The 120,229-nt window shown below is 35.1% G+C and overlaps 3 protein-coding genes and 2 long non-coding RNA genes across 7 annotated transcripts; 2 read left to right on the top strand and 3 right to left on the bottom strand.

The window, feature by feature from the left end:
• Nucleotides 1-6,155: 6,155 nt before the first annotated feature.
• LOC128207989 (uncharacterized) lies at nt 6,156-9,659 on the bottom strand. Its single transcript, XR_008256808.1, has 3 exons — nt 9,529-9,659; nt 7,694-7,759; nt 6,156-6,265 (listed from the first exon to the last, which is right to left on the bottom strand). It is a non-coding gene; the product is annotated as an uncharacterized LOC128207989 (long non-coding RNA).
• Nucleotides 9,660-16,517: 6,858 nt separating this feature from the next.
• LOC128208996 (tubulin-specific chaperone E-like) lies at nt 16,518-24,162 on the bottom strand. The gene is made up of 5 exons (XM_052912782.1): nt 24,135-24,162; nt 22,441-22,594; nt 20,508-20,573; nt 18,740-18,888; nt 16,518-17,699 (listed from the first exon to the last, which is right to left on the bottom strand). Exons 3-5 carry the CDS (start codon nt 20,545-20,547, stop codon nt 17,601-17,603), a joined length of 288 nt encoding a protein of 95 aa, XP_052768742.1. The 5' UTR covers nt 20,548-20,573; nt 22,441-22,594; nt 24,135-24,162; the 3' UTR covers nt 16,518-17,600.
• A 7,185-nt stretch (nt 24,163-31,347) lies between these two features.
• LOC128208994 (tubulin-specific chaperone E-like) lies at nt 31,348-53,234 on the bottom strand. Of its 2 annotated transcripts, none has more exons than XM_052912781.1 (13): nt 53,164-53,234; nt 51,101-51,226; nt 49,790-49,874; nt 49,303-49,503; nt 48,435-48,623; nt 47,897-47,999; nt 42,865-43,037; nt 40,470-40,596; nt 38,909-39,058; nt 37,500-37,653; nt 35,551-35,616; nt 33,685-33,833; nt 31,348-32,657 (listed from the first exon to the last, which is right to left on the bottom strand). In XM_052912781.1, exons 2-13 carry the CDS (start codon nt 51,213-51,215, stop codon nt 32,559-32,561), a joined length of 1,611 nt encoding a protein of 536 aa, XP_052768741.1. In that variant the 5' UTR covers nt 51,216-51,226; nt 53,164-53,234; the 3' UTR covers nt 31,348-32,558. The 2 variants fall into 2 exon arrangements, with proteins under 2 accessions (XP_052768741.1, XP_052768740.1); XM_052912780.1 differs by having other exon boundaries at nt 53,108-53,227.
• Nucleotides 53,235-53,307: 73 nt separating this feature from the next.
• Nucleotides 53,308-97,063, top strand: LOC128209082 (apoptosis-resistant E3 ubiquitin protein ligase 1-like). 2 transcript variants are annotated; one of them, XM_052912926.1, is made up of 19 exons: nt 53,308-53,560; nt 55,689-55,833; nt 57,693-57,931; nt 72,170-72,405; nt 78,529-78,766; nt 80,462-80,625; nt 83,577-83,745; nt 85,290-85,420; nt 85,711-85,788; nt 86,203-86,344; nt 86,996-87,117; nt 87,589-87,664; nt 88,807-88,919; nt 89,250-89,441; nt 89,979-90,116; nt 91,962-92,150; nt 92,919-93,005; nt 93,398-93,573; nt 94,144-97,063. In XM_052912926.1, exons 1-19 carry the CDS (start codon nt 53,386-53,388, stop codon nt 94,244-94,246), a joined length of 2,913 nt encoding a protein of 970 aa, XP_052768886.1. In that variant the 5' UTR covers nt 53,308-53,385; the 3' UTR covers nt 94,247-97,063. The 2 variants fall into 2 exon arrangements, with proteins under 2 accessions (XP_052768886.1, XP_052768885.1); XM_052912925.1 differs by having other exon boundaries at nt 55,689-55,857.
• Nucleotides 97,064-114,462: 17,399 nt separating this feature from the next.
• On the top strand, nt 114,463-118,825 carry LOC128209311 (uncharacterized). The gene is made up of 4 exons (XR_008256975.1): nt 114,463-114,811; nt 116,646-116,734; nt 117,241-117,454; nt 118,050-118,825. It is a non-coding gene; the product is annotated as an uncharacterized LOC128209311 (long non-coding RNA).
• Nucleotides 118,826-120,229: the final 1,404 nt, after the last annotated feature.

The raw sequence follows: 120,229 nt of genomic DNA, 5'->3' as shown, positions 1-120,229 counted from the left end.
CCTTAAACGACCCAAAAGCTGTACACACTTACATTGTCATACGGGCCTTAAACGACCCAAAAGCTGTACATACTTACATTGTCATACGGGCCTTAAACGACCTCAAAGTTCTACATACTTACATTGTCTTACGGGCCTTAAACGACCCATAAGTTGTAGACACTTCCATTGCCATGCAGGTCTTAAACACCCAAAAGTTGTACATACTAACACTATGAGGTCTTAAATAACCCCAAAATAACTTAAAAAGTGGCTTGTGTTAGTGAATCTGGCTGCTAGACAATTATAAACAAAGTCTAAAAACTAAGCCATGGATAGTTGTCCCGTGTGATGGACGATATCGGGGTCAACAGCTCGATGATTGACAGGAGGAGGAAAACACAACTGAGGAGGGAGAATCTGTCCAATTTGGATTACTTGTTGAGGGAGGAAAATTGTGAATTCTTTATGTTTGGCAGTCAGAGTGAGGCCACTACAACACCTGGGATGGAATCTGATACTGACGTCTTGCATTGTCATAAGAGTAAACACGTGGCTCTTAACTTGGCAACCTGGAAATATGGAAAGCCGAATCTTCTGGTGTTAAAGGATGAGCTCACTCCACCTCAACACTGCTACTTACAGATACTAAGAGGTGACTGCCCACTGCCAGAAGTTCACGCAAAAGGTCCTGATGATATGCTAGATAGAGAGGGTCGAGTTTTATTGACTAATACAATGGATCAATTTCTTGGCATTGTGCAGCACTTTAGTGATTCTGGTGAAATAATTCAACATGGGCCATCAATGTCACATACTGAAAAAATTGACAATGTACAAGCATATCATTGCAGGCAGTTGCCTGGGGAATGCCAGTTCATGTTCCACAGACCACGCCCTGGACACTGGCCCATGCATAACACACTAGCTAGGGCAAGGGATGTTGGAGTCTTCCTTGTGCCACAGGGCTACTCTGAGAGCCCAACTAAACAGTCAATGTGTAGATTGACAACATTCAAAGTTCCGTCAAAGTTAAACAGTTACCCATATACAAAATGGCAGTGGAGATTTTCAACTTCAATGATGGAACGATTTCTAATGTTTGACTTTAGCACTATTCAAGTTAAAATATATACACTGGTCAAAATAATAAGAAAATCTTTATTAAAGCCTTTGTTTGGGGACAGATTTAGTACATTTCACATTAAAACTGTGATGATGTATACAATCGAAAACTACCCTCCAGAAATATGGAGAGAAGACAACATTGTGCAATGTGTGAGTCTACTTTTTACAACACTGAAAAGATTTTTGAAACAGAAGTACTGTCCACACTATTCAATTTCTGGTGTTAATCTTTTTGTGGGAAAATTACATAGTTGGGAACTTCCACAACTGTGCACACTCATTTCACATCTAAACAACACAGAACTGTATTGTTTGTTTTTTATTAGAATGGACAACATTGGTTTGAGGTTAATACAATGCTCAGGTCTTGCAAATGAGAATGTGGGCACAAGCACCCAGAGTGGGGTTGTAGCGGGACTGCTGCTTTCAGAAATATATGAATATGTGCATATAAAGGATAATCTGAATACTGATAATCCTGTTGATGACATTGAACGCCGATTGTTTATTCTACAGAGTATGACAGATTCCCCAAATCTTGAAGAGGAAGTAGTTACTAGGTACATCCAATTTGTATCCAACACCCTTGCTTCCATACTGGCATCAAGGTGCATCAATCTAAGACAACAAATCACACAGGATATCTTGCACTGGTACCAGCTGTCACTCGACTCTGACCTTATGTCCAGTAGGTTGAAGTTTGCCTCCATGTTGTACTGCAGAGGGCAGTATGATGAAGCTGCAGAAGTACTGAGTTACTGTGAAGGGCTGATTGGGCCAGACGTGTTCCAGTTTTGTGTACATGTTGGAAGAGAGACGCTGTTACCAAGCCCTGAGTTTCTGAAGAAATTGATCACCTTGTCAAACAGAGATGTAGCACAGAAATACACAATGTTGTGTATCACCTTTACTAAAGAAGAACGACACTGCATTCCACAACATCTTCAATTTGAAATGGTACGACGTATGGGAGCTGAACACATTCAAGAAAAAGGCATGTGGAAGAACAATGTAGTCACTGACTGTGTTCCATTCCTATACTACCTACAACACCTCACATACAGGGAGCTCCACAAGCCTAGGAGAGCACAAACAGCACTACATAACCTACACGAGTACACATTTGGGACAGTCGGTGGCCACATTGACACAGCCTGCAACATGCTGGGCCACTGCTATGAACTTGAGAACAGACTGGACCTGGCTTGGATGTGCTATAGCAAATCATTGACAATCTATCCCAGAGAGAAAGCTTCGCTGTGGCATGCAATATTGACTCTTCATAAGTTTTATACACTGATATCCACAGCGCTTGGATGTGATATAGCAGATCAATAGAAATCTATGACAGAGACAATGTGTCCAGCAGACATGCAGCCAGGATACTATGTCAGTTTTTACAAAGCCAATATCCAAATTGACACAGCCTTCAACATGCTGGGCCATTGTTATGAACTTCAAAACAGGCTGGACCTGGCATGGATTTGCTACAGCAGATAAATGGAAATCTATGACAGAGACAATTTCTCCATCTGGCATGCACCCAGGATCCTACATCGGTTTTTACAAAGGTGATTATCCACATTGAAACAGCCTACAACATGCTGGGCCACTGCTATGAACTACAGAACAGGCTGGACCTGGCGTTGATGTGCTCAAACAGATCAATGAAAATCTATGACAGATCCAATGTATCCAATGTCTCAGTCATGCAGCCAGGTTTCTACATCATTTTTTTACAAAGGTGATGGAACCATTGACACAGCCTTCAACATGCTTGGTTACTGCTATGAACTTGAGAACAGGCTGGACCTGGCTTAGATGTGCTATAGAAAGTTGTTTGAAATAAATAACATAGACAATGTCTCCATTTGGCACGCAGCCAGGATACTTCATCAGTGTTTACATTAAGAGAAACTTGCCACTTTTAAACATGTCCCAGATTGAATCCAATATTGTTTAGTCACTTTTTATATTGGTGTTTCTGTATGTTGGAAAACAGAAAATATTTATATCAAACGACTTAAAATAGTGTGTTTAAAACTTTTAAAGCAACAATGTTTATTTAAAGTTGGTCTTCTCTAAACGTGGGCAGGTCATGTCCTAAACCAAGTCTTGGTCGTGCACGACATGGTATCTTTTGCTTAGCCATGCTGAACTTTCCAAAACTGTTCATAATTTCAATACCGCTCAACACAATACTTCAATCAGTGTTTGTTTTATACTCATATGAACAATATTGACAGGTGACTTCAACAATTGGTATTGCTTCGAATATTTACCTATGAAACATTATTCACTCTTCGTTGGTTTTAACCCGTTTCAATTTATCATGTTTTGATATACATGAAAAAGTATTTAAAGTAGCATCTACTGAGTCATCTGGCTAATGCAATAACCCAGACCTGTGTTTTTTTGTTTTTTTGTTCTTCAGAACTTCTCTTAATATAATAAAACACAAATGCTTGTTGGTTGTTTGAATGACCTCTACACTAGCTAGCATGCATGCACCGCTGGATAACCCATTTTATAAAACCAATTAATGACTTCAAGGAATGTTAACGATCGCGTTATAGTCGGAGGCGTTTAAATTTAAAATGATTAAATCAGGATCTGTCTAGCAACCCCGTCTGCAAGAACATGATCATAAACACTTCTTCTTGAACTAAAAACCAAGTAATTAACACCAAAAATTGTTCGTCTTATGATATTCTTTGAGAAAGCAATGCCATAACAATTTTGGCTGAAAATTCAGTAAAGCACATTTTTTTTTTTTTAAAAAGCCACAAATAATAAATATAGTTCCATTACATGTGGATGCATTGTTATCTTGGCGAAAAGGAGTTTTATGTTCTATATAATACACAGTAAATTCAGTTGATGTTTAAAGCACGATATTTATTCATGCCATATTCAGAGCCGTTATTTTAATATAAGGGATATGACAGGACGCTTTTTGATGATCAGACTCAAGACGCTAGTGAATAACCGCCCAAGGTTATTTAATTTTATTTGTAATTATTCAGCATGTTTTAAATTGTACATTATGGGTATCCATATCACCATATAACAGCCACACGTATTTCATCATAACAATACAGTGTAAAATGTAATTGTGTCTGATCATGCCGAGCTTGAATGTAATAAGAATACTGTTACATGAACATGAGATTAATTCATTAATCAGCTGTATTCATTTACAAAGCATTTACAATGCTTCAATCTGTCACAGCTTGACAAGTCTAATAACAAACAATAAATAAACACATAAAGAAGTCTTAGTCACTACAAGTTGATCACAGTTTTAAAGGCCTAGTTTAAGGAATGTTTGGCTAGATAATTCCCTGCTGTGCATCTCCTGCTTATTGCACTGGTGTCACAATAGGGGCCAATTTCCTGTGTATACGTTTATTGGCTCAGGGCCATTTAGGGACCATTTTTATAATAAAACTTCCACAACTGCACAGCAGAATACTCAGATTTGTGATCTGATAAGACAATTAGGCAATAAGATCAATTAACAGAGCTTGTGTACAAATACACGGTTTTGGGGGGTCACTTATAGAAGGCTTAAACCAGGCCTTTAAGACGATAGTGTCCCTTTGTTTTATGATATAGATTAACTAACTATATCTGATATTATCCTGCTTTGAAAACTTTAGTGGTTTGTTTCCTTGTTCAATGGCATATATCAGGGGCGTAGCTAGCCCTCTTTTCATGTGGGGTCATAATTGTGTTATGGGGTCTAGAGGCATGTCCCCTCAGAAAATTTTGAAAACAATGGTGAAATCTGGTGCATTCTGTGCGTTCCGATGTGCTCTATTTAGTACTGGAAAATGGATAGTTTAAGGATCATGTAGTCAAGTAAGCATCTGCAACTTTGGCTGATTTTTTTTGTCAGAATCATGTGGATATAACCGCGTTCTCGAGTATGGGCAGCTATAAGCCTGTATATTAACATAGATATAACTCTTTGGAGATTGAACAGATTAACAGATAACTATAGTTATCTCAAAATATCTCTAAATTTCAATGTGATAATAGCATTCACCAATTTGTGTTCCTTTTGGCATTAAAATACACCTTATGTGACGGGGACAAGCAATCATGAATGCAGCCAATAAGCATGGGCAGACCATTATAAACTACAACCTACAGCTGTCATTTCAGAGGTCTGTTTTAACTTGACAATGAGTATCCCCTTGATCAACAGCATACATATTAGGAAGCTTTAAAAACTGTCTAAATGTGTAAAGCAGTTTGAGTCAAATGAGGGATCGCTCATAATTTGACAATAATAGTGTCGCCTTGTTCAATAGCAAAGAATGAAAGGAAGGTCTGGTCATTGTCTAGCTCGTACTCCAAATTCTTGTCAGCATTCTGAAAGCAAAATAAAAATGTTGAGTATACAAAAATACACATTAACCAAATATTTGAGTGGAACCTACTGGACTAGTATCGTTTCCTTGAGTTTGACCATCAAATAATGGTATAAGCGTAAATTGAAAAAACAATAATTTTAAATACTAAATGACCTCAACAGTTGCGCTATTGTGAGCGACTGTTTGCATTAACTGAACTCATGGCTGACATTGTATTTTTAATTAAACTTTATTTTTAAAGCATTGGTGATTTCTTTTTTGTATTAAATAGAAAACAAAATGTGTTCAATGCATTTATAAAATATTCCAAAAATAGTTCATAGCTTTGTTTAAGTAAACAGCGTGATTAACGACATCTTTAATTACACAATTAAAAAATATTCTATGATCCGTTCACTTATCTAAATATAAACAAGTACAGTGGAGACGATCATGAAGTTAAAGACGTTGTTCACTTTAACAAAGTTCTGAACAATCGGCTCACAGTCATGGTTATATTCTCATTTCTATTTTTATTTGTTTGAAAAATTCTGTGTGCAAAGTAATAATGCCTGCAAAGTGTTCACAATGCCTTGATCCCAAGGAAAATAATTAATATATCAGTAAAGCCAATAATAACATTAATACCTTGAGACTTTTGTAGAAAAGTTTGATATCAGAGTCAATCTTGAACACTCTGAAGATTAAGGCCTTCAGTTTCCTCACAGTCATGGTCAAAGGGAGCTTCTTCTCCAGCATTTTACTGTCCGCCAGGTCAGGGCAGATGATCTTCACACCTGAAACAGTGTTAATATTGAATAGATTTACACGGCTTCCTATATAAACAATAGTTTTTGCATTATGACTGGTCAAAAGTTTGGTAGGCAGTCAACCGATTCCAATCTTCTTATAAGAACTCTTTTTGATGTTGGTTTATTGTACATGTTCATTCATTTTGCTATTCAAATTTATCAGAGAAAAGTTAATAGGAATTATATTTATCATAGTTTTAATACAATTAATTTAAGAGAATTATCAGAAATTAAAACTTTTCATTTAGCAATATTTCTTAAATCAAAAATTCAATTTTAAAATGATCTGTGCTTCAAACTTATGCCATTTGTTTTAAGTAGTCAGAACCATTTGCCCTAAGTAAGTGAATGGCTTGTTCGCCAATAGTCAGAACCATTTGCCCCAGTAAGTGAATGGCTTGTGTGTCAATAGTCAGAACCATTTGCCCCAAGTAAGTGAATGGCTTGTTCGCCAATAGTCAGAACCATTTGCCCCAAGTAAGTGAATGGCTTGTTTGTCAATAGTCAGAACCATTTGCCCCAGTAAGTGAATGACTTGTTCGCCAATAGTCAGAATCATTTGCCACAAGTAAGTGAATGGCTTGTTTGTCAATAGTCAGAACCATTTGCCCCAAGTAAGTGAATGGCTTGTTTGTCAATAGTCAGAACCATTTGCCCCAAGTAAGTGAATGGCTTGTTTGTCAATAGTCAGAACCATTTGCCCCAAGTAAGTGAATGGCTTGTTTGTCAATAGTCAGAACCATTTGCCCCAAGTAAGTGAATGGCTTGTTTGTCAATAGTCAGAACCATTTATACTCTAACATGTAATATTCTTGTACTTCCTCTTGAATACAAGCTACAAACTTTATATGTGAACTGCTATATTTTCACCAAGTAGGGATGATATCATATTAACTGAAATTGTGAGTCTTGGAAATTTGAATTATATCCATACCCTCATCTGAAGCTGTCGAGGGGCAACACATTTGGCAGACTACATGGATAGGAGGCAGAAAATTGCACCATAGCTACACGAAACCATTTAATGCGTCAGTCATTCTTGGAGTTTACAGTAAATGCTTTACGCTTTCCTTCATTTTAAAACTAGAATTCCGCAAGCCAGTCGTGTTGCTTGTCAGGAGCGGAAATGCCTTTTCTAGTCAAGGTCACCATTACGTTCTCCTTAAACCCATTGACCTTCAAATCAATAGAGGTTATCTACTGTCGATGACCAATGTATATCCCATGTTTGAAGACTGTACACCGTATGGTGGAAAGGTTATTTAAAAAGAATGTGTGACGCAAACACTCCCACTGTACAAAGCAAACCTTATGTGTCTGCCATGCTTTGCAGATGACACCAAAAAGAACATTGAAAATAGCACCGCAGATCGACCGCTGCCATCAGGTCTCAGCACAGGCTCAAGCACTCACCTATAAGACTGCTCTTTAGTGTTTCTGACTGCTGTTTCATTTCTGAATCCTCAGGTGCTCCCCAAACTGTTCATTACAAGAAATATACACATCTATTGTATTAAAACATAAATACAACGAATGTATGTTTCAAAAGTAGATTATGTTGTTATTTATTATACAAATGTTGGGATATTAATATAAAGATAATAAATGATAGGTCAAAGGTCAAGATCATAGAGATTTTGCTAAAGAGTAGCTGCAAAGTTTTGCAACCTGTTCTTTTGATTAGTGTTGGTCAGATTATCGATTATAATCGACAATTGATCGGAAAGCCCTGCGTCGGCGACAATTGATAGTGAAATTTGAAAAATCGATTATAGAAACAAGGGACAAAACCGCTATCGACTAATTTACTTTTTCTGGTAAAAGCCAGTTGATGTTGAAATGTTAAAGTGTTACTATGTTAAGTAATCTAGTCATATTCTTATCAAGCTAGTATGTCACAACAGTACCTTGTTTATTTTACATATGTATACTAAATGTAAGACAAAAATAGAGCCTGTCGTTTGTTAACACTATTAACGGATAGTTGTGTTCTGAATAAATAATGTAATTAAAACAAAGAAATGTACAAACAATATTGTATTGTAGGGAATTTTAAAACTGGTGCACGTAGTGTATGTTACCCCTAAAATATCATGACCACACATAATTAAATAATGATTAAATCAATTAATAATCGATCAATGATCGGTTTCATAAACCGATTATTTTAAGTATTTTTTCTGTCCGATTCCCAACACTTCTTTTGGTTGCACCCTTCTGCTAGGGTTTTAGCAAGACTTATTGAAGGGTGCTGCACCCTATTGATTTTTGATAGCACCCTTCTGCCCTCATGGAGACCAGAATGTGTACCCAGCTGCCTTCATAGAATTAAATGCTTAAGATTAACAATTATTTCTTTTGTTTAATTAAATTTATAAAATGATTTTTTTTACATATTTGGCTGTTGAAATTGATTACCGGTACTTCAATAAAGCACAATCCATAACATTAGCTGACAAATATGTGCCCTTTTCAACCTGAGTAACTGTCCCTTTTCTGCAGCACCCTGCTCTTTTAAAAAATATGTAAACCCCTAAGAGCATGTGAACGTCACTTCAAAACAGCCATTGCCAATGGTATATAAAAAATCAATTATTTCAAAAGTTTGATATGCAAAAAATAATACATTGAAACATTTTCTAGTTTTAATTGAATTTAATCATTGATTTCTATTTGCATAAGGCAAGGCTTCATGTAACAGCACATGTACATAGCATTGAGGTTACCATCAATATAGAGTTTGTGATACGCTGTGTGCATGTGTGATGTTCTTTTTGAGTCCTACTTCATCCTGATGTGTGTACTTTGTAGAGGTTAATAGCATTTGGTCGATGTTTGGGGCCTATTTTTTTTTTAAATATTATATAATTTAGCTAAATTTCTTCCTAGCCAGATTTTTTAAAACAAAACAATTTTAAAGTGAAAAGCTTGAAGATAATCTCCTGTTTTGGCCTTAAAACTCTTTAAAATGAGAAATTACAAAGTCTATACCAATATGAAAATTGTGAGCTAAGCTCGGTCTTGTCATACGTGACTTCAGATTATTTGAGATATTGGGGCCAGGACACATGAGCAATAGAGATCTAAGTCATTCAGGTATAAGTAGGTTTGTATTGGAATTCCTTCACAAGGAATATGTTTTGTGTAAGGGTTGGAAACCTATTCATGTAGCAAGTCCTGTCTTGGTAGCTACATGTACAGCCTCTATGTAATTTAATTTTCATCCAAAATATTGATTCGATACTCACTGCTGACAAGATCAGCGTAGCGTGGGTGCTGCTTTACAGCAACTCCGGGGAGGGCTTGCTAACATTAGGGTCCTGATGGCCCCCAGATTTCACCCACTCCCGGCCAAACCGCTTTAGATAATCGATCTCAGCTCCCTTTCTCTCATCATTCGCAACCTTTAACATGAACACAATCATCAGCAGAAAGCATTGAGTAAACAAATGTTATATGTGTAGTCAAATAATTGCAATATTCATTCAAGTTTGTTATAAAAATGATAGCATTGTTTATTTATTATCCAAACTTCCATTAAAACACATGCATTCGTTTTCATTGATATTATTTTTTTCTCTTTTTTAATATGAATACTTCTATGTATGTAAAGCTTACATAATGTAAACATAGAAAAATGATTAAATGTTGAAAAGCGAAAACAATTCTTTACACTTCTTGAGACAATTAAATCATTTTGCTTGGAATTTGTGTCAAATAAACATGAATGAGAAGAAATTAACAAAATAATTACAATATGGCCCACACAGAGTTAAGAAAGACTCAAACTGACTTATTGAAACTATACACGAGAGGTTCACGTCAATCAATCATGCTGATAGTGTGATGCATGTTGGATTAACCAGTATTTATTTTGATAATACAATTAGGTTAAAAAACACAACATAAAAGCAAGTAGACAGGTAATCACAAAGAAATCATGGTAGTCAATATTTGAAAGAATGAGACATCAAGAATTAATTCTACAGTAAAACCTGTATTAAAAGGCCACCCTTTGGAAAAGATGAAAGTGGCTGCTTAAGACAGGTGGCCACTAATTCCATGTTGTACTAGCAATTAAAGTGCACATTTACAGAATTGAGAAGTATCAGTAAGCATGAATACTTTTTCGAAGTCACCCTTTTGATGCAGGTAGTCAAGAAAAACATTCAATCAATAGCGTTTGATATATTAAAATTATTTCTTTTAATTTATCCACATATTATTTGTTGCAAGACAATGCGCCTTCTCATGTTGCACGTGGAACTCAGAATATGCTGGCAACAAACAACATTTGTTTTCTAGATTTTTCGGCAAAACGCCCAGATCTGAATCCAATAGAAAATGTGTGGGACTTGTTAAAAACAAAAGTCAGGGCTTTGCCCCAACAACACAATGCCGACAAACTCTGGCGTGTTATTCGTCGGATGTGGGACAACATAACTACATGCACAGATATGTGGTTTCAATGAAGTCAAGGTGCCATGTAGTTTTTGCTGCAAATGGTGGACCCACAAGCAACTGAATTTAACACGTTCTCCTGGACGGTACTTTGTGATTTTCGACTTAATGGGTGACTAACTTAAACATTGTTATTTCCAATGAATTAATAATTCTAATTTAAAGTTTTGTTTTAAATGTTTGCAATAAAATGCGTAAAACTTGTGAACTAAACAGGTTTTGTGATTCTGTTATTTTATTCACATTTTTCAATAATACATATAGGGTACGTTTAGAAATTTTGTTTAGTGTACTGTATTGTGCATATGTCATCCAAATGGCGCCATAACTTCTGGATATTTCTGTAAATAAATCTTGAATGTTCAACTTATGCAATTGTTGTGCATGTTTATTTTTAGTAAAATGTAATTGTTCATTTTTTTAGTGTATGCACTGATTCACCAGAAAATACTTTATTGTTTACGTGTTATCCGAAATGCGCAATAAGTCTGTAAATAAATCTTGAATGTTTTTATATGGTCGATCAACGTTTGTGTATTATTGCAACCAAGTGTTCAAATTAAACTAGAAGAAGGCGATTGTTTGCCCTTATAATGTGTAACTAATACCTTCATCGTGCAATCAAAATGTATTAACAGCTCACATCTTAAAATAGATATAGATAATCAATAAACATACATTTCACAACATACTGAAAATTTAAATTGCAAAAGAAATTTGAATGGCAGATATGAAATATGATCTCAATGTAAAGAATAACCCAAACACAAGCATTATAAACGGCAGCGTAAACCGCAAAGTAAATTTGAATGGCAGATCAGGAATATGATCTCAATGTTTAGATTATATCCAGTATATTTCACATGAAATTAACGGGTTTAATATTGTCAGTTAAAAAGAAGTTAGAACTTCATGAAGTAAAAGTTTTATTTTTATTAGAAAATTGACTGAATGAATTCCAAACACAATAATAAATATTTTGTGTACCTGGCTGTTGGACATAAATAAACTAAGTTAAAACGATCAAGCATGGATAGTGAAAGGGAAAGTGAGAGACTGTTTTCAATGCGGTTGTCCCGGGTGATGGGGGATATCGGGGTCAACAGCTGGATGATTGCCAGGAGGAGGAGAATACACCTGAGAATGGAAAAAGTGATCAATATTGGTAGCTCGTTAGGTAACAAAAATACTACGGGTTACATATTTGGCAGTCAGACTGAGGCAACAACAACGACTGGAATGGAATCTGATACTGACTACTTATATTTTTATAACCATTACCATGTGGCTCTTGGACTGAGTGACTGGCAGGATGGGAAGAAAAATCTTCTGGTGTTGAAGAATGAGCTCACTCCTCCTCAGCACTGCTATTTACAGAGACTGAAAGATGACTGCCCACTACCAGCAGTACAAGCAGAAAGACGAACAAACGATGTAATGGATGGGGAAGGGAGAATACTAATGGCTAATACTTGGGTTACACAACAAGGTGGGATAGAGCAACTATGTGACTTCCGTGAACTAATAAGACATGGTCCATCAATGACACATGATAAAAGAGTTGACCATATAATAGCGCATCATTGCGGTCAATTGCCTGAGGAATGCAAGTTCATGTTCCACAGACCACGCCCTGGACACTGGCCCCTACCTGACACACTTGCCAAGGCTAGGGAGGCTGGAGTCTTCCTTGTGCCACAGGGATACACTGAAAGCCCATCTAAACAATCAACGTGTAGATCTACAGCAGTCTTGGTTCCTTCAAAGTTAACAACTTACCCTCTTTCAAAATGGCAGTGGAGGTTTTCAACTTCATTGATGGAACGATTTCTAATGTTTGATTTTAGCCCTGTTCAATTGAAAACATACACTCTAGTCAAAATAATAAGAAAAACTGAATTCTATCCTGTGTTTGGGGACAGATTTAGCACTTTTCATATTAAAACTGCAATGCTGTTTACAATCGAAAACTATCCAGCTGAGATATGGAGGAAAGACAATATTGTGAAATGTGTGTGTCTACTTTTGGAAACACTAAACAGATGGTTGAAACAGAAGTACTTTCCACATTTTACAATTTCTGGTGTTAACCTTTTAGTGGGAAAGTTGCATATTTGGGAACTTCCAAAACTGCGCAACATCATTTCACATCTCATCAACACAAAACTGCAGTGTTTGGTGATTGGTATGGACAATATTAATTTGAGATTGCTACAATGCTCAGGTCTTGAATCATATCAGAATATAAGCACAAGAACCCAGACCTGTATAGACATTCTAGACGACCTACTGTTTACAGAAATAGCTCAATTTAGCATTATTATGGATAACCTGATTATGGATAACCTGAATACTGATAATTCAGTTGATGGTACAGTTAGCCACTTGTCTATTCTACAAAGAAGGTCAGATTCCCCAAGTGACCTTGAACAGGAAGCAGTAACTTGGTACACCCCATTCCTATGCAGCACTCTTGCTTCCATGCTGGCTTCTCGATGCATCGAGCAGGGACAACCAATCACACAGGATATCTTCAACAAGTACCAGCTGTCATTTGACTCTGACCTTATGTCAAGTAGGCTGAAGTTTGCCTCCATGTTGTACTGCAGAGGGCAGTATGATAATGCTGAAAAAGAACTGACTTACTGTGAAAGGCTTCTAGGACCAGGAGTGTTTCAGTGCTGTGGTTCACATCCTGGAAGAAGCGCGAAATCAAGCAAGTTCAGTAAAAAACTGGTTGCCTTGTCAAACACCGAGATGAGAAAGAAATACGCAATGTTGTGTATTACCTTTACTAAAGAAGAAATTAACTGCATCCCACAACATCTTAAATTCGAAATGTCAAGATGTATGGGAGCTAAACAAACACCAACCATATACAGGTGGAAGGAAAATGTAGTCACTGACTGTGTCCCATTCCTATCCTACCTACAACACCTCACATACAGGGAGCTCCACCAGCATGGGAGAGCACAAACAGCCCTTCATAACCTACACAAGTACACAATTGGGACGGTCGGTGGCCACATTGACACAGCCTTCAACATGCTGGGCCACTGTTATGAACTTGACAACAGGCTGGACCTGGCTTGGATGTGCTATAGCAAATCATTGACAATCTATCCCAGAGAGAATGCTTCGCTGTGGCATGCAATATTGACTCTTCATAAGTTTTACATATCTGATATCCAGTGCTTGGATGTGATATAGCAGATCAATAGAAATCTATGACAGAGACAATGTCTCCAGCAGACATGCAGCCAGGATACTATGCCAGTTTTTACAAAGTCAATATCCAAATTGACACAGCCTTCCACATGCTGGGCCATTGTTATGAACTTCAAAACAGGCTGGACCTGGCTTGGATGTGCTATAGAAAGTTGTTTGAAATAAATAACATAGACAGTGTCTCCATTTGGCACGCAGCCAGGATACTTCATCAGTGTTTACATTAAGAGAAACTTGCCACTTTTAAACATGTCTCATATTGAATTCAATATGGTTTAGTCACTTTTTATATTGGTGTTTCTGTATGTTGGAAAACAGAAAATATTTATATCAAACGACTTAAAATAGTGTGTTTAAAACTTTTAAAGCAACAATGAATATTTAAAGTGGGTCTTCTCTACACGTGGGCAGGTCAGGTCCTAAACCAAGTCTTGATCGTGCACAACATGGTATCTTTTGCTTAGCCATGCTGAACTTTCCAAAACTGTTCATTATTTGAATTCCGCTCAGCACAATACTTCAGTGTTTGTTTAATACTCATATGAACATTATTGACAGGTGACTTCAACATTTGCTATTGCTTCGAACATTTACCTAAGGAACATTATTCACTCTTCGTTGGTTTTAACCCGTTTCAATGTATCATGTTTTGATATACATGAAAAAGTATTTAAAGTAGCATCTACTGAGTCATCTGGCTAATGCAATAACCCAGACCTGTGTTTTTTTGTTTTTTTTGTTCTTCAGAACTTCTCTTAATATAATAAAACACAAATGCTTGTTGGTTGTTTGAATGACCTCTACACTAGCTAGCATGCATGCACCGCTGGATAACCCATTTTATAAAACCAATTAATGACTTCAAGGAACGTTAACGATCGCGTTATAGTCGGAGGCGTTTGAATTTAAAATGATTAAATCAGGATCTGTCTAGCAACCCCGTCTGCAAGAACATGACCATAAACACTTCTTCTTGAACTAAAAACCAAGTGATTAACATCAACATTTGTTCGTCTCATGATATTCTTTGAGAAAGCAATGCCATAACAATGTTGGCTGACGATTCAGTAAAGCACATTTCATTTTTTTTAAAAAGCCACAAATAATAAATATAGTTCCATTACATGTGGATGCATTGTTATCTTGGCGAAAAGGAGTTTTATGTTCTAAATAATAAACTTTAAATTCAGTTAATGTTTAAAGCACGATATTTATCCGTTCCATATTCAGAGCCGTTATTTTAATATAAGGGATATGACAGGGCGCTTTTTGAAGATCAGACTCAAGACGCTAGTGAATAACCGCCCAAGGTTATTTAATTTTATTTGTAATTATTCAGCATGTTTTAAATTGAACATTATGTATCCATATCACCATATAACAGCCACACGTATTTCATCATAGCAATACAGTGTAAAATGTAATTGTGTATGATCATGCCGAGCCTGAATGTAATAAGAATACTGTTACATGAACATGATATTAATTCATTAAGCAGCTGTAATCATTTACAATGCTTCAATCTGTCACAGCTTGACAAGTCTAATAACAAACTAGAGCTGTCATAGGAGTGACGAATACCCCCAAATGCCGCCTGGACACAGGAATGGCAAACCAATCATTTGAAAAGAGGCCATAACTCCAAGGTTACTGCACACTGCATCTTCTTTTATCATGCTTGTATTGTTTGTCCGGAAACCGTTTTTCTATTTTCGTAACAGTGCACAAAAACCTTTACTCCACTGGCCCCATTTTCAATCACAAGCATTGTCTTCACAGAGGCTGCCTATACAGAAAGTTTCATCACAATATCTCATGCCCAATTAAAGTTATGAAGCAGAAACCATTTTTCTATTTTTACAGTAACAGTGACCTTGACCTTGCCCCCACCAGCCCCAATATCGAACTTGACCTGTATCTTCTGATGTTACACCTGTGTACCAAAAAATGTTCAAATCTATCAAGCCTTTCATGAGTTATCGTCCGGAAACCATTTTTCTATTTTTAGTAACAGTGACCTTGACCTCACCAGCCCCAATATCGAACTTGATCTGTATCTTCTGATGTTACACCTGTGTACCAAAAATTGTTCAAATCCGTTTAGCCTTTCATGAGTTATCGTCCGGAAACCGTTTTTCTATTTTTAGTAACAGTGACCTTGACCTTGGCCCCACCAGCCCCAATATCGAACTTGACCTGTATCTTCTGATGTTACATCTGTGTACCAAAAAATGTTCAAATCTGTCAAGCCTTTCATGAGTTATCGTGAGTTATCGTCCGGAAACCGTTTTTCTATTTTTAGTAACAGTGACCTTGACCCCACCAGCCCCAATATCGAACTTGATCTGTATCTTCTGATGTTACACCTGTGTACCAAAAAATTGTTCAAATCCGTTTAGCCTTTCATGAGTTATCGTCCGGAAAACGTTTTTCTATTTTTAGTAACAGTGACCTTGACCTTGGCCCCACCAGCCCCAATATCGAACTTGACCTGTATCTTCTGATGTTTCACCTGTGTACCAATTTTTTTTCAAATCTGTCTAGCCTTTCATGAGTTATCGTCCGGAAACCATGAAAACCGACAGACCGACTGACCGACGACCGACAAGCTCACTCCTATATACCCCCTCAAACTTCGTTTGTGGGGGTATAACAATAAATAAACACATAAAAATGTCTTAGTCACAACAAGATGATCACAGTTTTAAAGGCCTAGTTTAAGGAATGTTTGGCTAGATAATCCCCTGCTGTGCATCTCCTGCAAATTGCACTGGTGTCACAGTAGGGGCCAATTTCCTGTGTATATGTTTATTGGCTCAGGGCCATTTAGGGACCATTTTTATAATAAAACTTCCACAACTGCACAGCAGAATACTCAGATTTGTGATCTGATAAGACAATTAGGCAATAAGATCAATTAACAGAGCTTGTGTACAAATACACGGTTTTGGGGGGTCACTTATAGAAGGCTTAAACTAGGCCTTTAAGACGATAGTGTCCCTTTGTTTTATGATATATATTAACTAACTATATCTGATATTATCCTGCTTTGAAAACTTTGGTGGTTTGTTTCCTTGTTCAATGGCATAAATCAGGGGCGTAGCTAGCCCTCTTTATATGTGGAGTCATAATTGTGCTACGGGGTCCAGGGGCATGCCCCCTCGGAAATTTTTGAAAACAATGGTGAAATCTGGTGCATTCTGTGCGTTCTGAGGTGCTTTATTTAGTACTGGAAAATGGATAGTTTAAGGATCATGTAGTCAAGTTAGCATTCTGCAACTTTGGCTGATTTGTTTTGTCAGAATCATTAGGATTCAGCTGATTTCTTGCGTATAGGCAGCTATGCGCCTGTATATTAACATAGATATAACTCTTTGAAGATTGAACAGATTAACAGAACTGATAAAAACATTCACCGACTTTTGGCATAAAAATACACCTTATGTGATGGGGACAAGCAATCATGAATGCAGCCAATAAGCATGGGCAGACCATTATAAACTCAGCAACCTTCAGCTGTCATTTCAGAGGTCTGTTTTAACTTGACAATGAGTATCCCCTTGATCAACAACATACATATTAGGAAACACTGTCTAAATGTGTAAAGGAGTTTTAGTCAATTGAAGGTCAATCATAATTTGACAATAATAGTGTCGCCTTGTTCAATAGCAAAGAATGATAGGAAGCTCTGGTCATTGTCCAGCTCATACTCCAAATTCTGGTCAGCATTCTGAAAGCAAAAAAAATATGTTGAGCATTTAAAAATACACATTAACCAAATATTTGAGTGGAACCTACTGGACTAGTATCGTTTCCTTGAGTTTGACCATCAAATAATGGTATAAGCATAAATTGAAAAATCAATCATTTTAAATATTAAATGCCCTCAACAGTATTTGAAATTAAATAAAACACAAACAATTGCAGTCAAATAAATACAAACTTCATCTTAAATCTCCATGTAGTCAAACGATTGATAAACATAATACATGTCTGGTTTTACTAAAGTCTTGAGTCTAAGCTCGACACACTAAACAGCAGATCTTGATATTCAAAAAGCAATAATGGTATTTTTAGAAAACTAAATATGATTAAAACGCATGTTTTCTAATAACAACACACCTTTTATCAAAAGAAACAAGTATATCAAAGGTACTTGAAACATTTAAAAAGTCACTTTTCAGAGTATGAGATTCAAACACATTTAATTAGTGAATATAAGCCCAGCCCTGCGTTTAGTTAGGGCTAACAGTCACTTACATATGCAAACTGTTTTGTTTTGTATTTATACAGTAGCACATACCCGTTAGCTAATGTGAGCGACTGTTTGCATTAACTGAACTAATGGCTGACATTGTATTTAAAATAAAACGTCATATCAAAGCAAGGGTGTTTTCTTTTTTATATTAAATAGAAACAAAATGTGTTCATTGCATTTATAAAATATTCCTAAAATAGTACCTAGCTTTGTTAAAGTACACAGCGTGATTAACGACATCATTTAATTACACAATTAAAAAATATTCTATGATCCGTTCACTTATCTAAATATAAACAAGTACAGCGGAGACGATGACGAAGTTAAAGACGTTGTTCACTTTAACAAAGTTCTGAACAGTCGGCTCACAGTCATGGTTATATTCTCATTTCTATTTTTATTTGTTTGAAAAATTCTGTGTGCAAAGTAATAATGCCTGCAAAGTATTCACAATGCCTTGATCCCCAGGAAAAGAATTAATATATCAATAAAGCCAATAATAACATTAATACCTTGAGACTTTTGTAGAAAAGTTTGATATCAGAGTCAATCTTGAACACCCTAAAGATTAAGGCCTTCAGTTTCCCCACAGTCATGGTCAAAGGGAGCTTCTTCTCCAGCACTTTACTGTCCGCCAGGTCAGGGCAGATGATCTTCACACCTGAAACAGTGTTAATATTGAATACATTTACAGTCTTCCTATATAAACAATAGTTTTTGCTTTATGACTGGTCAAAAGTTTGGTAGGCAGTCAACCGATTCCAGTCTTCTTATGGGAAAACTATTTTATGTTGGTTTATTGTATATGTTCATTCATTTTGCTATAATTCAAATTCATCTAAGAAAAGTTAATAGGAATTTTATTTATCATAGTTTTAATACAATTAATTTAAGAGAATTATCAGAATATATTTTGACCAAGTAGGGATGATATCATATTAACTGAATTTGTGAGTCTCAAAATTTGAATAATTTGTATTCCCTTGTCTGTAATCGTCATGGAAGGCAACCCTTTTGGCAGACTACATGGATGGGAGGCAGACAATTACATCATAGCTACATACAACTATTTAATACGCCAGCCATCCTTAAAGCTTACAGTAAATGCTTTAGCTATCCTTCATTGTAAAACTAGAATTCCAGAAGCCCGATGTGTTCTTGTCAGGAGCGCCAATGACTTTTCTAGTCAAGGTCGCCATGACCTTCACCTTAAACCCATTGATCCCATAATCAACAGATGTAATCTACTGTCGATGACCAATGTATATCCCATGTTTGAAGACTGTACACCATATGGTGGAAAAAGTATTCAAAAACTAATATGTGACCCAGACACTGCCACTGTATAAAGCAAACATAACATAACATAACATAACATAACATAATATTTATTCAGCATTAAATGACATATCATCTATAGCCAAAATGCAAAACATATGAAATAAATCATATGAAACAAATCATCGTGAAGTGCAAAGACATAGTCAATAGAGAAGTATACTATATATCATATGAATTCTCAACATAATTAGGTTCTGATCGTAACAAAAATGCATGATATAGATATTTTCTAACACAGTGTATAGTTTTTCCGCTGTCTGAGGACAAAAGGGTAATAAATTTTTGTTTTGTTGGCCAATGGCAAAAGTATGGTTTAAAGAACTGTTTTCGTAGATTGTGATATTTTGGACATACTAAAAGAAAATGATATTCATTTTCGATGGTATTCATATTACAAAAGGTACATATTCTATCTGTTCTTGGGATGTTATGATGTCTTCCCGTTTCGATTAATAGGTCATGTGAGGAAACTCGAAATTTTGTAAGGGCAATTCTATATTTATTTATGTGAATACTATCTAAACCATAAATGTCAGCCATGCTTTGCAGACAACACAAAAAATGAACATTGAAAATAGTACCGCAGGTTTAACTGCTGTCATCTGGTCTCAGCACAGGCTCAAGCACTCACCTATAAGACTGCTCTTTAGTGTTGGAAGTACTCACCTATAAGATTGCTCTTCAGTGTTGAAGTACTCACCTATAAGACTGCTCTTTAGTGTTGGAAGTACTCACCTATAAGATTGCTCTTCAGTGTTGAAGTACTCACCTATAAGATTGCTCTTCAGTGTTGAAGTACTCACCTATAAGATTGCTCTTCAGTGTTGAAGTACTCACCTATAAGACTGCTCTTCAGTGTTGAAGTACTCACCTATAAGATTGCTCTTCAGTGTTGAAGTACTCACCTATAAGATTGCTCTTCAGTGTTGAAGTACTCACCTATAAGACTGCTCTTTAGTGTTTCTGACTGCTGTTTCATTTCTGAATCCTCAGGTGCTCCCCAAACTGTTCATTACAAGAAATATACATTTTATACTCTTACAATAAATTTACATTTTAAAACACCAATTAAAAAACTAGTTTCTATTTATAGATATGCATATCAACTGTATTAAAACACAAACAAGAGCACCGCGAAACGGAGCATTATACGCCCGAAGAAGATTCGGCTTGAGGTCTTTAATAAACATTTAGGTTATGCTAGTATACTGCTTACTAGGCTTAAACTTCCAATATTGAAACTTTAATGATACTTAAGTTAGCAGTGCTAATAAAAACCTTTGTTCAACAGTATTTTTTTACAACATATAATAATTGGAAATTGCGCGCGACACATCCTTTTAATGTAATGATGCTTTGTATAAAGTTATTTGAAAATGACTTTATTAGTGACCAAGTTGTGGCCCGGACACGGATTTGCTAACGCACCCCCATGGTGATTCTAGTCTTTGAGGTATGGACCTGGAAATTGTGCGCGACACATCCTTTTAATGTATTGATGATTTGTATAAAGTTATTTGAAAATCGCTTTATTAGTTAACAAGTTATGGCCCTGACACGGAATTGCTAACGGACGGACAGACGGACGGACAGACAGACGATGGAGGCCATAACATAATACGACCCTTTGGGCGTATAATAAAAAAAATGTATGTTTCAAAAGTAGATTATGTTGTTATTTATAATACAAATGTTGGAATATAAATATTAAGATGATAAATAATAGGTCAAAGGTCAAAAACATACAGATTTTGCTAAAGAGTAGCTGCAAAGTTTTGCAACCTGTTCTTTTGGTTGCACCCTTCTGCTACCTAGGGTTTTAGCTAAAGACTTATTGAAGGGTGCTGCACCCTACTGATTTTTGATAGCACCCTTCTGCCCTCATAGACACCAGAATGTGTACCCTGCTGCCTTCGTAGTATTAAATGCTTAAGATTAACAATATTTTGTTTGATAAAAAAATATAAATTTTTCATATCTGGCAGTTGAAATTTATTACTTCAATTAAGCACAATCCATAACATTAGCTGACAAATCCATATTGTTCAAGTTCATCACAGCTTGATACAATGTGCCCTTTTCAACCTGAGTAACCTGTCCCTCTTTTGCAGCACCCTGATCTTTTTCAAATCTGTAGACCCCTAAGATCATGTGACTGTTACTTCAAAACAGCCATTGCCAATGGTATATGAACAATCAATTATTTCAAAAGTTTGATAATTTTATGCAACAAAAATACATTGAAACATGTTCCAGTTTAAATATAAATTGATTTTAATCATTCTATATGCAAAAGGCAGGGCTACTTATAAAAAAGCACATGTACATAGTTTTGAGTCTACAACAAAGGAGAGGTTATGAAACTACACATGTATGTGTACATGTGATGCTCTTTTTGAGTCTTACATCATCTGGATGCCGGTGTTAAGCAACATCTAGACAATCTTCAAGGCCAAATTTCTATAAAAATTCTTTTTATTTAGCTAAGTTTCTTTCTGAAACCATTTTTTTCCAAACAAAAGTTTATAGTGAAAATCTGAATATAATCTCCTATTTTTGCCTTAAAACTCTTTAAAAGGAGAAATTATACCAGTTTATACCAAAATGAAAATAGTGAGCTTAGCTTGATCATGTTATAAATGACTTCAGAGTGTAGGAGAAATTGTGGCATGGAGTCGTGAACAATTCAGATCTAAGTCATTCAGGTATGAGTAGGTTTGTTTGGAAATTTCATCTTCAGACTTACAACGAGAATGTTTTGTGTTCGGGGCAGTCAACCTATTCATGTAAAATGATTTAGGGTTCACATATGACTTTTAGTCCAACAGCTTCTCTGTATTTTAATTTTCATCTCAATTTCTTAGATACTTACTACTGACAAGATCAGCGTAGCGTGGGTGCTGCTTTACAAACTCCTGGGAGGGCTTGCTAACATTAAGGTCCTGATGGCCCCCACATTTTACCCACTCCGGGCCAAACCGCTTCAGGTAATCTATCTCGGCTCCCTTTCTCTCATCATTCGCAACCTTGAACATGAATACAATCATCAGCATTGAGTAAACAACTGTATTCAAATAAATGCAATTTTCTTTCAATTTGTTATAACAATGATTACATTGTTTATTTATTATCCACACTTCCATTAAAACACATGCATTCGTTTTCATTGATTTTATTTTTTCTCTTTTTATGAAAACTTCAATGTATGTAAAGCTTAGATAATGTAAACATAGAAAAATGATAAAATCTTGAAAAGCGAAAAAAATTCTTTACACTTTTTGATACAATTACATCATTTTGCTTGGAATTTGTGCCAAATTAGCGTAAATGAGAAGAAACTAACAAAAGAATTACAATAAGGCACACACAGAGTTAAGAAAGGCTCAACCTGACTTATTGAAACTATACACGAGAGGTTCACGTCAATCAATCATGCTGATAGTTGATGCATGTTGGTTTAACCAATATTTATTTTGATAATACAATTAAGTTAAAAACCCACAACATAATAGAAAGGAGACAGATAATCACAAAGTAATCATGGTTATCAATGTTTGAAAGTATGAGACATCAAGAATTAATTCTACAGTAAAACCTGTATTAAAAGGCCACCCTTTGGAAAAGGTCAAAGTGGCTGCTTAAGACAGGTGGCCACTAAATCCATGTTGTACTCGCGATCAAAGTACACATTTACAGAATTGTGAAGTATTGGTAAGCATGAATACTTTTTCTTAATCTCCCTTCTGATGCATGTAGTAAAAAAAAACATTCAATCAATACCGTTTGATATAAGTTATTTCTTTGTAATTTATTCACCTGTTATTCAACCGTTAAGCTCCGTTTATAAGTTACTATTCTGATATGGGAGTTGCATAGATGCAAAAACTTGAAGCACTCTCAAACATGGTACCAACATGTCAAAGCAATGAGTAACATATAAAGGTAAATGAAATAACTGTTTAATTTAACAAACAAACATGGCGTCATTATGTGGTCATTTCAACACAATGTAATATTTGTTTGTATTAACAAACAAATATGGCATTACCACATGGTCAGTAGAGCAGAATGCAATACTTTCTTGTATTTACAAACAAATATGGCATTACCAGGTGGTCATTTCAACACAATGCAATACTTTTTTTGTATTTTTAAACAAATATGGCATTACCAGGTGGTCATTTCAACACAATGCAAAACTGTTTTGTATTTACAAACAAATATAGCATTACCAGGTGGTCATTTCAACACAATGCAAAACTGTTTTGTATTTACAAACACGTAAGACTTCACATGTGTTTGGCATTTTTTTTCATTTGGTGTGCTGGTTCTCGAACGACCGCCTGTACGAACGACCACAGTTCTACTGTATATCCCATATTTGAAGACTGTACACCGTATGCTGGAAAACTAATTCAAAACGAATATGTGACGCAGACACTGCCAGAGTACAAAGCAATCCTTATGTGTTTGCCATGCTTTGCAGACGACACAAAAATGAACATTGAAAATAGTACCGCAAGTTTGACTGCTGCCATCAGGTCTCAGCATAGGCTCAGTACTCACTTATAAGAATGCTCTTCAGCGTTGTCGACTGCTGTTTCATTTCTGAGTCCTCAGGTGCTCCCCAAACTGTTCATTACAAGAAATATACATTTTATACTCTTACGAGAAATTTACATTTTAAAACAACAATTAAAAAACTAGCTTCTTTTTATAGATCTACACATCAATTGTATTTAAACATAAACACAAAAAAATGTATGTTTTAAAAGTATATTATTTTGTTCTTTATTGTACAAATGTTAGGATATAAATATTAAGATAAATAATAGGTCAAATGTCTAGGTCATAGAGATTTTGCTTAAAGGGACTGTGTCAAAGATTGGCACCAAAAAAAATTCAGTAACGAATCTCAGGACAATTATCTTATAGAATGTGTAACGCTTTGATAGTATAATTGTAAAAAAAGTACCAAAATGTAAAAAATATAATTGTGTCGGAGACCGGGTACGAACCCGCGTCGCCAAATTTGTAGTCCAGCGTCTTACTCTCTGCGCTACAAAGGCTTATTCTAATCGGGTGACATAATTAAGCTATAAACCTACCTCGGTAATATCACGTGATAACACCGACTAGCCAATCACGCATAAGGAATGAATTCTACCTGGTAGACATACCCAGTATTTTTTTTTAATGGACAAATACGAAATAAATTGTAAACTATGTGATACTTCAGTTAGTAAGTTTCAATGCATTGTACACATCGATGCCAAGTTTATGTCAGTTTTCGACAATTTTCTTTTTTTTTCGCTATTTTATCATACGTGAGACAGCCCCTTTAAGAGTAGTAGCAGAGTTTTGCACCCTTTTAATTTTTGGTAGCACTCTTTTGCCCTTATGGAGACCAGGATGTGTACCCTGCTGAATTAAATGCTTAAGATTAACAATTATTTCTTTTGCTTGATACAAAATATAAATTTTTTTTTTTCTTTCATGTTTGGCAGTTAAAATTTATTACTTCAATTAAGCACAATCCATAACATTAGGTGACAAATAAGTGCTCTTTTAAACCTAAGTAACTGTCCCTTTTCTGCTGCACCCTGCTCTTTTAAATGTTTTATGTAAAGCACTAAGATCATGTGACCTTTACTTAAAACAGCCAATGCCAATGGTATATATATGAACAATCAATTATTTCAAAAGTTTGCAAAAAAAAATACATTGAAACATTTTCCAGTTTAAATATAAATTGAATTTAATCATTCTATATGCAAAAGGCAGGGCTACTTATAACAGCTCATGTACATAGTTTGGAGTCTACAACAAAGGAGAGGTTATGAAACTATACTTGTATGTGTACATGTGATGATCTTTTTGAGTCCTACATCATCTGGATGTGTGTTTTTTGCAGAGTTTAGCAACATCTAGACAATATTTAGGGCCTAATTTCTCCTAAAACTCGAAAACGTAACAAGGTTTAGTATCTTATTTTATTTAGCTAAATTTCTTTCTTAAACCACTTTTAAATTGAGAAATTGGGGCCAGGACACATGAGCAATAGAGATCTAAGTTATTCAGGTATAAGAAGGTTTGTTTTGGAATTCCATCTACAGATTCACAAGGAAAATGTTTTATGTAAGGGTCGGTCAACCTATTCACGTCAAATGATATAGGCTTCGCATATGATCTTTAGGTCTGACTGTAACCTCTGTATGTATTGATAGCTACATGTACAGCCTCTTTGTAATTTAATTTTCATCTTAAATATTTCTTAGATACTCACTGCTGACAAGATCAGCGTAGCGTAGGTGCTGCTTTACAAACTCCGGGGAAGGTTTGCTTACATTAGAGTCCTGATGGCCCCCAGATTTAACCCACTCTGGGCCAAACCGCTTCAGATAATCTATCTCAGCTCCCTTTCTCTCATCATTCGCAACCTTTAATACGATTACAATCATCAGAATTGAGTAAACAAATGTTATACTGTATTCAAATAAATGCACTTTTCTTTCAATTTGTTATAACAACTATTACATTGTTTGTTTATTATCCAAACTTCCATTAAAACACATGCATTTGTTTTCATTGAAATTATTTTTTCTCTATTTAAGAAATCTTATATGTATGTAAAGCTTACATGATGTAAACATAGAACATTGATTAAATGTTCAAAAAGTGAAAATTTGTCCTTATACTCCTTGAGACAATTAAATCATTATGCTTGTAATTTGTGCCAAATAAACATAAATGAGAAGAAACTAACAAAATAATTACAATAAGGCACACACAGAGTTAAGAAAGACTCAACCTGACTTATTGAAACTATACACGAGAGGTTCACGTCAATCAATCATGCTAATAGTGGGATGCATGTTGGTTTAACCAGCATTTATTTTGATACCGTAATACAATTAAGTTAAAAACACACACAACATTATAGCAAGTAGACAGTTAATCACAAAGTAATCATGGTAATCAATATTTGAAAGAATGAGGCATCAAGAATTAATTCTACAGGCAAACCTGTATTAAAGGCCACCCTTTGGAAAAGGTCAAAGTGGCTGCTTAAGACAGGTGGCCACTGAATCCAGGTTTTACTAGCAATTGAAATGAAATACACATTTACAGAATTGAGAAGTATTTGAAAGCATGGATACCTTTTGTAAGTCTCTCTTCTGATGCATTTTGTCAAGAAAAACATTCAGTCAATACCGTTTGAAGTATTAAAGTTATTTTCTTTAATTTATCCACATGCTATTTGTTGCAAGACAATGCGCCTTCTCATGTTGCAAGGGGAACTCAGAATATGCTTGCAACAAACAACATTTGTTTTCTAGTTTTTTTGGCAAACGCCCAGATCTGAATCCAATAGAAAATGTGTGGGACTTGTTAAAAACAAAAGTCAGGGCTTTGCCCCAACAACACAATGCCGACAAACTATGGCGTGATATTCGTCGGATGTGGGACATTATCCAACAGAACTACATACACAGATATGTGGTTTCAATGAAATCAAGGTGCCATGCAGTTTTTGCTGCAAATTGTGGACCCACAAGCTACTGAATTTAACACGCTCTCCTGGACAGTACTTTGTGACTTTCGATTTAATGGGTGACTTACTTTAACATTGTTATTTCCAATGAATTAATAATTCTAATTTAAAGTTTTTTTTTAAATGTATGCAATAAAATGAGTAAAACTTGTGTACTAAACAGGTTTTGTGATTCTGTTATTTTATTCACATTTTTCAATACTAGTAATACATATAGGGTACGCTTAGAAATTTTGCTTAGTGTACTGTATTGTTCATATGTTATCCAAATGGCGCCATAACTTCTGGATATTTCTGTAAATAAATCTTGAATGTTCAACTTATGCAATTGTTGTGCATGTTTATTTGATATTTATCTTTAGTAAAATGTACTTGTTCATTTTTTTAGTGTATGCACTGATTCACCAGAAACTACTTTATTGTTTACATGTTATCCGAAATGCGCAATAAGTTCAGGATATTTCTGTAAATAAATCTTGAATGTTTTTTATATGGTCGATCAACGTTTGTGTATTATTGCAACCAAGCGTTCAAATTAAACTAGAAGAAGGCGATTGTTTGCCCTAATAATGTGTAACTAATACCTGCATTGTGCAATCAAAATGTATTAACAGCCCACAGCTTAAAATAGATATAGATAATCAATAAGCATACATTTTACAACATACTGAAAATTTAACTGCAAAAGAAATTTGAATGGCAGATATGAAATCTGATCTCAATGTAAAGAATAACCCACACACAAGCATTATAAACGGCAGCGTAAACCGCAAAGTGAATTTGAATGGCAGATCAGGAATATATGATCTCAATATTTAGATTCTATCCAGTATATTTAACAGCACATGAAACTAACGGGTTTAATATTGTCATTTAAAAAGAAGTTAGAACTTAATGGAGTAAAAGTTTTATTTTTATTATAAAATTTACTGAATCAATTCCAAATACAATAATAAATATTTTGTGTACCTGGCTGTTGGACATAAATACACTTACAAGTTAAAACAACCAAGCCATGGATAGTGAAAGGGAGAGTGAGAGACTGTTTTCAATGCGGTTGTCCCGGGTGATGGGGGATATCGGCATAAACAGGTGGATGATTGCCAGGAGGAGGAAAATACACCTGAGAATGGAAAAACTGCTCGATATTGGTAACAAAAACAAAACTACGGGTTTCATATTTGGCAGTCAGACTGAGGCAACAACAACAACTGGAATGGAATCTGATACTGACTACTTATATTTTTATAACAAATATCATGTGGCTCTTGGACGGAGTGACTGGCAGCATGGGATGCCAAATCTTCTGGTGTTGAAGAATGAACTCACTCCTCCTCAGCACTGCTATTTACAGAGACTGAGATATGACTGTCCACTACCAGTAGTACAAGCGATAGGTCCTGATGATGTGGTGGATGGGGAAGGAAGAATACTAGTGGCTAATACTTGGGTTAAACAGCAAGATGGGATAGCGCAACTTTGTGACTCACGTGAACTAATAAGACAGGGTCCATCAATGACACATGATAAAAGAGTTGACCATATATTAGCGTACTATTGCGGTCAATTGCCTGAGGAATGCAAGTTCATGTTCCACAGACCACGCCCTGGACACTGGCCCCGACCTGACACACTTGCCAGAGCCAGGAAGGTTGGAGTCTTCCTTGTACCACAGGGCTACACTGAGCGCCCATCTAAACAATCAATGTGTAGATCTACAACATTCATGGTTCCTTCGAAGTTAACCAGTTATCCTCTTTCGAAATGGCAGTGGAGATTTTCAACTTCATTGATGGAACGATTTCTAATGTTTGATTTTAGCCCAGTTCAATTGAAAACATATACTCTAGTCAAAATAATAAGAAAAACTTTATTCAAGCCTGAGTTTGGGGACAGATTTAGCACTTTTCATATTAAAACTGCAATGATGTTTACAATCGAAAACTATCCAGCTGAGATATGGAGGGAAGAAAATATTGTGAAATGTGTGTATCTACTTTTGGAAACACTAAAAAGATGGTTGAAACAGAAGTACTTTCCACATTTTACAATTTCTGGTGTTAACCTTTTTGCGGGAAAGTTGCATATTTGGGAACTTCCAAAACTGTGCAACACAATTTCACATCTCATCAACACAAAACTGCAGTGTTTGTTTGATACTCGTATGGACAATATTGGTTTGAGATTGCTACAATGCTCAGGTCTTGAAAATGCATCATATTAGAATATAGGCACAAAAACCCAGACCTGTATAGACATTCTAGACGACCTATTGTTTACAGAAATAGCTCAATTCAGCATTGGTATGGATAACCTGAATACTGATAATTCAGTTGAAAGTACAGTTTGTCACTTGTTTATTCTACAAAATATGTCAGATTCCCCAAGTGATCTTGAACAGGAAGCAGCAACTTGGTACACCCCATTCCTATGCAGCAATCTTGCTTCCATGCTGGCTTCTCGATGCATCGAGCAGGGACAACCAATCACACAGGATATCTTCAACTGGTACCAGCTGTCTTTTGACTCTGACCTTATGTCAAGTAGACTGAAGTTTGCCTCCATGTTGTACTGCAGAGGGCAGTATGATGAAGCTGTAGAAGTACTGACTAACTGTGAAGGGCTGCTAGGGCCAGAAGTATGGCAGTGCTGTGGTTCACATCTTGGAAGAAGATGCGCGGAATCAAGCACTGAGTTCAGTAAAAAACTGGTTGCCTTGTCAAACACCGAGGTAAGAAAGAAATATACAATGTTGTGTATTACCTTTACTAAAGAAGAAATAAACTGCATCCCACAACATCTTAAATTCGAAATGCAAAGAGGTATGGGAGCTGAACAAACACCAATAAACAGGTGGAAGAAAAATGTAGTCACCGACTGCATCCCATTCCTGCACTACCTACAACACCTCACCTACATGGAACTCCATCAACCTAGGAGAGCAAGAACAGCACTTGATGACCTATATCAGTATACAATGGGAACACTACATGGTCACATTGACACAGCCTTCAACATGCTTGGCCACTGCTTAGAGCTTCAAAACAGACTGGATCTTGCCTTGAAGTGCTATAGAAAATCGTTGGAAAGATATAACATAGACAATGTTTCCATCTGGCACGAAGCCAGACTACTCCAACAGGGTTTACATTAAGACAAACTTGCTACTTTTAAACAGGTTGTCTCATCTGCATTTGAATATTATCTAACCGCTTTTGTCTGTATGGATGTTGTTATGTGTTAGAAAAACAGAAGATATACATTTAAAGCGACTTAAAATAGTGCGTTTACATCATTTAAGCAACATTAACTATTTAAAGCGGGTCTTCTCTTCACGTGGGTCATGAATCCAATCCTGATCGTGCACCTCTTTGTTTATATTGTTAAGCAATAAGGTCTTTCCAAATCTGTTCATGAATTCAATTCCACTCAACACACTACTTCAGTGTTCGTTGTATACTGATATGAACAATACTGTTTTGTTACTGCAACAATGCTCATTGCTTTGAACATCTACCGTCTTATTAGAAACATTATTAACTCTGCTTTCCTTTCAACCTGTTTCACTATAACATGTATTGATGTACATGCTGAATAGAATAATGTATATTTAAACTAGCATCTACCATGTCATCTGGTTAATACAATAACCCAGAAGTGTTGTTGTTTTTTTCTTCAGAATTTCTCTTAATATAATAAAACGCAAATGCTTGTTGATTGTTTGAATGACCTCTACACTAGCTAGCATGCATGCACCGCTGGATAACCCATTTAATAAAACCAATTAATGACTTCAAGGAATGTTAACGATCGCGTTATATTCCGAGGCGTTTAAAATGATTAAATCACGATCTGTCCGGCAACCCATTCTGCAGGAACATGGGCATACACACTACAATTTATTCTTGAACTAAACCAAGTAATTAACACCAAAATGTTTTCGTCTCATGATATTCTTTGAGAAAGCAATGCCATAAATAACAATTTTGGCTAAAAATTTAGTAAGGCACATTTCATTTTTTTTAAAAGCCACAAATAATAAATATATAGTTCCATTACATGTGGATGCATTGTTATCTTGGCGAAAAGGAGTTTTATGTTCTGTATAATAAACAGTAAATTCAGTTAATGTTTAAAGCACGATATTTATCAGTGCCATATTCAGAGTAGTTATTTTAATGAAGTGATATGACAGGGCGCTTTTTGAAGATCAGACTCAATACGCTAGTGAATAACCGCCCAAGGTTATTTAATTTTATTTGTAATTATTCAGCATGTTTTAAATTGTACATTATGTATCCATATCACCATATAACAGCCACACGTATTTCATCATAGCAATACAGTGTACAATGTAATTGTGTATGATCATGCCGAGTATGAATGTCAGAAGAATATTGTTAAATGAACATGAGATTAATTCATTAAGCAGTTGTAATCATTTACAATGCATTTACAATGCTTGACAAGTCTAATAACAAACAATAAATAAACACATAAAGAAGTCTTAGGCACTACAAGTTGATCACAGTTTTAAAGGCCTAGTTTAAGGAATGTTTGGCTAGATAACCCCCTGCTGTGCATCTCCTGCAAATTGTACTGGTGTCACAGTAGGGGCCAATTTCCTGTGTATACGTTTATTGGCTCAGGGCCATTTAGGGACCATTTTTATAATAAAACTTCCACAACTGCACAGCAGAATACTCAAGATTTGTGATCTGATAAGACAATTAGGCAATAAGATCAATTAACACAGCTTGTGTACAAATACAGGTTTTGGGGGGTCACTTATAGAAGGCTTAAACTAGGCCTTTAAGACAATATTGAAAACTTTGGTGGTTTGTTTCCTTGTTCAATGCCATATATCAGGGGCCCTCTTTTCATGTGGGGTCATAATTGTGTAATAAGGTCCAGAGGCATGCCCCCTGGGAAAATTTTGAAAACAATGGTGGAAATCTGGTGCATTCTGTGCGTTCTGATGTGCTTTATTTAGTACTGGAAAATGGATATTTTAAGGATCATGTAGTCAAGTAAGCATACTGCAACTTTGGTTGATTTTTTTTTGTCAGAATCATGTGGATATAGCCGCGTTCTCAAGTATAGGCAGCTATTAACATAGATATAACTCTTTGGAGATTGAACAGATTAACAGATAACTATAGTTATCTCAGGAAAATTTCAATGTGACTGATAAAAGCATTCACCAATTTGTGTTCCTTTTGGCATAAAAATACACCTTATCTGATGGGGACAAGCAATCATGAATGCAGCAAATAAACATGGGCAGATCATTATAAACTCAGCAACCTTCAGCTGTCATTTCAGAGGTCTGTTTTAACTTGACAATGAGTATCCCCTTGATCAACAACATACATATTAGGAAGCTTAAAACACTGTCTAAATGTGTAAAGGAGTTCAAGTCAAATGAGGGTCGCTCATAATTTGACAATAATAGTGTCGCCTTGTTCAATAGCAAAGAATGATAGGAAGCTCTGGTCATTGTCCAGCTCGTACTCCAAATTCTGGTCAGCATTCTGAAAGCAAAAACAAATATGTTGAGCATTCAAAAATACACATTAACCAAATATTTGAGTGGAACCTACTGGACTAGTATCGTTTCCATGAGTTTGACCATCAAATAATGGTATAAGCATAAATTGAAAAATCAATAATTTTAAATACTAAATGCCCTCAACAGTATTCGAGATTAAATAAAACACAAACAATACGAGTCAAATAAATACAAACTTCATCTTAAACCTTCATGTAGTCAAATGATTGATAAACATAATACATGTCTGTTTTCACTTAAGTCTTGAGTCTAAGCTGACACACTAAACAGCAGATCTTGATATTCATAAAGCAATAATGGTAAAGAAAACTAAATATGATTAAAACGCATGTTTTCTAATAAAAACACACCTTTTATAAAAAGAAACAAGTATATCAACTTGAAACTTTTAAAAAGTCACTTTACAGAGTATGAGACTTAAACACATGTAAGTAGTGAATATAAGCCCAGCCCTGCATTCACTTAGGGCTAACAGTCACTTACATATGCAAACTGTTTTGTTTTGTATTTATACAGTAGCACATACCCGTTAGCTATTGTGAGCGACTGTTTGCATCAACTGAACTAATGCCTGACATTGTATTTAAAATAAAACTTCATATCAAAGAAAGTGTGTTTTCTTTTTTATATTAGATAGAAAAAAAACATGTTCATTGTATTTATAAAATATTCCTAAAATAGTACCTAGCTTTGTTAAAGTACACAGCGTGATTAACGACATCGTTTAATTACACACTTAAAAAAACATTCTATTATCCGTTCACTTATCTAAATATAGTACAGCGGAGACAATGATGCAGTTAAAGACGTTGTTCACTTTAACAAAGTTCTGAACAATCGGCTCACAGTCATGGTTATATTCTAATTTCTATTTTTATTTGTTTGGAAAATTCTGTGTGCAAAGTAATAATGCCTGCAAAGTGTTCACAATGCCTTGATCCCCAGGAAAATAATTAATATATCAATAAAGCCAATAATAATATTAATACCTTGAGACTTTTGTAGAAAAGTTTGATATCAGAGTCAATCTTGAACACCCTGAAGATTAAGGCCTTCAGTTTCCCCACAGTCATGGTCAAAGGGAGCTTCTTCTCCAGCACTTTACTGTCCGCCAGGTCAGGGCAGATGATCTTTACACCTGAAACAGTGTTAATATTGAATAGATTTACACAACTTCCTATATAAACAATAGTTTTTGCTTTATGACTGGTCAAAAGTTTGGTAGGCAGTCAACTGATTCCAATCTTCTTATGAGAAAATTTTTTGATGTTGGTTCATTGTACATGTTCATTCATTTTGCTATTTAAATTTATCAGAGAAAAGTTAATAGGAATTCTATTTATCATAGTTTTAATACAATTAATTTAAGAGAATTATCAGAAATTAAAACTTTTCATTTATCATTATTTCTTAAATAAAAAATTCTCTGTGTTTCAAATGTATGCCATTTGTTTTGAGTAGTCAGAAACATTTGCCCTATTAAAGTAAGTGAATGGTTTGTTTGTCAATAGTCAGAACCAATTAAGCTCGTAAAATCTAATATACTTGTACTTCCTATTGAATAAAAGCTACAAACTCCATGTGAGCTGCTATATTTTGACCAAGTAGGGATGATATCATATTAACTGAATTTGTGAGTCTAAAAATTTGAATAATTTGTATTCCCTTGTCTGTAATCGTCATTGAAGGCAACCCTTTTGGCAGACTACATGGATGGGAGGCAGACAATTACATCATAGCTACATAACACTATTTAATACGCCAGCCATCCTTGAAGCTTACAGTAAATGCTTTAGCTATCCTTCATTGTAAAACTAGAATTCCAGAAGCCCGATGAGTTCTTGTCAAGAGCGCCAATGACTTTTCTGGTCAAGGTCGCCATGACCTTCACCTTAAACCCATTTATCCCAAAATCAACAGATGTAATCTACTGTCGATGATCAATGTATATCCCATGTTTGAAGACAGTACACCATATGGTGGAAAAAGTATTCAAAAACTAATATGTGACCCAGACACTGCCACTGTATAAAGCAAACAGAACATAACATAACATAACATAATATTTATTCAGCATTAAATGACATATCATCTATAGCCAAAATGCAAAACATATGAAATAAATCATATGAAACAAATCATCATGAAGAGCAAAGACATAGTCAATAGAGAAGTATACTATATATCATATCAATTCTCAACATAATTAGGTTCTGATCGTAACAAAAATGCATGATATAGATATTTACTAACACAGTGCATAGTTTTTCCGCTGTCTGAGGACACAAGGGTAATAATTTTTTGTTTTGTTGGCCAATGGCAAAAGTATGTTTAAAGAATTGTTTTCGTAGATTGTGATATTTTGGACATACTAAAAGAAAATGATATTCATTTTCGATGGTATTCATATTACAAAAGGTACATATTCTATCTGTTCTTGGGATGTTATGATGTCTTCCCGTTTCGATTAATAGGTCATGTGAGGAAACTCGAAATTTTGTAAGGGCAATTCTAGATTTATTTATGTGAATTCTATCTAAACCATAAATGTCAGCCATGCTTTGCAGACAACACAAAAAATGAACATTGAAAATAGTACCGCAGGTTTAACTGCTGTCATCTGGTCTCAGCACAGGCTCAAGCACTCCCCTATAAGACTGCCCTTCAGTGTTGGAAGTACTCACCTATAAGATTGCTCTTCAGTGTTGAAGTACTCACCTATAAGATTGCTCTTTAGTGTTGGAAGTACTCACCTATAAGATTGCTCTTTAGTGTTGAAGTACTCACCTATAAGATTGCTCTTTAGTGTTGAAGTACTCACCTATAAGACTGCTCTTCAGTGTTGAAGTACTCACCTATAAGACTGCTCTTTAGTGTTTCTGACTGCTGTTTCATTTCTGAATCCTCAGGAGCTCCCCAAACTGTTCATTACAAGAAATATACATTTTATACTCTTACAATAAATTTACATTTTAAAACACCAATTAAAAAACTAGTTTCTATTTATAGATATGCATATCAACTGTATTAAAACACAAACAAGAGCACCGCGAAACGGAGCATTATACGCCCGAAGAAGATTCGGCTTGATGTCTTTAATAAACATTTAGGTTATGCTAGTATACTGCTTACTAGGTGTGAAGTGTTTACAACAAAGGCTTAAACTTCCAATATTGAAACTTTAATGATACTTAAGTTAGCAGTGCTAATAAAAACCGTTATTCAACAGTATTTTTTTACAACATAGAATAACTGGAAATTGCGCGCGACACATCCTTTTAATGTAATGATGCTTTGTATAAAGTTATTTGAAAATGACTTTATTAGTGACCAAGTTGTGGCCCGGACACGGATTTGCTAACGCACCCCCATGGTGATTCTAGTCTTTGAGGTATGGACCTGGAAATTGCGCGCGACACATCCTTTTAATGTATTGATGATTTGTATAAAGTTATTTGAAAATCGCTTTATTAGTTACCAAGTTATGGCCCGGACACGGAATTGCTAACGGACGGACAGACGGACAGACAGACAGACGATGGAGGCAATAACATAATACGACCCTTCGGGCGTATAATAAAAAAAATGTATGTTTCAAAAGTAGATTATGTTGTTATTTATAATACAAATGTTGGAATATAAATATAAAGATGATAAATAATAGGTCAAAGGTCAAAAACATACAGATTTTGCTAAAGAGTAGCTGCAAAGTTTTGCAACCTGTTCTTTTGGTTGCACCCTTCTGCTAGGGTTTTAGCTAAAGACTTATTGAAGGGTGCTGCACCCTACTGATTTTTGATAGCACCCTTCTGCCCTCATAGACACCAGAATGTGTACCCTGCTGCCTTCGTAGTATTAAATGCTTAAGATTAACAATATTTTGTTTGATAAAAAAATATAAATTTTTCATATCTGGCAGTTGAAATTTATTACTTCAATTAAACACAATCCCTAACATTAGCTGACAAATCCATATTGTTCAAGTTCATCACAGCTTGATACAATGTGCCCTTTTCAACCTGAGTGACCTGTCCCTCTTCTGCAGCACCCTGATCTTTTTCAAATCTGTAGACCCCTAAGATCATGTGACTGTTACTTCAAAACAGCCATTGCCAATGGTATATGAACAATCAATTATTTCAAAAGTTTGATAATTTTATGCAACAAAAATACATTGAAACATGTTCCAGTTTAAATATAAATTGAATTTAATCATTCTATATGCAAAAGGCAAGGCTACTTATAACAGCTCATGTACATAGTTTGGAGTCTACAACAAAAAAGAGGTTATGAAACTACACATGTATGTGTACATGTGATGTTCTTTTTGAGTCTTACATCATCTGGATGCCTGTGTTAAGCAACATCTAGACAATCTTCAAGGCCAAATTTCTATAAAAATTATTTTTATTTAGCTTAGTTTCTTTCTGAAACCATTTTTTTCAAAACAAAAGTTTATAGTGAAAATCTGAATATAATCTCCTATTTTTGCCTTAAAACTCTTTAAAAGGAGAAATTATACCAGTTTATACCAAAATGAAAATAGTGAGCTTAGCTTGATCATGTTATAAATGACTTCAGAGTGTAGGAGAAATTGTGGCATGGAGTCGTGAACAATTCAGATCTAAGTCATTCAGGTATGAGTAGGTTTGTTTGGAAATTTCATCTTCAGACTTACAACGAGAATGTTTTGTGTTCGGGGCAGTCAACCTATTCATGTAAAATGATTCAGGGTTCACATATGACTTTTAGTCCAACAGCTTCTCTGTATTTTAATTTTCATCTCAATTTCTTAGATACTTACTACTGACAAGATCAGCGTAGCGTGGGTGCTGCTTTACAAACTCCTGGGAGGGCTTGCTAACATTAAGGTCCTGATGGCCCCCAGATTTTACCCACTCCGGGCCAAACCGCTTCAGGTAATCTATCTCGGCTCCCTTTCTCTCATCATTCGCAACCTGTAACAAGAATACAATCATCAGCATTGAGTAAACAAATGTTGTATGTGTAGTCAAATAAATGCAATTTTCTTTCAATTTGTTATAACAATGAGTACATTGTTTATTTATTATCCACACTTCCATTAAAACACATGCATTCGTTTTCATTGATTTTATTTTTTCTCTTTTTATGAAAACTTCAATGTATGTAAAGCTTACATAATGTAAACATAGAAAAATGATAAAATCTTGAAAAGCGAAAAAAATTCTTTACACTTTTTGAGACAATTACATCATTTTGCTTGGAATTTGTGCCAAATTAGCGTAAATGAGAAGAAACTAACAAAAGAATTACAATAAGGCACACACAGAGTTAAGAAAGGCTCAACCTGACTTATTGAAACTATACACGAGAGGTTCACGTCAATCAATCATGCTGATAGTTGATGCATGTTGGTTTAACCAATATTTATATTGATAATACAATTAAGTTAAAAACCCACAACATAATAGAAAGGAGACAGATAATCACAAAGTAATCATGGTTATCAATGTTTGAAAGTATGAGACATCAAGAATTAATTCTACAGTAAAACCTGTATTAAAAGGCCACCCTTTGGAAAAGGTCAAAGTGGCTGCTTAAGACAGGTGGCCACTAAATCCATGTTGTACTAGCGATCAAAGTACACATTTACAGAATTGTGAAGTATTGGTAAGCATGAATACTTTTTCTTAGTCTCCCTTCTGATGCATGTAGTAAAAAAAAACATTCAATCAATACCGTTTGATATAAGTTATTTCTTTGTAATTTATTCACCTGTTATTGAACCGTTAAGCTCCGTTTATAAGTTACTATTCTGATATGGGAGTTGCATAGATGCAAAAACTTGAAGCACTCTCAAACATGGTACCAACATGTCAAAGCAATGAGTAACATATAAAGGTAAATGAAATAACTGTTTAATTTAACAAACAAACATGGCATCATTATGTGGTCATTTCAACACAATTTAATATTTGTTTGTATTAACAAACAAATATGGCATTACCACGTGGTCAGTAGAGCAGAATGCAATACTTTCTTGTATTTACAAACAAATATGGCATTACCAGGTGGTCATTTCAACACAATGCAAAACTGTTTTGTATATATAAAAAATATGGCATTACCAGGTGGTCATTTCAACACAATGCAATACTTTTTTTGTATTTACAAACAAATATAGCATTACCACATGGTCAAAAGAAGACTAATAAATTTATGAAAACTAACCTCCGTCCTATTGCACATTTTAAGATGTTTCAGCTTAGCGATGAGAAGCTGCCGAACAGTTTGTTCTGTGGCTGATTCCATCAAGGGGTTGGACTTGATTCTGAGGTCTTCTAGACTGGCCAACTTGTTTAACTCATTTATGCTTTCCCACTAAAAAAAGGGTTGGACATGATAACAAGTTCCAAAAATAAAAGTGCTGCAGAGTGAACGCCAATGATTGTTTGTCGCTGGCAACATGTGTACCAAGTTTAAAATAAATATCGTGAAGGGCTTTAGATTTATTGCCCTTTATAGCCATTGTCTGCGAAATAATTAAACTGAGTTTATGCTCAAGTAGGCACACAATGATATATTATTGTTGATTACCTCATTGACAAGTTAATTGTCGTTGACTCACTAAACCAATAAATGTTTATTTTTTTTTATTTTTTTTATTTTTCTTATATTGCTATTATTGCTTGCTTTGAAACAATGGTTTTTGTTGTTGTTTTTTGTTGTTGTTTTTATTCTTTTTTCTTCTTAAGTCTGATCAGTGAACTAAAACAAATAATAATTATGCTCTGAACAGTGGCCTTACAACGATCACTTTTCATCACTAACATACCCGTTACTGTCAAAACATGCCTGACCGCATTAGCGAGGGTGGTCAATTTATAGATATTGTTCTGTAAAGGATTAAGGTACGCCAATGTTCAAGCACTTTCACGTTAATGATTACTTTTTTACGTGAATTATCAATATCCTAATAGTATTATTAATCTGTGTATTATAACATCATGCTCTTCTCATGTATGTAAATAAATGTTATCGCCAGAAGTAAAGGCGATGAAATTGAATGTTTGTGCTAATAAACTATTGAATTGAATTGAATTGAACTAAGAAGGTTATTTAAAATATCAGATTAACAAGGTAATTTTAATTAGCTCATTGACAGGGACATTGTTGATTACCTCATTAACAGGTCAATTGTTGATTATCTATTAACAAGGTAATATAAATAACCTCATTGACAGTGTGTTTTTTCATTACCTCATTGACAGGGTTATTCTTGATTACCTCATCGACAGGGTTATTGTTGATAACCTCATTGACAGTGTTATTGTTGATAACCTCATTGACAGGGCTATTGTTGATAACCTCATTAACAGGGCTATTGTTGATAACCTCATGACATGGATATTGTTTATTACCTCATTAACAGGGCAATTGTTGCTTACCTCATTGACAGGATAATTCTTGTTTACCCTAATTAACATGGTTATTTTTATTAACCTCATTTTCAGGGTTCTTGTTGATAACCTAATTGACAGGGTAATTGTTAATGACCTCATTGACAGGGCATTTGTTGATAACCTATTGACAACATTATTTAACTCATTGTCAGGGTTATTTAAACAACATCTTTGACAGGGTTATTGTTGTTAACCTCATTAACAAACTTGTTATTAATTACCTCATTAGCAAGATTAATGTTAATTACCACATTAGCAAGATTATTGTTAATTACCTCATTAGCAAGATTAATGTTAATTACCTCATTAGCAAGATTATTGTTTATTACCTCATTGACAAGGTTATTGTTGATTGTCAGACATCTAAGTTTCGGGAAGAGTTCTGTCGAAAAAGATCCATTGCTATCAAAGAACACTCGCGGTATCTTGTTGTCAGATACTATCAAGGTATGTAAGCTGAAAATTAACGAGTACAGAAAATAAACACATCAAAACACTGGGGCCATGTCCCAGAAGCATGTTAAGAAAGTTTTACACTAAACTAGAATGGGCTTTTGAGAAAAGCGCATGTCTCCCCCGAAGGCTTAGTAAACAGACACTTACCATAAAAATGCAAAGGCCTTCAAGTGCTGCTGTTTCTCAGGGAAAAAACGGCAGGTCTTTTATGGACAAAAAACAAAATAAACAAAATGCACGAAAGTTGAAATGAGACGCCAGTTATTGATCGGAAACGGTTTTCATCTTCAAGCCCTTGTGGACTTGACCTTTGACCCAGTGACCCCAACTACTGCATGACCCTTACAAGCATGCAAAGTTTGGAGACTCCAGGTAAAGCAGAACTTAAGTTATTGATTGGAAACCGTTTTTCATCATCACTCTCTTTTTGGACCCAGTGACCCCAAAATCAATACGGATCATCTGCCCAAGAAGACCTACCAGCATGCAAAAGTTCAAGACTCAAAGGCAATAGGAACTCCACTTATTGATCGGAAACCTTTTCTTATGTTCAGGTGTCTGTGACCTTCACCTCTGACATAGTGACCTCAAAAACAATGCGGGTCTTGTACACCCGAGTAACATCTCTACAATTTTTGGTAAACATATGTGAAAGATATTACACGCAAATGATTTTTACATGGAAGGTCACCACGACCTTGACCTTGTTACCCCCAAAACAATTGGGATCATCTAGACATCATGACCAACCTCACTTCAAAGTTTGGTGAACCTAGATCAAAGCATTCTCCTGATATTGCACGGAAATATTTTTTTACATTAGAGGTCACAGCGACGTTGACCTTTGACCTTGTGACCCCCCAAAATATAGGAGTTTTCTAAACCTCATGATCAACCTCTCTACCAAGTTTGGTGAACCTAGGTCAAACCATTCTCAAGATATTGAGCGGAAATGTTTTTTACATTGGGGGTCGCCGCGACCTTGACCTTTGACCTAGTGACCCCAAAAACAATAGGGATCTTCTACACCTCATGACCAACCTCCCTACCAAGTTTGGTGAACCTAGGTCAAACCGTTCTCAAGATTTTGAGCAGAAATGTTTTTTATATTGGGGGTCGCCGCAACCTTGACCTTTGACCTAGTGACCCCAAAAACAATAGGGATCCTCTACACCTCACGACCAACCTCCCTACCAAGTTTGGTGATCCTAGGTCATGCGGTTTTCCAGTTATCGATCGGAAACGAAGTGTGACGTACGGACGGACTGACGGACTACCGGACTGACGGACAGGGCAAAAACAATATGTCTCCCCCAGAGAGGGGGAGACATAATTCTGTACTGTTTATTTCTTAAAAAAGGAACACTTTAAAGAATCTGAATGACAAATATGTGCATTTTGAAGTCCTTGTGACCCTATATAATAATAATAACTGTTGTAATTTGCATAGTTTTGTTCCTTCTTTACTTATTCTAGTGTCAGCCGGCCTTAATAAATACCAATCACCATTATTTTAATGGCCTGCTGAAAATAAGTTGTGTGTTACTGCTTAGCAGACAAATATTTCAAGACTACAAGTCTAAACATGACAATTGTCTGAGTTAAATTGGCTTATTTTACTGGGCTCCTTTCAAATAAGATATCTTAATTATAAACCTCATGCTGCTTAATTAAGAGCGCTTGGGTCCAACTGTAAAGTAACAGGCAGAATCTATGCAATAAAATCTGTTTTATTGAAAAACAGCTTACACCAAAAATGGAGTTATGCCTAGTTTCGATATTAAGCCTTACCATCTACATTAAAACGGTGCCAAGAATAAGATGTCATTCCATGTAGAAAAAAACATCCTATTTAAGTGCCAAGCTAAAAAGTGTGGGATAATATATCTGAATTGGATTCATTTTAAAGGATTTATGAGCAGGAGAAGAATATGGAAATATTATATGGATAAAAATATCACTGAAAGATTGCAAAATTGTAATTCACTTTCGATTACATTTAAAATTAAAAACATTGAATTAAAACTGCAATAAATCTATCTGGCAAGTATTTTCAGTCTTTTATTTACATACTGCTTAGCGACAAACAATGTCATTTCAATTAATATTTAGATAATGCATTGATCTTTAACATTATTGTGAATGGCTCCATAAAATTATTATCACAGTTCTTATTCTTATCATATAAAATGTGAGTAGGCCCTTGAAGGATTTTTTTAAAATGATCTTTTCCCAACGAAAGCTTTTAAATCAATAAAATCGACTCACTGAGGCAGATGTCCGAGATACAACAGCTGCTCCCAATCCTGGAGAGTGTTGGACTCCAGGTTGACCAGTTGGACATTCTGTAGGTGACCATTCAGCACAGAAAGGGTGCTGATACCGTTGAAACACACATGTAGCTGCTCCAGGCGCGGGAACATCTCACTACACTTGAGCACCTTGATGAAATAGAAGGTGGTAATGAATTTTAAGGATAAGGTTTTTATATTTTTGCCAATTATTTCAATGGAAGAGACATATAAAATAGCATGTTATTTAAACTCCTTTTAATTCATCTATACCACCTGTTGCCCCGTTTCACACCCTCAGTGTCACCTGGATAGTTTTAAGGGATTTGCTCATGTTTTGTAAAGATCACCTTTTTTAACGAAATGAAGAATTGTATACCATTCAGATTTTTAAACTAAGATACTGGAACCCTACAACAAATGTTGATATATGCTCAAATATTGTCTTTAAAGTTCACCCATTAGTAATGATTTTCAAGAAAAGGCTTAAAGGTTAAAATATCCCTCAGTTTATGTCCTCATTTCCAGTCTGAGTTTACTTCCCACTAAACCAGTATTTTTGTCACACTTTAATTGTGTTTTGAACAATCAGCCCAATAGCACGCTGAGCAAACACAAATGTTCACTAAGTTTTTAATAGAAGCTATGAGCTATTCCTGACAGAGTTATGGGCCTTGCTATACAGACAGGCGATGACTGTCTCTGGCAACATGTGTACCAAGTTTCATTTTAAATTTATTGAACGTTTTTACCTATGGCCAAGGCACGGTTCAAATATTTGCACAAACCTCTGCTGACAACAACAACACCAAAACTATGTCAATACGTCAACTCTCTGTCTTCGAGAAAAAGACAAGCTAAGAAAATATAAGACAGAACAAACACCATGAACACAAACGTAAACAGAGCTACCATAAACAACAAGAGGGCCATGATGGCCCTGTATCGCTCACCTGTGAACTTGACCTAGATTTTATAGAGATGATCATTCTGACCAAATAACATTAAGATTAGGCTTAAGTTGTGACCTCTGTTGTGTTCACAAGGTTTTTCTACTAATTGACCTAGTGACCTAGTTATTGACCGCGAATGACCCAATATCGAACTTGACCTATATTGTTCTAGAGATGATCATTCTGACCAAGTTGAATTGAGGTAAGCCTAAAATTGTGACCTCTATTGTGTTCACAAGGTTTTTCTACTAATTTACCTAGTGACCTAGTTTTTGACCTGGGTTGACCCAATATGGAACTTGACCTAGCTTATGTTAAGATGATCATTCTGACCAAGTTTCATTAAGATTAGGCTAAAATTGTGACCTCTATTGTGTTCACAAGGTTTTTTTACTATCTGACCTAGTGACCTAGTTATTGACCGCGGATGACCCAATGTGGAACTTGGCCTAGATTTTATAAAGATGATCAGTCTGACCAAGTTTCATAAAGATTAGGCTAAAATTGTGACCTCTATTGTGTTCATAAGGTTTTTCTAATATCTGACCTAGTGACCTAGTTATTGACTGCAGATGACCCAATATCGAACATGACCCAGATTTTATAGAGATGATCATTCTGACCAAGTTGCATTAACATTAGGCTAAAATTGTGACCTCTATTGTGTTCACAAGGTTTTTCTACTAATTGACCTATTGACCTAGTTATTGACGGTAAATGACCCAATATCGAACTTGACCTAGATTTTATACAGATGATCATTCTGTTCAAGTTACATTTAGACTAGGCTTAAGTTGTGACCTCTATTGTGTTCACAAGGTTTTTATACTAATTGACCTAGTGACCTAGTTATTGACCGCGAATGACCCAATATCGAACTTGACCTATATTTTTCTAGAGATGATCATTCTGACCAAGTTGAATTGAGTTAAGCCTAAAATTGTGACCTCTATTGTGTTCACAAGGTTTTTCTACTAATTGACCTAGTGACCTAGTTTTTGACCTGGGTTGACCCAATATGGAACTTGACCTAGCTTATGTTAAGATGATCATTCTGACCAAGTTTCATTAAGATAAGGCTAAAATTGTGACCTCTATTTTGTTCACAAGGTTTTTCTAATAATTGACCTAGTGACCTAGTTATTGACTGCGTATGACCCAATATCGAACTTGACCCAGATTTTATAGAGATGATCATTTTGACCAAGTTGCATTAAGATTAGCCTAAAATTGTGACCTCTATTGTGTTCACAAGGTTTTTGTACTAATTGACCTAGTGACCTAGTTATTGACCGCAGATGACCCAATATCGAACTTGACATAGATTTTATAGAGATGATCATTCTGACCAAGTTGCATTGAGATTAGGCTAAAATTGTGACCTCTATTGTGTTCACAAGGTTTTTGTACTAATTGACCTAGTGACCTAGTTATTGACCGTGAATGACCCAATATCAAACTTGACCTACATTTTATAGCGATGATCATTCTGACCAAGTTGCATTGAGATTAGGCTAAAATTGTGACCTCTATTGTGTTCACAAGGTTTTTCTACTAATTGACCTAGTGACCTAGTTATTGACCGCGGATGACCCAATATCGAACTTGACCTAAATTTTATAGAGATGATCATTCTGACCAAGTTGCATTGAGATTAGGCTAAAATTGTGACCTCTAATGTGTTCACAAGGTATTTCTACTAATTGACCTACTGACCTAGTTTTTGACCCCAGATGACCCAATATCGAACTTGACCTAGATTTCATAGAGATGATCAGTCTGACCAAGTTTCATAAAGATTAGGTCAAAATTGTGACCTCTGTTGTGTTCACAAGGTTTTTCTAATAATTGACCTAGTGACCTAGTTATTGACTGCGGATGACCCAATATCGAACTTGACCTAGATTTTATAGAGATGATTATTCTGACCAACTTGCATTGAGATTAGGCTAAAATTGTGACCTCTAATGTGTTCACAAGGTTTTTGTACTAATTGATCTAGTGACCCAGTTGTTGACCGCGGATGACCCAATATCGAACTTGACCTACATTTTATAGAGATGATCATTCTGACCAAGTTGCATTGAGATTAGGCTAAAATTGTGACCTCTATTGTGTTCACAAGGTTTTTCTACTAATTGACCTAGTGACCTAGTTTTTGACCTGGGTTGACCCAATATGGAACTTGACCTAGCTTATGTTAAGATGATCATTCTGACCAAGTTTCATTAAGATAAGGCTAAAATTGTGACCTCTATTTTGTTCACAAGGTTTTTCTAATAATTGACCTAGTGACCTAGTTATTGACTGCGTATGACCCAATATCGAACTTGACCCAGATTTTATAGAGATGATCATTCTGACCAAGTTGCATTAAGATTAGCCTAAAATTGTGACCTCTATTGTGTTCACAAGGTTTTTGTACTAATTAACCTAGTGACCTAGTTATTGACCGCGGATGACCCAATATCGAACTTGACCTAGATTTTATAGCGATGATCATTCTGACCAAGTTGCATTGAGATTAGGCTAAAATTGTGACCTCTATTGTGTTCACAAGGTTTTTGTACTAATTGACCTAGTGACCTAGTTATTGACCGTGAATGACCCAATATCAAACTTGACCTACATTTTACAGCGATGATCATTCTGACCAATTTGCATTGAGATTAGGCTAAAATTGTGACCTCTATTGTGTTCACAAGGTTTTTCTACTAATTGACCTAGTGACCTAGTTATTAACCGCGGATGACCCAATATCGAACTTGACCTAGATTTTATAGAGATGATCATTCTGACCAAGTTGCATTGAGATTAGGCTAAAATTGTGACCTCTAATGTGTTCACAAGGTATTTCTACTAATTGACCTACTGACCTAGTTTTTGACCCCAGATGACCCAATATCGAACTTGACCTAGATTTCATAGAGATGATCAGTCTGACCAAGTTTCATAAAGATTAGGTCAAAATTGTGACCTCTGTTGTGTTCACAAGGTTTTTCTAATAATTGACCTAGTGACCTAGTTATTGACTGCGGATGACCCAATATCGAACTTGACCTAGATTTTATAGAGATGATTATTCTGACCAAGTTGCATTGAGATTAGGCTAAAATTGTGACCTCTATTGTGTTCACAAGGTTTTTGTACTAATTGACCTAGTGACCTAGTTGTTGACCGCGGATGACCCAATATCGAACTTGACCTACATTTTATAGAGATGATCATTCTGACCAAGTTGCATTGAGATTAGGCTAAAATTGTGACCTCTATTGTGTTCACAAGGTTTTTCTACTAATTGACCTAGTGACCTAATTATTGACCGCGGATGACCCAATATCGAACTTGACCTAGATTTTATAGAGATGACCATTCTGACCAAGTTGCATTGAGATTAGGCTAAAATTGTGACCTCTATTGTGTTCACAAGGTTTTTCTACTAATTGACCTAGTGACCTAGTTTTTGACCCCAGATGACCCAATATCGAACTTGACCTAGATTTTATACAGATGATCAGTCTGACCAAGTTTCATAAAGATTAGGTCAAAATTGTGACCTCTATTGTGTTCACAAGCAATTGTGAACGGACGGACGGACGGACGGACGACGGACGAAGAGTGATCACAAAAGCTCACCTTGTCACTACGTGACAGGTGAGCTAAAAATAAATACCCATAGACACCGCCTGGCTACAGGACTGGTTAAATGTCCTGCTTTTGAATTACAAACATGATCATGTGCTTTATATAGTATGTGTAGATGCAATACTTTTAGAGTTACACATGACACAAGATTTTTGGAACTTTTTTTACTAAGTCAAGGATCATAACTCTTGCAAGACCTTGTGAAATGTCAAAGAAATCATAGCAGCACTACTGCCAATGCTGTCAAACATTTCAATAATGTTTCATGAGGTTAAATAATTTTGCAGCTACAAAATCACTTTTCTGACAAGACTTGACATGATGTTACATGACATTGAGGGCGCAATTCCAATACAGCCAAAGGTACATCTATTTGTGATTATCATGTACAACTGTGTTGAAAGGAATTACTTCAGCCCAGTCATATCCCATTCTGTTGAGGAAGACGGCAGTAATGTGGGAGAAGTTCTCTAACAGATCCCCAGGTCTGTCTGGGATCTCCAGAACATTGCCACTGTAAGAAGAACAAAAAACTTGAAGAAATTCTTCTTGCAGGAAAGTAGAAAATTCAAGGAAAGATAAAGTAAATAAATCATAGTTTTCATTATATACCCATCATAAATCCACACAAAACACATATTTCAAAATACAACTGAAGTCAGTCATTGCAGAATGTTAAATGTTGGCATAAAACTAAATAGTGCGTCATTAAAATGACATTTCTTATAAAAGTATGTGTCTTTTAAGTGATTAACTGGTAAATAATAAAAGGGTTATTAGTACAGTGTATTGATCCGAAATGTCATAATCAACTCTCATGGATCTTTGTAGATTTTGATTTCACTCCAATAGCACTGTCAAATAAAAACCCCGGGGTCAAAACCCAGTACCATAATATAAAATAACAATATTTTAAACAATTCAACCCAGAAATACCTGCTGAACTCACCTAACATTTAATGACTTCAACTTTCTTAATTGTTTTGTAATTTCTGAAATCTGTTGCCATGACGATAGCAGGTTTTGTGAAATGTCAAGGTCAACAATGGAAGGCACGAGGACAGAAATGTCATCTGAAGCCAGAGTTCCATAAACCAGCATCCCTCTTAGAGCCACTTCTTTCAGTTCATCAAGTTTGCTGGAAAATATATGAGAACATTAATGCATTATAATTGTTTGTTTTAGTGTAAGAGTAATCTCCAAAACATATTTTACAAGAATCATAGCCATGAATGAAATATATACTTTTGGTGATCAGAGGGTGAAATTTATTCCGATCTTTCACTGAAATAAAAAAAAAATCTTTTTACTATATCTTTTTACTATGCCTTAAAAGGATATAAAATGACATTAAATAGTAGTTTTTCAGAAAAATGCAACAAATTGTAAGCGACTCAGCATCCTTATGGAAATGACATAGTTGAAATTGTGTTTCTGCCCTATGGAAGCTGACAAATGAGAGACGGATAAAATTTCAAAACAGTGAAAAACATCAAAAGGTTATTTCATTATTTGAAACAGTGAAAAAACATTTTTATTTCACTTATAAATCTCCATAAATCACCGGAATGCATATAATAAAATCCAATGATTATCAATTCTTGAAAAGTCAGTGAAGGATTCAATTTCATATGATTTTCAGCCGTATATATTTCAGTATGCTTTTAAGGCAAATGGTAAATAAAAATGTAAATAATCTATGAGAATAAATAATAAAATAAACGCATGCCTTTCATGTACAGTTAAATGATGTAGCTTTTTCAACGCAAAATGAAATAAGGATATAAATTAGGTAATGGTAGTTAAATCAGCTATACCCCTGAAGGTCATTCACTTTCCTCGCTCCGACCATTTCAACCACAGTCTGCTGATTTTTTCCCCCGACCACGTACAAATCATCTGTAATCACACCAGCATTTTCATCCTCTATTCTTCCATACCTGTCGCAAACAGCCGACATGAAGGATACACCAAAGTTTGCCTTCTTTGGTCTAATAAATGAGCCAGACTTTGGGTGTCTGAAAATATGTACATTAACACATACATGTATGATGTATAAGTTTTTGTGACTTACATACACATATAAGGGTCATTCAAAATATACATAGACACTGTCAACTATGAATTTCCTCGATGTCCGATATAGAAATCACATGATATTATTTTGTAGAAATCTATTCAATATTTCATGAGTTCATGAATCCGTGTGTTGTTGGTTAAATATAAATAAAATATGGAATATGATAAACAGACAAGCATATTTCAGCATACACAATTAACTCCAATATAAACAATTCTCAATACCTGGTAGTGAAGAAAGTATGGCCTTCGTGTGTGCCATTGTGTTTTCCTCGCTCAGGATCATCCCATTCCACGCCTAGCCATACACCTGTCAAACAGGATAATTAATAAGATTTCCGGTAAGCATGATTTTATTTGCCTTTAAATGATTTTTTTCCAGTGGAATTAGCTTTAGCCATTCTGGAAAACCCCATCTATTGCCAGATGAGTCACGCGCAGAAACGTGCCACTTCTTATTTCTTTTATTGCATAGTTAATGAAAAGTACAATATGCCATTTCATAAGACCACATTTAAATAAATAAGTTTGCAACATGTTTAATTAATATCGAAAACAAATAATCGTCAATAACAATTTTTAAAGAAACTATTTGATGAAAACAGTAATCATAATGTCATGTCTTCAGTAAACAAGTTATTTGTTGTAGTGTACACTTTTTGGTGAGCAGTACAAGAATGCCAATGTCAATATTTTCATAGCCTTTTGTATATAGCACGCAGCATTGTGCATTTTGTAGAGATTTCATTTGTGCATCTTGTAGAGAACCCATGACCTCTTGCTCTGCTTGTGGACACTCTACCACAACGCTATAAAGGGCTAAAAAGCGTATACATGCCATATTTCTGAGAGGCTTCCCAGGGGATTTTGGTTAGAAATCCAGGAGATTTTGATATTACACCAGCGGATTTTTACGCGAAATTAAGCGCAACATATACATATTCGATATAAGAATTAATACACAAACACACTCTAACACCTTGAACTAAGTTTCTAAAAAAAATACTTCTTTTTTTTTTTTTAATTCCAGGGGATATGGATCTCCGGTGGGAACAGGGGATGGTTCGGAATTCCGGGGGTTTTTCCCCCCACCAGGGGATATGGTATGAATGATAGCGTGACAGTGATTATAATATTAGTCAATATGATTCATACCTTCTTCATTAAGATTCCATTCACATACCAGTTAAAATAAAGCTCTGTATTATGAATGAGCCTTTTATTTTTTATGTAGCCAGGTTGTAAAAACAAAAACTTGACCATTATTCATTTTGATGGAAAACTTAAGAAATAGTTTGAATCATAGTAATTTTAGATGCCAACTGCCAAATATTTCAAGGTTGTTTTTAAACCTTATCACCATATAAGTTTGACACCTAACATTCCTTCAATTAAACACATTCCCTATCAAATTCATTATGGTAAAGTTCTTCACATCCCAATAAAGAGTGCTCTTTCCTCCCAGACCACCCAATCCCTATTCTGCAGCACTAGTCCTTTTTATAACCTGGCTTAAACCCTAATGACATTTCTTGCCTTTAGTAGGTGGAACTTCCCCTATGAATCGGATCGTTGCAAGACAACCATCACATTCTAATCTGTCTCCGATGCCTACAGGCACACCATCGACTGTGTGAAGACCCTCTGTCATCTTAGATTTGCCTGAAAGTTATGCATCATTTTTAATGTACATGTAAATAAAAAAAATGCTTCAGGAAGATTCATGAAATTTATGCTGAATGTGAAGCTACATAAAATTTTATGATAACTGATATAGTATTATATGGAAAAACAGCCCAGACTAAGTCAACATTTTTATTGAATCCTGGCCGCTTAAAACTTACAGACCCAGTACATAAATACTTATTAAATGTTATTGGCATACCCTGAAGTTAGAAAAAAACAAACAATCTAAATATCCACAAAGTGCTTGTTTTATTTTAGATTGCCTTAGTACACCCATTGCCTAGTTAGGGATGATTGGAAATTGTCGAACAATATACAATGTAGGGGCAACTATCAGCATATTGCTGCCATTTTGCATTCAAGCAGATCCAGTTGCTTTAAAAATGGTGTCGCATCAAAAAAGGGCCTAGTCCTATAAGGCCTGGTCCAGAACAGCCCACCTTGAAATCAAAGAAAACACCTTTATTGTGTTGGAGTGGGTTTGAGATTGATAGAATTAGCGTGTTTAATTAGATGATACTGATTATGTTCTGTCTTTGATGTTTCACGGCTAATTTTGTTCTATATATCATATGATATAGACAAAAAGTCTGATAGACAAATTGATATTATTCATGTGTTACATCTTTAATAATATAATCAAAAATGGTTTTATTGTGTTATACCTTCCACATGACATGTACACTGATAACTAATAAAAAAAGTTGTTTAAGTGATGCTGTAAGTTGTAACCCAATGTGATGTATAATGCTAATTTCTGAATTAATTATAATGATAAATATATAAACACATAAATTTATGCTAAAAATCTATCACCAATATTCCGCTGCTAAATGTTTAAGAGAACAACATGTATCAAAAGACAGCTATAAGAATTGGGCCTTTTTGGACCAGCCCTTTTTTGGGGGGAAAATGTAGACCACTTCATATTCTACTGTAAAAAGTATGACAAAACTAGAAGCGGACTGGAAGAAAGAACACTTCAGATACTTAACAGACATTGCATACTTCATACAGCTATTACATTGGGGTTGCTAGCGGGCTAAATGGAAGTAACAAGCATATAAGAACATAAAATAATGCACATAGACGACATCAGGAAAAATATTTAATAAAGTACATCAAGACCATAGGCGACGACAACGCCGTAATTTGATAAACAACAACAAGTACTTAGTATGCATCACAACTTTTATCTGAATCATGGACCTATAAACCATGGATTGGCAACTCTCATCTGTGTTAATGCGATAATCTCAAACTCACGCGTGCAGCGGGATTTCATTCCGAGATCTTACCGTGTGGTCATTTTCGAAACGTCCGACATCGGCCGAATATATACATGTAGGAAAACATTAATTAATATTGACTTAAATGCGTGGTACTTTTATTTGAGTTGATAATAGTCTAATGGAATCTGATTATAATCACAGTTATTAATTATAATTTAATCTATAACGAACAAGGCATTATTAGCAGAGTTGGCGGAAATAACCGAAGATCGCCGTTAATCACTGATCGGAGATTCGGCGGATTTTTTCGATATTTGCCGAGCGTGCGCTAAGGATTGTGGGTAAATTATTATTTCTTATCGTTTCACCGATATGGGGCAGTTGCCAATCCATGCTTTATAGGTCCGTGTCTGAATGAAGTTTAAGCCTGTAAAATTATTTCAAAATGATCGACCTATATACTTTTTTTTTGTATCAACACTAGAATTTAACAATAACAATGCACCTCTGAACTAAGGAAAATAAAAAAAGAAATGAGTCACAAATGCCGCGAAAATATGTGACAACTAATGTTCATTTATTATTCGGGTTGCATTATGGTTTAAAGTACTATTAATTTCCTTACTAACAAAATTCTTGTACATAATCCTTGCTGATCCGGCAAATATATTACTAAATTACCTATAAATCACGCAAAAACTTCAAATGTATAAAACTTTCTGTTTTGACATGTTACAGACGCTTGATTTCCAACTCACTGATCCAATGTGCGTCCGGAAAACCATGACGAACGTGTTTACCTTAGTTACTTCCGGTTGTCAGAAAAATGACATTTCAACTGCGAAATAATGAGTATAAATCTTTAAAAACAACAATTTCAATTAACTTAAGTGCAAACTAAGAATGAATGAAACTGAAATAAGACACAGAGGGGCGATTGGAGCGGTGGTGTTAGGTATTTTGGTTGCAGGTTACCTTATCCAGGCAGAAAGAAAAGGGGCTGATCAGGATAGGGAGTTTTCTGAGTGGATCTTCAGCCATGGATTCTCGGAATTCAGGGGTTATCTCTTTGAAAAGGGTAAATATTTAATATATTGCAATAGTGAATTTATTCTTGGAGGAAAAGTGTATGAAACAACTAAAAAAACAGAAATCAAGGAGAGAAACGGCCCTCAAGGCCAAGTCAGGGGCCAAATAGTTTTCCATTTGAAGCAGGTAGTCCAAATAATTGTACATTAACAGATTTTTTTTTACGATTTTTGATATGGCAAATCCTTCATGTACAAATCGTTTTGTACCAAAAGTGGGTAGTTATTCCGATCGGGATTCCGGGTTAAAGCATATTGCGTCTAGATAAAATATCATAAAAACAAGAAATATTACTAGATAATGTTATTTATATTAGTTCCGTACTCAAAATAATAAATATCCAACGAATTATGTGTTTTTCTTCATTTCTTCATACTTTTAAAACAAAACGATATATACATGAAGGGCATCTGCAAGGCTGCAGTTCACAGTTTAACAACAATCAGAACACTTCGGTAATGGCCGAATTGTCACGATTGTATTTTCGAGGTCTAATTCTCAAAGCTTGCAGGAGATGGTCGAGTTGTTATGCTTTGCATAATTGGTGTCTGTCAGTTAAGTTTCGTTTTAATGGAAAGGTAAATCCTTTTTTTTAATGCATTTAATGCTTGTTTTGTGCAAAATATCTTTGCATTTACATGGTAAAATTATGAATACAAACCTTTATTATCTATTTCAAACATAAAATACTTCTCTAAATACAATTTCAATATTTTGCAAAACCCTTCGGTTTTTGCACAAACCCATTAAGACGTTAGGGATTGGAAGAATCCCCTAGCTATAACACGGGATGAAGTAGGTTGTCAGTCTTCACATTAATGTTTTTAAACTTATTGAAGTTTGCTTGCCACAATAATGTACATGAAGGGAACTTTTTTTAGCATATTGACTAAATCATTATTTTTCCTTAAGTTTAGTTCGTTCTTAACATCGCCCTTTAGGCCTTAGAAGCTGTCAAAATAAAATTGCCCAAAAACACTGCTACGAGCCCAAAAACATTATGACATGATGATTTTGTCCCCAAAACATTTTTTTTTAAACAGTGCTTGTTAAAATTTCTTTATACAATATTACATGCTTGTTTTGTTCTTTACTAGATATGAAAACGATAACAAATAATTCAATGAGGTTAGCAGGATTATTGCTCTGATTTAGATCTATACAAAACACATCTTAATTATCTCCCTTCTGATCTTGCTTGCAATCCACTTGCCTACTCAGGCAACGCTGCTCTAATCTATTGACTGAGCTAACAGGGCAGCTAACATAATTATGAGCACTTCATATACTTTGTTATTATAGTTTAAAAGAGAACTGACCTTTTTTCATCCAAGGTAATACTGTAGACATTTAAAAATATGTTGTTTGTTTTTTCTGAAAACAAGCTGTAGAAGTATATAATTTTTTTATGTACCTTAAGTACTTTACATGTACAGGATTATCTACTTTACATACATCAGTAATTACTTTTCCACTAATTTGGGAATGACATACATGCCATATTTCTGTGAGGCTTTTCCCAGGGGATTTTGGTCTGAATCCCAGGGGATTTTTAAGCAGCCAAATTTAGCGCAATGCCTACATTTATGATATATGAATAATTTAAAATACAAAACCACACTCTTATTACAATAATTTTGAGACGTAGTTATCATGGTCCTTCATGGAATTTCATACTCATAATATTATGGATGCTTTCCACTGTCAACCTTGAGTTAGTTTAAAAAATAAATCCAGGGGATATGGGACCAGAGGATGGGTCGGAATTCCTGGGGATTTTCCCCCCTACCGGGGGATATGACATGTATGGAATGATGTCAGTTTGGCAGGGGCTTTTTCTGATTGAAAAATGCGTCATTTTGACTAAAATACAGGGATTCCAGTGTAAAAGGCATAGAAATGAGCAATGCTAAAACAATTGACAAAATAGATAAAAGAACAAGAATGTGATTAAGTTTGTTTCTTTCAGAAACAATGAAATTTAATATTTTTTTTATTTCTTTTATTTAAGAAAAAAAATTGGATTGTTTCAATTTGGGGAAAAAAGTTTTTTTAAAATTGTGAATGGTCAAAAAAAAGCAACACTGTTTGACAGAAAGTCTATTTTTTCCTTTCAGAAGTCTACAATCTAGACGATCTAGTACATTTCTACCCAGATTTTTCTAACTACCGCCAAAGATTCCCAAAGGAAGGAGAGTTCATTGCTGCTGTAGAAGGCTTCCGGAGAAAGGCTGCACTAAAAACATGGTTTCTAGAGCAGGGGTTAGCTGTACACTATCTACAGAGGTTATCACATTTTTTAGATTTGGTTGATGAACTCAACTCATAGCTCAAACCATTTTTACCTAAACTGAAACAGTTGTTCAATGTAAATGTATACATGTACTTGATTATATATAATAGTTGTTACCGAATGGTGTTTAAAATTGCATCAGAGTCACGGCCCTTTTTAAAAGAAAGGCTCTAGGGAATTGTTTATAATTGTTAAATCACTAGGAAGACTGGAACCATACCAGATATTCACCAAGAGTCTGAGATTGAGACTCTGCCAGTTCTTAAATATTTCAAAATCTCTACATGTATAAATTATGTAATTTTATAATATAACACAAAAGATTTGTGCCTGATTGTAGAACATTTTATTTGTAACAGATACAATTTTGATTAATTGTCTCCTGTGATAGCACTTATACATAAAAAAATATAATTTTTGCTGCTGCATTTGAGCCTGAGTATATTACTCAGATTCTAGACACTTGTGAATATGGGCCCTCGGTAATTTTTTGATTACAAACAGTTCCAAGTTTCAGACCGTGCAGTGAGTGTGTCAGAAAAGCAATTTGATTAAATAATAAATAATCATCTTTTTATGCCCCCTTTTGAAAAAAGTGGGGTATATTGTTTTGCACATGTCGGTCGGTCGGTCGGTCTGTCTGTCTGTCGGTCGGTCGGTCGGAATACCAAATGGTTTCCGATCAATAACTTGAGAACGCTTTGACCGAGGGACCTCATACTTGGTATGTGTATTGGTCATCACCAGCAGATGAACCCTATTGATTTTGAGGTCAGTGGGTCAAAGGTCAAGGTCAGTGTGACCTTTACATGAAAAACGGTTTCCGATCAATAACTTGAGAACGCTTTGACCCAGGAACCTCATACTTGGTAGGTGTATTGGTCATGACCAGCAGATGAACCCTATTGATTTTGAGGTCAGTGGGTCAAAGGTCAAGGTCAGTGTGACCTTAACATGAAAAACGGTTTCCGATCAATAACTTGAGAACGCTTTGACCCAGGGACCTCATACTAGGTAGGCTTATTGGTCATGACCAGCAGATGAACCCTATTGATTTTGAGGTCAGTGGGTCAAAGGTCAAGGTCAGTGTGACCTTTACATGAAAAACGGTTTCCGATCAATAACTTGAGAACGCTTTGACCCAGGAACCTCATACTTGGTAGGTGTATTGGTCATGACCAGCAGATGAACCCTATTGATTTTGAGGTCAAAGGTCAAGGTCAGTGTGACCTTAACATGAAAAACGGTTTCCGATCAATAACTTGAGAACGCTTTGACCCAGGGACCTCATACTAGGTAGGCTTATTGGTCATGACCAGCAGATGAACCCTATTGATTTTGAGGTCAGTGGGTCAAAGGTCAAGGTCAGTGTGACTGTAAGCTGAAAAAAGGTTTTCTGATTGTCCATATTTTATTTTCTTATATAGTAGACAGTAGAAATTTATATGTCACTAAATGCATGAGTTGAAGTATCAGTTTTCAGTGAACATCTAGTTTTCATTCATTTTACATTAATAATGTAACTCATGCTACAGTTATAACATTCCAAAATTTTTTACAACAAAACTCAACTAGAAAGAAATTAAAAATGAAATGAGGATTTGTAGGTTTTCACTTGATTCTGAACTCTGGCTTGAGACTGTTTGTTATCATGGCCTCAGGTCTTCTGACACTCATCTTATAAAGGTCAGTCATGAGAACCATTTTTATTTGCTTATCCTATCCTTGGGACAAAAAGAGGCCAAATAGACAATCAAACCCATTCTCAGGTATGAACCAATACAACTTTCTGCCTGAGGCGTTACTTTGTTACTTAATTTCTTTACAGGTTAGAAAAATTGGGTATTAACAATTTAGCCGGCCTCCATCGTTTAGCGGACAAAGATATATTGGAATTGACGCAAGATGACCATACATTCCGAGACTACAAGATCTTCAAGAAGGTCGTAGGCAACCTGAGGAAGCTTAGTCCAAACACTAAACAGCTTGAACTGGACATGTTAATGCATCATAAAACCGGCTACATTCCACAGGCACCGTATTCCTTATGGTCGCTGTTGTTTTGGGGTGAGTTTATTGTAACCATTTCAGGCATAGTAAGCAAAATACTTCTTGGTTATTACACTACTTGGGGTATTCAAATGGCTCTTAGATGTGAAGTATGTTAAAAATACCATGTGAACCTGAGCCTCAGTGATGTCTAGTGGCTAAAATATTTATTTATTTATTTTAAATTGGCAGAGCGCTGCAGAAAGGGTGAAATAGGCACATTGTATTTGGCTTTGATGAACGTTAAATTTATTATAAATTTTGTATTAAATGGTAGTGAATGTTAGATTCTTTTTATTATCCCCCGCCTTGAAAAGGCGAGGGGATATAGTAATGGTAGGCGCGATTCCGTGTGTGTGTGTGTGTGTCCGTCCGTCCGGCCCACATTCATTTCTTTGCATCTTCTCTTACATTTCTCATGCGATTTCTACCAAACTTTCACAGATTGACGGTCATAAAGTGAAGCAGGGCATATTGTCGGGCTTTCATGATTTGACTATTTTTGAAAGAGTTATTGCCCTTTGCTTATTTTACATTTGAAATTGGTTTCTTCGCAACTCCTCTTACGTTTTTCATGCGATTTCTACCAAACTTTCACAGATTCATTATCATATAGTGAAGAAGCGCATATTGTCGGGCTTTCATGATTCGACTATTTTGGAAAGAGTTATTGCCCTTTGCTTATTTTACATTTAAAATTGGTTTCTTTGCAACTGCTCTTATGTTTTTCATGCGATTTCTACCAAACTTTCACAGATTGATGATCATTAAGTGAAGCAGCGCATATTGTCGGGCTTTCCTGATTTGACAATTTTTGAAAGAGTTATTGCCCTTTGCTTATTTTACATTTAAAATTGGTTTCCTCGCAACTCCTCTTACGTTTTCCATGCAATTTCTACCAAACTTTCACAGGTTAATGACTATATAGTGACGCAGCGCATATTGTCGGGCTTTCCTGATTTGACCATTTTTGAAAGAGTTATTGCCCTTTGCTTATTTTACATTTAAAATTGGTTTCTTCGCAACTCCTCTTACGTTTTTCATGCGATTTCTACCAAACTTTCACAGATTGATGGTCATAAAGTGAAGCAGCGCATATTGTCGGGCTTTCCTGATTTGACTATTTTTGAAAGAGTTATTGCCCTTTGCTTATTTTACATTTGAAATTGGTTTCTTCGCAACTCCTCTTACGTTTTTCATGCGATTTCTACCAAACTTTCACAGATTCATTATCATATAGTGAAGCAGCGCATATTGTCTGGCTTTCATGATTCGACTATTTTGGAAAGAGTTATTGCCCTTTGCTTATTTTACATTTAAAATTGGTTTCTTTGCAACTGCTCTTATGTTTTTCATGCGATTTCTACCAAACTTTCACAGATTGATGATCATTAAGTGAAGCAGCGCATATTGTCGGGCTTTCCTGATTTGACCATTTTTGAAAGAGTTATTGCCCTTTGCTTATTTTACATTTAAAATTGGTTTCCTCGCAACTCCTCTTACGTTTTCCATGCAATTTCTACCAAACTTTCACAGGTTAATGACTATATAGTGATGCAACGCATATTGTCAGGCTTTCTTGATTTGACCATTTTTGAAAGAGTTATTGCCCTTTGCTTATTTAACATTTAAAATTGGTTTCTTCGCAACTCCTCTTACGTTTTTCATGAGATTTCTACCAAACTTTCACAGATTGATTTTCATTAAGTGAAGCAGCGCATATTGTCGGTCTTTCACGATTTGACCATTTTTGAAAGAGCTATTGCCCTTTGCTTATTTTACATTTAAAATTGGTTTCTTCGCAACTCCTCTTACGTTTTTCATGCGATTTCTACCAAACTTTCACAGATTGATGACTATATAGTGAAGCAGCGCATATTGTCAGGCTTTTGCGATTTGGCCATTTTTGAACGAGTTATTGCCCTTTTTTTACATTTGAAATTGGTTTCTTCACAACTCCTTACATTTTTCATGTAATTTCTACCAAACTTTCACAGATTGATGACTATATAGTGACGCAGTGCATATTTTCGGGCTTTTGCGATTCAAACTTTTTTGAAAGAGTTATTGCACTTTCTTTATTTTACATTTAAAATTGGTTTCTTTGCAACTCCTTACATTTATGACTATATAGTGACACAGCGCATATTGTAAGGCTTTTGCAATTTGACCGTTTTTGAAAGAGTTATTGCCCTTTCTTAATTTTACGCATTTCTTATGTTCCTGAGAAACTACCCTTATCATTGATTGGCTTTCGTTACAAAAGATGTCCCCATGAGGCGGGGGATATAGCTGTCTGTGACCGCTCTTGTCACATAAATGTTTGTTACCAAAAAGGATGATAATATTCATTGCTCAGTAAAAAGTTTGATGGTGAATTAGTGGGATAAGTTAATGTCAATGTCAAGCTGGCCATTATAATATTATAAGTGATGGGGTTATTGACCTGATTATATTATGGGCAAAGGAAACCATATCCGTTTATAGCGAATATCGAACTGGAATATGACTTCGTGTGCCCTGTATATACCATATCAGGCCACCTACTGACCAAGAAGGTATAATTGGGGGGAGGGGGAAATATAATATCAGTTAATATATGCCATTTTTGTACAATAGTAATTGGGAAAAAACCCGAAAATCAACAAGTAAAGATATGTATTAACTTAATCTGTTAAGGCTCTGAAAATACCTCAAACTTCCCCTTTGACCACGACCAAGTGGCTGCCCATTATTATTATTAGTGCTTTCAAGATGTCTTTATGGACAATATTATCTACAAGTATAAAATACACAGGACAGACTGAAAACAAAGTTAAGAACATTTGCTTTTTCTGAAGACCAATATTTCAGGGCTTCGGTTAACGGAAGTTTGGAAGTATATAACACCCTAAAAGTGTGTCAAAACTTCCAAAATTGAATTCATGGAAGTACAAAAACTTCCACTTTTTTGAAGAAAACTTCCAAAAGTGAAGGATTTGAAGTTCAGAATAATAAAATCTGGTGTCAAAGTTACCTAATGGCCACATTTTTAAAAGTCTTGAAGTATTTTTTTTTTCTTTTTAAATACAATTTTTGGTAATTTGCAATTTGAAATAACAAATAATTTAATATCAGAAGTATTGGACATAGTGGAAATTCTTAGAGTTTGAGAGGCATCAACTTCCATAAATCAGGGGAAAAACTTCCAAAATTGATGTCAAGGAAGCTCATACTTCCAGTTAAAAAATCTTAATGGAAACCCTGAATAATATAATGTAACTGTAACAAATGAAATTGTCATACTGTTACTTAAGCTGTCTGAAAACCTGTCTGCTTGTCACCATATACAAACACTGTAAATAGACATTATTCACCGAGACAAAGAATTGTCCCATTCATTTGCCTTATAATGCCTCTCAAAACCAATCTTCTTGTCACCATCTGCCAACACTGTGAGTCTTATTCTCAGGAATCAGAGTAATTAATGTCATGGAAAAATTGTACCGTACATCTGTATCACAACTCATTGTCCGACTCATTGCCTATGCCTCTCAAAACCAGTCTTCTTGTGACCATCTGCCAACACTGTGAGTCTTATTCTCAGGAATCAGGGTAATCAGATTGTCTAAATGAATGTCATGGAAAAGTTGAATGCTCTGAGACAATGCCACGCACTGTTACGTGGCTAAAACTGGTCACAGTGCACCAATAAGGTTAGAGGCAGGTAGATATGAAAAGCTAGATGTTAATGACAGAATCTATCCAATCTGTAATATTGAGATGGAAGATGAAATGCATTTGCTACTTAACTGTACAACATATACTGAAATTTGTCAGTTATTGGTTCAAAAAGCTAGTAGTGTTAATGCAATGTTTAACGCATATAATAATACTGAAAAACTTTGCTTCCTCTTATCTGATGAGAGAATTGTAAAATATACTGCCAGAACCTGCCAAAATATGTTAAAACTTAGAATGAAATTTCCATAGTCTATTAAAATTAGAATTTTTTGTGCCATTCCTGAATGGATGTTTTATCTAAAATATCTGTATCTGTTTTATATTCCTTTTTAACTTAAAGGGACTATACTCCGTATGATGAAATAGCGGAAAAAAAGAAAATTGTCGAATTTATTTTACTGACACAAACTTGGTATCGATATTTACAATGCATTGAAACTTACTTACTAAAGTACCACATAGTTTACAAATATTTTATTTTTCACAGTTTTTTCGTATTTTTCCATTAAAAAAAAATGTTTACCTAGTAGAATTCAGTCCTTATGTGTGATTGGCTAGCCGATGTTATCACGTGATATTACCAAGTTAGGTATATACATGTGTAGCATAAATATTCAAACTGTTTAGAGTAAGCCTTCGTAGCACAGTGGATACGACACTGGACTGCAATTTTGGCGACACTGGTTCGAACCCGGTCCCCGACTCGATTTTTTTTTAAATTTTGGTATTTTTTTTACAATTATGATATCAAAGAGTAAAACATTTTATTAAACAATTGTCCTGAGATTCGCTACAGAAATTTTTTAATTTTGGTGCGAATATGGTGTACAGTCCCTTTAACATGTTCTACCTTTTTATGATGGAAATAATAAATCAGGAACTATATGTTTTTTGTGTTTTTTTTTTAAAATATCCGGAAATATAAAATATGTGAATATGCCTAACATTTTAAGTACTGCTTTTGCTTAATTAGAAAATATAAAACATGTTAAACTTAAAACATAAAAAGAATACTGTAATTATGCTCGCCAATTTTTACTTTATGATTAAGCTTGAAGTTCTAGAATTCTGAGTAATGGCAATTCTTTCGAAAGCATCATTCTCTGTCAAGTTCTTAAGATAACAGTTATGCATAAAAAAGGATGGATCTGTTCAATATTTGGAGGGAACTATTATTCCATTACTCATGTTAAAAGCTGCAGATTTGATCGGCCTGTGCACTCTCAAGTTTTAAATCTGCATATTTATTGTATGCTGGATCAGTGATGATCGCAAGGAATATTTTTTCAGCAAAAATTCTAGTTTATTTATAGAAACAAAATCAAGGCCCCCAAAAAAGGTTTTGTTAGGGTTGCATCCTTTTCGAAAATAGGTAGGCTTTTATTTGTTTTATTTATTTATTAGGCTTTATATAAGAACGTTATTTTTATCATGGTGAATGGTGTTAAGGTAATCTTCTGGCCCCAATTTCTCAAAACTTCTTAAGCTTAACAGGCTTAAGTCGCTTATTTCAATTAGCCAAAATACATACTGAAAATAGATTTTGATAAATGAAAAATGGTGTATTCTGATAATCATACAGATTATTCCTTCATAATTTCTAAAAATTCTGAAAGAAATTAATATAACACATTTTATAGAACAACAAAAATAGTGAGATTAGCTTAATCCTGTTATAAGGGACTTAAGAAGTTTCGAGAAATTGCGTCCTGTATAATGCGTTCAATGCTTTATACTTCATATGAGATCACACAAGCGGTAGGGTCGGCGCCTATTTCGTAGGAAGGGTCGGGTAACCCAAACCTAATGTGTTTTTTAAGGCCTCACAACATGGCTCATTGGCTTACACATTTGTCAATGCAAAATCAGATGAGTGGCAGTTTATAAGGACCTTTTAATATCCGCGAGAGTTTAGTTTTCTTTAGGATTAAACTTAGTACAAAGATGCAAATTAATTGGCTGAAAATATAGGTTGTATTCTAATGAGAGTTGGAATTATTTATCCTTTATATCAACAGATTAACACAGGGTTTATGTACAATGACAAATAATGTACTGATGTCACAGAAGGTCATGAAAAAGAGCAGAAGATAATCTAAGAATAAGACAAAGAAAGAAAATAAAATGATAATTTTAATACAGATTAAGTTGTGCTTGTTGTTTTTAAGGGGCTTGCGTCCAAGCCTGACATGAATGCCTGAGAATTGCTTGGAGGCCCAGGCTCATGCTCCTCCTGGGAATTTTTAATCAATCATATTTTCACTGGCATAAACTAACCTTTCTAGATATCAAAATTGCGAAGGAATGTTTTTTTGTCATGTCTTGGGCCATAATTTTTTTTTATAAATATTTGCAGCATTTCCAGGTCTACAGAAAATGCCGTGATACAAAGTATTTTCATTATATTATCAATATTAAATACAATATATATTTACTACAAGGACATTAGTCCAGTAGTGAAAATGTTTATTATCTGCCAGCCATGAACATCCTCTATTTAGGGGCAAAAGAAGACATTTTAAATGGGAGACACACATCATTACAAAACAACAAATATGTCCTACACAATGAAATTAAATGTTAGGTTAACAACCATCATAAATCTAATTAGGAACTGCGAGAGACAAACATGAACATGTTCAACTGCGGGTGAACGTTTCTTCCATTCTTGAATGAAGCCTGGAGATTGGTGCTGAGTGCTCTGAATTTCTTCAAGAGGATTATTTTAGGCCATCAGAATGAGATCAATAAAAAATGTAGAATAGCCCATCTTTCCTAAACACTCTCACTCTGTATGATGACTCGCCTTTTGAGGGTATCGATGGATTATTTGTAATGAGTTTTCCTGCTCGTTTCCCTGTTTTGGATAGCATTAAATCTGGCTCTTTTGTTGGCATTGTTTGGTGTGAACTCGGAAGGATAAAGAATATAATTGTTGTTTGTTCTCTCTTGTGAACAATGGGAAACATAGAATATCAGCCGAATGAAGTAAGTAACATTGTGACATGTTTTTAATGTTTTTGCGAGCTGGTTTTTGTCTGTTTCTGGATTTTCAAAGTAAACAAACTTCCCCCTCCCCCTAAAATTGTCCAAGTATACTTCTAATTTTGATAAAGGAGAAAAAGCAATAAAATATATGCCCAAAATACATCATTTCAGGCTAGAAATTGTTAAAACTGCACTAAATAATGTGTGTGACTGATATAAAAGCTCTGCAAAGCTGTATATATATAATGTTGCATGTTAACCATTGTGACAAATAATATTAATCTTTCATAATCAAGGTTGTTCATTTTGATCCTTTTTTCCATTGAATTTTAAGATCTGGTGTAAGTTATTACCAAAATCATAAGTGCCCTCCTCTATTTGCAATTGTTCGTCATTGCACCATATAAAATAGATCTTACACTTGAAAAGGTTGGTCATCTGTCTGTTTTTAAATGGTTTAATTTGTCAGCTGATTGGTATCCCCTGCTGCTTTATGGGCATCATGGAACCCTGTAGTTCTATACAACAGTGGTCAACAAAAAATTGGAAGTTATTGCCCTATAATTTTGTACTTGAATAGGATATCGATGTGTGTTAATTTATGTGAAAGCCTAACACTGTCCTAAATATTGAGTTTTTGCTTGCCTTCTGTTTACCAGTTTTTCAGGAAATGTTGAATGTTAGTCAGATGTTTGTCAGGAATATTGGTTTGGCATACTATTCTTAGCCACGCCTGTTTCTCGAATTTACATACCCTTGAAATGAAAAATTGTCCAAAACTTACACCTTTTAAAGTGTGATTTTTATGCCCCTCAAGTCCCTCCATCTGTCATTTTGTCTGAAACATTCTTCTTAAGTGGATGTACCACAAAGTGTATTAGACCCAATCTCTTTAACTTCTTGAAATATTGATCAGCATTATTAGGAACTTGTGCATGTGGGATTATGTTTGACATTAAACTTGGTCTAACAAAGTTTAAGGGCCCTATATAGTAATGATGTAGTTAAAATGAGGACTATCAGGTCAGAAAAATCTTGTCTCACATATGACAGTCATCGAAATTAGACTTTTGGATCAACAAGCCCAAACTATTATACTATTGCTTGGCATCAAATTTTTGAACAAGCCCTGCTATATAAAATTCAGAATTTGAGCAAGCCCGAAAGACATTTAACCAGTGCAGGGCTTGCGGGCTTGTGCTGATTTCGACCACTGATATGATGTTTCAAAATAATTAGATGTACACTTGTGCACATGAAACTTAATAGGAATACTGGTGAGCGTGGTATGTTCTGGACCTGGAGATGTCTATGACATTTCATTTGTTATGGTCCTTGATGTAAAGAAATGGATTGGAAATTGTACCATTAACCTTTATTTCATTTAGAGATAAGGTGTCAGTACAGGGCGGCCTGTTTCAATAAGTTATCTTACTAATAACTGTAAATTTTACGCTTTTTAGAATGGTTGCATACACCCATTAAGTTACCAGCAGAATGTACATGTTATAACGATTTCATTTTTGAAACACAGTTACGCCCAAAGTGGGCTATGCCTGGAACTTCAGCCGTATACGATTGTTATTGAAATGTGGCCCAGGCCCATATTTTCGATTGAAGCCTGCACCAAAATGATTGTAATGTAAAGAATTCACAAATTTTAAACATGATGGAATCATGACATTCTCATTTCCTGTTTTACAGAATATCCTGATAGGATATTTTTTGGTTTAATTTAAGAAGAAGTTTTGGTGTTTAAGCTCATGTTCCTGCCGCGCCGGACATACATGTATTCTGATTTAATCATTTAAAATACTTCCGCTGAAAACACAATGGCTAACTTTCAATTAAGTCATCAATTGGTTTCATTTTGTGTTTTTTTTTGGTTTTTCAGTGGTTAATGTGTGCATGCTAGTTAGCATAGAGATTATCTAAAACTCAACGAGCATTTGGGTTTTCTCAAGCAAGAAATTCTGAGTAAAAAAAAACACAAATCTGGGTTCTTGTGCAGTAAACCAGCTGACACAGAAGATATTAGTATAAAGTTTTTAAACATATTTTATTCAATTATATACATGTATATCAAAGATCACATTGCATCAGTGTATGGCATACAATTATATACATGATATATTGAAACATATAGAGCTTACAATGTTTCTCTTAACATGGTTGATGTCGAAAGCAATACGCATTGCTGCAGTCACCAGTCAATATTGTTCATATGAGTAAAAGGACCTGTAATTATGCTGGAGAATGAGGTTTTTGACCAGATCAGCAAAATATTATCTCCTTTTTTCTTTGTAACTCATAACACACCCATAAAAAGCTTCACATAAGTGATTTAATAATATAAAAGAGAACATGTTTAATAGTAGCACTTACTTAGAATGTCTCAATGTAAATACTGTTGGAGTATTCTAGCTGCATCCCAGCATTGTCTCTGTCAAAGATTTCCAACGACCTTCTGTAGCATATCCATGCCAGGTCCAGTCTGTTCTGAAGTTTATAGCAGTGGCCCAGCATGTTGTGGGCTGTGTTAATATGGCCATGTTCTGGCCCAAATATGTTCTCATGTAGGTTATGTAGTGCTGCTTGTGTGTTCATTGGTTGGTGTATTCCCTGTAGGTGAGACATAGCAGTGTCCCTGCATGTTGAAGGCTGTGTCAATATGGCCATGTTCTGGCCCAAATATGTTCTCATGTAAGTAATGTAGTGCTGCTTGTGCGTTCATTGGTTGGTGTATTCCCTGTAGGTGAGACATAGCAGTGTCCCTGCATGTTGAAGGCTGTGTCAATATGGCCATGTTCTGGCCCAAATATGTTCTCATGTAGGTTATGTAGTGCTGCTTGTGTGTTCATTGGTTGGTGTATTCCCTGTAGGTGAGACATAGCAGTGTCCCAGCATGTTGAAGGCTGTGTCAATATGGCCATGTTCTGGCCCAAATATGTTCTCATGTAGGTTATGTAGTGCTGCTTGTGTGTTCATTGGTTGGTGTATTCCCTGTAGGTGAGACATAGCAGTGTCCCTGCATGTTGAAGGCTGTGTCAATATGGCCATGTTCTGGCCCAAATATGTTCTCATGTAGGTTATGTAGTGCTGCTTGTGCGTTCATTGGTTGGTGTAGTTCCCTGTAGGTGAGACATAGCAGTGTCCCTGCATGTTGAAGGCTGTGTCAATGTGGCCATGTTCTGGCCCAAATATGTTCTCATGTAGGTTATGTAGTGCTGCTTGTTCGTTCATTGGTTGGTGTAGTTCCCTGTATGTGAGATGTTGTAAGTAATAAAGGAATTGGACACAGTCAGTGACTACATTGTTCTTCCACTCAACTCTATCTAATATATTATATGTGTTCAACTTCCATACTTCTTATCATTTCAAATTGAAGATGCTGTGGAATGCAGTGTATTACGTCTTTTGTGAAGGTTATGCACAACATCATGTATTTTTGACTACTTTGAAGTTTGACAAGGCGATCAGTTTGTTCTGAAACTCAGTGTTTGGTATCTGGCATTTCCTTCCATCATGTGCACAACACTGGCACACTCCTGGTCCCAGCAGCCCTTCAAAGTAAGTCAGTACTTCTTCAGCGTCATCATACTGCCCTCAACAGTACAACATGGGGGCAAATTTCAACCTACTGGACATAAAGTCAGAGTCAAATGACAGCAGGTACCAGTTGAATATATCCTGTCTTATTTGTTGATGGAGGTAGAGGCACCATGACGCCAGCTTGGAGGCAACAGTGCTGCATAGGAATGGTTCATCAGAGAAATTACTCCCTGTTCATGGTCACTTGGGGAATATGGCATATTCTGTAAAATAAACAAGTGGCTTTCAATGTCATCAGCTGAATTATCAGTTATTCATTTGTCAAAAAACAAACAAACTTATTTCTTTAAACAGTAGTTCCTGTAGAACAACACTACAGGTTCTTGTGCTCACATTCAGATATGGTACATTTTAAGACCTGAGCATTGTAGCAATCTCAAACCAATATTGTCCATTCTGGTAAAAGACAAACACTGTAGTTTTGTATTGATTAAATGTGAAATGATTTTGCACAGTTTTGGAAGTTCCCAAATATGCGACCCACAAAAAGATTTACACCAGACATTGTAAAATGTGGACAGTATTTCTGTTTCAACCATCTTTTTAGTATTGTCAATAATAGGCACAATCATTTTATAATATTGTCTCCCCTCAATATTTCTGAAAGATAGTTTTTGATTGTATACATCATCACAGTTGTAATGTGACAAGTGCTAAATCTGTCCCTAAACAAAGGCTTTAATAAAGATTTTCTTATTATTTTGATGTGTGTATATGTTTTAATTTGAATAGGGATAAAGTCAAACATTAGAAATTGTTCCATCATGCAATGAAGTTGAAAACCTCCTCTGCCATTTTGAATAAGGGTAACTGGTTAACTTAGAAGCCTGAAGGAACCATGAATGCTGTAGATCTACACATTGATTGTTTAGATGGGCTCACTGTGTAGCCCTGTGGCACTAGGAAGACTCCAACCTCCCTGGCCCTGGCTAGTGTGTCAGGTATTGGCCAGTGTCCAGGGCGTGGTCTGTTGAACATACACTGACATTCTTCATGCATCTGCCTACAATGGAATGCTCGTACATGGTCAACCCTTTCATCATTTGACATTGATGGTCCATGTATATATATTTCACCAGATTCAGTTTGTTGCTGTATCCAGTCCTGTAATTCAACTCTTCTATATCCAACATACCATTAGGACCTTCTGCTTGTGCTGCTGGCAGTGGGCAGTCACCTCTCAGTCCCTGTAAGTAGCAGAGTTGAGGGGGAGTGAGCTCGTTCTTAACACCTGCAGATTTGCCTTTCCATATTACCAGTCTCTCCAGTCAAGAATCACATGTTCATAATTATTACAATGCAATCGGTCAGTATCAGATTCCATTCCAAACATAAGGCCTCACTCTGACTGCCAAATACTCTTGTTTCATTTATTTGAAATAATGGGAGATTTGTCACTATGTATCCCTATAGCTTGAGTTCCTCGAGTGGTTCCGATTTCTGATTCCTCCACAATTCGTAATGATTATCATTGGAAAAAATGGGAGATTTGTCACTATGTATCCCTATAGCCTGATATCTTCGAGGATTTGCAAGTAATGATTCTTCAAAGTTCATAATGATTGTCATTAGAAGTAATGGAAGACTTGTCACTACGTATTCCTATAGCCTGAGTTCTTCATGGAGTTCCAAAAAATGGTTCTACATTTCCTAATGATTTTTTCATTAAGAAGTGATGGACAATTTGTCACTATGTATCCCTATAGCCTGAGTTCCTCAAGGAGTTCCAATTAATGATTCCTGCTCAATTCGTAATGATTGTCATGAGAAGTAATGGAAGATTCGTCACATTGTATCCCTATAGCCTGAGTTCCTCAAGGAGTTCCAATTAATGATTCCTGCTCAATTCGTAATGATTGTCATGAGAAGTAATGGAAGATTTGTCACATTGTATCCCTAAAGCCTGAGTTCCTTGAAAGTTCCAATTAATGATTTTTCCACAATTCCTAATGATTGTCATTATATGTTATGGCAGATTTGTCACTATGTATCCCTATAGGCTGAGTTCCTCGAGTGGTTCTGATTTCTGATTCCTCCACAATTCCTAATGATTATCATTGGAAAAAATGGGGTATTTGTCACTATGTATCCCTATAGCCTGAGTTCCTTGAGGTGTTCCAATTAGTGATACCTCCATAGTTCCTAATGATTGCCATTAGAAGAAATGGAAAATTTGTCACTGTGTACCCTATAGCCTGAGTTCCTCAAGGAGTTCCAATTAATGATACCTCCACAATTCCTTTTTATCACTAGAACTAATGGAATATTTTTCACTATGTATCCCTATGGTCTGAGTTCCTCAAGGAGTTCTTATTAATGATACCTCCACAATTCCTTATGATTGTCATTGGAAATAATAGCAGATTTGTCACTATGTATCTGTTATAGCCTGCGTTCCTCGAGGAGTTCCAATTAATGATTCCCCACGATTCCTTATGATTGCCATTTGAAGTAATGGATGATTTTTCACTATGTATCCCTATAGCCTGAGTTTCGCGAGTACCGTAGTTCAAATTTATGTTTCCTTCAGAATTCCTGATGATTGTTATTAGAAGAAATGGAATATTTGCCACTACCAGTATATATCGTTATAGCCTCAGTTTGTTGAGGAGTTTCAATAAATGATTACTGAACAATTCCTAATGAGTGTCATTAGAAATAATGGGAGATCTGTCACTATGTATCTCTATAACCTGAGTTCCTCGAGGAGTTCTTATTAATGATTCTTCTTCAATTCTTGACTATTGTCATTAGAAGTTATGGCAGATTTGTTATACTATGTATTCATGCCTAAAGCCTGAGTTCATCGACGAATTCAAATTAATGATTCCTCCACAATTCCTTATGATCGTTGACAATCATAAGGAATGACCAATAGAAGTAATGAAAGTTTCTCCAGGAATTTCAATTAATTACTAGTCTAATGATAGTAATTAGAAATGATTGGAGATTTGTCACTATGTTTCCCTATAGCCTGAGTTCATCAAGGAGATCCAATTAAAAAAAATTCTTCTATTCCTAATAATTGTCATTTGATATAATGGGAGATTTGTCACAATATGATTCTTGATGAGTTCCAATTCCTGATTTTCCACAACTCCTTTATGATTGTCATAAGAAGTAATGGAAGTTTCTCCAAGAGTTTCAGTTAATGAGTCTTGCACAATTTCTAATGATTGTAATTGGAATTAACAGGCCATTTGTTACTATGTATCGCTATAGCCCGAGTTCCTCCAGGAATTCCAATTAATGACTCTTCCACAATTCCTAATGATTGTCAGTAGAAGTAATATGAGATAATTGTCGGAATTGTTTTCAGTATATAATTACCCATCTTTTCTTGTCAGTAGCATTATGTAAGACTTTAAAGCTAAAGTATTATATTGTATTTGTGTCTGTCTTTACTTCCCTGTTTGGTTAAATGATTGGTGCAATCATTTTATGGAATCTTTTAATTTAGCTATCGATTGAAAGAGATTGAAATATGAACAGGAAACATTTTACACAATCATTTATACAATCTGGTTCTCATGGATGATTCATTTAGTTATTTAGAATGGTGGAATGTGAATGATGTTCTATAATTTAATGTGAAAACAGATGGCACTTAGTTTCCGATTGTGAACCTCGTGTTATTTGTCTTTCATCCTTTATGTAATAGCTATTGTTTATTTTACTGCTGATGAAAGTTTTAAGAAAAGAGAACAACAATATAATAATTACTAGTGTGGTTGTAAATATCTCTTTACAAAGCCAGCAAGCATATGCAAACCGCTAAATGAAACAAACTTATCGCTTAAAGTAATGGATCTTTGGCTGTTGTCTACATTTGATCTTTCAAGATCTGTCCAGTGATTCCATTCCCAGATAAATAAGAGTAAACACTTGACTTTATTTCCATATCAACTTAAAATGTTTCTCATGTATTTCCAGGATTTACTGCAGTGCTGGTCACATGTGTTACCTTGGTGATAATGTTCATAAACCTGCCGACCACAATTATGAACCGCGTTCAACCGCTGAGTATTTCTCTACAAAGCCTCTCAAATCTCTCCAAGAAATCGCTATTCTACTTTAGTGGTCAGTATGATGTCGCCCAAAACACAAAGGTCACTTGGGATTGGGACGAACCACAAATCGTTGGTAAAACAATGACCTTTAACATCAGGGTAGGTTTTCATTTCATTTCTATTTATTTAAAACGTATTTTATTGTATATATTAATAATATATGCACATGATTTAAGTCATTATCACGAACAATAGTTTTATATAATTTTGTTGGGCCACAAGTTATAATAACATTAGAATATGGCCTTCACCTCATTTATAATTCAGATTACATTTATGTAAGTGTTGGGTATGTAATGTGAGATGCCCTGTTAAACACAGAAACAATAACTTTACCTCTTAAAGCGATTTTTAATAGTAAAGGTAAAAATAAACAAACTGGTCAATGTGGCAACTATGACGGGTACTTTACTAAAAAGAGTCATGTCGGAGGTTGTTAAACTATGTCAGAGGTGGTCAGAGACTCAAAGGTATCCATTTGACAACCATGTGCTTTTATACATGTATATTGACAAAATATAATCCTTTATTGGTTATATGAATGGTTGGATAACTCCTTTTGTGTTAATCTGTCTGATTTGTATCTCCGACAGTCATTGGACGATATGATGAAACTTGGGTTTCAATTCACATACATACTCAGAAGTACCAACACTGCATATGGTCACAGTCATAGAACTGTGCAAGGCTATGTTTACAGCCCTTGTGTCATACAAGCCCGTGGTCACAGTCATAGAACTGTGCAAGGCTATGTTTACAGCCCTTGTGTCATACAATCCCATGGTCACAGTCATAGAACTGTGCAAGGCTATGTTTACAGCCCTTGTGTCATACAAGCCCATGGTCACAGTCATAGAACTTTGCAAGGCTATGTTTACAGCCCTTGTGTCATACAATCCCATGGTCACAGTCATAGAACTTTGCAAGGCTATGTTTACAGCCCTTGTGTCATACAATCCCATGGTCACAGTCATAGAACTGTGCAAGGCTATGTTTACAGCCCTTGTGTCATACAATCCCATGGTCACAGTCATAGAACTGTGCAAGGCTATGTTTACAGCCCTTGTGTCATACAATCCCATGGTCACAGTCATAGAACTGTGCAAGGCTATGTTTACAGCCCTTGTGTCATACAAGCCCATGGTCACAGTTATGGAATCTTGTAAGGCTATGTTCACAGCCCATGAGCCTTTATAACAAACAAATGGTCACAGACATTTTATTCATGCGAGCAAAGGGTCAGACGGTCATTGAACCATGCAAGACTATGTTCTCAGTCATTCAGCCATAGAAGCAAATGGTCACAGTCATTGAACCCTGTAAGGCTATGTTCACAGTCATTCAGCCATATAAGCAAATGGTCACAGTCATTGAACTGTGTAAGGCTATGTTCACAGTCGTTCAGCCATATAAGCAAATGGTCACATTGAACTGTGTAGGGCTTTATTCAGAGGTATGATCCATACAAGCAAATGGTCACAGCCATTGACTTGTGTAAGACTTATTTCACATATTTCTTGTGCCAGACAAGCACTTTGCCACAGCCATTGAACCATGTAGGGTTATATTTACAACCCTTGGTTCATAACAGCAACTTGTAGAAAAGGATATGTTTACAGTCCATGAGTCATACAACCAAATGGCCAGAGTCATTGAGTCATACAACCAAATGGTCAGAGTCATTGAGTCATACAACCAAATGGTCAGAGTCATTGAGTCATACAACCAAATGGTCAGAGTCATTGAGTCATACAACCAAATGGTCAGAGTCATTGAGTCATACAACCAAATGGCCAGAGTCATTGAGTCATACAACCAAATGGTCAGAGTCATTGAGTCATACAACCAAATGGTCAGAGTCTTTGAGTCATACAACCAAATGGCCAGAGTCATTGAGTCATACAACCATGTTAGAGTCATTGAGTCATACAACCAAATGGTCAGAGTCATTGAGTCATACAACCAAATGGTCAGAGTCATTGAGTCATACAACCAAATGGTCAGAGTCATTGAGTCATACAACCAAATGGTCAGAGTCATTGAGTCATACAACCAAATGGTCAGAGTCATTGAGTCATACAACCAAATGGCCAGAGTCATTGAGTCATACAACCAAATGGTCAGAGTCATTGAGTCATACAACCAAATGGTCAGAGTCATTGAGTCATACAACCAAATGGTCAGAGTCATTGAGTCATACAACGAAATGGTCAGAGTCTTTGAGCCATACAACCAAATGGCCTGAGTCATTGAGTCATACAACCATGTTAGAGTCATTGAGTCATACAACCAAATGGTCAGAGTCATTGAGTCATACAACCAAATGGTCAGAGTCATTGAGTCATACAACCAAATGGTCAGAGTCATTGAGTCATACAACCAAATGGTCAGAGTCATTGAGTCATACAACCAAATGGTCAGAGTCATTGAGTCATACAACCAAATGGCCAGAGTCATTGAGTCATACAACCAAATGGTCAGAGTCATTGAGTCATACAACCAAATGGTCAGAGTCATTGAGTCATACAACCAAATGGCCAGGGTCATTGAGTCATACAGCCAAATGGTCAGAGTCATTGAGTCATACAACCATGTTAGAGTCATTGAGTCTTACAACCAAATGGTCAGAGTCATTGAGTCATACAACCAAATGACCAGAGTCATTGAGTCATACAACCAAATGGTCAGAGTCATTGAGTCATACAACCATGTTAGAGTCATTGAGTCATACAACCAAATGGCCAGAGTCATTGAGTTATACAGCCAAATGGTCAGAGTCATTGAGTCATACAACCATGTTAGAGTCATTGAGTCATACAACCAAATGGCCAGAGTCATTGAGTCATACAACCAAAGTGTCAGAGTCATTGAGTCATACAACCAAATGGTCAGAGTCATTGAGTCATACAACCAAATGGTCAGAGTCATTGAGTCATACAACCAAATGGCCAGAGTCATTGAGTCATACAGCCAAATGGTCAGAGTCATTGAGTCATACAGCCAAATGGCCAGTCATTGAGTCATACAACCAAATGGCCAGAGTCATTGAGTCATACAGCCAAATGGCCAGAGTCATTGAGTCATACAACCAAATGGCCAGAGTCATTGAGTCATACAGCCAAATGGTCAGAGTCATTGAGTCATACAACCAAATGGCCAGAGTCATTGAGTCATACAACCAAATGGCCAGAGTCATTGAGTCATACAACCATGTTAGAGTCATTGAGTCATACAACCAAATGGTCAGAGTCATTGAGTCATACAACCAAATGGCCAGAGTCATTGAGTCATACAACCAAATGACCAGAGTCATTGAGTCATACAACCAAATGGTCAGAGTCATTGAGTCATACAACCAAATGGCCAGAGTCATTGAGTCATACAACCAAATGGCCAGAGTCATTGAGTCATACAACCAAATGGCCAGAGTCATTGAGTCATACAACCAAATGGCCAGAGTCATTGAGTCATACAACCAAATGGCCAGAGTCATTGAGTCATACAACCAAATGACCAGAGTCATTGAGTCATACAACCAAATGGCCAGAGTCATTGAGTCATACAACCAAATGGCCAGAGTCATTGAGTCATACAACCAAATGGCCAGAGTCATTGAGTCATACAACCAAATGGTCAGAGTCATTGAGTCATACAACCAAATGGTCAGAGTCATTGAGTCATACAACCAAATGGTCAGAGTCATTGAGTCATACAACCAAATGGTCAGAGTCATTGAGTCATACAACCAAATGGTCAGAGTCATTGAGTAATACAACCAAATAGTCAGAGTCATTGAGTCATACAACCAAATGGTCAGAGTCATTGAGTCATACAACCAAATGGTCAGAGTCATTGAGTCATACATCCAAATGGTCAAAATGATTTTGCTCATGCCCATCTTTTTTTTACTGAAAGAAAAAAATACTCCAAACTTCAGTTATTAAATGGAATTATAAGTTTTCCGCTGAGCATAGCACTTAAAAAACAGTTCAAGATGTTTTGAATGTTATATTAAGTGAAAATTGAATAGTTGTTCAAATTTTTCGAGCTGAGTGTAATTTGCAATCATAATGAGAGACAATCCCAGGATAATGTAATATTATGCAACTTTTTTAAACAGCAGGAAACAATTTGCATACAAAACCCAAATTTTCTGCATAAATATTGTCTGGATTCATGTTGCAGGGCTGTAATTTCCCCCAAAATGTGCATTTCCATGTTTGGTGTATGTATTGATATTTTCTTGATGTAAATATACTTTGGCATAACTGTATGATTAATACTACCCCCGAGTAACTTGTTGGCAATGGTGACGGATCATTGACATTACAGGCCTTCCAGTGTTCCTACTTTTTCCTACTTTTTTTAACAGCTTCCTACTTTTTTCTAAAAATATCCTACTATTCCTACTTTTTTAAAAATAAAGTCCCCAAAAATATTAAAGTTTGATCTTTGTGCTAGTTTTATTTGCAGAAAATGAACAAAAGATGTCAAACTGGCTGGTTTCTGTTGTTGAAAGGTGTGGCAACATGTTCCACTTTGACGTGCATCATCTTTTCACCCACACAGTTCACCAACAGAAACCGACTAAGCATCATTCACTAAAATATTCAATGTGGCATATAGAATGGTATGATTTTGCATTAAAAACATATCCTCTAGGTAAGTTAATAGCTTTTAATAATTACATATTTAACCAAAAATATTCCTACTTTTCCTACTTTTTTGTAAAAAATATTCTTACTATTTCCTTCTTTTCTGTCAGAAAACCTCCTACTTTTTTCCTACTTTTTTGTTAGTGGCTGCTGGAAGACCTGACATTATCTTATTTTTTCTTAATCATGTGCTTGTTTCAGTAATGTTTTAATTCGCTTGAATCATCTTTGAATGGGATATCTTGGATTCTTAAATTCTATATTATTATAGAAACTGACTCATGTAAAAAAAAGAATGGAATATCATTCCAGACCATTTAGCACAACATATATAAGTGGATGTGGATATAAAACAGCCATATTGTTTATATTGTTTAGGATACATCTTATTTAGGATGATTACGATGAAAGAAATATTTATTTATTTATTTTGCTATTTGGTTTATGCTACCACATACTTATGAATCTATACAAAATTAATGGTATGAAATGAACATCTTATATTGTATTAGATATCATCGAGATAAATGTTCTTCAAAATGTTGCGTGCAGACATGTCACAAAAACACATATATAAACATGACTTTATCTGGTAACGTATTTCACTGAGATTGAATGAGAAGGATTAAATACCAGAAAGAAATTTCTTGCCAAAACATTGCGTGCAGATCTAAACATCGGAAACTCGTGCCAGACTTACCAACCAAAGTGTTGCAATCTCTGTTTTCTTACATAAATCTTTTATAGATAGAATGCTTAAAATATTGCATTTGTTTGATCAGAAAATAACACATTTTGTTAAAAATATCTGTTTAAGACTATAATTATTTAACATTTCATTTCATATTATGAAAGTTAACAAGGATGAATTAACATCTGTCACTCGATTTGAACATTCCATGTTTTTTCCCGCTTAGATATGATAAACCATCCCGTTGGGAGCGATAATGAACATTTCATGTCTTTTGTTCGCATTTTGGTTATTAATATAATGACATGCATTACCAGTTGGGACATTTGTTTCCCAAACATGATGCTAGAGTTTCGGAAGCTTCGGTTTTCTGATCAATAGAACTGCAGCGGTGCTATTCTGGTTTTGAGAATCGGATCGGTTAAAATTTGGAATTTGTTCTGTCAGGATTAAATTCAGTTAGAAATTCAAATGAAAGATTGGATGATAGTGATTAATTATGACTTTGTTTGATTTAAGAAAGATATCATAGTGTTTGCTGGCTTGTGAATATTTTTTTATTTAAAAAGATTGATTATAAAGAAAAGTAATTTTTGGAGTTTTCTTGGAATTAATTTCGAAATATCAAGTAAAAATTGCTTGCTTCTAAATGCCTCATAAATTATTATGATCTATCAATAAAGTAAAAAACACTATTTGAAATTGTTACGTTGTTTTACATAATCTCATCTTTCAATTAATTTAAGTTTGTCTATGTTTGAAAAAAAAGTGTAATTGTTATAACGTAGTCGTCTTCCACAAATTGTTATACATTTTCTCTACTATTTTCACTGTGAAAGAATATTTCTCATAACAAATCTTTGTTTTTTCTTCCAGTTTTTACACAAGAACTCCAAACTGTACCCAATATCTACACGAGACAACATAACCGTGGAGATAAGTCATGCCGGGTCAGAGGTTACCAAGACGATGACCTTGGGAGGAGAGAACGCAGAGGAAGCAAACCTAGCTAAAGTGTCCTTCGCCGTTCACAAATCTGGGGAATATACCATCTCTGTTATGTTCTCTAGCAGACATATCAAGGGCAGCCCGTTTTCAAAGAAGTTTGAAGCAGGTACATGCTTTTTATGCTTTTTAATCTTTTTAATTAAAATGTATAAGTTATCATTTCCCAAAGTTATTCATTTTAATCATTTGTTAGTGAAATGTGGGTTCAATTACTTCTGTGCATTATAAACATGGACATGGAAATATGAAATTAGCCTGCAGTACACAGTCATTAATCAAACAGGTATTTATCCTGAAATTTAAATTGTCTTTAATTAATTGAAGGGAAAATAATATTCATGCCATGTTAATATATGTAATATCTGTATTGTTTTGATTGTGCAGTAAGATTCTTATAAATATTGATTAGTTGGTTTATACTAATGTATTTTAGCTCGATTGTGACGAAAGCTGATAGCTTATAGAATCACTCTCGAGTCCGTTTCCTGGGCAGTAACCAGTACTGTGTCCTTTTTGAGAGGCTATGAGAAAGTACCCCTGGTGGGGATCGAACCCACAACCTCTTGGGTGAGAGGCGGACACCTATACCACTAGACCACTTTCACCCGTTTATGATTAGTTAAATGTACTTAATGGTCAGTAAGTTTGTTCCTCACAACTTTCTTAAAGGGACACGTTCAGAGATTTTACGTTGTCAACATTATTTTAAGTTGAACAGTTATTTTAAGTTGCTGAAATCAAGTGATTTAACTAACTTTAATGAACAAAGACCAAACAACACGTAGCAGGTACTCATTTGAACAGAATATAGTTATTTCAAGCCTAAAATGATTCAATATTTGAAAGCTTTACTTATTTACGCTTTTTGACAACATAGAAAATCTGTGATTTTTTTCGATAAATATAAACATTAGAGCTAATCAAACTTTTAAACAGGTTTTTTCATTGTTACAATAATTTTTGTTTGCATTTCAGACAAATTACGAAAACCAATGTCTCACTCTATAAAACATGAACAAGTCCCTTCAATTGAGCAAAATAAGAGCAAATTACAAATGGACGAGAGACAGTAATATTCAAGCAGTGAACCTTGAAATGACTTGTATCGATCAGGCTTTATTCAGTAAAAGACATGGTAGACATAATTTACCTTCCAAATTAATGAAAGAATGTTGTTACTTGCCTGTGAACGATATTGGCCATAAATCTCTGCAATGATGTAACATAATAAGGAGTCTATCAAAGGGTTTGCTTCCAGACAGATGCGTATGATTGCCATTGCTTGCCAGTAAAACACTCTGGCCAGATTGTTGCGGCTTTTGCCTGAAGCAGAAAACCTTGTCATTTGTATGATAGCATTTAGTTTCTTATGAATGATGAAGAATTAAAATGAAGCTTCCTTTCAAGGCAGTCAAAAAAGAATTGTCTTAGCCTTGCTGCTTGTCTTGTACAAACCTTTAACTTTGGCCAATAGGTCCAAAAACAATTTAAGATACTCCAATGAAACTGTGTACACATGTTGCCAGAGACTGTATAGCAAGGCTCACAACTCAAGTTAAGACCCTTATTTTCTTGAAATACACACAGATGAGAGTTGGCATTCCGCTCCATGGTTTCCAGGTTTATTTTGATGCTAAAGATTAGCTTCAAGCAGAATCATTTTCTGCAAAGGACTGGTTAAGTAGCTGTTATAACAATAACAATGAGAATTTATGTTACGTAGAATGTGGCATGATATCTCGTCACAGCGTCGCACAATATAATATATTCCTAAAATATCAATTTTGCTTGGTGATTTTAGGTCCAATTGATGCTTCGAAGACAGGATTCATGAACTACACATCGACAGTCGTATGTACGCCCGAGTCCTCGTACCCACTTACTATCGAGGCGCGGGACTCGTTCGGGAACATTGCGTCATACAAACCTGGCCAGAACAACTACTTCAAAATCAGGGTCACAGAGGTATAAAAGTTGCAATTGTAAAGAGTTATCAATTATAAAATGTGCAAGATATTGGTACTGACTAGTGATGTTCCGATGATCGATTATAATCGAAAATCGATTGGTTGGGCCTGAAATCGGCGACAATCGATTGTATTTGGTTATAATCGGTCATCGAAAAAAAAAATGAAAAAAATATAAGCAAGTGTTCAGATGTTATCTTTAACAAAATGGCAGATGAAAGCCACAATGAGCAAGTAAAAATGAAATATTTTTTTCGAAAAAAAAAATGAAAAAAATATAAGCAAGTGTTCAGATGTTATCTTTAACAAAATGGCAGATGAAAGCCACAATGAGCAAGTAAAAATGAAATATTTTTTATATAACACTTAATTACTTCAATCATAGACATAACGTGTATGCATATAATGATTAAGAGTTTAATAATGTGCATGAATAAAACTTCACTTTATTTTTATTTAGTATTTAAAAAAAACAAAAACGATTTACTATTGATAATCGGTTACTTGAGTGGAACCGATTATCGATTGTAAAATTGGAACCGATTCCCAACACTAGTACTGACACTTTTTTGCTCCAGAAAAAGTCAAGCTATGAAATGTGATGAAATCACATAGGCATTAGAAGCTTTGACATGCTATTTTTTTACCTTGGTCAGTACTCAAAAACTGTTCAAGATTATAAGTATCTTCCATGGCCGCTGGTGTAGAATTTTAATTATCTTCAATGACCGCTAGTGTTAGATATATTCAGCCTAACCCGAGCGTAGGACGTTTTTCAGAAACAAGGATTACCAAGTTTCTGTAGAACACCCTGCACTAAGGTTGGGAGGAATCTATCTTACACGAGCAGCCATGGTAGACACTTTTTCTCCCACCTCAATTAAACAAAATAAAGTTCCAATGTATTTTTTGCTGGAAATCTTTTGAGTAGTGAAAATATTTCGTGTATAAATATGTGATAATTTTCGGTTGGCATAAATATGCTCGCAGTGATGCAAATTTTGAAAATTATTCAAATCGTTTTGTAAATAGTTCTGAAGAGGGTACAGCATTCTTTCTTGAATGCAGCATGAATACGCCTTTGATTGCCACTTGAAGCGAGAAACGAATTTCTCTTATTTGGATTTTAAATATTGCAATAAGACAAGGTTTCCATGTTGCTACAGAAGATGGTGTCCAACAAGGCAGGTAATTGCAACAATAATAAAAAAAGTTCCATTCGGGTACTTTTTTATCTTTGCCCATGGGCAAGATAAAGATTTCCAGCATGGCCAAATATTTGGATTTTCTTAACTGAGGGGAAGAAAAGGATTTCGAACAAGGCCAATATTTGCATCTACTTATGGGAGAAATTCAAATGAAATTTAGTAGGCATGCTTCTAACGACAATACACACAAATGTATAAAGCAAGGCACCTAACCCTCACTTTTTTCTAATTGACTTATTCCCCTTGTTTGACTGAAAAATATCAACATATTATCGATGGCTATCTCTTCACGGTACTGTCTATTTCTTTGCGGTGTTGGCTGTCTGTTTGCAATACTGTCTATCTATTTGCTGTGCTCTTCTTTATAAAAGGAATCCAGTTTAAAAACATCTTCAATCGTAAGCTCTTATTGACAATAACTTAAAGTATCATACAGAAATGGCCTGTGAAAACATTACTAGTAGGAAACTCCAAATACTGTACATTTAGCTATAAGCTTATTATAACTCGCCTTTTATTTATTATGCCCCCTTTTGAAAAAAGTGGGGTATATTGTTTTGCACATGTCGGTCGGTCGGTCGGTCGGTCTGTCTGTCTGTCGGTCGGTCGGTCGGTCGGAATACCAAATGGTTTCCGATCAATAACTTGAGAACGCTTTGACCGAGGGACCTCATACTTGGTATGTGTATTGGTCATCACCAGCAGATGAACCCTATTGATTTTGAGGTCAGTGGGTCAAAGGTCAAGGTCAGTGTGACCTTTACATGAAAAACGGTTTCCGATCAATAACTTGAGAACGCTTTGACCCAGGAACCTCATACTTGGTAGGTGTATTGGTCATGACCAGCAGATGAACCCTATTGATTTTGAGGTCAGTGGGTCAAAGGTCAAGGTCAGTGTGACCTTAACATGAAAAACGGTTTCCGATCAATAACTTGAGAACGCTTTGACCCAGGGACCTCATACTAGGTAGGCTTATTGGTCATGACCAGCAGATGAACCCTATTGATTTTGAGGTCAGTGGGTCAAAGGTCAAGGTCAGTGTGACCTTTACATGAAAAACGGTTTCCGATCAATAACTTGAGAACGCTTTGACCCAGGAACCTCATACTTGGTAGGTGTATTGGTCATGACCAGCAGATGAACCCTATTGATTTTGAGGTCAAAGGTCAAGGTCAGTGTGACCTTAACATGAAAAACGGTTTCCGATCAATAACTTGAGAACGCTTTGACCCAGGGACCTCATACTAGGTAGGCTTATTGGTCATGACCAGCAGATGAACCCTATTGATTTTGAGGTCAGTGGGTCAAAGGTCAAGGTCAGTGTGACTGTAAGCTGAAAAAAGGTTTTCTGATTGTCCATATTTTATTTTCTTATATAGTAGACAGTAGAAATTTATATGTCACTAAATGCATGAGTTGAAGTATCAGTTTTCAGTGAACATCTAGTTTAATTATGCCCCCCTTCGAAGCAGAGGGGTTATATAATTGCTTTGCACATGTCGGTCGGTCTGTTGGAAGACCAAAGCTTGTCCGAGTGATAACTCAACAATTCCCGGACCTATGGTCATCAAACTTGACATGAAGATTAGGTATGACCAGTAGATGACCTGCCTCATATGCATCCAATGACAAATCAGCTGTCATTTCAGTCCATGCATATTTCATTCAATTGTCCAAATATTTCTGGCAACTTGGCGCTCAGGGGGCATAATGTTTGACAAACATCTCTTGTTTTCAGTGTGGCTCGAAAGAGAAGCACTTCCCTCCGATCCAGATTTTTTACAATTCCCGCCAAAAACAGCTATTGATGCAGATCAAAATGGAACGGGTGGGGTGCTACCAAGCGTCTGTCAGCTACGGGGATGTCAGCCTTAAAAATGGGGACTTCAACATTCTTGTTCTGAGCTGTAAGTAATTCAGTTGGATAATAGTTATTTGGCGGAAAATATATAACTGTTTTCCAGTTCACCGCCCTCATATGGAGTTGGCAACACAGGAATTTATCGGGAAAAGGTGTCTAAATATTAATTTCATTCTTAAAACTATTGCCATTTCAGTTTAAATATTTTTCACTGATTTTGAACTGTGAAGAAAGTAATATTAACTTATTCTCACAACGCGAACCGGCCATTTGTCGCCTTATTTTGGACTGGATCAATGATAAATAGTGTGGTCTGTAACACAGGATGTTGATGCGTCTGTCTGTTGCAATAAACATGAGACAATTATAACCCAAAGGAGAAAAAATTCCCATCCATTGGCAAATATTAAATAAGATTAGAAGCAAAGATTGATATAATTTATCATTTTTGTTACGAGGTCTTATGTTTTTAGAAAAAGATTGAGGTATTGTCATAGCCTGCCGTGCAATTATTTCCTATTGCATTGTTTTTGTTTTCGATTGACTTTACTCGCCATGATATTGTTTTTATTTCACTAATAAAGAGTACTGACATTTACAAGTACAAATTGAAATAGGAAAATTGAACTTTTGTTTCAATATTTGTGCCACAAGAAATGCAAATTTTAAGAATTCTCAATGAAATCACTGCAGACTTTTCAACAGAATATTTGCATAATCATGCATACGCATGTGTAAAAACTGATATCATTATATAGACCCTTTTAAGTCTGTTTCCTCTTCTAAATCCAGAACAGTCAGACAATTGCATAAAAATAAGATTATCTACAATGGTGCTTTCCTTTGGAACATTATCATGTTTATGGTTGAGAATATGTTTTCATGCGAAACTCGTATTATTCAAAGGTACTTTCTATTCATTATTCCTGAAAATGTCTGCCTTATCAAGATAGTAGCATTCACAGTGCACCAGCCAAGAAAAGGGCAGGGCGTTAGGTCAGAAAAGTGTTTCTATGCACACTGAATGAGCCTTAATGGGTGCATTTGCAAAAGTCAATTTTCAAATCATATTGTGCATGTGGTGTAACTACTTTCAATACTAAAAGTTTGTTAATCCCATTCAAATAAATATCAAATTTAGATCATATATATCAAAGTAAAAAAGCAGCAAGGTCCTGGAAAAGGGGCAGCAGGTTGCTCCAGTCTGCAATATATCAATAAAAGACTTTAATGTAGTCACTGGAATGGCAGTTACGGTGAAACCTACTGCAATTACCTAAAAAACATTGTCTTATAGTAGTGTAGACATTACTAAATAACTTATTTTATACGAATAATAAACAACAAAAATAAGGTTAAAATAGTAGAATGTAGTAGTAAAAATATCTTTGAACATTTGATTCATTTTTGATAGTGTTTCATTTTTAGCATTTTATCCTTGTCATAGAGAGAAACATAACCAAAATCAATGCCGTACATGTGGATTCTAAAGTTTGGCCAAAACACTTTGACTTGCCAGTCTGTTCAAGGCAGTTAGCATGTGATAACATTTTGCCCAACAGAAATTGAAACAACTCAACTTATTTGCAGCTGATGACCATAATTGTGTTGAAAAGAACATCAGCAAATCTCACAATATTTGGTACGAAGCACGACTGATAGAGTGTAATCATGAAAAACTGTCCAAGCCAAAGAAGGTCTACATCTATATAACGCCCAAGGTAACAAATGTATCATAATCTGAAAGAAATACATATAAAGTTGTGGTGTTCTACGTCTACATCTATATAACGCCCAAGGTAACAAATGTTGTATTATAATCTGAAAGAAATACATATAAAGTTGTGGTGTTCTACGGTTTTTTTTCGGTGTACATGAAATGGAACTTAGGCTTGTCTGTTTAAAAAAGGAGATATGTTGTAGCCTGAATTTTTTGTTCGGATATGAAAAATGAGGCAAAATTGATGTTAAAAAGTATAACATGTTTTTTTTTCCCTTTCTCTACTTTCAGCAACTTAAATTGAAAGAATATTTCCTGAAGATCATCGGCAAACGATTATTTACCTACAGGGTGTGCCCGTCAACAAAGGTATTGCAAACTTAAGATTTCTTGTTTCCCGGCTTGTTTTTTACTGGTGCAGTATGTGTTTGTCTGGTGTTTTTTGCAACCTCTGCAATGTGTTCATGTGACTTAAGGTCATTTTATTCTTAAGTCTGTTTTTCGAAGAAAGAAAGTTGACGTTTATTTTCATAACCATAGTGTCTCTTATTCTTATTTGCATCTACTTTTAACCTTTGACCCATGTTATATCTCAATAAAACCTGTCAACAATAACCGTTAATCCTGGATTGAATTATTGGTGAGTAATGCCCCTTTTTCGCCAGGGTTTAAAAAACCTAAACGACAGTGGTTTTCATGTCAAAGTTAATAAATATTAAATGTTAGTCAGACTTGAAATGGACTGTGAAATTTAACTAAATTATTAATATATCTTGATTCCAGTTCAGCTTTAGCGGGTTCAACAACGTGTTAGGCAGTTATGTGTTCACGATAGACGATGGTTCTCAACCCCCTATAATGCTTGCTGCGAAGGATCGGAGTGTTATAGCTGCGACCTTCACTAAATTCCTCCTAAAAAATATTGGTATGGTGAAATGCTTATCCTGCATTCTTTTCCAAATCAATTATTTTATAATTTTACAAAATAATATAATAAAGCCACAATTCACTTTGTTTGGTGTTTTCCGACTCAAAATACCTGCGACCCAAATACGTTCAGCCTCTCTAGTGGTCATTATTTTTTTGTTTCTTTTTAGGGCATGACTTATATTGCGGTTGTTCTAATGAAATCACCCTGTCTGTCCATTTGTCCTTGCATGCATGCGTCAGTGTGCTATTGCGTCCATCCGAATTGAACCTTGCTGAATATTGACCATGCATTATAGGATTTTGAAGAAACTAGCCATGAAGGTTCACAGTGATGAACTAAAAATGTGGGAAGGGGAACACCGAACAAACCATGTGTTAATTGAGTTTTGAAGTATATGAATTGTGTGAATCAGAGTGTAAAAGAAATGCATTTTATATGTTGTAGTGAAAATATTTTATTATCAGATTTGTCAAAGGAAATAAATGTATTCATTTCATAAGCCTGATTTGTCTTCACTTTAAGCCTTTGTCAAAAATTTAAAAACAAAAAAAAATACGCTGATACAGAAAGAATGTTATATTTAATTTACCAAACAGGGATAAACCCTCCATATTCTCATTCTATTATGGGCATTATTTGTCACAGGGGGCTCGGAGACATTTCAAGATAAACAGACATTTTTCTACCATGAAGTTCGAACGTTACACCAGCGCCGGTCGTATAATACGACCATACTGAAAATTGACAGGGGAAAGGTCCTACAGAGCGTAAGATAATAGATGATAAGTTATTGGTTAACTGAGTTTTAGATTCTTTAATATACTTACATACATTAACTGGTACTTAATAATAAAACAGTTTACATGGTGGAGTTTATCAGTTATAATAAAGACTATCTTTTGTATTGCTTGATTAGATTTTTGAAATATCTTGCATGTTTTTTAAATGAACTACATGTAACATAATTACCAAAATGAAAATGCTTAAGTTTATAAAGTTTTGCAATAAGATCTGAGCTTGCTTCTTGAATAAATCAAGGAGTGAGCTTGTATCAAGGAGAGATTTTGAACTCTCATTACTTACTGCACTGACAAAAATCTTTACTAGGCATTGACTCGGTTTCTTAATAAAATGGTCTCCGTTTTTATAGGAAATCAATTGCAACAATAGAAATACAGTTTAAAGAGATTTATTATTACATTGTTTATTAATATGACATATTATACATTATATTTCAGTCCTTCAAGGCAACCAAAGGTTTCGATGTGGGAGACTGGTGTAAAAACTTCGAGATAACTTTCATTGGGGAACAGGGTAAGATGTTTTATTGTTTGTAACGATGCTACTTAAACGTTCTACTTTGACTTGTTTTCATGTGTTATGTTTCTATCTAGGTCTAGGCTTCAGTGATTTAAGACGACAATGGATTGAGAAGCTTGTTTTAATTTGTTTGCTTTCTCTTCAGGTCTAGACTAGGGATGATTTTAACGAAAATGGTTCGAAATTGTGTGTGTTTCTGTTCTTACTTTAGGTCTCTACTGAGGTGGATTAAGACGATAGTCACTTGAGACAGTGTTTGTACATTTATTTGCTTTTTATCAGTCTTGACAGGGGTGGATTAAGACGAGGATGGTAAAAAAACAATGTGTGTATTTTGTTTGCTTTCTTTATAGGTTTAGACTGGGGTGGATTAAGACGAGAATGGTTCAAAACAATGTGTGTATTTTGTTTGCTTTATTTATAGGTCTAGACTAAGGTGGATTAAGACGAGAATGGTTAAAAACAATGTTTGTATTTTGTTTGCTGTTTTCTAGGTCTAGACTTGGGTGGATTAAGACGAGAATGGTTCAAAACAATGTGTGTATTTTGTTTGCTTTCTTTATAGGATTAGACTGGGGTGGATTAAGACAAGAATGGTTTGAGCCAATGTGTGTATTTTGTTTCCTGTTTTCTAGGTCTAGACTGGGGTGGATTAAGACTAGAATGGTTCAAAGCAAATTATGTGTGTTGTTTGTTTGCTTTCTTTATAGGTCTAGACTGGGGTGGATTAAGACGAGAATGGTTCAAAATAATGTGTGTATTTTGTTTACTTTCTTTTTAGGTTTAGACTGGGGTGGATTAAAACGAAAATGGTTCAATACAATGCATGTATTTTGTTTGGTTTCTTTATAGGTCTTGACTTGGGTGATTTAAGACGCGATTTGTTCAAGATAATGTTTGTATTTTGTTTGCTTTCTTTTTAGGTTTAGACTGGGGTGGTTTAAGACGAGAATGGTTCAAGACAATGTGTGTATTTTGTTTGCTTTCTTTATAGGTCTAGACTGGGGTGGTTCAAGATGAGAATTGTTCAAGATAATGTTTGTAATTTGTTTGCTTTCTTTATAGGTCTAGACTGGGGTGGTTTAAGACAAAAATGGTTCAAGATAATGTGTGTATTTTGTTTGCTTTCTTTATAGGTCTAGACTGGGGTGGATTAAGACGAGAATGGTTTGAGACTGTGTGTGTTCATTTGTTTGACCCGTCAGTGGCAGGGCTGTTTTGTCGACCATCAGAGGATAGTCAGGGGCTGGTAGGTGCTTGTCAGAACCCTTTAGGATACAGATAATAGAAAAAGAGATCTGAAGAATGTGCATAAGTTGTTAGGGTTGTCATTTAGGGTCTATCAGCATTTTGTAAGTATCTTGATTTTCACTAAAAGACTGGTACAGCCTGAAAAGTTTTTATGATATGTGAATGATCTTTTTTAAAAAACAACAAAACAATTAAAAATGTTTAATATCATAAATGACGTCGACATCATCAAATAAAGTCACTTGTTTTTAAATATAACTAGCAAAATTAAACTTGACTTGACGTTGTAAATGAATATTATTGAAAATGTGCATGCTTCCTCTTTCAGGTCCATCCTGACAGACACCGGAGAAGTGACGATGATCTCAAGATGTTTGAGTTTGCGGGTAAAATTGTTGGGAAGTGTTTGTACGAGTCTGCGCGCGGGTCGTCTCATAGACTCTCATACCGACAGCTCGTTAAGGCGAGATTCTCACGCTCATTTCTTGCTCAATTGATCGGTCTCAGAGTACATTATAAGGTGAGTGTTTTAATATATTCATTTATAATGTATATTTTCTTGAATGCACCTTCTCAATGTTTTTAGACATCTGCATATGAGTGAAATATTGGACGTTTTAAAACTTACAAAGTATGCAATGTCAAGTTGTAAAATTATTTAGTCCTTTGCTTTGAAGTGTGTCAAACATGCTATAATAGTGAATATAAAAAATCTGTATTCGAAATATGAATATGTTTATGAAAGTTTTGAGCTTTGATTTCATTGTATGAATTTTTATAGGATTACCATCATCTTGCTTACATCTATATTTTTACTGAATGAAATATTAATTTCCTCTTAAAGGCATCTTTTATTTATAACTGAACACTGTTCTTCTATGTTTCTTGTTTGTGATTTTGTTTTCTATGTCTTTGGCGTTTACCCAGTGCCATTAAACCGGGTTTATGTTTAAACTTTTTGCTATTGTTATTTTGTGTCCCTTTCTTCAAATGAACCCTTATATTTTCAGTATATATTCTACCACAATTTTTTACATCGATTAACTGACATTTTCAGTACTTTGAGACCGACGACCCCGAGTTATACAAGACAAAGATAAAGTACATTGAAGAAAATGACATCGAGGGGATGGAACTGACCTTCGCTGAAGAAGAGTATTTACCAGGGTCACAGGGTAATCAGGGAACAGTCAAGGTTGGTATTATCAATCATAATGTATGATTGGTCAATACAGTCATTATTATAGTTTTTGAAAATGTGTACAATAAAATATGAAAATGTGTACAATAAAATAATTCAATTAGAATTTTATGAACTAAAATTATATTAAAAGTTTGAAAATTCATTCAGAAATAAATGTAGACATAATGTCCATGAGTATACATCTGTGACAAATATATAAATATATATATAAGCAGTCAATAGATCAATGCAATATTAATAAGATGCGTATAAAGAAAATATATTTTACTTAGACTACAAAATCAAATGAGTAGTATAAATAGAGATAAAGGTAACACGAAACATGTCAATATATCAAGTATGTGAGAGCGAAAGATCAGCATGTGTTAATATTTATATGAAAAAAGTACAGAAACAAGCACAGAAGTCGAAAGATTAAACGTACATTTTAATTTTTTTTTTTATATATATTAGTCATAATAGCAATGGTACGTATTTCTTTAACTAAATGCACATGAAAGGCTAATTTGCTATTCACTTTAACATTTTTTGATTGCATTAATTCAATAAACTTTTGGTACATTTTGTTTTTTTCAGTAATATTCATCTACATAATTGTGTTTCTTAAGTCTTTGTACAAAGGTATTTGAAAAAAAAATTCGTCTTCTAATACAAAGCACTCGATAATTCTTGATGAGATTAGGGTTCAAGTCTATGCTATCTTTCTGCTTCAACTTCTAATCTATGAGATGATACTCTTAGCTTTTTTATTGACATAGGTGTTGTCTCAATTTAATTATATTAACAACATTCAAGTAATGTTGCAGCATAAAATTGCCATACATTGTATAGAATCTTGCTCGCGATTTATAATTTAGCTCAGTCATCCAGTTTTGAATAAATTTATCATTTATTCTGATCTTTAACTCGTGTAACTATATGATTTTATCACTAACACCTTGATTTAATCAAGCATAATAAAAAAGCAAAGAGATTGTAACAAAGTCTTTACAGATTTCGCCCATGACTTTCAATTTGGTTCCTAGGTCGCTACACATGAAAGATTAAAACCTTAATTATATTTATGTTCTCTACTTTTATAATTTTCAACTAATAACATTAACTGCTTTTCGACTTAAAAAAATGATCTACCAAGCTCTCTACAGATGAACTGAAAATAAATGAACTCTTTAAAAAAAAGGGAATTATTCAATCCCTAAATTTCTGATCCATAGTTTAAACTTGGAAGATTTAAATTATCAAGCAGATCTTATTTATGTTGTATGATCAATGATGGAAAAAAATAATTCAATTTGAACTTAATTTAAAAGTAGCCTTTGAAGAACAAATGAAACTCACCTACAGTCACAAGGTCATTATTAAACTTTCAAGGTCAGTATACAAATATTGGAACCATTCTACTTTATCGGGTAGTGATAATTTCTATTTAGAAGATGATGATTTGATTTTTTTTTTAGCGAAGTTTTTTGCAAATATGATGAAGTACTATTTGCAAAACAGCAGTCAATCAGTTAAACAAAGCACGATCTCCGTGTCATTTTGCACTGAACAATAAGTCAGTGTTGACTGCCTAAATGGCGTCTTCGGACAGTCAGTTTCGACGTTTCAAAGAAAAAGTTTTGTTCACCATTCTTTATTGGCGTATTTTTATGCTATGGTTCATTACGTCATGCTTTAAATGTTTTTGCAAAGAGTTGTCAAATGCTGTATTTCATGTGTGGCACTGGCAGACTAAATTATCAATCAAATAACAATATTTTATCATTTTTGTTGATAAGAGGGCCCTAAAGGCTTTAGAGAAAGGATGATAAGAAGTATGTTTCACCAATGTTTTAGGTGGTAGACTTGATACCCGGTGGTAGCAAGCAGGCCGTGACCAATGAAAACAAGTTACAATATCTCGACCAACTGGCCCAGTATCGACTTGCGACGGCCGTAAGAGAGCCGATAGAAGCCTTTCTCAAGGGCCTTAATGAACTCATACCAGACAACCTTCTCAGCATATTTGATGAAAATGAACTGGAGGTAGGTTTTCTAGTCTTACTTTCAATTAAAGGATTACTAGTATAATAACTTATAGGTTAATATCATCATTTGATAGTTACCCTGGATTGTTATTTGTCTTTCAGCGAATCTTTTTGCTTATTAATAAAGTTATTGGTTGCATTTGATTGTTATTTAATTTGTTGTTAGTAATCAAATTTGAAATCTAGAGACCTCTCAAAAGGATACTGTATAAGAAATTCAGTTTCGATCCTGCTGATTTTTGAACCCAATATTTATATGAAAAAACCACAGAAATAAACACAGTAGTCGAAAGATTAAACATAAACCATGTTTAATGACACAGGGTAAACGCCAAAGACAAAGAATATAAAAACAAACAATCACAAACCACATACATGGAACAACAGCACAAAACTCCTCAAACGACACAGTACACATACAATAAATCGTAGGGGTATAATCAATTTATATCCTAAAGCGCCACCAGAACACATTGCGAAATGGTTTAGCCCTTCAAACTTCTTCTTTGTTGTGCTTTTTTTAGTTTGTTTGTTTTACGAAGAAAAAATCAAAGAAAATAAAGTTCCATCACTCGGGCTAACAAACGTATTTGGTGAGGTCCATTGATTGATTTAAAAAAAGACCGACAACCATTGACTCAAACTTATACAGAATTATTTGAAGCACGATAGTTTAAATAGAGTTTAATTGTGTATGTGATGTTGCCTACTTGTATGATCTGTTCATTTATTTAAAAATTCATAGGAAAGTTTGTCACCATTTCAGTTGTTAATGTGTGGTATGAGGAAATACAGTGTAGCGGACCTGAAAAACAACCATGTGGTCAATGGATCAACTCAAACATTCCGACGGGTAAGGAGGAGAGGCTTTGGCCCAGTTTGGAAAATACTCTTTTCAGAATAATAGCAAAACATAGAGTAAGACAAACTTCACAACTGGCAGAAAGTAATGTTAGTTGTCACGTTAAATAATAATAATGTTTACACAATTTAATTTGTAATACCTGTTATTGTATTCCATATGGTTTCTTACTTGTAGTTGTTATGTTTTCTTTTCTGATCTTTCCAGTTAGGCTTCTTTTCAGTTTTAACTTTATAACGTTTATTATTTGATTGCCAAATATTATTGTTATCTTTTGCATACCAGGCCATCTCATGTACACGGAAATAAGTGAAGTTGTGTATTCATTTAAAACTCCAAAACATGTTAACTGTGAACTTTACATGACGGACCATTTTACACAGGTACTAGAGTGGTTTTGGACGGTTATCGGCAGTTTCAGTGATGAACAAATGGCGCGCCTCCTTCAGTTTACGACGGGGTGTTCCCAACTTCCTCCTGGAGGGTTTGCAGAGCTTGTGCCCAAGTTTCAGATATCTCCAGGATACACTTACAACACTCTGCCAACTGCACACACATGGTGAGCGGGATAATCAGCTAACTACAGTTTTTATTGAAAATAATATGAACAAGTCATTGATGAATACTATGATTACATTGCTTTTTAGATAAGAAAGGTTTCAGTTTTGTTTCAGAATGAAGTTCATTTTAAAGTTTGTAAAAAGGAGGATTGCATAAAATAGAACCTTTTATAATGTTTACACATACACTTACTATTACTATAAGTATCGATTTCATGAAATTTAACATATGACATGTCTTATAAGCAAACATACAAGGAGGATCTTAAATGAATTTATTTAGTATTAAACATGTTAAAAGTTTAAAAGCCATCCACTAGCAATCTTTTTTACTTTTCCATAAGAATTTCATTAATTTTGGTATTAAAATTCAACTCACGTTAGATGACACATCCGTCTCCAAAATGAAGATTTTATTTATTGTTCGGAAAACGGCTAAATGAGTAAGGCAAAATGACGACAACTTGAAGTTATATAACAGTAACTCTAGTTTAATATAAGAAAATACGTAATGTATGGATTACTCTCAAAACAGACTTGAATGTAAAAGGAATATTCTATAATTTCAGTTTCAACAACCTGTGTCTGCCAGATTATGACGGCATAGAGCAGCTCCACAGGTCTCTGTTGATAGCAATAACCGAGGGAAACACGGGGTTTGGACTGGTGTGATTATAGGGACATACATAAATCGAGGACACGTGGGGCTCGGACTTGTGTGATTGAAGGGGAAACACAAAATATTATAATTGTGTGATTTTAATTGATCAAGGGAACACGAGGCACGGAAGGTGTAATTTATGGAACACAAAATAACCAAGGGATGCACATGGTTTGGAAATTGTGATTAAAGGGACACATATAATTTTAAGCTGTAAATAATCATTAGGAACAGGGTTAAACTGTGCGTTGCCAATATTCAAACGGGAACAATGAGCTTGGACTTATGTGATATTTAAAAAGGGACAAATGGCGCTCGCATTTGTGAATGTGTGACACAAAATTAAAAATAAGAAGCACAGGAGTGATACTTGTCTGATTACTTTTAATAGGTATGGAATACAGTGCTGTTGTGATCAAGGCCTTTTTATGTACTGGCATGGGCCCTTTATCGGTTTGACGAAGACCAATTTGTGTTACGATTTGAAATAGGAATTTTAATTATGTTGACGATGAAGCATGTTTTACTTTCATGAAGGAATATTTGAAATGGCTTGGCAATAATAGTTGTTATGATTGTGGTTTATTGTCGAAACCACAAGCAACAGTTATTGGTACTTAATACTTAAAAGAAACATCTAGGATAAGAACATGACAGTGTTGAAGAATTCACTGCAGTTGTCATGCTACATGATCTAGTATTCCTATTGTTTCATAATATATCTTTCAATTTTTCACAAGCACTTTAGGCTACTGTGTGATACAATATCAGATAATGGTAATACGGAAAGAATGTCAGAGTGTCCATATTTTATGTTTAACTTATTTTCAGATGTAATATATTTAATTAAAAAAAAACTCAAAAGGTAATAAATCAAGATAAATATATAATACATAATAATTTAATAAACAAATAATATTTTTATGATTTTCATATAACCATGTTACTACTTTTGGGTGGCACAGTGATATACCAATGCCCTTGTTTAATTTTTGTGAACGATCAAAACTGTTTTTACCTTTATGTTGTTTTGTGTGCTAAGAGCAAGAGTCATGGATTATAAAACCTTTACATGTATTTTAAGTGCACAAGGCACATTCATATATTTTATTATATAACTTCATAAATAATTGAAATGACTAGGTGTCTGGTGATAATGTAATTTGTAATGATTGTAAATAGGTCTAAAATTATAATAGATAATCAGAAAACTAAAGTGGCATAATAGAATAACAAGCTGCATTAAACTAATGATATATGTACCTAACAATGAATGAACATGGACGCAAATTAGAATGCTATTTTTGTTGTTTAAAAAATATTTTTTCAATGATAAGCTTAGTGATAAGAGCTGGGGTTTTAATGAAAATATATATAGTGTTACTTTTCAATTTTTAGTTTCTATTTTATAGAATTCAGCTACCTTCATATAATCGATTCCAGGATTATGCAATAGAATCCAGGATTATGCAATCGATTTTCAGCGATCACAACGATCGATCTTCGACAACAGTCAATCATTTTTGTATCCAAATAAGTTGGTCTTTTCTCACATTGTTAAATTAACTATGGACCAAGTAATCAGGGTCAATGTTTACAGAAGGTTTAATATCTGAGGTACGACTCGAGCCTTTCTGTGTTGTCTATAACAAATGGACCCTATGTAAACAATAACTCAGATTTTGCTTTCATGAATTTTATCAAAGCGATTTTCAGACCTCATTTTTATATATATTTATAAGGGCACATTTGTTGTGATGTTTTCAGTTTTATGGAAATTTTACATTATTCTATTTGTCATTTTTATAGATATTACATACATATGATCGTGTGATAAAATTTCTCACATATTCATATAATCATATTTTTATGTTTATTATATGTGTACATGGTAAAAAGAAAAGAAGCGGGCATGTTTTTCATTTAGATACCATCTACATTCCCATGTTCTTCAACATTGGGTGAACATATTTTATAATGTGCAATACATATATACTGATATGAAGTATACATGTCACCTTGCGTTCTCAATTTTGTAATTATATTTCATCATGTATATAGAGTTTATAATATAAGTAGCAATTCAATATGGAATTTATTAAACAAGTTTTCTTCAATTGATTTATCAATTTTAGTTTACGAGTGTAATATATATTGTATATTGAAAGACTACGAATGGGTTATTGATATCATAGATTATAGAATATATTTATGACGTCACTTCAAGGGTAATAACACAAGCATCCAATTGGTTGCCCACAGGTTATTTGTATGGTTAATAAACATTATCACATAAATATTGGCCGATCTTTTAACATTAAGACTAATTTTGATCAAAGCAGAGAATTAAACCTCTTGTATACAATTGGCTGTAGTTATAAATCAACAATAAGTAATGACTTAATATCATTTATGGGGATTGATTATAATGCAAAGAAGACACAACTAATATGAAAATGTGTTAAATACAAGGTTGATTTGATGTTAATGACAACAACTGTTTCAAAAAAAGGTACAACTGATAAGAACATTGGTTTAATACAACGTTTTTCTTGGTATATATTGTTAAGAGGACAAAGACAACAAGTATTAAAAATAATCAAACTGTCTATGGTTCAAGTTTGGTCCATTTCCACTAACAGTAATGTTTTTAATTATGACTCAATGTTAACCACTTTCAATACATTTAAAAACTAACAACTTATGCACGTAGGATTTCAAAGTTTATTCTGTATTTATTGACAGAACTTTATGTTGTCCAATTTTAACAAACTAACTTATACATGTGAATATCTTTTTATTTGATGAATAAAGAGGACTTTTAGTCACCTATGTGTCGTTGTCACAATTATAGGTTTAAGTTTTGTGTGCAAGACACTGTCATGTAAAAGACGTAGTTCTTGATCTCTTAGCATCTTCTCACAGGACTTTCATCAGCCTTCAGTTATGTTGTTGGGAACAGCAAATAAAGGTAAACAACTCTTATTTGATTGGAATTAATGATTATGTCCTTTGTGAAGTGCGCCATCTTCGAACAGCATTTGAGAATTTTCCCTCTGGAGTGATTGGTAGAAATTGTTTTATTTCATTGTATAGATTAATGCGTACTCAAAGAACAGGGATGGTTTTAATAAGCTTTTTTTTAACTTGTAATTAATAATGGTCATACATACGTCATTGACATCATTCACTGTATACATGGTTACACATGCACTTTGTTAAGTTTTATTTCATGTAATGTATGATTATTGTTTGGAATACTTTTGTACTGCAGATTGTCAAATAAATCATATTCAAAAACATGTGCAAATATTTATTGCTTTGTACTTATAACTGAATTTGTGTAAACACTTTTTCGTAAGAATTCAGAACATTAGCCGCAAGAAGAAGAAAGGGGTCTTGTAGTTATTGTGACGTATGCAAACATTCGAAATCATCATTTCCTGTTGCTATGAATAATACTGCAGAAAAAGTGGTTGGAACTTTTAAGGTTATATTTGCATTTCTTATCCACACAAATCATATCTGATATGAACTGATGCCAATAACTGATTTTTTTCTCAGAATTTCATAGACTGATGATCTATTTCTGCCTTTCGCTGTTCAATTATAGTTTATGGTTAACAAGCGCACGGCAACCTGCTGCCGACAGTAATCCGTTAATCAAGGGAAATAACTCTATAAATATTATAGCAAAATCAAGGTTATCTAACTTTCTTCACATGTGTGCTGTCTTTTATATTTTTCTTAAAATCATGGTCAATATTTTCAGCTTCAGCTTGCTATTCATAGGATGAACGAGAAATGGAAAGAAGTAGTTTTTTAATAGACTTTTTATCAGGCGATTTTTTGGTAGCTCATTATCAATTTAGCAGGAATTTAATGTTTATCTGATAAACAATTTATGCTGCGATGAATTGATTGGCATCTCGTGGACCATTTAGCAAAGATTTGAATTATATCTCATCAACCATCAGTCGATGAATTGATCGGTATCTCATAAGCCATCTAATAGGAATTTAATATCGAATACACCATATATCAGTCGATGAATCGATCGGTATCTCATAAGCCATCTAATAGGAATTTTAAATCGAATAAACCCTAAATCAGTCGATGAATTCATCGGTATCTCATAAGCCATCTAATAGGAATATTATATCGAATAAACCATATATCAGTCGATGAATTGATCGAGATGTCATAAGCCCTTGAATAGGAATTTTATATCGAATAAACCATATATCAGTCGATGAATTGATCGGTATCTCATAAGCCATCTAATAGGAATTTTATATCGAATAAACCATATATCAGTCGATGAATTGATCGGTATCTCATAAGCCATCTAATAGGAATTGAATATCGAATACACCATATATCAGTCGATGAATTGATCGGTATGTCATAAACCCTTTAATAGGAATATTATATCGAATAAACCATATATCAGTCGATGAATTGATCGGTATCTCATAAGCCCTTTAATAGGAATTTTATATCGAATAAACCATATATCAGTCGATAAATTGATCGGTATCTCATAAGCCATCTAATAGGAATTTAATATCGAATACACCATATATCATTCAATGAATTGATCGGTATCTCATAAGCCATCTAATAGGAATTTAATATCGATTACACCATATATCAGTCGATGAATTGAGGGCAAATTGGCATTTACACATCTATATAACTTCAATACACTTTATTCAGTCCAACTCATAATTCAGGACCAGTACTCAATTAGGTATTCCGTATAATCCTAAAAACAAATTATGTCCCCTGGTGACCACGAATTTAGATGAACAAGCTAAAGGCATTCAAAAGGATAAAAACGAGCAAGAGCTTTTTATTTCTGAAATTAATTATTCAAAGAACTTTCACTAACGTTTATAGGCTAAGGCTCTCACAAAATTGTCGTTGTTTACATGTAAAAAATGTTTGCCTTATATAACATGACCACAGCATATCTATCCACGAGTATTATATGCGCAACTCATTATGCTTTGATGGGGGGAGGTTTCATTAAATGGTTAGCACATGTACTGAAAAAAATTAAGCAGTCATACCATTAATAAGTAAAGATTATAATTTTTTTTGGATGGTTTCAAGGTAGATGCTCAAATCGATTAAGAAGCACAAATATTTTCATTATAAGTTATTGAAACTATTTCCACACATATATTCAAAACTCAGCTTGTTTGAAGATTTCTTTACTTGCAGACATGGTTGAAATAGGTGGTTGGGTTTAACCTCTTAAAAAGAATCTTAAACGGTAAAACATTTTGATTTGTTGACATAATTTTCCGAAAAAGGTTTAAGTTAATTATTAATAAAGAACAGGTCATGAGTATATCTAAAACATGTTGATTTTGCTTCAAAACAAAGATTCAAATTTCACGCGATCAAAACAATGTGTTAAAATTGTTATAGCATATGGCTATTTTAGTACAGTAAGTGATTGGCTACCAAATGATTACCAAAATGTTGAAAAATAAATGAAATGAAAGATTGTTCTCGTCTCTTGGTTGATATCGTTTGTATAGAACAAATGTGAACTGTGGGTAGGGTAATTTAAGATTAAATGAAATTGTTAATTGACGGTATTTTTTTTAAATTTTGTTTTTGCATCCAGGTAATGATACACATTAAGACATTATCAAGCTGATCATAGATTAAAATGATGCCCATTAGAATCTTACTACCTTAAAAGCCTATTGTATTCGAAAGCTTTTGTTTCCTAGTTGGTTATATTATGCATGAGACGAGATCAATTTCAAAGTCAAAGTCAATGTCAAGTATTATATCCATAAAATGAAAATTAAATAAAACCACCACTAGAGATACCATGAGGGTGGGCATCTGTCGCTGCCCCCTCCGCTAATAATACGCCTTAAATGCACCATTTTGGTCTAGAAATGGCTACATGTTTTTAGAGGGACTACCCCAAAGAATCCTACCAACAGTTAAACCAAATCAATTTCCATTCTGAGGAAGGGATACAAGTTAAAAGGTTATGCCCCTAAATAATGCCCCCTCTAACGCCACATCCGGTATCCAACACAAAATTGGAGGTTATCGCTCAGTAATTATTGGACATTTTGTACATTGATAGGATACTGAGGGAGTGTAAATTATCTGAACGCTTCGCAGTGTCCTAAATATAGAGTCATTGCTTGCCTACTATTAACCAGTTTTTCAGAAATGTCGAATGTAAGGTATTTTAGGAATATTGTTTTTTCATAATTATGAAACTTAAATTAGATAAGACACCCCTGTTTCTCAATTTCACATACCCTTAAAATGAATATTGTTTCAAAACTTACACCTTTTAAAATGTGATTCGAATGCTTCTAGTCCGTACGAATGCCATTACGTCTGAAACATTCGTCATATGTAGGTGTACCCACAAATATTTTAGACCCACTTCTTAAAACTTCATAAAACTAATGATCAGCATCTATAGGAATTTGTGCATGTGTGATTCTGTTTGACATTTCACTTGGTCTGACTATAGATTAAGGGCTCTAATGACGTTGTTTAAAATGGGGACGGTAAAGTCTGAGAAACATTGACTCACGTGAAACTTCATAGAATAACATGTACACACATGTTCATGAAACTTCATAGGATTACATGTACACATAAATTATTCTCATGAAGCTTCAAAAGTATTACATTTACACATATGCTTATGAAACTTCATAGGTTTACATTTATACATATGCTCATGGAACTACATATAGGGTTACATGTAATCATATACTTATGAAATTTCAAAGGATTTCATGTACACTTATACTCATGAAACTTCAAAGGATAAAATGTACACATAAGCTCATGAATTTTCATAGGATGACAACAACACATATGCTCATGAAACTTCATAGGATAACATGTAATCATATGCTCATGAATTTTCATAGGACATCATGTATACATATGCTCATGAATTTTCATAGGATTACAAGTACATATATGCCCATGAAACTTTATAGCATAACATGTTACACATAGTCTCACATAATTTTAGATATACTGGTTGGCATGGCATGTTGTGCACCTGGATACTTTCATGAAATTTCAATAGTAATGACCCTTGATGTATTGATCTGGACTGAAAATTATATAATCTAAGAATTGGTCGCATTTTTCTTGCCTTTATGCTGTATGAACGTGCTGGGACTGTGAGCAAATCTCATGAATCGCAATCAATACTTATATTGACACCTGAAAAACATATTCATGACGATTTGAATTTTGTTGTAATTTCAAAAAATGGCTATTAGTCCTGCACTATCACAGAATTATCGATTTGACAAAAAAAATTTTGTCTTCATTGAGACAATTTTTGGCGTTAATATCAGCAAAACAGTGAAACTAGGATGCTGAAAAACTTTAAAAAGACCTTAAGAGTTTTAGAAAGATCAGCATGGCTAACAATAAAAAGCAAGTGATACACGATCAGGACTGGATTTATGACCTGGCTTGACCACGTGCAGAGCAAAGCCACTTTAAATATTATTGTTGCTTTAAAAACTGTAAGGTGAGAACACTATTTTAAAGAAGCTTTATATATATTTATTTATTCTCTAATACATAAAACACCTATACAATAAAAGCTTCTGTGGTTAACTAATATTCAAAAGAGAATGAGACAACATGTTTAAAAGTCATTTTCCCTTAATGTAAACACTGCTGGAGTATTCTGGCTGCATGCCAGATGGAAACATTGTCCCTGTCATATATTTCCAATGACCTGTTGTAGTACATCCAAGCCAAATCCAACCTGTTCTCCAGCTCAAAGCAGTGTGCCAACATGTTAAATGCTGTGTCTATGTGTCCTTGTGGTGGTCCTGTTGTGTACTCCAGTAGGTTATGAAGTGCTGTCTGTGCTATCCTGGGCATATGTAGCTCTCTGTAGGTAATGTACTGTAGGTAGTACAGGAATGGGATGCAGTCAGTGACTACATTGTTCTTCCACCTGTAAAATGTAAGTATTTCTTCAGCTTCCATATTTAATATCATTTCAAATTGAAGATGTTGTGGAATGCAGTTTATTTCTTCTTTTGAGAAGGTTATACACAACATTGTGTGTTTGTGTACAACTTCAGTATTTGACAAGTCAGTTAGTTTGTTCCTAAACTCAGTGCCTGGTTTCAGGCTTATTCTTCCATAATGTGCACAGCACTGAAACATTTCTGGTCCCAGCAGTCCTTCACAGTAAGTCAACACTGTTGCAGCTTCATCATACTGCCCTCTGCAGAACAACATCGAGGCAAATTTCAACCTACTGGACATAAGGTCTAAGTCAAATGATAATTGGTACAGCTTGAAGATATCCTGTGATATCGGTTGTCCCAGGTAGATGCATCTTGAAGCCAGCATGGATGCAAGGGTGCTGCACAGGAATGGGGTCAGCAAGGAAACAACTTCTTGTTTTAAGTCGCTCGGGTAATCAAACAAACTTTGTAAAATAAACAAGTGGCTTAAACTGTCATCAACTGAAATATCAGTTATCATATCATCGATATGAACTCTAAAAATACTTATTTCTTTATGCAGTAGTTCATGTAGAACAATACCATTGGTCTGGTTTCTTGTGCTCACATTTTGATACGATAAATGTTCAAGACCTGAGCATTTAAGCAATCTCAAACCAATATTGTCCATACGAGTATTAAACAAACACTGTAGTTTTGTGTTGATTAACTGGGAAATGATGTTGCACAGTTTTGGAAGTTCCCAAATTTGTAACTTTCCCACGAAAAGATTTACACCAGAAATTGTAAAATGGGGACAGTACTTCTGTTTCAACCATCTTTTAAGTGTTTTCAAAAGTAGACAAACACATTTTACAATGTTGTCTTCCCTCCATATATCTGGAGGATAGTTTTCGATTGTAAACATCATCACTGTTTTAATGTGAAAAGTGCTAAATCTGTTCCCAAACATAGGCTTGAATACAGTTTTTCTTATCATTTTTGCAAGAGTATATGTTTTCACTTGAACATGGCTAAACTCAAATATTAAAAGTCGTTCCATTAGTGACGTTGTAAACCTCCACTGCCAATTTGAATAAGGGTAACTGGTTAACTTTGGAGGAACCAAGAATGCTGTAGATCTACACATAGATGGTTTAGTTGGGCCCTCAGTGTATCCCTGTGGCACAAGGAATACTCCTACATCCCTGGCTTTCGCTAGTGTGCAATGCATTGGCCAGTGTCCAGGGCGTGGCCTGTTGAACATAAACATGCATTCTTTAGGCAGCTGACCACAATGGTAAGCCGATACATGGTCAATCATTTTATCATAAGTCATTGATGGACCATGTCTTACTATTTCACTAGATTCACTTGTTTTCTGTAACCAGTCGTGTAGTTCATTGCAGGTATTAGCCACTAGTATTCTGCCTTCCCCGTCCATGACGTCATCAGGACCTTCTAGTTGTACCACCGGAAGTGGACAGTCACCTTTCAGTCTCTGTAAGTAGCAGTGTTGAGGAGGAGTTAGCTCATTCTTTAACACCAGCAGATTTGACTTTCCATGATGCCAGTCTTTCCAATCAAAAACAACATGAGTACTGTTTTGACTATACAAGAGGTCAGTATCAGATTCCATTCCTGGAGTTGTTGTCGCCTCACTCTGACTGCCAAATATGTATTCAGTAGCATTTTTATCTCCTAACAAGCTTCTGACATTCTTCAGAGTTTCGATCCTCAGGTGTGTTCTCCTCCTCCTGGCAATCAGCAGGCTGTTGACCCCTATATCCCCCATAACTCGGGACAACCTCAGAGAAAACAGTCTCTCACTCTCCCTATCACTATCCATGTCTTAGTTCACAGTCAGCAGTCAGGCTCACTTACACCAAACACTTATAACACTTTTTCCACTAATAAACGCTTTTTACCCTTTGCTCTTGGTATTTCTACTTTCTAATTCAAATACAATATTAACTTCCTTGTAAGAAAGATATAGCCTGATCATACCTTGTCTGTTTGCACACTGCAGGTATCAATGGCATACACTTCGGATCAATAGTCCACTTTGAATAAATGTAATTAATAACACAAAGGTGCACTTTTGAATTTAGAGGTCAGCATTTATCTTAAATGAAGAGGTGCACCTTTTTAATTAAAAGTGCCAGTCTAAAACAAAGAGCTGCACCTCTTTTTTAAATATTTTAATTTAAGTGTAAGGTTGCAACTTTTTGTCATTAATATAGGTGCACCTTTAATTTTAGAGGTACAGTTCCATCTAATAAATGGAGGTGTTCCTCTGCATTTAAAGGTTTATCTATATTTCGACACTACGGTTGGTTTAAGTGACTATATGTTATAGGTATTGGACACTGACCTCTCAGTTTCTGTAAGCAGCTATTCCGATGAATGAGATAGCTCATTGTTTGATACCGGATTGTTTTGCACATGCAGAGTATTGCAATTTAAACGCTCCTGGCAAATTACAGTGCAGATATTATACAACATCAGTTTGGTGTCAATTTCTGAGTTAAGAACACGATTAAACAGTAACCATGGCTTCTAACATCTGATAATTTTCTATCCTTTGAATACCCGGGGTCTGTTTGAGTATGAGGATTCATGCCAGGGGCGGTTCAAAGAAATGGCGTTAGAGGGCGTAACCTTTTGACATGCGCCCCTTCCTCAGAACCGAAACTATATGGCGTAAACTGTTTGCCTGGGGATTTTGGATTACCCAATAACCTCAATGAAATTTAAGCAATATTAGCTAAATTTTAGTTGGAAATGGTGCATTATTAGCGTATTTTACTCCCTTTTTTTCTCCCATATTGATGAGAAAGTAAGCTCGGATGATTTAAGAGGGGCGCACGCCGGATGCGAACCCCCCACCTTCTTAATCCGGTGTGCAAGCTTTGAGCAGGCTTAAGCGGCTAAGGCCCCTTTTATTTTTTTCCTGAGTCATTTTACTTTATGATTTGTTAGTAAATATAATTCACACAATGTTATTGGTTCTGTGCGATTTAAATCTGTAACGTAATATCTGCCCGTAGTGGCTGTAAATGGCTACCTGGGCTATATTTTCGCCGCAGGCGTTCCTACGACCTTATGTTAGTCCTGGGCACCTCTTAATAACACATAACGCTGCATCCTCACCTAGCATATCACGATGCACCCTCACGTCGGCATCTCCTAGGACGTTATGTCAGTCGGGGTGCCTTTAAATAACACATAACGCTGTATCCTCACCTTGCATATCACGCTGCACCCTCACGTCGGTATCTCCTAGGACGTTATGTCAGTCCGGGTTGCCTCTAAATAACACATAACGCTGCATCCTCACCTAGCATATCACGTTGCACCCTCACGTCGGTTTCTCCTAGGACGTTATGTCAGTCCGGGTTGCCTCTAAATAACACATCACGCTGCATCCTCACGTCGGTATCTCCTAGGACGTTATGTCAGTCCGGGTTGCCTCTAAATAACACATCACGCTGCATCCTCACGTCGGTATCTCCTAGGACGTTATGTCAGTCCGGGTTGCCTCTAAATAACACATCACGCTGCACCCTAACGTCGGTATCTCCTAGGACGTTATGTCAGTCCGGGTTGCCTTTAAATAACATATAACGCTGCATCCTCACCTAGCATATCACGCTGCACCCTCACGTCGGTATCTCCTAGGACGTTATTTCAGTCCGGGTGCCTCTAAATGGCACATCACGCTGCACGCTCACCTCGTGCTTTCCTAGGACGGATTGTTAGTCCGGAGTGCTTCGAAATGGCGCATCGGGCTACAGCCTTACCCCGGGATCTCCTTTTCGTGTAAAACGTTTTAAATTTACACTCATATACATAGCGGACATCACTGCTCAGAAATGGAATAACACGATACCTAGGTTTGGTGATAATGTGAATTTGCAGCCTCATTAAAGCAATACAAAGTAAACACTTACTATATTGACAAAAATACACAAAAGCTGCTCAAGATTATAAAATCAGCATTCAAGATTTATTTACAGAACATCCGGAACTTATGGCGTATTTGGGCAAACACATTTACAATACAGTATTTTCTGGGAATTCAATGCATATACTACAAAAGTAAACAATTACATGTAAAAAAATGAATAAACATACACAGCAATTACAGACGTTAAGTACATTATTTCATATTGTTATCTAATAATTCCTTTTTTTTTTGAGAATGGAAGTGTATAATACTTAAAGTATGTACGTTTGTGCTGTATGAAAAATAAAATATTTTCAAGAACGGAGTTAATGTAAGATCAAATAACATGTAAGTTAAAACTAGAACTAGTCACACGACTAATAAAACTGAGTTCACAGTAAACTTTAATAAGTGAAATCAAAACATTTATGCATCGTTGTATTTCTAAAGGCTATTCTTAGATAAACACTTTCATGATAATAACCTTTCAGTTAAAGGCAATAACAGGCAGAAGCTGGCGTTCCTAAATGAGTTTCAATTAATGGTTCCTCCACAATTCCTCATGATTGCCATTAGAAGTAATGGACGATTTGTCAGAATTGTTATAAGTACATAATTAAACGTCTTTTCTGATCAGTGGCATAATGTCATGCTTCAAATCTTAAGCATTTATTCCTTTATTTTTTGCTTAAGTAGATTATCAAATAACATGTGTATATGCACTCGCCGAATTGTGTGGCTTTGATTACTTTCCTGTTGACAAGGCTTTGCGTCGGCATTGTAATCATTTTATGAAAGTTTTAAGTTTGGCAATTACAATATTGCTGATATGAACAGGATACTTATAACACGTCATGTTTACAATCCTGTTCTCAAGGGCAGTTTACATAATTATGTATATAGGAAGAAGTAAAAAAATCCACTCTGGCAAAAATAGTTCGTCGAAAGATTATTTATCAATTGGGCCACGAAATGGGTGAATGCAGGATCGGTTGCCGCTTCATTTAAAATTGTATTGATTTTTTTCTTATACCACTAGCGGTTTTAGAAGAGGGGGGCGCCGGATGAAAATCTTCCAAGTTTACTTTTTTCATCAATATGGGATAAAAAATATAATAAAATAATCTCGTATTGCTCTATTTCCGACTACAAATTGTTAAAAAAAATATTGAGGGAGTAACCCCAGATCACCATGCAAACAGTTACGCCGTATAGGTTCGGTTCTGAGGGAGAGGTGCAAGTCAAAAGGTTGCGCCCCAAGTTACGCCCCCTCTTACATTATTTCCCGGATCCGCTCTTGTATACAATTAGTTTGCCATACTTTAAACGAGGTTTAAAGGGATTCAATCTCATTTTTGTGCATTTATTGGTACCTCATAGAGAAATTGTAAAGATGGACTCAGATTTAGCTACTCATTAATGTAAGCGATTTTCTGACCTCATGTTCATCTATATCTATAAAGGCACATTTGTTGTGATTTTTTCAGTTGTTTTGGGAAATATGAATTTTTCCCATATGTCGTTTTTCTCATATAATCAGATTTGTTTAAGTTGTGTTTATAACATGAGGTTCAAAAAAAGGAAAGAAACGTGTTTTTTTTTATTTACATACCATCTATCTATATTTCCATATTCTACAGGTTAGGGTAAACATCTATAATAATGATGACATGTGCAATACATATTTACTGTTATGAAGTATACATGTTAAAGGGACTAAACCCCAGATTATACTGATCGCTGATAATTCTCATAAACGTACATTGAATCAGCCATAATGATGTATCACAGCGCTTACACACATGCATCTTTCGCATTTTTTGCTAATTTTACAAATTTACATTTACTTGGTCTTCGAAGTAAAATCAAGTTAATTTAAAAATAGCGTTGGTATAATTATCTGTACTTATCAAGGAAACTTGGATAAATAGGGTTAACTCTGCTGATAATGACAGTGGGTTGATAAAATAAAACGCTTATTAACAGTTTAGTGTGTAAATAGATTACCTGAAGTGCAAGCTGTCGGAAAACAACAACAACAACAACTTTGCGCTCTTTTTAAACTGGAAACCCATTTTGCCTATTATCAAACGAGGAAACTCAGCTGAAACAGCAACATGATTATTAATGATGTATTATCGGCCTCATAATAGCTCGAAGTGACAAGTCTAGGCTTGTGTTGAGGGAATGTTTGTCGATTTTGGTACCATCTGATGTATAGTACGTTCTTTTAACTTGCATTTACAATTCTGTTATTATACTTCTTTATGTGCATTGAGCTTATATCATAAAGCCTTTCAATATTTGAATTTATTAAACTGGTTTTCTTCAATTGATTGATCGATTTTAGTTAACGAGTGTAATTAATAGTGTAAATTGAATGACTACGAACGCGCCATTTATATCATGAATAGATATTATCTGATAACCTACAGCACTTAAAATACATAAAACATTCTCCCGACTGTTCAGATCATGGTTAAAGTTAAGAACGTCATCGTTGCTTACTTTCAAATATGATCTGTTTTGGAAGTTTAAAGATACCCTTGTGATATGAAGTATTTCAAATAAGATTTGGGTAAAATGCTTCCGCTAAACTTGTTTTATTTTAATCCATGATTATATCATCAAATGTTTCAAATTTCTTTCGACTGTTGGTTTTGGTATAATTTGTCTAGTTTTGTTTTATTTTAAAGAGTTATGTGACTTTTAAAAGATAAAGATAAACTACTTTTTGCTATTACAATCAAGTCAAACTAGGTAAATTGTCTTATTTAAATACGATACTTACACCTGTTAAGCTTGAGATATTTTGAGAAATTTGGGACTGATCGTTATTTTCAGTTTTAATCTCCGAAGAGTGAATATATATATCTTGTAAAATGCATATATGAACCTTGAAAATTTCATTTTTATGTTTATTATGTGAATTGTTTGGAATACTATTGACAGGCAAATTGTCAACTAAATCATTTTACAAAAACGTGGAAGTGTGTATTGCTTTGTAGTCATTACTTGAAGTGTTTACATATTATTGCCTAAGAAGTCAGAAGATGAGTCGCAAAGAAAATAAATGTGTTTTGTAGTCAATTAAGTCATAAGCAATCATTCGGCGTCAAGTTACTACAACGAAAACTGCACTTAGAAGTTGTGAGTTCTTTTAAGGTAATTTTCGTGTCTTTTCCCATGTAAATCATATCTGGCATGCACTGATGATGCGTTAAACTGAGTATTATTAAAGTTAAATTATTACCGATGGTTAAAATGAGTAGAAGTCAGTCAATCAGGAATTATAACTCTTTTTCTATCTTGACGAAAGTTATCCAACATGCTTCACATGTTTCTTTGGACTTGTCTTCGTAAAACGTCAAGGAACGCTAGAACAATATGATTCTAATCAATCATATATCGGTAGAGGAATTAATCGGTACCTCATCATCCATTAGATAAGAGCTGAATCTATAAACTATTAACCCTTTATAGAGAATTTATGTATTAAAGCCTGAATAGTGTTTTAGCCATTTATAAGGAGTTTACTTCATTCAGCATCAGTGTACCTTGCTATTGTTAAGCCTAGATTTGTTATCCTTTCTAACATCAGAAAAGAAAGGATTATAATTCGACTTTTTGCATTTTATTGGGGTATGGTATGCAATGGGGCTGTTCAAAATGGGTGGAGTCCGAAGAGGACTTCACCAACATTTTGAACTGCGCCATTGCACACCATAATCAAATGAAATGCAAAATGTCGAATTTTAATACTTATATTTACATTTATTTAAATGAACATTTCTGCTGAAATAAATAGTTTATTCAAGAGTATTTTCTTTTTTCTTTCTCTCGTTGTTCTCAACGGTGGGTAAATTCGAACAGCTACAGTAACCTAAATCTATAAAACAATTAGTGCGCAGAAAAATAATTCCTTTTTCATGAGTTGAATTTCTATATTTTCAAGGAAAAGTATATTTTAACAACGTATAATAACTGTATCACAGCCAGAAAAATACAACTAGAGTTATGAAAAATTAACAATAACAAAAAGCAACAAAATATCGCCACCTACAAAGTTATCATTATATCTCGCGATAATACGCGATACTAGCGTTTGATAGTCACGAGGTTTCAAATTTGAGAGAAATTCCAGTCAATTTACTTGTTGAGCGTTATGTTGAAGGATCAGTTGGTGTATGAACCATGTTGGAATACGGTGTTGGACAAATCAGCAAGTGCACTGTCATTTCTTTGGAAGTTAACATCGGATGAAACGACAGTGGCGGTGGGTGGGGTAACGTGTTTATCAATGGGAACTTTCGCGGAAGGAAAGCCAGAGGACACGAAAAGACTATGTGTTGAACTGAGCTCTTTCTTCTGGACGTTGATAGGTGCACTACAATATGTTATTGTTTCATTCCCTCGATTTCATGTTTTGTCAGATGCTTTATTTTTTTACCAATTGTCAATTCCAAATTCCGAAATAAGTCATCGTCATTGTCATTTAATATTTCTTCAACTGTTCCATTCATCATGAAATCATAATCTACATTAAAATCAATCAATATTATCGTTGCTCATTTTGTTTTAACTGCTTTACTGCAGATTTTAGTTATGCAGGTTGCCAATTTTTAGATGCTAACTGTCTTGAAGATTTACTGTGGTCCGCTATAGTATCATAAGGTAGAAATACCGTGTTTTATGCTTAAACTCCTTCATAAGAACCTTTGTTTTCGACAGTTGATAATCCTTTTTGGAATATTAAGACAATAGTACTAATTGTGGTAAATCTTATTTGGTAGTAAGAGTGCATCTTTAATGTAAAAATTGAGGGAGTATCCTGACTTTGTGCCAGAAGGAGATATTGTCTCTGTCATAGATTTCTAATGACCTGCTGTAGCACATCCAAGCCAGGTCCAGTCTGTTCTGAAGTTCAAAGCAGTGGCCCAGCATGTTGAAGGCTGTTTCAATGTGGCCATGTGCTCTATCCATTGTGTCGAATATGTACTTATGTAGGTTATGTAGGGCTGTTTGCGCTCTCATTGGTTGGTGCAGCCCCCTGTAGGTGAGGTGTTGTAGGTAGTACATGAATGGGATGCAGTCAGTGACAACATTGTCCTTCCAACTCTCATGTGGTGGTCTATTGTCATTTTCTACACTTCTGATCAGTTCAAATGCAAGAATGCCTGGAATACAGGCTATTTCTCCTTTTGTGAAGGTTACACACAACATTATGAATTTGTTTACTTCTTTTGTATTTGACAAGGTGGTCAGTTTGTTCCTAAACTCAGTGCTTGGTTGCGTGGTTTTTCTTCCATAATGAACACAGACCTGCCACATTTCTGGTCCCAGCTGTGCTTCACAAAAAGTCAGTACTTCTGCAGCTTCCTCATACTGCCCTCTGCAGTACAACATGGAGGCAAACTTAACACTATTAGACATTGGGTTAGAGTCCAAAGACAGCTGGTACCAATTGAAGATATCCTGTATGATTGGTTGTCCCAGGCAAATGCACCGTGATGCCAGCAAGGAAGCAAGGGTGCTGCATATGAATTGTGTGTACCGAGTAACTACTTCCAGTTCAAGGTCACGTTTGGAATCTGACATACTTTGTAGATTAAATAATTGACGTACAATGCCATCAACTGAATTATCAACTATCAGTACATCCATTTGAGATGTAAAAAACCCTATTTCCTTTAAAAGTACTTCATATAAAACAATACCACAAATCTGGGTCCTTGTGCTTACGTTTTGACGAGAAACATTTTTCAGACCTGAGCATTGAATCAATCTCAAACCAATATTGTCCATATCAGTATAAAACAAACACTGCAGTTTTGTGTTGATGAGATGTGAAATGATGTTGTAAAGTTTTGGAAGTTCCCAAATATGTAACTTTCCCACAAATAGATTAACACCAGATATTGTAAAATGTGGACAGTAATTCTGTTTCAACCATCTTTTAAGTGTTTCAAAAAGAAGACACAGACATTTTATAATGTTGTCTTCCTGCCAGATTTCTGGAGGATAGTTTTCGATTGTAAACATCATCACAGTTTTAATGTGAAAAGTGCTAAATCTGTCCCCAAACACAGGCTTGAATAAAGTTTTTCTTATTATTTTGGCAAGTGTATATGTTTTCACTTGTACACTGCTTAAATCAAACATCAGACATCTTTCCATCAATGAAGTTGAAAATCTCCACTGCCATTTGGAATAAGGGTAACTGGTTAACTTTGAAGGTACCATGAATGCTGTAGATTTACACATTGATTGTTTAGTTGGGTTCTCAGAGAACCCTTGTGGCACTAGGAAGACGCCAACCTCTTTGGCCCTGGCCAGTGTGTCATGCAATGGCCAATGCCCAGGGCGTGGTCTTCGGAACATGAACTTGCATTCCTCAGGCAGCTGATTACAATGGTAAGCTATAACATGGTCAATGTTTTCACTATATGTCATTGATGGACCATGTCTAATTATTTCACCAGATTTACTTAGTTGCTGTATGCAATCCTGATGTTCAACCCAAGTATTTGCCACTAGTATTCTTCCTTCCTCATCCAGCACATCATTAGGACCTTCTTCTTGTTCTGCTGGTATTGGACAATTAACTCTCAGTCTCTGTAAGTAGCAGTGTTGAGGAGGAGTAAATTCATTCTTCAAGACTAGCAAATTTGGCTTTCCGTTTTGCCAGTCTCCCCAGTCAAGAATCACACGAGCTTTGTTTTCACAATACAATAAGTCAGTATCGGATTCCATCCCAGGAGTTGTTGTGGCCTCACTCTGACTACCAAATATGTAAGCAGTAGAATGAATATCACTTATCAAGGTTCCAACATCGCTCAGAGTTTCCATATTCAGGTGTCTTCTTCTCCTCCTGGCAATCATCCAGCTGTTGACTCCGATATCACCCATCACCCGGGACAGCCGCATGGAAAACAGCCCCTCACTCTCCCTATTACTATCCATGGCTTAGTTTTTAATCTTAGTACATATTTCTTTAGCTGCACTTAAATAAAAAATATCACTTTAATCATTTTTCTTAACATGTTACACTGAACTTTATGTATTTCTACTTCCTCAATTAAATACAATATAAGCTGTTAACGTGTACCGTCTGTTTGCACACTGCTGGTATTGCTGACATTTGGTTTAAGGTTTCACTCTTCTAATTGTATAAAGGTACTTCCTACTATTGGAAATGTCAAAGTGAAAAACCAATATTTTTAACTGTATAATAGTCTGTAGCCAAAAACTCTCAATCCCGATTGCATGATTAATCCTGAACTTTAAAGATCATATGAAGCCTTGCGGCCAATTCAAATAATCATTTCTGTGTTTACTTTTTATTGGATGCACCTATGAAAATGGAAAGATCTTTTACGAGTGTTTAAGTGGATGTTAATCATATAAGGATATGGGTTTAGTGAGATTCGAACCTAGGACGTAATAACTGTCCAAAGTGCCTCTAAATGGCACATCCGGCTACAGCCTTACCTTGGACTACACTCCCACTTCGGGCTCTCCATTTTTCTGTAAAACGTTTAAATCGTACACTTTTATACACATAGAAAACAATTCTGGTTAGAAGTGTAAAAATGTTTCTGACGTTTAATGATAATGTAAATTTGCAGCAAAAGTAAAGCAATACAAAAAAATAGGTGAACAAAATCACAAAAACAGCTCCCAAATTAATATTATAAACTCAAGATTCAAGTTGTATTTACAGAATATCAAGATGTTCATGGCCCATTGTGACAAATATATTTGCATTCAAGCGTTTTCATGTCAATATAGCATATATAATACATGTACAACTATGCAAAGTATGTTTATCAGAATATTTAATGCTGATATCTATTAATTATTATTTTTTGCTTCTTTTGCTTTGGGTACTACCTGAAAATATGTAAGTGTATAATACCCAAAGTACTGTACGTTTATGCTGTCTAAAAAAGAAAATATTTTGAAAGACTGAATAATTATTGGATCATATAATGTTAAAACTAAATGATTACGAAGGACCCCCTCACTTCGCCTGCCCGCTCTAGCCTTCTTTGTCATTAATAAGAGTGTGCATAATATGTTCTACCTGACTTTGATAATTAGCAAGCGGGAAAACCAAATTATTATGACATGTTTGTGTCTCAAGTACAAAGTTGTACGTTCAGCGAGAATTTTGGTTATAAAACACAAAAATAACACAACTGTCGTGAAAAGGCATCCTTATTTTAGCGTTGTGCGAAATTTCGTCTCTAGATTCCACTCCGATGGCCTAATATTAACACGATTTTCAGACCATATTTATTTTTTGGTGGTTACCAAAAAATCCGCTATGGCCTACTCGGAGTTATTCCGAGCAGTTCCGAAAGCCTACGAAAGTAAACGGAGCACAAGCACGTGACAGTTATGAATAATCAATGAGGTCAGCAAATCAAAACAAAGATGGACAGATGAAAATGAAAAGAGAAACAGAGGCAGACAGAGATTGCCAAAATCGATCAGAAAGCGACGGTAAATGAAAAATGTAGGAAAGATATTGACGTCGATGGTTTATTTAGGCATTGACTGAAAGAAAAGGATAGCATTCAAAGCTTCAAATGGAGTGGGAAAATGGAGGGCGTGGAAACGAAACATCACGATAGGTTTGTGTTTTATCTTTAACATTTTACCTGATGTTTGAAAAACATTGATAGTTTATTTATTAACAGTCAGTAGGGCTATCTTTCGACACACTTTCGGGCGGGTGCACATACCCCATTTCCTTGGAGAACGGATGTACTTATTCGCCAAAATGTTAGTGAAAGTTCCTATTCAAAATCCAAAATAATTTCGAAAACAAACAAGAGCTGTCAGAGGCAGCATGATCGACTTTTTTCATTGCTATAATGCACCAGTCAGTTGTAACCACGCCCCCCCCCCCAGGTCCGGGGGTATACTGGGGAAATGGGGCGTGCTTTTACCTTCCAGGTAGCCCCGCAGTACCGCATAATGGGGTGGTTTTATGTTCGCAAAAATTTGTGGGGAATGGACCTTACCTAGGGTCCCTGGGGTGCGGGGATTTTACCAACTGGTCGTCCCGGCAGGGCCAGGTTTACCCGGGGTAGGCTGGAACGAAAGTCAAAGTCCCTGCTATTCCCCGGACCTACGGGGCTGTGGTTACAAATGACTGGTACATAAGCATTAAGGATTTCAGCACTTGCAATATCAATATGCGGGGCACACCCCACACCTAACCCCATAACTTCCTTGTTTACTGCGTATTTTAATGGTACTGGTACACTAATAAGCAATCAGGCATACTTTTTTATTGTTTTGACATTTCTTATCTTTTCCCTGTACGCTTAAGTAATAAAAATGGTCAAAAGACTCGTTGAAAGTCATTCAGGTGGCATATTTTTATATAGGATTAAAAAGAATAAATTGCCCAAAATGTACCATTTCGGACTAGATATTATGTACATTTCCTAGGGGGTGAACCTGGCGGTTTGCCATCATTGCTGACCAGAATTATTCAGTTCTGGGGGGGGGGGGGGGGGACACACGTTGAAAGGTTACAACCCCTGAGTGACTCCAATCTTGTGTCAATTACTGGATCCGCCTTTGGCAGGCTTTGGCAAAACATGCCTGGATCACTGTAAAATAAGATTACATGCAAAATCCAGAATTTCTAAGTCAAATGTTAAAAGGGCAAAATACCGGTAGTTGGCATCATGCAAGTTAGAGATATCGTCAAAAACTTGAAAAAGTCAAGCTAAATCCAATAGCAACTGCAATTCAATTGAAAAGAACAATTGTATACAGCACATTTATTGGCATTTCAATATATGTAATTTGTTTTGAAATATTTTCATTACCAAAAAATTGCATTTGATGTCTTTTTTGACTAACTGAAGGACCTGAGCCCAACCCCCAAATGTGTAAATACAGCCCTTCAATAAGCTGTGATAAAGCATTCGTTTGTTAAGAAAATCCATTCCTTTTGACAAATGGTCGAAATTAACACAAGCCAGTAAGCCCTGCACTGGTAAAATGCCTCGGGTCTTACCCAAATTCTGATTTTTTATAGTAGGGCTTGTTTGAAATTTGATTCAAAGCTAAAGTATACGAATCAGGGCTTCTTCATCAAAAAGTCTAATTTCAATGATTGTTTTGATCCTGCTCATGATTGAAATGGCATTTGAAAAAAATATTTTATCATTTTTATATCAATAATATAAGAACCTGGCTTTAAATAGAAATTGGTACATATGTGATACTAGTTAACATGTTAAAGGTAGTCCATCCATCTTTTATGCAAAAAAAGAATGCAAAAAAATTATATTTCTTTTCTTTTTATATTTCTGTTTTGTATATATGAACTCTACAAAATACATGTACCAAGGGTTTAATTATTATAAGATAAATGATTTGCTGAAATTTCTATATAAACATAATATAATAATAGTTAATAAAAATTTACGGTATTTTGGGTTTCAGTATCTTTTGACATCACGCTTCAAGACTCCGATGTCAGGAGGCTGGTGATGTCACAGATTTTAACCTGGCTTGAACATGCCAAGTGTACTGTAAGTACAGTTTTTTGCAAATATAAAAAATATCATTCAAACTTTTCAAAAAATAAAATCAAAGGCAGCGTTTGATCAACTCCAAAATCTCATTTTCTATTCATAAGTGTTTGAAAGGCTTTTAGGCAAAAAACATCATACTTTTTGAAAGTAAGTATGAATAACTGCACTCACCTCTTTTGTCAGCATATCTTATATCACTGGTTTCATGATATAAGCTTAAAAAGTGGCTAATGAATTCCAAAACAAAAATTGAAATGAAATATGTTTACACAGTCCATAGGTGAGAATGCAGCTTTAAAAATCATGAAAAGGTAGAAAAGAGGTTGATATCCTTTTTATCAAATAAGGCCTGATATTTGTGTCATGAAAATGCAGTGATTTGAGCTTGGAAGTATATGTTGGTATATTGATTAAGTATTTATAATATTGATAATTAACATATAACATTTATTGATGATATAAGTAGATAAATGAAAATAAAATGAAATGCTATTTATTTTAAGGGCATCTCAGCTGTTCTTCTCCATCATTTGACGGATGAGCATGAGTGGCCTCCCCCGATTCAATATTATGAGTAAAGTCATGGGCCATTGAGCCAAGAGGAGAGGAATTCACCATGGCTTAACAATAAAAAACACTTTAGTACCCTTAAAGCCCTCAGAGTGATTGTCCTTGACAACCACCTTCCATCAAAGATGCATACTATCTAGTATACAGGTAAATAAATTTAATGTACAGCAAGCTTTGACTCTTTTCACATCTTGTATTAGTAGAAGTTTGAAGTTATACCCTTTTATATATTATTATATTAAAAATCAGGGAATTCAGGCTATTTATACAGGAAACAGGAATAAGCATTTCATAAAATAACTGCATCATAATTCATGAAATTGAAATGATCTGATCACATTTTCAGGCTTAAAAGCTGCACTCCCACAGATTGAACGTTTTGACAACTTTTATTTTTTTTGTCTTGGAACGAACAGATTTTTATATTTAAGTTAAAGAAAGTGATGTTTATGCATTTAACATTATTTTTCGAACGGAAATATGAAAAACTGCCATCTGATTTTTTTGTCAGCAATCTTATATTATTGGTTTCCAGATATTCTCGCAAAAATGTGCTCTTTGCAAGACAAAAAAAATAAAAATGTAAAATTTGTATATCTGTGAGAGTGCAGCTTTAAGTCTGGTTATAAGTGGAAATATTTATTTCGATAACTATCTTACTTCTAGATAATTGTGCGTGTGTGTGTGTGTGATGTGGTCAATTCTTATTCTGTAAATGAAACATTTCTTGTTTTGTATGCAGACTAAACCGTGCATGGAACAATAGAAGAGGATGGCAATATTCCCCAGTAAACGCAGTGAAAGAAAAAAGACCTATCCATACAGAGTCGCTGAAGAAACTGATCTTCATGTGTCACTTGACCAACAATTTTTCGGTATGGGTAGAAAGGCTGTTATGGAGAAGCACTATCCTCGACAAATCTCTAGCCACCTTGAACAGTTATCTCCTTAACCAAGAAGGGAATTGTACAGCGAGCAAGAATCTAGGTTTAATAAGAGACATTTCTAGAGGTTTACTGTGTGCTCCAATATTCATGAAACTTAATGACAATGGTCTCATTGTTGTCTTGTTTGAAACTAGGTCACATGTGGACTGAATGGAAGTCACTTGATTTTATTTTTGAAACATTATAGAATCAAACCTTGATATTGCTTTGTAAGATTACATGTGTTCAAACTTAGTGAGAATGTTCACCTTGATGAAATGTTAAGGGAGATCAAGTTTGTCACATACGGTAAAAAATATGGTCACTTCTTAAGAAATACTTGGGTACTAGAAGCAAAATATGTACTCGCAATCATGTAAATTTGTGTGTATATTTGTTCTCTTCAGCTTTATAAGTCGTGTTACCTGCGACATGCTAACGCATTTTAAGTATTTAAAAAAAGTTTGATTTTATATTAAAGTGGATGGAACTTGACCAAAACCCTTTGAAAATAGGGTATATCAAAAGCACATAGGATACTTTGAAAGTTGAACTTCATACATGTATATTGATTTATATGTTATGATTATTTTGGTGAAGTTCTCAAAAATAAACAAAATGTCAAATTAAACTTTTGTTTTTCATGGAATCTTTCTGTAAAAGAAAAAAAAAACACAACATGTAGACAAGTTAGCTTTTAGATAACTGGGCCAACATTAGTATTTCTTTTAACATTAACTCTCATTAACTTTTGACATTATATAGCTCCGTAACAACAGTTTTATATAAGTGACACTGGCTAGAAATAGTGATGTTTGCGAGAAATGACAACAATCACAAGATAGAGCATTTTTTTGAATAACAGCTCTACCTTACCTGCCTTATAATTTTGGGGATGTTAACCTAAACAAACGTTTTTAAGACCATTTCAGAACAGTGTTGTGGTTGGGTATTTTGTAAATTGACTAGCATTTTCAAGAATTCATCTGTTTATATTAACTTTCAAAATATAATAAGCACTTAAGGAGCAATTGTCACATACCAGCAAATCATACATACTGACCATTCCGAACAACTCTTCGGGTGCATACAGAGGCAGCTCTTTTTTAGCTCACCTGTCACTTTGTGACAAGGTGAGCTTTTGTGATTGCCTTTTGTCTGTCGTGCGTCGTCCGTCAACAATTTACTTAAAAGACATCTCCTCCTTAACCGCTGGGCCAATATTAATAAAACTTCATAGGGATGTTCCTTGGGTGGTCTTCTATCAAAGTTGTTCAAAGAATTCAATTCCATGCAGAACTCTGGTTGCCATGGCAACCAAAAGGAAAAACTTTAAAAATCTTCTTTTCCCAATACACAAGGCTTAGGCCGTTGATATATGGTAGGTAGGATCACCAAATGGTCCTCTACCAAGATTGTTCAAATTATGGCCCTGGGGTCAAAATTGGCCCCGCCCCGGGGGGTCATGGGTATTCTCTATATGTTTATAGTTAAAACTTCAAAAATCTTCTCCTCTGAACTTACTTGGACTAGAGCTTAGATATTTGGCATGATTCATTGTCTAGTGGACCTCTACAAAGATTGTTCAAATTATGGCCTTGGGGTCAAAATTGGCCCCACCCCGGAGGGTCATGGGTATACTTGATATGTTTATAGTTAAAACTTCAAAAATCTTCTCCTCTTAACTTACTTGGACTAGAGCTTAGATATTTGGCATGATTCATCGTCTAGTGGACCTCTACAAAGATCGTTCAAATTATGGCCCTGGGGTCAAAATTGGCCCTGCCCCGGGGGGTCATGGGTATTCTCTATATGTTTATAGTGAAAACTTCAAAAATCTTCTCCTTTGAACTTACTTGGGCTAGAGCTTAGATATTTGGCATGATTCATCGTCTAGTGGAACTCTACAAAGTTTGTTCAAATTATGGCCCTGGGGTCAAAATTGGCCACACCCCGGGGCTGATGGGTTTTCTCTATATGTGTTATAGTGAAAACT

Source organism: Mya arenaria, chromosome 11, assembly GCF_026914265.1.
Source record: "Mya arenaria isolate MELC-2E11 chromosome 11, ASM2691426v1".
Classification (NCBI taxonomy): domain Eukaryota; kingdom Metazoa; phylum Mollusca; class Bivalvia; order Myida; family Myidae; genus Mya; species Mya arenaria.
This window is presented reverse-complemented; position numbering and strand designations above follow the sequence as displayed.

Bases quoted from the DNA above. Each gene is read 5' to 3' on its own strand.
- LOC128208996 (XM_052912782.1), bottom strand. From the start codon at position 20,547: ATGAAACAGCAGTCAGAAACACTAAAGAGCAGTCTTATAG. The intron at 18,889-20,507 runs GTGAGTACTTCA...ACACTGTTTCAG, and splicing joins ACTAAAGAGCAGTCTTATAG to GTGTGAAGATCATCTGCCCT. The intron at 17,700-18,739 runs GTATTAATGTTA...TTTTGCTTTCAG, and splicing joins TTTTCTACAAAAGTCTCAAG to AATGCTGACCAGAATTTGGA.
- LOC128208994 (XM_052912780.1), bottom strand. The intron at 40,597-42,864 runs GTGAGTCGATTT...GTTAATTTTCAG, and splicing joins TATCTCGGACATCTGCCTCA to CTTACATACCTTGATAGTAT. The intron at 33,834-35,550 runs GTGAGTACTTCA...ACACTGTTTCAG, and splicing joins ACTAAAGAGCAGTCTTATAG to GTGTAAAGATCATCTGCCCT.
- LOC128209082 (XM_052912925.1), top strand. From the start codon at position 53,386: ATGAATGAAACTGAAATAAGACACAGAGGGGCGATTGGAGCGGTGGTG. The intron at 53,561-55,688 runs GTAAATATTTAA...TTTTCCTTTCAG, and splicing joins GGGTTATCTCTTTGAAAAGG to AAGTCTACAATCTAGACGAT. The intron at 87,665-88,806 runs GTAAGATGTTTT...CTTTCTTTATAG, and splicing joins AACTTTCATTGGGGAACAGG to GTCTAGACTGGGGTGGATTA.